General features: G+C 40.8%; 1 protein-coding gene across 2 annotated transcripts; it reads left to right on the plus strand.

The window, feature by feature from the left end:
* The first annotated feature begins 20,237 nt into the window (after window positions 1–20,237).
* Nep5 (Neprilysin 5) lies at window positions 20,238–120,830 on the plus strand. Of its 2 annotated transcripts, XM_067155969.2 has the most exons (20): window positions 20,238–20,346; window positions 23,049–23,127; window positions 44,939–45,042; window positions 64,203–64,253; window positions 68,885–69,046; window positions 73,286–73,369; window positions 75,689–75,932; window positions 80,466–80,700; window positions 90,775–90,873; window positions 91,764–91,914; window positions 93,072–93,189; window positions 95,615–95,711; window positions 96,747–96,923; window positions 101,725–101,828; window positions 105,880–105,938; window positions 109,706–109,754; window positions 111,054–111,121; window positions 111,288–111,418; window positions 114,644–114,808; window positions 115,412–120,830. In XM_067155969.2, the coding sequence occupies exons 1-20, from the start codon at window positions 20,316–20,318 to the stop codon at window positions 115,586–115,588; spliced, it is 2,385 nt and encodes a 794-aa protein (XP_067012070.1). In that variant the 5' UTR covers window positions 20,238–20,315; the 3' UTR covers window positions 115,589–120,830. The 2 variants fall into 2 exon arrangements, with proteins under 2 accessions (XP_067012070.1, XP_067012071.1); XM_067155970.2 differs by lacking the exons at window positions 20,238–20,346; window positions 23,049–23,127 and adding an exon at window positions 30,379–30,508.
* The last annotated feature ends 1,066 nt before the right edge of the window (window positions 120,831–121,896 follow it).

Below are 121,896 nucleotides of genomic sequence, written 5' to 3' on the forward strand. Positions count from 1 at the left end.
CAATGATTTTTTTTCCTTTCAGCTAGGAGGTAACAAACTTGGTAAGAAGCTATTGTCACGTTACGCGTTTGCTGAACTGACCTCATAAACGCACAGGTCTTTCACTTCGTGTTTTATTACTTCAGAATCGATAGTAAATTCACTATTACATTATTTTTGATTACTCAAAAACTATGGCTTTACATTACTTCTTTTAGGAACAACATTACGCACTATGCATACAGGTTTTCCTATGTTTAAGATAAAGCAATACTGGTCCTCCAATTAACTCTCAAAGCTATCATTGTTTTTCCAGTTCAAAGGCCACATACGATTCCTTCCACCTTACTCATTTGAACTCACCATCATTGATAACATGTCCATTAGTTCCTCAACTGAGGTTGGCATCAAAAAGGCATCCGGTCGTAAAAACATTCAACATAAATTCATCTCACCTTAGCCCCAACCCCGTACCTACAAACGGGAGTAAGGGGTAGACAAAATATATTATTGTTGATTTGAGTTTGAAGATATAAATTAGATTCGTTTTCCCTGATTGAAATACGACGTGATCATTGATAGAAGGTAAGGCAAATTATGCACTCACCTGAAAATGTGTAAAGCTGTGTCAACACGTTTACGAAAACGCAACAAAAAGAAATGTGGTACTACGGTAAAGATCTATCGAGATTATCACAGGCTAGAGTGTGGAGTAGCCGGCCCCGCGGTGTAGGGGTAGCGTGCCTGCCTCTTACACAGAGGCCCCCAATTCGATTCCCCGACAGGTCAGGGATTTTGACCTGCATCTGAGGGCTGGTTCGAAGTTCACTCAGCCTACGTGATTACAATTGAGGAGCTATCTGACGGCGAGATAACGGACCCGGTCTAAAAAGCCAAGAATAACGGCCGAGACGATCCGTCGTGCTGCACGACACCTCGTAATCTGTAGGCCTTCGGGCTGAGCAGCGGTCGCTTAGTAGGCCAAGGCCCTTCGGGGCTCTTGCGCCATGGGTGTTTTTTTGTTTTTGTTTTTTGGTGACTGGAGTGGACATCCTGCACCAGGCCCGTAAAATTTGATTGCAGTACGGTATAACAGCTAGAGGTAGCAGTGGGCCATGCTTGCCAAGCGGGCCGGAGCTAACGAATTAGGCGGTGTAATCGAGCAACTCTCTCCCTTCTGTGCATTCCGCAGCCTGGATTCAATAAGTGAAATGGTACGTTGCGCTGTCTAACTTTACACTAACGTAACAAGCAAACAACCATAAAGAAACAAGATTTTACAAGTGACTTCTCTATATGTCTTGATGTAGCTCAAATAAAAACAGATGAATTGAAGACAAGTAGTTCGCTGGGCTGAGTAGCTCAGCCGGTAGGGTACTGGCCTTCTGAGCCCAACTTCGCGGGTTCGTTCCTGGCTCTGGTACTTGAAGATGCTCAAATACGGCAAGCTCGAGTTGGTAGACTTACTGTAACGTAAAATAACTTCACGGCAAAATTTCGGCACGTCGGCTTCTCCGAAAGTCACATAACAAGTGTCTTCAGAAAGGTAAATGCATTCATCCTCTAAAAATTAAGCAATCCATTCTTCCACATAGTATGAAAATAACACTTTTTCAAACATTAAATTTTCAAATAAATTATTTCTATGATGTTGCGATGTTTGTAGAACAAACAATGAAACGTCAGAGGGCAATGGACACTTGCATACGATTTATATTTTCTTTAAACATTAAGACATATATTCCCCTTATTATGAAAAGCTATCCTGACTGAAAATTTAAAAACTAAGAAACCTGCATATTGTGATATTAATATTTTGACTTCTGAACGAAGCTATACCTGAATACCCATTCTTAAATTTTAACTTTCTCTCATATATACATAGACATAATCCCTGATTGACTTCTAGCCTTATGGTAGCCTGTAATGGCTCATCTGTATACAGCTGCTCCTTCCAGGTGCCTGGGGCAAGGCTAAGGAAAACTTTTAACTGTCAGTGTGCGTAATACTCTAGTGTCCAAAAGTTAAGCATAATCACTAAACGAGGCAATACCACCTGATAGAAATGTCATAAGGATTGCTGAACAAACGGAAGCTGACTCACACACTATATGTCACACAACTTGTCCAGAAAACAGTGTCAGAATGATTCTGATAGCTAAGGTAAACCTTTGACAACAACTAACAAAACTTGGCAATATCTTACAATGCTTCGCAGCGACGTGGCATGCTCTCTATCAGATGATCCAAGAGCTCTTGTGGCAGTCGATCTCATTCCTCCGAAAGGGCAATGCGAAAGTCTTGGAGAGTCTTTGGTGAGGGCTGATGGAATGCAATTCGCCTCACCAGTGCATCCCAGGCAGGTTCTATAGGATTCAGATCCGCAGACCTCGCTGGCCAGTCCATGCGATGAATGTCTTCTCCAGCCAGAAATTCATCCACCAGAGCAGCGCGGTGCGGTCGGGTATTATCGTCCATTAAGAGGAAGTCTGGACCAACCGCACCTCTGAAGAGTCGAAAATGTGGTCTCAGTACCTCATCCCTGTATCTCCGAGCGTTAACAGTGTTCCTCGGATCACCCATGAAGATATGCAGGTCCGTACGGCCATTAAACATGATGCCGCCCCACAACATGACGCCACCACTACCATACTGGTCCCGTTCCACGTTGCTCCTGTGGTTGTACCGGCTACCTGGTTCTCTCCAGATTAATGTGCGACGGGAATCGTTTTGCAAACTGAAGCGGGATTCATCTGTGAAGAGCACATGCCTCCATTCATTCATGGTCCAGTCTCGATGTTGGCGGGCCCGTCTCTGTGCTAAAGAAAATGCGACACATACCGCTGGACGTCGGACAAACAGCACTGCTGTTCTGAGCCACCAGTACACAGTTTGCCGGGAAATGGCAACCCCTGAGACGGCTGGAAGCTCCATCGACAATTGTCTTGCAGGTGCACTCCGATTTCGTCGGGCGGTTGAGACCAGATATCGGTCCTGCTGTGGGGAGGTTACCCTTGGTCGATCAGGTACTCGCCTACGACTAACATCTGCTGTGTCTGTAAATCGTCTCCAAAGCCTGGAAATGACACTTTGTGGCACATTCAAGGATACGGCGACTTCGGTTCGTGTCTGGCCTGCTTCCAGAAGGCCGAGTATTTTACCTTGCAAAACGGGGTCCAAATGGCGTCGTTGTGCCATTATGTGGTTACGTTGACCACGAAGCTACACTCCGCACACTATAACAGAGGAAATACTACTGAGGGAATATGGGGCGCAGGCACTGGCTGTGTTTACCTTGCGGTTACGCCGCTAGTCAAAGCAGGGAACACTCCTTTCCTATACAGAGCGAACACGTAAGATTGATAGGTGCATATGTCGTGCGATTTGCGGTCTGTTTCCTGTTGCCCTGATTACTCGTAACGCTATTTGCTTTACGTCGCACCGACACAGATATGTCTTACGGCGACGATGGGTAGGAAAGGCCTAGTAATTGGAAGGAAGCGGCCGTGGTCTTAATTAAGGGAGAGCCCCGGCATTTGCCTGGTGTGAAATGGGAAACCACGGAAAACCATCTTCAGGGCTGCCGACAGTGTGGCTCGAACCCACTATCTCCCGATTACTGGATACTGGCCGCACTTAAGCGACTGCAGCTATCGAGCTCGGTTTACTCATAACGTATGCTTAACTTTTGCACACTAGTGTCTTATCGAGATTTCCTCTTAAATACGTGAACAGCTTCTATGAATGTTAGATTGCGTGAGAGCAAGTACCAATTAGAGCTATTGTTAGGTAATGTTAAACGTTAACAAAATAACTATTATCATACTATTTTATTCCATTAATTCAGATAGTTTCTAAATACGGTATCCAGTCTTATTAACTTTCAAAGTGTGTGACTATATACTGTACAGGATCTCTTATATAAAGTAAGACCGAACGCACGGTATTTGTACTCTGCGCTACGGCAGATGCCTCAGCCGAACTTGTGTCGCATGCGGCCGGCCTGGTCTAAGCATGTATACAATCTTACATGAAATCTTACCTTATAAAAGTTGCTGGAAGTATCGTCCTTCCTGGGTTGTACAGGCAGTGTATCTGGTAACCACATTCTGGCTGACGTCAGTGAATTCTGCCTCCAAAATGTTTCTGAATTCATTCATAATATTTTCTTTCAGTTCCTCGGATGTGTAAGGATTTGTTCGATACACTTTTTCTTTCAGTTTAACCCACAAGTAAAAATCACACACTGTTAGATCTGGAGAACGAGAGGGAAATAGACCAGTACTGATCACTCTGTCTACAAACACTTCCGAGATTGTAAGAAGGGAATCTTCTGCTGTATGAGCAGGGGCTGAATCTTACTGAAATCACTCACGCGATTCTTCTTCCGTTAACTGATGGAAGAATGGCATCAAAATGTCATCGTGGTACCTCTCTGCATGTACTGTCGTCTCAAAAGTAATAGACCCAATTATTCGTCATGCACTAACAGCACACCAAACACCAATCTTCCTATCATAATGAGTGGCTTCATAAACACCATCAGGATTTTCTGGACACCAGAACTAGAGTTATGACTGTTATCATGACCATTAAGATGAAATCAGAACTTTTACATACGAAAATACGCTGTTGCAATGATAAATGTCTCACCATGTTAACAGCTGGGATTCAGACTGGCGACTGATGCTTGCCAGGTCGAATACACGCAGGCTGCTTGCAAGATCAAGAACTATGCGCGCGTCTCCCATACTGCAACTTTTGAATCGGAGAGTAAAACGCCGCTTTTACGGTCTTATTTTATAGGAGAGACCCTGTATTTGTGGTTAAGTGTAAGTGAGGGGTGTGAACCCTTAACTTCGCCACATACAAAGACATAAAATAATTAAAAATCAGTTAGTTTAGTGGGACGTAAAACCAGTAACATTATTATTATTATTAGTATTATTATTATTATTATTATTATTATTATTATTATTATTATTATTATTATTATTATTATTATTATTATTACCTTATTTTTGTGGTAGGTAGAGGTGAAAGAAGGTGCGGGTGTGAACGGGTCTCAAACTACGAAATTAAAGTTAATGTAAAATTTAACAAGGTTATATTCTCTTTCCAAAATTCGGAAATAACACGAAAGACAGGTACGGAGTGGGAAGGCAATAAAAATACAATTACAATATTTGCAGGATTTGGGCTTCGAGCCCCTGCCTCACACTTCTTGAGCAATTAGCCCAGTTTTACCCCAAACACAAGTTTCAACAGAGGGGCAGAAATCCCCATTCATGCCTAGGAGCACTTGCTCCAAATTACACAGTAAGGCCTCCTTGAGGCGCGCAGAAAACAAAATTTTCGAGAAAGAGCAACTTGCTCTCAAAATTCAGGCCTGTCAAAGGCCACACCTAATTCCACTTTCAAGCTGTCCTCTAAGGACATATACACAGGGGTAAAATACCCAACCTACTGAGGTCTATTAAATGAGAAGAAGGTTAATTACATGACCTCTAAAATAACAATTTGAGAGGAGGCGATCTGCACTCCTAATGCATTTGTTTTAAAACCTAATCTGGCTCTAGGCCACTAATGCAAGGGCTAATCCCATACTACAGAGGTGACTTTAGAAAAGAACAATTTACTTTACATTAAGGAAGAATCGGTTGTGAGAAATAAGTTCACCTCAAAACAAAATGAGTGGGAGCTCGAGAGGGTTAAGCACTCTCTATCCCAATATGTAGCCTTAAAAGATAATAGATGCTAAGAGTAGTTACATTTTAGGAAAAGGTTACATGGTAGAAACGCTTCGGACCCGCCCCGAGAGTTAAACTGCTGAGCTAGCAAGAAAAGAAGATATTAAAAGGCCATTACCTTGGTGTAGAACTGTTCCCCGAAGAAAGAGGCGCTTCCCGCCCCCTGCTATGTACTTTACACACTGAAAGATGGTACTGAAGTGGCGCAGAGACCCTAAAATCAGCAGTTTATATACTCTCGCGGAAAGTTCGAGGCGTTTCAGGAAGGAAAACACCCGTCCACAATCATTTTATTGGTCGATAAAGAAAACCCCTACACAATATGAAGAAGAAACACATTATTGGTGGAAAATTAATTAAAGAAATTCGGGATTGGCTAGATTCAAAACAAGGGGAAAGAAAGGGTTAATACTGCCAACTTAAACAATGACTGAAAGAAATTTAGCAAAGAACAAACTTTTGAAATTAAATTTTCTCAACAAAAACAGTTCTTTCACTTCGCACTAGGGTGCACCGTTGTAGTTCTTCAATAGTGTCCTCTAGAAGAGAAAGTTCAAACTTCTTACTACAAGCAAAACAAAATACATCGAAAACAACACAGTTCAGAAACTTCAAAATTTCCAAGTAGTGGCATCTTCAGGGTAACTTGAAAATTAACACATAAGACAAAGTTCAGACTTCTCCCAGTAGGGGAGTTTCAACTGGCGCAAAGTTTAAATAAGCAGCGTGGAGGTGTACCGCCCGGTACAATTATTATTATTATTATGTAAGTGTCTCAAAAACATGCTATCGTCCAGCTATGTGGCTCAAATTCATGGCTCCGGAAACCACTGACTGCTGAAAGCTAACTGTGCGCACGCAAGACCGAGTCTCCCTCATTTTTACCCCCCTGTGGGTGGGGGTGGTAGTATAACACCCACGGTATCCCCTGCCTGTCGTAAGAGGCGACTAAAAGGGTCCCCAGGGGCTCTGAACTTTGGAGCGTGGGTTGGCGACCACGGGGCCCTTAGCGGAGTCCTGGCATTGCTTCCACTTACTTGTGTCAGGCTCCTCACTTCCATCTATCCTATCCGACCTCCCTTGGTCAACTCTTGTTCTTTTCCGACCCCGACGCTATTAGGTTTGCGAGGGCTAGGGAGTCTTTCATTTTCACTCCCTTCGTGGCCCTTGTCTTCCTTTGGCCGATATCTTCATTTTTCGAAGTTTCGGATCCCTTCCTTTTTTCCCTCTGATTAGTGTTATATAGAGGATGGTTGCCTAGTTGTACTTCCTCTTAAAACAATAATCACCACCACCACCACCTCCCTCATTTTTACAAATTCGTACATCAGTGCGCCGTGTGAACTCACAAGACAGCATAGTGTACCGCGAACGAAAATAGTAGTGATCCACTGGTCTGACTATAGGCGGGCAAAGATCTCGCACGCGTGCTAGTCAGCTGCACATTTCCCCATCCTAGTCGATTTCCCCTCGTACATCGCTGTAGTTGAGTGGTATCTCCCAGCCATCCCGCTCTGTTAGTGTGTTCTCTCTCTATGTCTTCTTTCCCCAGAGTTTTCTATCTCTATCGTGTTTACACTTCTTCTACCAGTCTTTCGTCATTTAGTACTATATTAACCCCTAATATTAAAAGAAACGTTTTGACGGATGGTGCTGGAGGGAGGAGCATTGAACGTGTCACTGCACGGAATTGCCACATTCCTGCATTCCTTTCTTCTTTCCTTCGCTTCCGGTTCAATTGTTCGTTCAGACTGCTGCGTTCAGTTGTATGTAACTCAGATGTGAGAGGTTTGACAACTCGAAGCAACACGAGCCGGCCAGCAGGCTTATTTCCATGGCAACCGCAGTGGGTCCACACTCGTTTCCATGGCAACTATACCAGCTACTCCCTTTTCTCCACCCAGGCAGGCAGTAAAGGGACCTTCCTATAAGAACTGTGAGAACGCATCTTTCAATATTACAACTGGATTGTCAATAGGAACGGTACTAGTGGTGTTAATTCACTTGTACTATAAAAGGGTAGTTCAATGCACCCACATAAATCACATCGAGTTGCAAAAATGCTCTTTGTATGAATGCGTGCGGGGTATTTTAATATTATCTCGAACAACCGACTATAACACTGGATTGTAAACCTCGTCATCATACTTTATAATTACTCGGCAAAAAAACTTTATACAGCAGATAACTCCATAGGGAAAGAGAGCCTCCCGCACGCATACATCTTCCCTGCTTTTATCATCAGAGAACACGCGAATGACCGAGCCTAAAGAAAAGGCCATCGACTTCGCTACACTCAATCATACTTTCCAGTTACAAAATTGAATACAGTCTTTAATGTAATGACTGAGAACACACGGATGAGGTGATGGTGATTACTGTTTTCCAATTGCTATACTCTCTTTTTTAAAAGCAATGAGAGGGCTTCTTAGATCAGGTGGCAACGGTCTGCTCAGTTTACCTGCAAGGAAGTATAGGGTGACCGAAAACTTCTTTAACATTTGACGAGGCACACAAGATTGGCATAACATGGGGTTTTATTAACACCAAAATAAAGTACACAAAATGAACAACAGACGGCGCTAGATGGCAACAATTCAGGTGTTAATGGCCGCACATGCTTGACATGACATGGGGTTTTATTGACACCAACAACGAGTGCACAAACAGGCCAACAGATGGCGGTGGACAGCAACACGTCAGGTACAAATGGCCACACATGCTTGACATGGCATGGGGTTTCATTGACACCAACAACGAGTGCACAAACAGGGCAACAGATGGCGGTGGACGCCAATACGTCAGGTACAAATGGCCAGACATGCTTGACATAACATGGGGTTTTATTGACACCAACAACGAGTGCACAAACGGGCCAACAGATGGCGGTGGACAACAACACCTCAGGTACAAATGGCAGCACATGTTTGACATGATATGAGGTGTTATTGACACCAACAACGAGTGCTCAAACAGGCCAACAGATGGCGGTGGACAACAACACGTCAGGTACAAATGGCCACACATGCCTGACGTGACGTGGGGTTTTATTGACACCAACAACGAATGCACAAACAGGCTAACAGATGGCGGTGGACGCCAATACGTCAGGTACAAATGGCCAGACATGCTTGACATGACATGGGGTTTTCTTGACACCAACAACGAGTGCACAAACGGGCCAACAGATGGCGGTGGACAACAACACCTCAGGTACAAATGGCAGCACATGTTTGACATGATATGAGGTGTTATTAACACCAATAACGAGTGCTCAAACAGGCCAACAGATGGCGGTGGACAACAACACGTCAGGTACAAATGGCCACACATGCCTGACGTGACGTGGGGTTTTATTGACACCAACAACGAATGCACAAACAGGCTAACAGATGGCGGGGGACGCCAATACGTCAGGTACAAATGGCCAGACATGCTTGACATGACATGGGGTTTTATTGACACCAACAACGAGTGCACAAACGGGCCAACAGATGGCGGTGGACAACAACACCTCAGGTATAAATGGCAGCACATGTTTGACATGATATGAGGTGTTATTGACACGAACAACGAGTGCTCAAACAGGCCAACAGATGGCGGTGGACAACAACACGTCAGGTACAAATGGCCACACATGCTTGACATGGCATGGGGTTTTATTGACACCAACAACGAGTGCACAAACAGGGCAACAGATGGCGGTGGACAACAACACGTCGGGCATAAATGACCACACATGCTTGACGTGACATGGGGTTTTATTGACACCAACAACGAGTGCATAAACGGGCCAACAGATGGCGGTGGACAACAACACGTCAGGCATAAATGACCACACATGCTTGACGTGATATGGAGTTTTATTTACACCAACAACCAAGGTACGAAGTTTATGCAGGATGGCACTCCACCCCATACTGCTGCACATGTGAAAGATTTCTTGCGCACATCCTTTGGTGAGGATTGTGTGCTGAGCCGTCACTTCCGTCATGCTGCACCTCCCCGGTCCCCCGACCTCAATCCGTGTGATTACTTGTTTGTGGGGTTACCTGAATTCGCACGTTTATTTTTACCGCGATCGTCCGACCTCATTAAGGATATTGAAAGACAACATCCGACGGCAATTTCTCACTATACCTACGGATAGAATGTACAGTGCTGTTCACAACATTGTGCCTCGATTGCAGGTATTGTTGATGAGTGACAGCCGACATGCTGAGCATATGTTATAAAGAACGTCATCTTTGCCATACCTCGATTTATATACTAATTATTGTTTGTGTAACTTATGAAGCGCCATCTGTAGGTCACTTTGTGTGCTTTATTTTGATATCCATAAAACCCCATGTCATGCCAATCACGTGTGTCAGTCATTACCCCTCTACCTCTAATATTTCGTGAAGTATTGCCTCGTCAAATGTTAACGAACTTTTGAATCACCCTGTGTATTCGATTCACCTTCACGAAGCTAATATCTGGACTCCGTCGAAAAATAGATCCACTGTGTGAAAGAGGAAAATGGAGACGGGGATACAATAATGACTTGTTCTCCGTCTACAAAAATCTACCCACCGACGGAATAGTACAATCGCCAAGGCTGTGGTTGGCTCGGTAAGAGCTTGATGATGATGACGATGACGATGATGATGATGATAGTTGTTTAAAGGGCCTAACATCTAGGTCATCGGCCCCTAATGGTACGAAATGTAATGATAAATAAAAAGTTCAAAATCATCCACTGACCAGAATAAAAAAATGTGATGAAGAGTGAATGGGTGGCTATGAATTTAAAACAATCAGTGAATCCGACCCTGAAACTATCATAAACAATAGTATTACTGACCAAGGTGTTGCTTCTAAAGCACAATCCTGAATAGAGGATGCTTGTTGCCTGAAGGGGTCCAAAATACATGTCAACGGCCCCTCACAATGGAACCTATCGCTAGTAAAGTAGAAGCATGGTATTTGTCATGGTGCGGTACTAATCGAAAGTAGCGTAGACTTAGGGTGTTCTACACATTATGGTATTACTCACAATTATTGTACGTTGTACAGGTAACGCAGACCTACGGTGTTTCTCATATGATGGCGCCACTCACAGGCAACGCCCAGACCCGTGGTGTTTCTCACAATGATACTAATCACGGGTATTGGAAACTCACAGCGAACCACTCTCTGCTGCTACTAATCACAAGTAGTTTCATGGTTCTAATACAATCATCCCTTTGTCTCCCCTTTTGGTCGCCTCTTACGACAAACAGGGTATACCGTGGGTGTATTCTTCGTCTGTGTCCCACACCCACAGGGGTACGGTACTAACTACAGGGTACGTACTACTGAGATTCCAAAGAAGATAGTAATCTGAAACCTTGATGGACAAAGAAGACAAGGTCGACCCAGAACCAGATGGCCATACAACATGCATCATAATCATTATAAAAAATAAAGCCATTGTAAACAGTGCTGACGCACTGATACGCTTATTATTATTATTATTATTATTATTATTATTATTATTATTATTATTATTATTATTATTATTATTATTATTATTATTAGAAACAGTCTATATCAGCACACATTAAAATATTGTAATTCAAACCCGGTTTTCGGAATCCATCATCAGTGAGCAATCAAAAGTCAAATATTAAAATCCGCATAATTGTGTCTACACAACGGTTTTGCAATGTGATTTACATAAATAATAGCGATCTAAACTACTACTAAAATTTATGCAACTCGCCTACATAACTGTAGAGTGCTAGATGATAATAGCGATCTGAACTATCAGAACTCCTAAAATTTATGCAACTCGCCTTCATAACTGTCGAGCGCTAGATGATACTAGCAATCTGAACTATCAGAACCCCTACAATTTATGCAACTCACCTACAGAACTGTCGAACAGGTAGATGATACTAGCGATCTGAACTATCAGAACTCCTAAAATTTATGCAACTCGTTTACATAACTGTCGAGCGCTAGATGATACTTTCGCCTTGTTCAAATACGTTTGCATTCTATCCTAAAAATGATTTCCTTAATAATAACAATACTAATAATAATAATAATATCATTTAGACTTTCACGGCAGGTGTAACTATTCATGATGTATATTTTGGGTTATGCCGCGTAATGAACTATGTAAACATTCTCAACGCATGTCAAAAGGAACCTTGCCTCTCTTCATCAGGAGAAAACGAACAATAAAACAAGACACACCAAAGGTTGCTAAGAAAACGCAACAAAGAACTTAAAATGGTGCTCTAAGATGTAATAGGGACGCTATTTTAGCCCCATGCTAGGACAATGAATGGCAACATTAAAGCATCAATTTCTAACGCTCCTGATATTAGGTAGCCATGATTCACTGAGGTTGTAGCCTGTATCACGGTTGAAATTATCTGGGTGTTTACGTATTTCAACCGCCTCCCTGATGATTGTGGGGTGATATGGTTTTATACGGGCAAGAACATCCACTATGTAGAACATGATATCATGATCAGGTGATAAGGCATGACTAGTAACAGCTGATTTATCAGGTTGGTTGAGTCTGATACACCTGGTATGTTCTTTCATACAAGTACTCATCGTTCCCGAAATCTGCCCAATATAAACCTTGCCACAAGTACAGGGAGCTCTGTAGATACCTGGTTGTAATTTAGGCAAACTGTCCTTAGTTGGTCGCAGGAGTTGCCTAATCTTAACTGAAGTTCCAAATAGAGTTTGTACATGGTAGCTATGTAAGATTTCAGCAATACATCCATCGCGTTATGTATGTAAAGTAGGTAAGCAGTATCTATTTTGTTAACAGAGGTCCGATTTCATGCGTCGGTTTCAGAACCGTAGAGGTCAAAGCTCTGCTGTAACCGTTGCTCTCAAAGGTAGCTCTCAAGATGTTAATTTCCTCTCGTAGAGCTGACACTTCACAAATCCTGCTGACCCTGGTAGTCAGAGTTGTAAGGATACCATGTTTCTGGGCAGGGTGATGGAGAGAATCTGCGTGGAGATATCTATTGGTGCGTGTGGCCTTACGATAAACGCTGTGTCCTAAAGATAGTATACATCCTCTTTCTTGGTGACGAGAACATCTAAAAATGGTATTTTTCCGTCATATTCCATTTCCATGGTGAAACTAACGGAAGGGTGCTGGGGATTAAGGTGATCTAGGAAATGACCAAGATTTTCTTCACATTCCGTCCAAACAACGAACGTATCATCCACATACCGCCACCAGATAAAATAAAACCCAAAATATGCATCATGAATAAAAATAATATTAGTTTTACGTCACATTAACTGCTTCTCTTGCGGATAGTAGCGTGATATGTTATGACAAGAACTGTATTAAGACAATAATTGCAAACATACAGCCGCCCAGGTAGCGAAATTAATCTAACGTGATTAAAATTTCCTGCTCTGCCGGGAATCGAGCACGGAGTCAGATAAATCTAAGAGCAGTTCACCGATCATTTTGCCAAGAAGCCTTCAATAGGAGAATGATATCCAAATTTTCATATCACGTGTACTTATGGTTTCTGTTTAAACCTGGAAGTATATTAACAAGACTCATAAATTAACTGACCTTGAAACACTATGACTGGAGCATTTTACTCCTTACCGCTATCCTCCACTTTTCAAACATGACAGGCCGAGCGAGTGGCTGCGTGATTTGGGTCGTGTATGTATTAGCTTGCATTCTGGAAATAGTGGGTTCGAACCCCGCTGTCGACAGCCCTGAAGATGGTTTTCCGTGGTTTTCCATTTTCAGACCAGGCAGATGCTGGAGCTGTACCTTAATTAAGGTCATGGTCATTTTCTTCCCACTCCTAGGCCTTTCCTATCCCAAGACATATCTGTGTCCGTTTGACGTAAGAAAAATTCTGAAAAAGGAATAAAACAACATGATGAAGAAGAATATCTCTCAGACATTCCTTCCTTACATTCCACCCTTCTCATTTTGAATTATGTTTGCGTGCCAGCAGTGTACAAGTACTGACTGTGTCAGCGTAAAGTTGTCAAAACTAGCATTGTAATATTTCTTCTGTTGATCACAGGTTAATCGCGACGTCTGCGGTGCATCTTTTCCCCAGACGGTCCACTGGAGACGTCATTATGTTGGTGTCTTCTAGTCACCATGCACGACCGCGAAATATCGAGTGAGTATAAGGTCTTTTATAATTATGCATTTTTATTTGTGTAAGTAAGTATGCTTGTGTTTTTCTAGTCGATTACGTATTTAAAATATTTTGATTCTCATTACTATACGTACAAATTTTCTTCATGTGCCCTTTTTCTTAAAGGATGAATCCTTAAATGCGTAATACTTATAGCTTTTAAATATGTTGGGTTTTCATTCCAAAATTAATATATTATTATCAGTAAAATGCTTGTCAAAATAAATATTCGTTATTTATTTGGACCAGTCAAAACGTTAAGAGTTTTGAAAATTTTACGTACTAGTATGAGCAAAGCTGTGCGATTATTGTGCCTACAGCCGCACTTCAACCTTAGAGATGTCCTTGCTCACGAATTCTCTGAGGTAAACGACAATTTAATTGTTTTAAATTAACCGTTTAAAGTTTAACCTTCACCCCAGCTGATTAGCAAGAAAAATCCTAAAATAAAATATTGTTCGTTTTAATACACTAGAGACACCTAGCGAGTAATCACGAAGGTAGAAGTAAATGAATACTTGTAAAGCCGTAAAGCATATATAACAAGTAAATTCTCCTTTGCACATTATGCAATGCTGTTAATTTAAGGGCTAACATGAAACTAACACAACATTCAGCAACATATGCCATGTTACATAACATTGCTCAATTGAAGGGTTTATTTTCAAAGTGACGCATCCTCAAGAAATAACATTTTTCAGAAAACACGATTTTTAATAAATGGATTACTTTCTCATTGATTTATTTCAACTTTCCTCAACTGCAGGTTGCCCTGAGGATAAAGTATATAAAAAGACAATATGAATATTAAAAGTAATTGTGAGTCGGTTAGCACTGTATTCTGTTGCATTAAAAAGTTTGGGAGGTATGGTTCTTCAGGATTTGGACGGAGTATTTCAACGCAATCACTGCAATTTTTTGTTAATGCCTTATTCAGGTTAAATGATTTCCAAAACTGGACGAAAAAAGACCGGAGTTGTATTGCCAACCATTAATCGTATGACTTCGATATCATCCAGCCGGTATTCTTGTTGATTAGAATGGGATGGTTGGTTCATATGTTGTTTTATTTTTCCTCATGTACCTCATTGGGTTGTGTTTCAGATGTCTCAAATATGATCGTCGGAACTATGATAAAGCCTTTTCGGTGGTCTTTGAAGGCTATCATGTCAATTCGACGGGTGCTGCTTGTATTACAGAGACCATGACCCTCCTCGAAGACTCTAAAGCCTGAGTTCTTTAATGCTTGAGCGATGGCAGATCGTATTTCATGGTGCCTAGTATTTCGTAAAGCTTCTCCATGCGAGTATTAACCGAGCATGTGAGCATGAGTTTCTACCTCGTTGTGGCATCGCCGACAACAGTTAGTGTCCAAAGTCCTGCCTGGAATAGCTCGTACAGCCGCTACATTGCCTGTCGTTTTCAAGGCATCGCGCCATTTGCTGCAAGATAATCCCTGAAGGCGACTAACTCACTGATTGGCTGGAGGATGTTGACGAAAAAGAATAACTCCGTTCCCTATCTGTGGGAGATCGCTTTACGTCGGCCCGACACAGATAGGTATTACGGCGACGATGGGATAAGAAAGGGATAGGAGAGGAAGGAAGCTACCGTGGTCTTAATTAGGGTACAGCCCCAGCATTTATCTGGTGTGAAAATGGGAAACCACGGAAAACCATCTCCAGGGCTGCCGAGAGTGGGTCACCCGGAGATTTTGACCTCAATTCCAAAGTGAAAGAACTATTGTGTGGGAGGTAGTTTGGAACACGGCAGGATATTAACAATGCAGTGATAAATTCACACATGGTGATGCGAATGGTATCCGACGTCTCCTGCATCGTTGCATCGTGTTGTGGACAATCTAGGGCTACTCTGAGGCCTTGCTGTAAATTTTACTGTAAACCAATTCGCTATTATTCATACATTCGACAGCACCTTCCTCTCCCAACTCCCATCTGTGTATTTCTCTTTGTCTCGCACCAATAAACATTCGCCATGACTTATGCCCCCATCCTCGTGTATTCACTGTTCTTGAAACTTTAGTGACATAGCCGAAGTCCTACGAGAAGACAACATGTAAGAAATCAGCTATCTATTTCCCCTACAAGGTCTTGAAATGAACCCTTGAATTACGCACATAAGCAACAGGAAAGTGATATAGTCGATACAGCTTGTACTGTAGAGCCACCACTGTCATGGTCAGTAATACAAGCGGTTCATCACTGAAACTCTCTGGTTTCGTAGGGTTCCGACTTCGCTTTAGGAGTAGGTTTCTGCACGAATCTCCTATGAGCCAGATGTTAAGTTTTACCGTGCCCAAAATATATTAAGTTAGATGAATATATGCCTAGCTTTCTCAATACGGCTCTTAATTTCATCCACAGAATCCCAATTAACAAGCTTATATCCAAATACTACCAAATCCAAAAAAAGAATGAAAATTGAGATGATGATAGAAGACATGCGTTGGTAGGAAGCTCCATTATATGAAAGAAAAAGAACCGTGCCAATTCTGTTCAACTGTATCCTGGAGAAAAATATAACGTGGAACAAAATTTAAAGAATAAAAATTTTCACCTATAATTTTGGGTAGAAAAACAAGGGTGTTGAAATTATTTACGTGGGATTTGCAGACAATTTTATTATACATTCAGAGAGCCTGACAGATGCAAAAACGCAAAGCAATCTCTTGGAAAAAATATCCAATAAATCAGGTGTGAGAATCTCTGTAGGAAAACCCAAATATATTAATAATATTATTATTTTCTCTACGTCCCCCTAACTACTTTCACGGCTTTCGGAGTCACTGAGTCCCGCAGGAGTTCCTTCATGTGCCAATAAATCTATCGACACGATGCTGACAAACTTGAGCGCCTTAAAATAAAACCGGACTGAGCCAGGATCGAACCTGCCAAGTTGAGGGTCAGCAGGCCAGTGCCTCAACCACCTGAGCCACTCAACCCGGTCCACATTTATTACAAACATAAAAAAATACTCCAAAAATTTTGACAACTCCTATTTTTCGAGTAGAAAAAGTTAAGAAATCTAAATACCTGCGAGAAGTAATTCAAGAAACTGGTTTATAAAAATATTCTGTAACAGAAAGGTTACACAAGATGGTAAGAGCGTTTGGCATCAATAATAATTTTTACAACAAGAAAGGCGTGTCTAAATATCATAAGATACTACAATACAGTAGTGAAACAAGAATGTCCTTACGCAAGTGAATGTCCAGTTTTGAAGTATAGTTTACATAATCTGGAAGTACTAGAAAGAAGAATCATGAGGAAACTGTTAGGACCAATAAAATCAACAAAACAATGGAAAATACGAAGTAATAAGTAGATATACCAGAACATGTAAAACATAACAGAAACAATAAGGAAAAGGATATTGCTATTTTTTCTGGACATATCTATCGAATGGATGATTACAGATTAACAAAACAGATATTCAAATACCTTTGAATTCCTCGCCACGGTTTTCTACATTGTGTACGGATTTCTACGTAAATTAATGTACACGTGGTGAGTGAGATTTCATTAAATAACATACCTCTTAGCGATATTGAAGAAACGCCTTTGGGAGGACCCCACACGTTCATTCCCGTGTAAGGTACGAGGTGTGGAGTTGTGATGAAAACGGCAGGCCACCTTGCCTACTGCCCGACCACAATCGATTTGGGGAGTTTTCGTTACAATGACAAGTCCCCTTTCCTACTTCCGGATACATTCCAGTTGAGGAGCTTTCATTAAAACGGCAGGCACCTTCCTTACTGCAAATTAAAACTGAGTTACGCTCTTATCATTATAATCCCCTCTTCCTAATGCCAGTCAGCTTACTGCCAGTCACACTCGAGTTGGTGAGTTTCGATTATAATACCAGGCCACATTGCCTAATGCCAGTTACATTTTAAATGGGTAAATTTGTTTATAATGGCGGGCACCCTTGCCTACTGCCAGACCCAATCCAGTAGCGGAGATTTGAACAAAATTGCATACTCCCTTGCAGTCTGCTAGTCAAACCGAGAAGGGAATTATTAAACTGGTAATGCCAGTAATGCCGGTTACACAGGAGTCAGACAAGGACCCCACTCCTACTGCAAGTCAAATTAGATGCGGGGAAACTTGATTACAACGGGAGGCGCCCTCCTGCTGAGTCATTATCAATTTGTAAAATAATAATAATTAAGACACACTCCTTCTAGATCGCTACAAATCGACTACAATGAATATACATTGATATACGAAAGTAAATGCATGTTTCCAATATAACAGACATTCATTTACAGATTAAATGCTGCTTAACGGTAAGTCATATCGACAAACGGTTTCCGGCGTCAGACGTACTTTTATCTATTTTGCTAGTTGCTTTACGTCGCGCCGACACAGATAGGTCTTATGGCGACGATGGGACAGGGAAGGGCAGGGAGTAGCAAGGAAGCGGCCGTGGCCTTAATTAAGGTACAGCATTTGCCTGGTGTGAAAATGGGAAACCACGGAAAACCATTTTCAGGGCTGCCGACAGTGGGGTTCGAACCTACTATCATCCGAATACTGGATACTAGCGGCACTTAAGCGACTGCAGCTATCGAGCTCGGTCGTCCTTTTATCGTTTTACATATGTGGTCCTTAAACATTTCCACGTATCTCCCAAAATTTATGGGTTTGATTGAGTCAGAAATTTTGAATGGGGTGAAATTTGGGTAGGTGTTTAACACTTTATATTATTTTTCGCGTACTTATCAAATTTGGCCCGCATATGGCCATTGGTCGCTTCAATGTGGGTGCCAAATTTGATGGCTCTGTCTTTCCTTTAAGTGTGTCAAACTATGAAATATACGTGTAAAAATCACAGCATTTACGTACAATCTAGAAATACAGTCAAATCTAACGTATAAGGGAGACAGAAAGGCAAAACGTCGTAGATTGTTCCATCCGTTTTGTGATACGACTCACCGATTAGCCACCAAATACCTCGAAAGGAAGGTCTGCACCGCCATTAAAATTGCCTCCATATTTCGAAATTGTTCGGGGGTAAAAAGTGAAAAATGTAAACATCTTAGAAATTTTCCGTCGGTTACAGGTAAAAGTTATAATTTCGCCAAATTTTAATTTTCTAGCTTGTCTGGCTGATTGTGCCGCCATCTTGATTTGGTGAGAAGGGGGGTAAAAATGAGGAATTTCCTGAAAGTTTTTAAGCCCACGAAACCTATCGGTTATTGTTTTGGATAAATATATACGATTGCGTTCTTATGCTGAACCCAACATTTGAAGCCCCCCAGCGTGCCCCCACCCTCAGAGAATTTTCGATTTTTCTAGGGATCATGAGGTCATCAGCCTCTCTGGTACCAAGTTGTAAGTTGTAAGTGCCTGGAAGTACCTCATTAATTAATGTCTGTTTCCTTTTTTTACCTTTATATATCACTCCAAACCGACTTGCTTTTATATACATCTATATCACTGAAATAATAATAATAATAATAATAATAATAACAGATCGTATTTTTACGAATAAAACACACACCGAGCTGGACAGCTGCAGTCACTTAAGTGCGGCCAGTATCCAGTAATTGGCAGGAAATGGGTTCGAGCCCCGCTGTCGGCAGCCCTGAAGATGGTTTTCCGTGGTTTCTCATTTTTACACCAGGTAAATTCTGGGGCTGTACCTTAATTAAGACCACGGCCGCTTCCTTCCACTTCCTAGGCCTTTCCTATCCTATCGTCGCCGTAAGATATATCTGGGCCGGTGCGACGTAAAGCAAGTAGTAAAAAAACACACACAAACAGAAAAGTCTATTTAACCATGAATGACCTCACTTAACTTATTGTTGCCTGTTTATTAGTCTGTGTCCTCTTCACACAGCAGGTAGTCTGGCTCGTTGGTACCTTTCGGAAATAACCTTCTCAATTATTCTTATCTTAGTCCTCATCGCATTGACTTAACTGAAACAGCTGACTTATAGCCAACCTCTCAACCCTTTCAGTTCTCACGTTAAGGGCTGAGCTTGCAAAACCTACTCCAAAGGTTAACCAACAGCATGTCCATCCATCCGAAATGCCCATCAACAAATTTGAATATGACATGCAGTATTTTACAGTCAGCGCTGGAACTACAGTAATACCAATGTCGCAATGAATTATCTCAAGGACAGGCGTTGACGCAACCTCAGCGAATGAATCTACCTGATTTAGTGTCACGAAAACTGTCTGAAAATAAATTACTTTGAAGAGACACTCATTTTAAGTATTCCTGTTCACACTGTAGTTGTTTGCTTGCAAGCAGCATGTTCAAGATAATACTCAGATACTCGCAGGTTTTGATGAGACACACACGTACTGTGTTTGAAGACATTTGTTTATCTCGGTTTTAATATATAAATAGGAGCGAACAATTTCGGTGTAAAATGAACTTTTACAGCCTAAAAGAAAAGAATGGTAAGGAATTAACATTCTCTGTATGTCAATTTAAACAGCCACGATTAACTTCTTACCCTTTGGGTATATCGCAGGGTAATTAATCCTCAGGGTACGTATGTAAGATATACTTGTTGAGTTAGTTTGGTATATCTTAACGGCATGGGATTCGGTATATTTCGTATGTAAAATAATTGTCTGAGAAACGATACAAGTGTGCAGTTTCCAGAAATTGATAAAAGAAAGCGTTTCTAACAGAAACTAAAGAAATGCAAAGATGATGACTGCTACATCTTTTGAAAGAACATCTTCAGATTAATATAAAATGTATATATGTTTTAATGTAAGCCTTGTCCGTAATTGTGAATTAATTCGTTATGAAATAATTAATACTGCTACCAGTCACAATTTGTATTAATTTGTATTCCGCAATGCGTTTCAGGACTTATACTGAAACGTGTTGTGGAACGAATCCTCAGATTACTTGACCATTAAAAGAATATTGTAATCACAGATTTGTTTATATGCAAAGTCCGGAATTTTAGGCAGTAATAGATTAGTATGCAAACATGTAGCAGCGGGTAACAAAAATAGTCTACCCTACACAACTGTTATGTTATGAGTCTTGCATACACTTTAGGGGTACGGGCCACCAGAACCCCTAGAATGTATGTTACTCTTGCTACATAATGGAAGAATGCTAACCTATTACTGCCAAAATATCCGAAATCTTGTCATGTGGACTATTTTTTAACTCGGACTCGTGCTCCATGAAGAATAATTAATCTACACCTTTCTACTTTGAAGAATTTTAATGCTCCTATTATTTATTCGTAATAGGTTGTTCTGCGTTTGGGCAGGTCCAATCATGACTGTGATCCAATCATATCATCATAAGAAAAATTAATTGATGTGGTTTCCCGTTGCCTTGCCATGTTTTGTCATTCACCACCCACTCTTAATAGAGGCAACAGTCGTTACGACTGATATCTGCTTCCAATTTGGATACAGATATCTTTCACTCAATTACCCCGAGCACTGGGCTGCCTGTTCCGCCATCAACACTGTACTGAAGCCCTTCTCCTCTGCCATATGAACCGATGAGGTCTTCACTCGTAACTCTGAGCTACAGATGCTACAGATGCTACACACCGAGTCAGTGTGCTCTGGGACTCAGATGGGCAGAGTCGCCACTCCCTTAGTAGTGCTAACCATTAATATTTACTGGATTCCTTAAAATGAACAAATTTAAAATTCATAAGAGCTCGAATTTCCCGTCTAGAAAACCAATAATAATGACCCAGAGGACTCGTCGTTCTGACCATATGACACCTCGTAATACTGCAGGCCTTAGGGCGGAGCAGCGGTCGCTTGGTAAACCATGGCCCTTCGGGGCTGTTGCGCCATGGTGTTTTATTTCAGGAGCTTCATTCTTTTAAACTTCTAATGACTATAGTGTTCTGTACTTCAAACAAAACCAAAACTTAAAACACACTATTGCTACACCGTTTTAATGTTTTACTGCTAAAATTTCCAGTCATAAGCGCTGTCATTCTACTCCGTTTTCTACGGCAGCTTTAAAACAAATATTTTATTAAAACTTTCAATTAATCCTTTTCTAGCTTAAAACATGCTTAGCTCTTTGCCTTGCATAATGTGCAAAGTTCTTATCAGGTTCCAGAGAAAGTCAAGAAGAAAGCAGGCAGTATATGGATGGCAGAAGGGAAACGACAATACCGAGAAAGGATGAAGAAGTTTGAGAGGTCAAAAAGATTAAAACATTTCCACATGGTCCTAGGATGCTCTAATCGAATGAATGAATCCCCGGTTTTCAGTTAAGTACTTTTGACTTACTTGAGCTTTTACATGAGAAGAAAGAAATTTTACATTTTAGGAAATTCACTCTTACATAGTTAAAGATTGGAACCTTCCTCTCGAGTCAGCTTGCGGAGCAAACTACAGAGTCAGAAACTGGTGGCCATTACATCTGATGTTCTGCCTGAAGAAGAATGAGGCCCCCGCCTCCTCCTTTAACACACACACTCAGTAACACGACGATCCATAAGAGTAGTTAGCTCGAAAAGGCGTCAGATTTTATGCCCGAGAGGAAGGTGAGGGATGGCTCTGGACTAAATCCGGACACATCCTCTCATTTTTATTGGACAGCCACAAGGTTACAAGAAGCCTATGATTGGCCCTGAAATAAATACACGAATTTTCCTATTGGTTGAATTTCGTAGTCGGTGGGAAGAGCTAGAAGTGTTGCAACCTTAGAAATATCAAAACAAGGGATAATAGATTCAGTTTAGAAAATCAATAAATACAAAATTTCTTTAAATTTTGAGATATTCCACTTTGCACCAGAGTGCATGACATCAGTTCTTTAGTAGAGACATCTTGGAGAAAAGTCCAAACTTCTTGAAATAGTTGTTGCAACCTGTGATACACCAAAACAAAAACAACAAAAAAGAAATACAGTCAGTTTAGGAAACCATAAAATAACACATTACACTATCACTTTAGTAGAGACATCTGATGATGATCGTTCTTCAAGGCACTTCATTGAAATGCACGGGCTTGAGGTGTACCTCCCGGTACAGAATGAATGAATGAATGAATGAATGATTCAATGAATGCATTATTAATAATAATAATAATAATAATAATAATAATAATAATAATAATAATAATAATAATAATAATAATAATAATTTATGTTTCAGGGTCGTCGTCTGCCACAGTGTCTATCCCAGGCTCCAACAGTCAGCAAGGGCTCGTGGCAGTATCATCACGAGCAGCATTGTAAGTACTAAAGTAGACTACAAAAACCAACATATAGTCTCTTGGGCATGTAGTTCCTTAACGTTAATACAACTGCCTTCAAAATAATCCCCTTGAACGACTTTGATATTCTTTGTAAAGCACCACTGACAGTCACCATTTGCAACCTCCCGTAATGCTGCATGAGTTGTTGCTTTTCCCTTATATTACACCCTTCCGGGCCTCGAATGGATGACCCACGCATAAGAATGCCTTCCCGCTTTTGATTAATTCATAGCGTCCCTTGGGGGGTGGAGTCATCTTTTGAGCGCGACTCTTAGCTTGGGTGACGCTGTTGTATTCACATGTGTTTGCAATCTGTTAAATCTGGACATCCGGTGACCTCATTTCTTCCCCTGAATAAATTATTACATATTTTTAGTCTGGGAAACGCAGAAAATTCAGCTCTATTCATTGGTGTGTCTCACATAATTTTCCTATGTCTGGATCAAAATATCATCCCATTTTTACACGCCAAAATCCGACGTTGGCACCCGTAACACGTGCATAAAAAACCGGAAGTTCCTTATGTTAGTTTGGAACTCTGGGAAGCTAAGCCACACCTCGGGGCGTATCTGACTACTCCAGCATCGCGTCCTCTTCTAGCTCTCTCTGCAAGTTGAGAGGGTATTTTCGCGGGGGCTTGGCTCCCGCTCTGTCTTCCCTTTGTTTTCCAGGCGCTCTTTCGCGGGTTCCATTGTGGCCGGACGCCGCTCGATCCCCATCGCCCATACTGCTACCAATGACGCGACCTTTAGGAGTGATTTTAATGAGGTATAAAGGCACCTATAATTCCAATGAGCTGTACAGGACACTGTACGGTTTCAATATGTTGTTGCAAAGTAATATCTTTTAAGGTGTTTTCTTCATTGGAAGGACTATAATTTGCAAAGGGTAAGTCGGGTATCTCAGTGAAAAGTTGCAGCAAAAACTCCGTTCTATATTGTAGTAACTTTCGTACACCATGATGACGACAGAGAAAAATACGTTCCCAATTTCTTTCCTTGCGCTGTCGAAAGAATACTAGAAAATTTGGGGGTATAGTCCTTAAGATCGCCTGTCAGTTATGCAGAACAATCTGCATCGGTGTAAATGAACCAACTGTAGGAACCCATGATAAGAAATCGTCAGCAGCGAGTAGGTGCTCCGTCCTGCCGAGATATCATGTGAAGCCTTATACTTTACGAAACCTAGAAATGCAGCCAATATTGAACACAACTTCACAAATGATAAATACAGCTTGACACAAATGAACATAAAATAAATTATAAAAGGGAAAAGTGGACGAAACAAGGAATATTATCCCGGACTCGAAACCTCCGACAGTAGTTCAGAATCTACGAAACGGCTAATTTGATACGGGAAACACAAAGTGTATTTTCATTATTTACACCAACCTTATGTGAGGAGACAGCACCAGAAGAAGGAGGAGAAGAAAAAATCTCCCGTTTCATTCTTAGATCGTCATACCAACTTAGAAAAGATACAGACTTTCACTGGAATTCAGCTTGTCAAAAATCTTTTGAATTAGTCAAAGAAAAATTAGTTTCAGCTCAGGTACTAGCAACCTTCCTAATGTGGAGAACCAACTCTACCGTATTACTGCCTTCCACTCTGAAACATATCCTGCCAAAGATCTGTCTTTTCCCGCTCATCCGCTATTAAGTAATACACGTACCTCACCAGTGTGGGCAACCATAGTTTTCATTTTAACCTCGACAACATTTATCCATGTTTATAACCCCCAGAAAGAGGTTGTCGCAGAATTTTCGACTCCGAAAAGCAGGGCCACTTACGCATGAAATTTGAATATCTAAAAGCTTTGGAACTACAAGTATATTACGTGAATGAATTCTAATGATCCATTCCGTTTCATTTGTACGACTAGCTCCATTTAGGCAGTAAGAGTTCAGACCATTCATTGCTCGAAAACGTGCATCCACGTTCATCGAAACTGTCGGCGGTATTTCAACAAATGTTTAATTAATCTACCAATTCATTTTTGTTTGATTTTTGTTATTTATTTTGAATACAATGAATCCATTACTGTTCATTATCCATGAACTGATGAGCTATGTGACGGTGGGATGGCGACTCCGGTCTCGAAAGCCCAGAATAACGGCCGAGAGGATGCGCCGTGCTGACCACAAGGCTCTCGTAATCTGCAGGCCTTCGGTCTGAGCAGCGGTCACTGGGAAGGCCAGGTCCTTTCAAGGGCGTTAAGTGCCGTGGGGTTCAGTTTGATTTGGTTGTTGGTAAACAAAGAGGAGAGATGAACAAACTCTTCTTTAATTTATTACTATTCTTAATGGAAAAAAGAGGCAATTTATAACTGTGTTGATTATTTTATCTTAAGGGGAGTGTAAAATGTCGTATTGGTAAAAAAAGTGTCGACTTTTAGTCTTTTATGGAAATGTATTATTTAGAGTCTCCTCTTTAATTTGATGTATGTTTCTTTGAGCGACTGCAAGTATTTATATATTTAAAAAAACATGTTACTGCAGAAGCCATTTTTGCAGATTTCGTGAACATTTCTTCAGTTAAGACAAGATATCTCGAGAATGCTCTAGAAGGCGGTAATTTATGTTGATTTATAGTAGACATTCTGCTGCATAAGTTGGCTACATTGGTTGCTATATCACTTGCTATTTGTTTATGTGGTAAAAAAACATGGTTTTGTAAGTGGCATTACACTTTCATCCACTAAGCAACCCTGACGTTGCACCGTCTGACTTTCACCTATTCGGACCATTGAAGGAATTCCTAAAAGGACAACGCGTCGGTTCAGACGAATCCAATGCACTTTGTGAAACGAAGTTCGATGAACGAGGGATATTCAATTCGGTGCCACGATCGGAGAAATGTTTCGAGTGTCTTCATACATATGTTGATGAAAAAAGGTAAATCCTGCATTTTTGTACATAACTAGGCCATCTTTGTTCTGTTGGAAAGGATCTGTAGTAAGCTACGGGTCTGCACTACTGCCATCACACTGTAGAGTGAGTTTAAATCGCCCATTGAGGGCCAAGTCAATGATGGCTGCAGTGCCAGACCTGTAGCTCAGATCCTTTCCAACAGAACAAAGATGGCCTAGGCCACCATAGCTCAATTGGTAGAGCAACCGATACGGAATCGAGAGGTTGTGGGTTCAGATTCCACTGGTGTCCAGCTGGCCATTTTTCTTCTGTACTTAACATCTCTTCAACACGTACTAAATGTACGTAACACGACCTAATAGGTTGAAAGTCTGTTTCGAATACCTCTTCTCAGTTCAGCAACTGTAGCTATAATTTACATGCAGATGATCTACTAATATATTATCACTATAAAGCTGTTGATATCGAGTTTGGAATTCATCAGATGAATTCTATTTTAAATCCGATTATCTCTTATTCTAATGAGAACTGTTTATTAATTCATCGTAAAAAGACACAAGCTATTATAATATGGCAAAAAGGCAGCTAAATATCCTGAACAAAAAGTTATTGCCTAGTTATATTTTTTGAAATTTTCACGAACTTTCTAGATCTTGGACCAGCTGATTTTCATGTCCTTTCATTTATTTAAGCATCTTCAAGTCCTTCAATTCCCTATTTTTGATAACACGTTTAATGTTAGCTAATAACTTCGAATTTAATTAGCTTGTTATTTTATGCATGTTAAGTATTCAGCCCGAAGGTTGGTTTGAAACATCAAAACCTCTGCCATCAGCTGTCATAGATGGCCTAGGAGTCACAGAAGAGGTATACTATACACGTATTAAAAGAAGAGTTTTGACAGATAAGGATAAAGAGAGGAGCCTTGCACGTGCTATTGCACGATGTTGCCACATTCCTGTATTCCTTTCTCCTTCCCTTCGCTTCCCGCCCACTTGTTCGTTCGTTCAGACCTCTGAGTTCCGTTGCACGTAATTTAGAAGTGAAAGGTTTGACAACTCCAAGCAACCCGAGTCGGCCAGTAGGATTATCTCCATAGCAACCTCAGTAGGTCCGCCCACGTTTCCATGGCAACCATACCCGTTACTCCCTTCTCCTCACCCAGTAAGGTAGTAAACGGATCTCCCTGCAAAACTGTCACAACGCATCTTTCAGTATTACGACTATGGAGAAGTGAAGACATTTTCCATTGCTTTCCTCACCAAACCAGAAGTTGCTATTATATATCAGCCTGCCGAGCTTAGTGATATGCAGGCACCAATAAAGATTGTGAGCGGTATTTTCACACCAGGACTGCCAGCATAAGGAATGCCATTAGTTCTTTAAAATTTGTTTTTCGTCGCAGCGACACAGATATATTTTATGGCGACGATGGAATAAGAAATGCCTAGGAGAGGGAAGGAAGCGGCCGTGGTCTGAATTAAGGTACAACCTGGTGTGAAAATGGGAAACCACGGAAAACTATCTTCAAGGCTGCCTACAGTGAGGTTTGAACTCACTATCTCCCGGATGCAATCGCACGCCCAACTCACTAGCATCGCTCATACCTCAGGATGATAATGAGAGAGAGGTCAGTGAAAGAAAATAAATTTGCAGTTGCCGATACCAAAAGACATAGCGCACTGTAAACAGTAGGTCTCGCCAGCAAAGCCTTTTCATTGTAAATTTAATTTTAAAGTTTTATAAGGAGTTTGATTAGAATGGTAGGTGTTCTAAACACGATTGAACTACCTTCAAGTATAAGTTACTAAATAATTAACTATTTATGGAGTTGATCAAAAGAGTTACGTACTGAACAAACCTTTAAATAAGACGAAACATACTGTACATGCTTAAATAAATAATTATTAAAAATAAACTGGAAGTCGTAGAAAGAAACATCATGAGAAAAATCGCAGGTACAATGAAAACAGCAGAACAATGGAAATTAAGTAATAAGGAAGTATACCAGAACACAGAAAATATAACATAAGCAATAAGAAGAAGAAGGAGATTGCTATTTCTTATACATGACTATAGAATGGATATTTTCTTTTATTATTTGCTTTACGTCGCACCGACACAGATAGGTCTTATGGCGACGATGGGATGGGAGAGGCCTAGGAGTGGGAAGGGAGTAGCCATGGCATTAATTAAGGTACAGCCCCAGCATTTGCCTGATGTGAAAATAGGAAACCACGGAAAACCATTTTCAGGGCTGCCAACAGTGGGGTTCGAACCCACTATCTCCCGGATGCAAGCTCACAGCCGCACACCCCTTACCGCACGGCCAACTCGCCCGGTATAGAATGGATAACAGACTGATAAAACAGATATTGAAGTACCTTTGGAAGAAAGAGTTAACGACGAACTTGATAAAAGTAGTCAAGAAAGATATACGAATAAATGGAATAATAGAAGGCGAAACTGTATAGAGAGGGAGAGACTAAAAAATAAAATTTTGAGAATGGAAGGATTCCAAGGAATAATGGAAAGGAAACCCGGTCCAAAGTGGTCTGAGGAGAGAACAATAAAGCATAGCGCAATGATGAAGGAATAAGGGAAGAAAATGGAAGAGGTAACAACAAAGAAGGATGAATTGAAATTGCCATGTGGACCACAGCAGGCCTCGTTGTGAAGACTAACAATAATAGACTGTAATTATATTCACTTTTATTTAAGGGGAGTATCGAACGCCTTTCCTGGTAATGTTAAATTAAACAGATCTGCATCCCAGTTTCTCTAAAACTATTCAACATAACAAAATTAAATTTTGGTAGGTTATAGATTCATACGTAATACATTTACTGATCTATTTTATTGGTTCTATCTATATTATAAAACAAGACATGGATTCTTAAAGTCAAGTCCTTAAATTTTTAAATGAACTTATCTTTAACAGTTTTACGTTCACACTATGTATGGTATCTCTAAAATTGTAGATCCATACAAAAAGAACAATGGTGTTAAGTGGAGGTACAATTTTCAGAGCTATAGCTTAATTCGTTTCTGACAAAATGGGAACTATTTGCAAAAAAAGAAGTTTAATTTCTCAGAAATCACACTTGAAAGTGTAATGCCACTTACAAAACGTGGATGCAATCATGCTTTTTCCCACATAAACAAATAGCAAGTGATATAGCAACCAATGTAGCCAACTTATGCAGCAGAATGTCTACTATAAATCAGCATAAATTACCACCTTCTAGAGCAAATCATTCTCGAGATATCTTGCCTTAACTGAACAAATGTCCACGAAATCTGCAGAAATGGCTTCTGCAGTAACATGTTTTTTTGAATTTATAAATACTTGCAGTCGTTCAAAATCAAAGAAATACATAAAATTAAAGAGGAGACTCTATATAATACATTTCCATAAAATACTAAAAGTCGACTTTTTTACCAATACCACATTTTACACTCCCCTTAAGATAAAATAATCAACACAGTTTAAAATTGCCTCCTTTTTCCATTAAGAATACTAATAAATTAAAGAAGAGTTTGTTCATCTCTCCTCTTCGCTTACCAACAACCAAATCAAACCGAACCCCACGGCACTTAACGCCCTTGAAAGGACCTGGCCTTCCCAGTGACCGCTGCTCAGCCCGAAGGCCTGCAGATTACGAGAGCCGTGTGGTCAGCACGACGCATCCTCTCGGCCGTTATTCTGGGCTTTCGAGACCGGCGTCGCCATCTCACCGTCACATCGCTCCTCAATTCTAATCACGTAGGCTGAGTGGACCTTGAACCAGCCCTCAGGTCGAGAAAAACTCTGTGACCTGGCTGGGAATCAAACCCGGAGCCTCCGGGCGAGAGGCAGGCACGCTATCCCTACACCACGGGGCCACTCCGTTTCGTTTACTCCTGAAAAATAAGTAAAAATACATTTTTCATCTAACATTTAAAGAAATAGTTAATCTAAAAAGGTTACGAATATCCTCCGTGTTTGTATCATATTTGGTGCTCAAAATACCAAGAAATCTGCTCACTAAGTAGTGATTATCATATTTGGTGCTCAAAATACCAAGAAATCTGCTCACTAAGTAGTGATTACTACTCATAAATCACCCTGAATGCAGCCTAGACTGCGAGATATAAAGTGTAATGAAAAGTAGCAAGCCACTCAACCCAGGTCTAAAACAATAACATCAACAACAACAGCAACAAGATAGCAAGATCATAAATTGGAACGGAACACGTGCTGATAAGGTAGATTATATTTAAAATTCTTATCAAGATGCTAGGGAAATAAATTAATTTTGTAGATAGACTTACGATGGTGGGAGAAGAATCTTTAAAATTTCAGTGTAGCGTCGTAGTTAAAGTCAAGTAGTTCGCAAGTGTTAAATCGTCTGTGTTCGCTCCTCGTGCTTGAGAATTAAGTTGGAGATTCCACGGAAATAAGTCGATTAGTTCATGCACCGAGTTCGATATGCTTCTTGCAAAAGGTGAGAACTTTTCGTACTTCATTATCAGATCTGGTCTTCAGTGTATCTTGGTACGGTAATAACTGAATACTCTACCTTTTTATTTGTGTACAGCAATTGTCTGACTACTATGTCCTTGATAATAGAGGTTCATTAACATAAAGTAAAAGTTAGTTGTATTTGTAGAAATACTCGGAGTCCTAATTTCAATACCTGTACAGTTAGGCATTAAAGTATTCCATGAAAATGAATTAATTAGGTTTACGTACTTACTTATTTACTTACTTAATTACGGTACTTACTTACCTACCGGTCCTCCATCCAGAATTGAAATACGTGGACTGAACGGGAAATGAAGCCAGGACCTCAATTTAAGAGACGAGCATTCTACCTATACACCATGGGGCTGACTCATTTAAGTAGAATCTGTTCTAAATATATTTTTAGATTTCTCTCTTTCCACAGTATCCTCTCCTCACATTTTAATTCTTTTTGAATCTTTCTTGACCTCATGCATTCAGCTTGTTGTTGAATATTTCTCACAAATGTACTTAAATATCTGTTTTGTCAATCTGTTTTTCATATTCTATACATATGTCAAAAAATAGCATCTCTTTTTTTTGTTTCTGTTATGTTTTCTTTGTTCTGGTATATTTCCTTATTATTTCTTAATTTGAATTGTTCTGGGCTTTTTCTTTTTCGTTGGAGTTAAGATTTTCTTCATGATTCTCATTTCTAGTACTTCAAGTTTATCTATAATTCAAAAGTAGACATTCACTTGCATAAAAATATTCTGGTTTCACCAATGTAATGTAATGATTTATTTTAAGTTATTTAGATAAGCATTCCTTGTTTTAAAAATTCTTAGTGATGCCAAGCGCTCTTTCCATCTTGGGTAAGGCTTTTTCTACAGAATATTTTTCTAAACCATTTTTTTGAATTATTTATCCCAGGTATTTAAACTGCTGAACCGCGGTGTAAGGGCAGTGTGCCTGACTCTTACCCGGAGGCCCTGGGTTTCATTCCCGGCCAGGACAGAGATTTTTACCTGGACCTGAGGGCTGGTTCGAGGTCCACTCAGCCTACGTGATTAGAATTGAGGAGCTATCTGACGGTGAGATGGCGGCCCCGGTCTAGAAAGCCAAGAATAACGGCCGAGAGGATTCACCGCATTGACCACACGACACCTCGTAATCTGCAGGCCTTCGGGCTGAGCAGCGGTCGCTTGGTAGGCCATGGTCCTTCGGGGCTGTTGCGCCGTGGGGTTTGGTTGATTTTAGGTATTTGAATTTCTTTATTTTCCCTATTCGACCAATATCTGCCGTCAAATTTTTTGGAGCCTTTTTATGTTCGTAAAAAATTCATTTTATCTGCAGAGATTTTCAACCATGTATCTTATTTTATTTCTCTCCTTTGCTATTAGATTTTCGGACGTAAATTGATAAATTTAAACTACAGTCAAAGGGAACACTGGCACTCCATAAACAGAACATCGATAAAAATAGTCTTCCCTCTAAAATCAGTGAAAGAGAGGTGCGAGAGATAATGAGAGATCGATATTTTCAGTTATGGTGTCAATTGCCTCGTAAAGGGAGAGGAGTGGTTTGTACGCCGATCACCCGAAAGCAAACTCCTAGATGTCTCGCTAGTCACCATTATCTTAATCCGAAGAAAAACAACTCGATTTGTTCTGGGCGATTTCCGACAAAAGAGTAGCGTTACAAAAATGTTGCAAAGTTTGCTTTGGGAAGACTTGGTAGAAAGGAGACGAGCTGCTCAACAAAGTGGTATATTCCGAGCTGTCAGTGGAGAGATGGCGTGGGAGGACATCAGTAGACGAATAAGTTTGGATGGTGTCTTTAAAAGTAGGAAAGATCACAATATGAAGATAAAGTTGGAATTCAAGAGGACAAATTGGGGCAAATATTCGTTTATAGGAAGGGGAGTTAGGGATTGGAATAACTTACCAAGGGAGATGTTCAATAAATTTCCAATTTCTTTGCAATCATTTAAGAAAAGGCCAGGAAAACAACAGATAGGGAATCTGCCACCTGGGAGACTGCCCTAAATGCAGATCAGGATTGATTGATTGATTGATTGATTGATTGATTGATTGATTGATTGATTGATTGATTGATTGATTGATTGATTGATTGATTGATTGATTGATTGATTGATTGATTGATTGATTGATTGATTGATTGATTGATTGATTGATTGATTGATTGATTGATTGATTGATTGATTGATTGATTGATTGATTGATTGATTGATTGATTGATTGATTGATTGATTGATTGATTGATTGATTGATTGATTGATTGATTGATTGATTGATTGATTGATTGATTGATTGATTGATTGATTGATTGAATACATAAATGCTACAAAAATGTCGTGCAACCTGACCACAGTAAGATCGGTTCTCAACGGAACTTTCAGCTCAACCCGTTGCCACCGAAACGGTTGCAACGAGACCGAAATACTTAGGCATGTGCTGGGGTTCTGCAGGAGTATCGAATTACTCCGAATAAATCGTCACCATCGAGTAAGGGCATCAATTGCTCAAGGCCTGAGGCAGTGGGGATGTGAGATGCACGAAGAAGTTCACTGCGTATCTACCGACGACTCAACGAGAAGAATGGACATCATAGCCATCAATAAGAAAGACGATAAAGCGATGGTGTTAGATGCTACCATTCGCTTCGAGAGGGACCTGAAACGAGCTCAGGATGTTAATATGCAGAAACAATAAATTTATACGCACAGCCGAATATAATATTCCTCGTGGTCAATGGTTTGTTTGGAACCAAAGAGAACACAGCCACTAAGCTTCAAAATTTAAACAAATGCTTTTTATTACATAGAGAAAATCTTATTACTTATTGCAGATCATATTATACAGTTGCATTTATACCTAAAATCGAGATCAGGAGCCTGGTCTTCGCCGATGACATCGCGATCCTAACCAACAATTCTAAAGATTCTACAGTACCTGTTCAATCCGTACACAAGACAACGGCGAAGACAGGATTGCAAACATGATACTTCGAGAATAATCACCCCTGGAAAGCCCATTTAACGACCATCTATGGAAAGATTGGAAGTTAATCGATTCCAGTATCTTGGCGAATGGGTCCACCCCAATGGTAGAGACGGAACCTCCGTCTTAGAAAGATGTGCAGCATACCAAATGTCGCAAAACCGTTACAAAACGTGCATTTCGTAAAACGCCAAAATTTGTCATTATAAAACTGTTGTCAGAACCCAGTTCTTATATGTTGCGGTGATCTTTCTGAGGAACAGGAAAGGCACCATGGACGACCTGGAAAATGTCCAAAGACTATCTTCCGGAAAATTCATGGGTCAAAGTGCTCCCGGAGGGAATCTATGGACTTGAAAGCGAACTCTGAACTGTACTAACGGTTGGAAACGGCTGAAGTTTACGGGAACCTTCTCAGATTGGACAACGGCAGGGTTACGAAGATTTTCTCACTCATCAACAGCTACAACACTGGAAGCATGTGAATCAATAAAGTAGGGAGAAAGCTTCCGCTGGAATTGCTTATACTGATGTCTCAGACCACCCCAAATTTTTAAAGTTAGTAAATTTATGGTCTCCTCGGCCAAAGGTTGCTAAATCACGTAAACGTCTTTCACGGGAAAGAAAGGAAAAGCTAATAGCAGGGCCTAGGAGGTATTGGTGACGAAAGAGAACTAGTCATAAGCGCTGCCTAGTGAGCTTAAAGTACTAATAAGAAGTTATGTATTCAGGGACTTTATTGTCATCCTCACTGGAGGACGGATGATTTATCTTTTTAATACATCTTACTACTACGAATTAAATACATTTCTAATTTCTACTGCATAAGTTTATTCGTAAAATGTCAATGCTTAGTCCTTTTAATTCTGACTTTGCTCCTCCCTACGTCATTAATCTCTAGTGTTGGCAACAATTTGATCCTTGATTCTGCAGGCCTTTACTCAATTATATCGTAGAATTTGGCATTGAGATTCAAGTCACTAAATACACAGCAATTCTCAGCGGCATGGCATACGTGGGATTCAGAGCTTCTCGCTCTTCACATCTTCAGAAAGTAGAGTGCACTTGAGACGGCCGGCTGTAGACATGAATCTTGTGGATGAAATCAGTGTATTCTGGTAAGTAAATGTTGGTATTATTGTTTGTGTAGGCGGCAAGATTTACACTTGTCGAGGCAGTAACTGTTGATGATAGCGTGGGTACTAATTGATGTGTGGTGTTTGTATATTAACTGACCAGGGTCTATGAGGCTGTCGCCGATATTTCTCGCAAGGTTAGAGGCTGGAACATATCCGTGGTATTCGTTACACAAGAACCTCGTTTAACCGGAGTAAGTAGGACCGGAACTTATCCGGATTATCGAAAACGAAGACGTTTTACTAACATCTAAGAATCAGTTCTGCCAGTGTGTTTACAGTCTGGGATTTTAAGTAGGCCATCAGTTTGTCCAGCTCCATTGTTGCATCTCCATGAGTCATTGATTCTTCTGATGGAGCGCCGGTTTTATTTTCGAATTCACCATCTCTCTCGTCATTACTTGCCGAGGAACAAGAAGCGATAATTTATTCATCTGTCATTATGCCTCAGTCTGAATTATAATAATTTTCAACCAGTCATTTACGTCGTTCACATCTACGTCCGAGCATCCGGGAATGCGTGCAAAAATGTGTCAATGAACTCAGTAGAGTCCACGGTTTCCCATTCTCAATTCCAGGCGAATAGACTGCGGCCGACTTACTTCCAATTTCTGTCCTTAACTATCCTTGGCGGAAAGACATACTGTACAAAAGAAATACTGTACAAGTAAAAATATTATTTTATTATTTTTCGATCCGGATAAACCGGAGATCCGGATTAATGAGGGTCGGATAAACAAGATTCTTGTGTACTTATATTAAGAGGCTAATGTGATCTTCAGTAAGCTCGTATCCCCAGGTTTACCTGTAAACTGATTACTCCTTAAACCTCCGTGTATCAATCATCGAGTATCCGACTAATGATGCTTAGTTCGCGAATTCATTCCCCGATGTGACTGGGAATTTTTGAACATACGTTATAGATGCTTATGCCTTTCAGCGCTGAGTCTGCGATCCTCTCCGGTTTAATCGAGCGTCTCGACAATCCTCTGTTTGATCTAGCTCTGCCGCCTCGTTTAGATTTTACACTCGTACCTGTTTTTTTGTTGTTGTTTTTTTCTCCTGACCTTTCCGTGACAGTCTGGGATCGTTTCTTAAAATTCCCTTTACGACGGTCTGACACAGATAGGTCTTATGGCGACGATGGAATAGGAAAGGGATAGGAGTGGCAAGGAAACAACTGTGGCCTTAATTAAGGTACAGCCCCGGCGTTGACCTGGGGTGAATGTGTATGTTCAGTCCTCAGCCCTAAGGCTGGTTGGATCCTCAACAGCTCCGCCATCAGCTGTCATAGATGGCCTAGGCTTCACTGAAGAGGCGTACTAGAGAAATGAGGAGTGAGGTAGTTTCCCGTTGCTTTCATCACCGAGCCAGAAGTTGCTATTACATATTTGAGTGATGAATACTAAAACTGGCTACAACAAACAAAATCGAAGCCTTTAAAATGTGGATTTGGCTAAGGATGTTTAAAATGCCATAAATAACTAAAGAAGAGATCCTGAATCTTATAAATGAAGATCGAGAACTGACAGTTACAGCTGAAAGGAGAAAATGCGATATATCTTGCGATGTACCAAATATTAATTTCTACAGTTGACTACACAAGGAAAAGTTGAAATTAAAATAGGTAAAAAGAAGTTGAAAAAAGAATATTGTAAAATAAAATAAAATAAAGTAAAGGACGAAGCTACTCACTGCAGACAGTTTGTTACACAAAGCAACCAGTCGTCGATACCCATTAATGGAAACGTATGACAAGAAGATTAAAATACCACGACCTATCAGAAATTCGAGCCCTAGGCCCCAAATCTCGAAGACCAAGGTCTCTTTTCTTTTGCTTTACATTGCACCGACAGTCCGGCTCGATGGCTAAGTGGTGAGCGCGCTGGCCTTTGGCGACAGAGGTCCCGGGTTTGATTCCCGGCAGTGTCGGGTATTTTAACCTTAATTGGTTAATTTCGCTGGCACTGGGGCTGGGTGTATATGTCGTCTTCATCATCATTTCATCCTCATCACGACGCGCAGGTCGCCTACGGGTGTCAAGTGAAAAGACCTGCACCTGGTGAGCCGAACTTGTCCTCGGACGCTTCCGGCAGTAAAAGCCATACGCCATTTCATTTCATTTCATCGCACCGACACAGATAGGTGTTATGGCGATAATGGGAGAGGAAAGGGCTAGGAGTGAGAAGAAAGCGGCCATGCCCTTAATTAAGGTACAGGTCCAGCATTTGCCTGTTATGAAAATGGGGAACCATGGAAAACCATCTTCAGGGCTGTCGACAGTGGGCTTCGAACCCACTATCTCCCGGATGCAAGCTCAGAGCTGCGCGCCCCTAACTATACGGCCAACTCGCCCGGTGATCTGGTATTATACTGTTCTTCATAAGTAAGATCTTTAGCTCTCTGTGGTTGAGGACGGTAGAATAACACACGTGCTATCCCCTGCCTGTCGTAAAGAGGCGACTAAAAGAGGCCGCAGGGGTTCTGAACTTTGTAGTGTGGTTTGGCGACCACAGGGCACTTAGCAGAGTTCTGGCATTGCTTCCACATACTTGTGCCAGGCTCCTGAATTTCATTTTCGCGCCCTTTGAGACCCTTGTCTTTATTTGGCCGATATCTTAATTTTTTGAAGTATCGGAGCCCTCCCAGTTTTTCTCTCTAATTAGTGTTGTATAGAGGATGGCTGCCTAATTGTACTTCCTCTCAAAACAATAATCACCATCGCCACCTCTCTCTGACGGTGCTGTAAGTGTTAGTTACACCTACATTAATCAACACTGCGAAGAGCGTTCATTGGCCTTGGTGTATATTGAACCACGGACACGTAGCAATTGTTCACGCCAACGTTATGGCGGTGTTGATATTACACAGGGACACTACACATGGGTGCGTGCAGTGTGCAGTAGAGATGGGGAGATTCTGAACGAGTCATTCATAATGGACGAATCATTGCACTGACCGACTGAATCACGATTCAGTGTACGAAATGAATTGACTCGTTAGTGAATCGAAAGCTGAATCGGGAGAAGGTAGCCGCAACTCGTTCCTTGGTTCCTCGTCCTTTGATCCGTTCTGATTCATATTTATTTATTTTAGTGTGAACATGACAGGTCATGAGTCCCAATTACAATGTTCACATCAGTTGTTAGCTAGAAGTTAAAAACACAAATTAAAAACGAAAACAATACATAGCTACAATAATCATAAAAATTAATTCCAGTGACACACAAGTCACATCCAGCTAACGATAACATGATGTCAAGCATAATTGGCAGTCAAACAAATTTTAGTGAAAAATGGAAGGGTATGTATAGGTACTTGAAGTCAGAAAGAGGTTCCAAGAAGGACATTTCAGGAATAATTAATGAACAAGGAGAGTGTATATGGGAGGATCTTCAAAAGACAGAAGTATTCAGTCAGCAATAGGTAAATATTGATGGTTACAAGTAAAATGTCCAGATAGAGGAGGTGACTAATGCTAAAGAAGTATTAAAATTTACATATGATAACAATGATATTCACAATAAGATACAAAAGTTGAAAACTAGAAAAGCGGCTGGAATTGATAAGATTTCTGGGGGATATACTAAAGACAATGGGTTGGGATATAGTACTATATCTGAAGTACTTATTTGATTATTATTTGGTTAAAGGAGCTATACCAAATGAATGGAGAGTTGATATAGTAGCCCCTGTCTATAAAGGAAGGGCTAATAGACATAAAGCTGAAAATTACAGGCCAATAATTTTTGACATGCGTTGCATGTAAGCTTTGGGAAGGCATTCTTTCTGATTACATTAGACATGTTTGTGAAATTAATAACTGGTTCGATAGGAGGCAATTCGGTTTTAGGAGAGGTTATTCCACTGAAGCTCAGCTTGTAGGATTCCAGCAATATATAGCAGATATTTTGGATTCTGTAGGTCAAATGGACTGTATCGCGATTGACCTGTCTAAAGCATTCGATGGGGTGGATCATGGGAGACTGCTGGAAGAAATGAGTGCAATCGGACTAGACAAAAGAGTGACTGAATGGGTTGCTATATTTCTAGAAAATATATCTCAGAGAATTAGAGTAGACGAAGCTTTATCTGATCCTGTAATAACTAAGAGGGGAATTCCTCAAGGCAGTACCATTATGTTTTCTTGTATATATAAATGATGTGAGTAAAGGAGTGTAATCCGAGGTAAGGCTTTTTGCGGATGATGTTATTCTCTATAGAGTAATAAATAAGGTACAAGATTGTGAGCAACTGCAAAAAGACTCGATAATGTTGTGAGATGGACAATAGGCAATGGAATGATGATGAACGGAGTTAAAAGTCAGGTTGTGAGTTTCACAAATAGGAAAAGTCCTCTCAGTTTTAATTACTGCGTTGATGGAGTGAAAGTTCCTTTTGGGGATCATTGTAAGTATCTGAGTGTTAATATAAGGAAAGATCTTCATTGGAGTAATCACATAAATGGGATTGTAAATAAAGGATACAGATCTCTGCACATGGTTATGAGGGTGTTTAGGGGTTGTAGAAAGGATGTAAGGGAGAGGGCTTATAAGTCTCTGATAAGACCCCAACTAGAGTATTGTTCCAATGTATGGGACCCTCACCAGGATTACATGACTCAAGATCTGGAAAAAATCCAAAGAAAAGCAGCTTGATTTGTTCTGCGTGATTTCCGACAAAAGAGTAGCGTTACAAAAATGTTGCAAAGTTTGGGCTGGGAAGAACTGGAAGAAATGAGACGAGCTGCTCGACTGAGTGGTATGTTCCGAGCTGTCAGCGGAGAAATGGCGTGGAATGACATTAGTAGATGAATAAGTTTGAGTGGCGTCTTTAAAAGTAGAAAAGATCACAATATGAAGATAAAGTTGGAATACGAGAGGACAAATTGGGACAAATATTCATTTATAGGAAGGGGAGTTAGCGATTGGAATAACTACCAAGGGAGATGTTCAATAATTTTCCAGTGCCATTGAAATCATTTAAGAAAAGGCTGGGAAAACAACAGATTGGGAATCTGCCACCTGGGTGACTGCCCTAAATGCAGATCAGTGTTGACTGATTGAGGGAAATTACTAGAAAATAAAATCATTAGAGATAATATAACTAATATTACATTACAGTACTAATTAATTCCAATTAAAATTAATTAATGTTTAAAACAATTATTTTAACAGGCTTTTCACTTCGCATGTAATAAATTTAATGACATGGTTTACAACAATTATACTAGTTTGTACTAGTTTTTCTTTTTAAAATTTCTTCATAATCTATTAAATTGTATCAGAAGTACAGTGTTACATGTCGAAGTGAATGTAGCTTCGGTCATAATAAAAATATCAACATAGAGATGAATAATTATTGCAGAGTGGCATTGCTCTGTTAATTGTGGTGTTCTTATAGATTTCAGTCTTATCCTTTAATAGAAAAATATATTTCTAGGACGACCTAGTTTATGTGGCACTTCAATATATTTGAGTTATCAATTACAAAATTATTTATTTTATACAGTAAAGTCAAATCTTTGCAACTTTGTCTGTAGCGTAAGCAATTCACACCACGTTTCTTCAGTATACTTGAATAATTTATGAAAGTTGGGTAATTTCCTGTGATTTTATAAGTCATGAATTTTAAAAACTTGTTTTGAACACTCTCGAAAGATTGATATTCCTTATGGTCCTTGGCTTCTAAATAATTGAGCCATACTCAACTCTGGACCCGCCAACTCCGGTATCCACCATTTTTGAATCAATGACAACTTGTGAAGAACGACTCTGTTATTCTTCATTTAACATAAACTAAAAGGCTGGTTCAGAAATAAAATACTCTTAACCTAACCTTACAGGAAAAATATATTTTTTAAACAAGAAATGATTACTTCGTTTCACGTTCCACTGTTCATGGAACCGTAATATACACTCAACTTTCAGCTCGTTCCGAAATGGTAGGTTAAGTTTATTTCAAGGTTCACCTTCGCGGAAGTGATCCTGTTCATTGACCAATTGATTTTAGAAATACAATACAATACAAATGGCAATATATATATATATATTTTTTTTGCTATTTGCTATTTGCTTTACGTCGCACCGACACTGATAGGTCTTATGGCGATGATGGGATAGGGAAAGCCTAGGAGTGGGAAGGAAGCGGCCGTGGCTTTAATTAATATACAACCTGCCTGGTGTGAAAATGGGAAACCACGGAAAACCATCTTCAGGGCTGCCGACGGTGGGGTTTGAACCCACTATCTCCCGGATGCAAGCTCATAGCTGCGTGACCCTAACCGCATGGCCAACTCGCCCGGTAATTGTAATCTTTAACCCTTAATGGGACAAAACTACTTTTTTCATTGAAATATAATGAAACCTTTTCTATCAGTGTCCATGTTCTGTATGTACAGAGAAATAAGTGTAAAATTCCATGAAATATTTTATTACAAAATTATTACAATTTTCTGCGGTAAAAAATAGACCACAATCCATTTAGGCGAACTGAAAATACATATGTGTTTTGTGGTTAATATTTTAACCACATTACATAAATTGGTTTTTACTGTGAAGAATATGTATTTTTCACTTCAGAAATGTCATTTATACTATTGAAGTGGCTTATGTCCGCCTCTGTAGTTTAGTGGTTAGTGTGATTAGCTGCCACCCCCGGACTCCCGTTTTCGATACCCGGCTCTGCATCGAAATTTTGAAAAGTGGTACGAGGCCTGGAACGGGGTCCACTCAGCCTCGGGAGGTCAACTGAGTAGAGGTGGGTTCGGTTCCCACCTCAGCCTTCCTGGAAGTGGTTTTCCGTGGTCTCCCACTTCTCCTCCAGGCAAATGCCGGGATGCTATCTAACTTAAGGCCACGGCCGCTTCCTTCCCTCATCCTTATCTATCCCTTCCAAACTTCCCATCCCCCTGCAAGGCCTCTCTCCGCCATAGCAGGTGAGGCCGCCTGGGTGAGGTACTGCTCATCCTCCCCATTTGTATCCCCCGACCCATAGACTGAAGCTCCAGGACACTGTCCTTGAGGCGGTAGAGGTGGGATCTCTCGCTGAGTCTGAGGGAAAAACAAACACTGGAGGATAAACTGATAAAGAAGAAGAAGTCACGGTAACTAGAGTTCGTGATGGTTATTACAGTATGTTAGCCGCAAAGCTGCGTACTCATTAGCCCCTTTTCATCAGGAAGATAATAAAGATGGTTATGGAAGTGAGAAAAAATGCGTGAACATATTATCAGTCGAAGAATCTCGCCATAAGACCTATCTGTGTCGGTGCGACGTAATGCAAATAGCAAAAAAAAACAAAAGAATTAATCAAAATAAGACGCATAAAATACTTCGTACTCGTGCATTATCTCCGCTTCACGGTAAAGCATAAAATCATTGACTCCACACACATACACACACACACACACACACGGGAGGTAAAGAGTTCCGAAAAATGAGTGTATCTACATACAAAAGAATGGTAAGGGTATGAACAGTGAGAAAATGGAAGACATTCTAGAACTCGTAAATATAACACTCCATTTTTGGGTAGTGTTTTAACGTCGCATTAACACATCGAAGGTTTTTGGTGACGCAATGATGGAAAAGATAGGGGTCGTGGCATTAACCAAGGTAAAGCACCAGGCTTGCCTAGTGTGAACATGGGAAATGGCAGAACCGTATCTTCAGGGCTGACAATGGTGGGATTCGAACACACCGTTTCTTAAATACAACCTCACAGCTGCGAAACTCGCTCGGTTAAATATGATAACAATCTATTTTACTATTATTATTATTATTATTATTATTATTATTATTATTATTATTATTATTATTATTATTATTATTATTAGTTCTTTCCTTCTTTCTTTCTTTCTTTCTTTCTTTCTTTCTTTCTTTCTTTCTTTCTTTCTGTCTTTCTTAATCTGTTAACCCTCCAGGGTCGGGTTTTTTTCCCTCGGACTCAGCAACGAATGTCACCTCTACCTCTATGTCCTGGAGCGTGAGACTTTCGGTCGGGGGGATGAAACTGGGACGGAGGAACAGTACCTCGCTCAGGTGACCTTATCTGCTATGCTGAACAGGAGCCGTGTGGAGGGATGGGAAGATTAGAAGTGATAGATAAGGAAGAGGGAAGGATGTGTCCGTGGCCTTAAGTTAGGGACTATCCTAGCTCTTGCCTGGAGAAGTGGGAAACCACGGGAAACCGTTCGAGGATGGCTGAGGTTGGAATCGAATCCACCTCTACTCATTTGACCTCCTGAGGCTGAGTGTACACCGTTCTAGCCCTTATAACACTATTCAAATTTTGTGGCAGAGCTGGGAATCGAACCCGGGCCTCCAGGGGTGGTAGATAATCACGCTAACCACTAAAACACAGATGCGGACATTATTATTATTATTATTATTATTATTATTATTATTATTATTATTATTATTATTATTATTATTATTATTATTATTATTATTATTATTATTATTATGTGCTGTTGATCACACCCGTCATTTACGCATACCCATGCTCGTACTTCAGGCATCATTTAAAAACAATATTTCTCTCTATATAAATAACATTCTAAATTACCACCCACAAGGTTTCACCTTATGCGGTATTTTACTGATATCCTAGCTCGACTCTGTTAAGGCTGGTGTGATTTTGTTATGTCTAATAATAATAATAATAATAATAATAATAATAATAATAATAATAATAATAATAATAATAATAATAATATAATTAACGTGTGAATGTTACAAGTTTATTTTTTAAGTATTAATGTTATTGGAAGAGTTATGTGTATAGGAAACAGAGTCCTGTAAATAAGTAAACAACGCAATGAGTGAATAAATAAATAGAGTGGATCAGACGTTTGAGGCGGTGGCCTTCTGACCCCAACTTGGCAGGCTCGATCCTAGCTCAGTCCGATGGTATTTGAAGGTGCTCAAATACGTCAGTCTCGTGTCGGTAGATTTACTGGCACATAAATGAACTCCTGTGTGACTATATTCTGGCATCCCGGCGACTTCTCTGTCCATTCAAGTATTTTAATTCTGGACTGTGGAGAATAACGCGGTTCACTTAATGAGAGATTTTCTCGATCTCTTTGTTTCCCCTGTGGGTAGAGGCGGTGGAACAACACCCACAGTGTTCCCTGCCTGTCATAAGAGGCAACTATAAGGGGCCCAAGAACTCTTAACTTTAGAGCGTGGACTGGTGACCACGGGCCCTTAGCTGAGTCCTGAAATTGCTTCCTCTTACTTGTGTTACGCTCTTCAGTTTTATCTACACTATCCGACCTCGCTTGGTCAACTCTTACTCCTTTCCAACCCCGACGGTATTAGGTGCTTTTTTTGGTTTAGGCAGTCTTTCATTTTTAGGCCCTCCGTGGCCCTTGTCTTTCTTTGGCCGATACCTTCATTTTTCGAGATGTCGGACCTCTTCAATGTTCTTCTGCGATTACTGTCAATAGAGGATGGTTGTCCAGTTGCACTTAAAGCAATAAACACCACCATCAAGCTCCTAGTTACAGGAAGAAAGCGCACAGTGAGAAGATGACCCTACTGACCTAGTGTACATAGAAGAACACTGGTTGCCATGGTTACAGTGGCCTTGGGATATTGGTGAATCTATGTGCTCAGCAAAAAAAAAAATCTCTGTTAAAACAGTAGATAAAAGAACTAAACAAAAATACCTCTAGGTATTCATTATTCACTTGAAACTTACAAAAACTATGACATTTTTTGCGAAATAATCAATATACAGACAGTGAAACAATTATTTTTATATAGAATAGATCTAAAACACGTTTTAAATCCTTAACTTTTCTCTGGCTTAATTGATTCCTATATCCTCCATGGCTTAGGCGGCACGAGCTAGCCTCTCACTGCTGGGTTCCGTGGTTCAAATCTCGGTCACTTTATATGCAATTTGTACTGGACAAAGGGAAGGCGAGACAGATTTTTCTCCAAGTACTCCGGTTTTCCCTGTCATCTTTCATTCTAGCAACACTCTCCAATATTATTTCATCTGCCAGTCATTAATCATTGCTCCAAAGGAGTGCGACGGGCTTCGGCAGCCGGCACAGTTCCTATTCCCGTCGGTAGATAGGGCTTCATTCATTCCATTCCTGACACGGTCGAATAACTAGGAGAATTTTGTTAATTGATTTCTACACATTGCAATTATGATAGCGACATATTATGTCAACGTTTAACAGACAACAATATCTTAAAGTCATTTAGTGATAAGAAGTTCAGCTCCTGTTTTAAATGTTCTATTTGTTTCCAGTTACAAGAGCACGGGAAGGCAACGCCGGCTGCTCATGTTGCTGCTCGCGCTGATTCTGCTGCTTGTCGTGCTGATTATTGCGCTCGCTATCGTCGGCTATTTATGTGAGTACCATCTTACTAGTAGGACATTACGGTAAGGAGATATCATCGAACACGGAGTACGACCTCATGCTTCCACGTTTACTTAGACGTCTGAAGTTTGCTCCCCTTTAAGTTAGGCAAATTGAATACAAATGAAGAGGGGAGGAGGAGAAATGAGAAAAGATTCCATAAGAAATCAAGACAAAGAAGATAAGTAAGAACCTCTTGGGAATGAAAAGAGAACTTTTGGTTCAATTTCTCCTTTATCTCTCTTTGCCTGCCTTGTATTGGCATTTTTGAACAAGACTTGTAACTGTGATAACTAGGGCTCTAAAGTTGAGGAAAAGTCCTTTCTTCTCGAATGCCCAAAGGCAAGACCCAACATAATACAATTATGTTCATTTTGACTCATTGTAAGCCAGCAAATGATGGGTTTTATTTGTCCTTTTCATGCCTTTTCGGTGTTTTTTGGGTTATAGATCCTTTTTTAGTCTCTTCTTTAGGACTTAAGGTGAAATTACCTTCTTTCGACTATATTTGTACTGCCCATTCTCAACTCGAATCATCATCAGTTCATCCATCACCTGTTAAATATCTTTTCTCTAGTAAGAGGGAAAATGACATGGAAATGAAAATGAAATGAAAAAATGAAACGAAAACACAAGCGGCATCAAATTACGTGCAACTTAAGTGAAATAATGAAAGGATTGATGCGAGTGTTTTGTGAAGAGAAAAAGATCCCTCTTGCTTTAAGTATGAACCCTTAGCATCCGTTGACATCGAAGTAAGTTTCTCGATGGTTTGCAACGTACTGTGTGAAAACTGACGATCATTTACACCTAAGAACCTGGAGATGACTATTGTGATATACTGCAAAGCCAAGTGATGTAAGGTTTATGAATTCCAATTACCGCAACCTTAGTGTTATTAAGCCAGATATTATTCCAGTTTTACTAATGTCCATTCTTTACTCCAGGATGTCCATTGAGGGTTCACTTCATTCTAGGTGGAAAGTATTTTATTCTTCAAGTACTTATTTGAACAAACACCGAATTCCTGTCTTAAATTATGTTAATCTAAAAATATATAATGTGTGAAAGAAGAAATATTTCACTCATACATTATTGCACTATATGTTGCATATGACCAGAATGTTACATTTTAAAACATTATATTCCTGCATTAAGTATCCACTTAAAGTTAAAACATACTGTGTAGCTAACTCGCTCAGTAAGCGATATAACAACACTTCAATGATTTGGCTAGTACGAAAAAACACAATATGCACATATTGCGTAGCTAACTAGCTCAGTAAACGATATAGCAACACGTCAATGATTTGCCTAGTGCGAAAATTTTAAAAAACATACTGTGTAGCTAACTCGCTCAGTATACGATATAGCAACACTTCATTGATTTGCCTAGTACGAAAATAAAAAACACACTATGCACATATCGCGTAGCTAACTCGCTCAGAGGGGGCACCGACCAGCTAACACAAGTTTATTACAACTCTGTAGCATGACAGAGATTTCACCTTGTTCGCCTTTATTAGGAAAAAGTGGCGAGGATTTTTGAAATACACGGGTGATTAAGCTAGTCAGAAACATTGCGGTTGCCAGCAAACATGCAAATATGTGCAGTGTTTGTCAACAACATTTGTACCATATTTAATAATCGATTGAATATTGGCCTTTTTTTCCTCTGTTGGGTTGAGTCCTCCCCCCCCCCCCCTTAGGCCACGGCCGCTACTTTCCCAGTCCTAGCCGTCCCCCGTTCTTGCGTCATCGAAAAACCTTCGATGGGTTAGTGCGACGTTTAAATTACTACTAAAATATTTATTTCTTTATTTTGATTTTTAGTGTGTTTCTTTGTTTGGCAAACTGACAACACTTGCGACGAAACACGTTTTAAGTACCAAGTATATTAGTGACAACACTTTTGAAGAAGTCGAGGACGTGCTGCACAAACTCAAGGGTAGAAAATTACTGATCCTCGACGAATTTCCAGCAGAGTTGGGGAAGAGATAACATGGTGACAGTGGAATAAATCTTTTGAAAATTTTGTCCTACAACATCAAGAACGGTGACCCAATACCAGACGTGTTTCGCGAAAATTACGTACAGCCATTTTACAAGAACAAAGGTGACTCGAGAATCTGTACAAACTATACAGGCATTAAACTCACGCCACATACTCTAAATATTTGGGAACTAGTGATCACCAACCGTGTGAAGAAGTTCGTACAGAAGAAGAATGTTATCGGGCAATTCAGATCGTGAGGATGCTAGTGGAAAAATAAAAGGACCTGCGCGTAGTTTCTATCAATCCTCAGAAGACATTCGACAGAATGCTGAGAGATCTGATTTGTTCATCATTACGAGCTCATGGCACACCATAATCATAATATGTAAATTTGATCCATGCTATGTGCAAGGATTCTAACACACGCGTGAGATGCACAGCATATATCAAACCTTTCACCATCAAACATGGAGTCCACCAGGGCCCTGTTTCATAAAACTAACTAATAATATTAGCTAATAATATTAGAACTCATAAAAATATGTATTAGTTAACCAAATAATGTTTCATAAAGATTTACACATGACTAATAAAGTATCTTCACTAATAATATTAGTTCATTAGTCAGCTGATACAAATGGAGGTTAGAATCGGTCTGTTGCATATGTTCTTGGTTTGAGTTTGTTCCTCGCAGTAGGCTAATGCTTGACTACAACCGACTATTAATCCACATGTTCAAAAGGCTCACTTGATATTATCGTTGTTATGAATTAGATACGTGTGAAAATGGATAAAAGAAGTGAAAATAATGTGAGAGAAGAAAGTTACATTGCAGAAAGTGATTGAGTTAAAGCGTCAACTATTCGCAGCCTTTTGCACACTATAACCCTACTTGTTTCTTTTACTTTTTTATTTCATGTACTCTTAAAAATCTCTGAGATGGACTAGCAAAATCTTTGTTTACTACGCCCTATTGGTGGGGGGCGGCAGGATAACAGCCACGGTATCCCCTGCCTGTCGTAAGAGGCGACTAAAAGAGGTCCCAGAGCTCTCAACTTGGGAGCGTGTGTTGGCGAACATGAGGCACTGAGATGAGTCCTGCCATTGCTTTAACTTACTTCTGCCAGGCTCATTTTCATCTACCCTTCTAATCTCCCTTGTTCAAGTCTCGTTCTTTTCCGACCCTGACAGTATTAGGTTGCGAGGCCGAGAGAGTCTTTCATTTTTACGCCTATCAAGGCCCTTCTCATTCTTTAGCCGATACCTTCATTTTTCAAAATGTCAGAACCTTTCCATTTTTCTATCTGATTAGTGTTATTATAGATGATGGTTGCCTAGTTGTAGCCTACTTCCCCTTAAAACAATAATCATCACCAGCATCATCTTGGTTTATTTGTGATATAAACCAAGATTTTAAAGGATACCTGGAGTGTCCGAGCAGAACTGCACTAGAGAAACACAATGATACTGTGTATCACTACCAACCGGTGGAGTGCAATGCGAAGTTGCTATTTTAAGGTTATGCTTCATTCCTTGCAGTGGAACGTTCATAATCCTATCAAGCAAATACTCAATAGTTCTGTAATCTAACCTAAATCTCCCATTGTATTCATATGTTTGTTATATTCCAGTACAGGCTGTTTTTGACGTAACATTTATTGAACGTTGAATACCTACACTCGTTCCTTATCACTATTTGAATCAGAGTCCACCATTTCAGTGATCTTCATGATTTTATGCCAAAATATCAAAATACCGCTCACTTTGGTTTCACTAATAATATGAATTATGAGTCAAAATACACTCATGGAAATAATCCTAATAATATGAGTAACTTTTATTAGTCATGTTGTCTATGAAACAATTTACTAATATTATTAGGAACATCTATTAATAATTTCGACTTATAAACTAATAACTAATATTATTAGCTAATAATTTTATGAAACATAATACTAATATTATTAGTTAATATTATTGGTTTCTTACTAATAATATTAGTGAAAATGTTTTATGAAACAGGGCCCTCGGCGTGTTCTTAGCCCACTCGTTTTCATCAGTCATGAATTTCCTGACATCGGAAATCACAAATATCCTTCTTGAGACGTTGCTGTTTGCTGATGATGTGGGATTGATCAGTGACAAATTGGTGTTGCTTGCGTATTTGGAAAACGGCGAAAAGTTCTAGAAAACAATGGATTCAAAGTGAGCTGTTCAAAGGCCAAACATCATCTCTGCACTTCCACAGATCTCGTGACTTTCATCACAAGATATTTTGCTGGATTTTCAACCACTGTCAAAAACTGAAATAATTTGGCTCCGTGGCGGAAACATTCGGTGGATGTGATGAGGGTGTAAATCTCTGGATCAGTGTAGACTGGCTGAAAAGAAAACAAACTTCACCTTATTCTGCGATAAGAGAATGCCATTGAAGAAAAGCCCTTCATAACGGTAGTGAGACCTGCACTGAATTGTGCTTAGAAATGGTGGACATCCTCTGAACACCATGAACATAGCCTAGATGCCACGGAGGTAAGAATTGTTAGAATGTCAGCAGGAGTTTCTACAATTACAATTTTCATTTTTTTACGTTGCACCGACACAGATAGGTCTTATGGAGACGATGGGATAGGAAAGGCATAGGAGTGGGAAGGAAGCGGCCGTTGCCTTAATTGAGGTACAGCCTGGTGTGAAAATGAGAAACCACGGAAAACCATCTTCAGGGCTGCCAAGAGTGCGGTTCGAGCCCACTACCTCCCGGATGCAAGCTCACAGCTGCGCGCCCCTAATCGCACGGCCAACTCGCCCGGTGAAGAATTTCTAAGACGGATGACATTCGAAATGATTGCATCAGAATCACAAGGATTGGATTGTTGAGATCGTTCAGCACGAGCGGAATGGTTCGAGAAGGTGAAATAACAGGATGAGCTTCAGCCACCCGGAGAACGAAGAGGAAGAATAATAGCTTGTCCCAACAAATGAGGCAATAGAAAATATGTTTCGATCCCATTGGCGTCGAAATACAAGCAGTTGTCAACAACGAAATCCAGCTACGTTCCTGGAGAATCTGCAGCAGTAGCTACACAACCAGGACGTTATCAATGATGTGCATAGATGGCAAAGAGAGGAAGAATTAGAAGAAGAGCAATAATGATGGAATCCACCTGGCTGAGATAGTACGGGGTACGCCCGTTCCACCTGCAGGACGTGGATTCAATACACCACCAGGAACCTAAAAAATTAGAAAAGAGGTTTCGCCTATCTGGATTAGTTTATTTTACTCTGGACCATTCACTTCCCACTAGAAATGAGTAGCAGATAAATTTCTGTGCGCAAAAGCAGTCAGATGTATACCTCATCAATCTACTCCACTTTTGGTGTGTTGTGGTAAATTTTTTTATGATGAAATATAACTAGGCAAACATCCAGTCTCATCTCTGTGTAGCAGCAGAATTATAGTTCTTTAAACACGTTAAACAAAATTGTAAACAATAAATTTGATTCCATAGGACTGCTGAATGTTTTCTCCTTTCATGTTCAACAACTAGGAGCTCACAAGAACGCATTATTTCACGTTCAATGATCCAGAACTTCTCATCACTTGAATTCGCCATTATTAAAATCACACATTTGCTGCAGGAAAATATTTAATTTCAGAATCGCACACTGTCATTATTAAACATTTAAGGCATGTGTTTCTAATTTTTAAATTCAGATGTTATACTTCTTTTGAATAATCGGTGTTCCTTCAGGTACTGTATTATTGTAGTAATGTATTACTTTAGTTATATCATTGTTTTAATTCCTGTATTTTCGTAGTATGGAAAAATTCTTGTTTTACTATAGATCGATATTTTCTCCGTATGTCTATTTTCTTGTTCGTTTTATTCTTCATCCTTGTCTTTATTTTCATTGTTTTTACTTTGTACTTATTTTTTCATGTGTGTCTGACTTCATGGAAAAATGGTTAGTGTGCTGTCCTTTGACCACCGGGGTCCCGGGTTCGATTTCCGGTAGGGTCGAGAATTTTAACCATAATTGGTTAGTTTCGCTGACACGGGGGCTGGATGTACGTATCGTCTTCATCATCATTTCATCCTAATAACGACGCGCAGGTGGCCTATTGGCGTCAAATCAAAAGACCTACATCTCGCGAGCCGAACTTGCCCTCGGACACTCCCGGCACTAAAAGCCATACGCCATTTCATTTTTATACATATTTATTATAGGTATTGGTGTGTTAATAAGGTACTGTATTGATCCTGCTGCCAGTGTAGTTTCCAAGGCAAAAATAAATATTAATACTAATCAGAAGAAAAATTTAAGTGGTCTGTCTATATGAAGAATGAAGTATTAGCAAAATAAATTTGAAGAGTCACGAAAGACGTAAAAATGAAAGAACTATGGACCCTTGCAAAAATTAATACCATCATGGTCGTAAGGCAGCGAAATTTGGCAAAGGGAGGAGAGACAGGGAGGATGACAGTGAGGGGACTAGCACAATTAAGTAGAAGGAATGAGTGGCTCACATAACATCCCCATGGTCGCCAACTCACCCCATCACTTTGAGAGGGACTCAGGAGACTCTATCTCACCCAGCCTTCTATTTCTCCAAAGGGTTCCACGTCCTGTACGGACTTAGTACGAATAATGGTTGTACTTAATGATTTCAACACTTCTACCAGATTATCAACAAAAAAAAACAGGGGATACGGAACGATTGCATCTAGATTGCGCTAAGCTACTGTTCGTACCGTGTTTTCCCAGACCTAGACTGCTCATAATTAAGTTTCTTTTATGACGTATTATAAAAGAGTAACTGGATTGTTTGCATGTTAATGGTTTGCGTGCCGCGCCACGTACAAAGTAACTAACCAACCAAGGAACTAACTTTAATTCGCTACAATTAACTTCCTTTACATTGCGTTCTACGCACGTACATACTGACAGAAAGTCAGAAAGTTCACGACATCTCACTGTGCGTAAAGAAAAATTGATGTTAATTTTAAATAAAGCACAAGGAGCATAATTTATTTTTAATGTACTGAAACACTGTCTTCTCAGAGAAATGAAACCACATTACATTTGGCTAATCTGTAAAGTGTAATAATGGATTAATAATGAATTTCTCCTCCTGGAAGGTCACAAGGAGCGACATGTAGATCCTATATTGGAATATACACTTGCGTGCATAAAATGAAGGTTGCGTCCTCACACTCTTGGATATGGTGGAGCTCTCTTCAGACACATCCCCCAGATGAAAGTGAGATTCGTGCAAAATTCTTAACTACAAAGCAATCTTCCTGTCAATCTCAAATCTCTGATAATATCAGAGAAATAGAACCCACCTAGTATGATAGCTATTATTATTAAACGTTGAACTATGGAAGAAAACACAGCAAAACCTAAGTTACATAATGTGTCCAAAAACTACATTTTATAAAATGTATAATTTCCTATGCAGAACATACTTTCTCCTCTTCAAACTCCGGTGTAGTCACCCGCAAAATCCATTACGTTTTGCCAAATGTCGGAAAGCCGTCCGGGACTGTTGGCAAGGCGTTGTCCGTTGATGACAGTAACGGAGCGCCCTTCTGCGCGGAGTACAGATGCAACGTCAGGAAATCGACAGCCTCGGAGGGGTTCTTTCTTTCTTCTTCTTCTTCTTCTTCTTCTTCTTCTTTTTATACCGCTTTTTCCCACACCTGTGGGGTCTCGGGTACGAACTGTGTCGCACAGGTGGATTTGGCCCTGTTTTGCGGCCGGATGCCCTTCCTGACGCCAACCCTGTATGGAGGGATGTAATCGGTATTGCGTGTTTCTGTGGTGGTTGGTAGTGTAGTATGTTGTGTGAATATGATGAGGAGAGTGTTGGGACGGACACATATACCCAGTCCCCGAGCCAGAAGAATTAATCACAAGCGATTAAAATCCCCGACCCGGCCGGGAATCGAACCCGGGACCCTCAGAACCGAAGGCCAGTATGCTGACCATTCAGCCAACGAGTCGGACCTCGGAGGGGTTCTTTCAAATTCGGTAAAAGGTAGAAGTCACAAAGTGTCATGCCTGGTGAGTACGGAACGTGTCGCGAAACCTCATTCCGACTCGCACGAAACGCCTTGACTCATCGTGCAACGGTCCTATACGGTAATGCCTTCTCGCCACAGGCAACCTCGATTTTAATCCACGAACGCTGATCAGCTTTTGAAAACATGCTTTAGAGCAATGAAATCGACACTCTTCACTTCAACGCCACACAGAAACAACCCTCCCAACTGGATGCCCCTCAGATGTACACTACACATCGACAACAGCGCCACCAGACCATTCGCATATCCTATTTGCGCATGCCCGATCTCTTGAGAGTATCTGGACTACATTATCGCTTTTTTATTTACAGCCCTCGTATTTGTAAATACTCATAAATGACACCTGATACGTGAGTCTGGCATACATTTTTATCTCGTATTTATCTCGTAGTTTTTGATGTAATTCAAAACCTATTGAAGATATCTGCATGCAATTTTGCCTAGTTGTGTTCATTATTTGGATTGGCAACATGCTCTAGGACAGTTCTATATTAGCATTTAAAAATAATTATTTGTGTATGCAAAATCTTAAAACTTCGATATCATAGATCGATGATGGCGAACTTCTTAACATGGGATTTTGAACGCCATGTATACTGATATTGTCCACAAAAAAGAACCTACAACTTTGAGTTTAGATAAAACGTGGCCCAAAAGTCAATTCACCGAGCTCGATAGCTGCAGTCGCTTAAGTGAGCTAGGTATTCAGTATTCGGGTGATAGTGGGTTCGAATCCCACTGTCGTTGGCCCTGAAGATGGTTTTCCGCGGTTTCCTATTTTCAAACCCGGAAAATGTTGGGGTTGTACCATAATTAAGGCCACGGCCTCTTCCTTTCCACTCCTATGCCTTTCCTATCCCATCGTCGCCATAAGACCTATCTGTGTCAGTGCGACGAAAAGCGACTTGTAAAAAAAGTCCGTTAACATTTGAAGAGGCAATACTTCACCGAATATTGGAGGTAGAGACGTAATAACTGGCACACATTATTGACATGACATGGGGTTTTAATGACACCAAAATAAAATACACAGAATAACCAATAGATGGCGCTGGACAGCAACTCGCCAGTGATGCCGCATGAGACCTGTCTGAGGTATAAAATGAGCTGTCTGAGAGATGCACCTGCAATCGCGGCATTTTGATGTTTTCAGAAAAGCCACTATTAGTGAAGATTTATTTACTATATTTTGATGCCAATAAAACCCCATGTCATGCCAATGATGAGTGTCATATATCTCCACCTCCAATATTCCGTGAAGTATTGCCTCGTCAAATGTTATCAGACTTTTGGGTCACCCTGTGCATTAGTATTATTACACTACATAAAATTATAGTGATTTTTTTTAAAAATTACTGTATTTTATTATTTACATATTTTACGCCCACACTGAAGTACATTAAACAAAGCATATACGTCTTCAAAGACTTAACTGAGAATTTAGCTTTCATCCTCCTCCTCCTCTCCCAAAACCTCTTCATTCTTTCCGACCTGGCGGCCCTTTCTTCATTAGATATGACATATTGTTTTTGCTGCAAAGTGTTTAGTTTAAGTATTATATGCTTTTTATTCTCAGAATCCTTTTCTGTTCTCTAATTTGCATTTTGTTGCGTTGTAATATTCAACTCTTCTAAATGATCTTGGACTTCTTTGAACTAATTATTTTTTGTTTTACTTATTCAAAAATAGTTTTTCAATAGCCTGGTTTTATCTAATCTTGATATATGAAAAGAGAAAGGCAATTCTCATTGTTCTCATCGTGTCTGTTATTGACCCACTTTCTCGGTATACCATTGAATTAGGCAACAATTTACATTGTTCATCTGTCTGGAGCCTTTTATTAATGATTGTTATGATAATCCTTCTGTCAACCTTCTGCAGCCTATCCGTTGTTGATTTGCTATTCAATTTAAATAGTGTTTCACTAGCGGAAGTCGCTTCAGGCTTAACAACAGAATAGTAATGTTGAAAACTGCCATTCATCGAAAGAGATTTCGCCTTTTACTTTATTTTATTTTATTTTCCAATGCCCCTAATTACAAAATTGCCACTACAGCAACTGTACTTCATTTCCAGTAAACAACTTGCCACTGCTTAAGAGAGTATAAAAGTTACTATCTCATAAATCATTTTAGGATGGAAAATGAAGAAGTCTTTCATATAAAATAGAAAAGGGGATTTTATAAGAAAGAAGAGAATATCATTCTTTGGCCATCTGATGAGAACACCTCAAGACAGGTTAATACACATAATTTTGGAAAATCTTTGAAAAAAACCTGTATGGGTAAAAGAAATTATAGAAGACAGGAAATAATTAAACATAACACTGGAGGATTTAAAGAATAAATCAAACAAAGGAAACAAATTGAAGAATAGTAAAATTATATTCCTACCAAAATGTGATAATAGAGAAACAACTAAAAGGCTATTTTGATCTGATAGAATGAAGAAATACTGGAAGAACGGAAAAGAAAAAAAGCATAAAACATCATAGAATACCGGACAGAAACTGGACATACGGCCATAAAAGCACAATAAAAATAATAAAATAGAAAAGGAACTAAGAAGCAAGTTAACAAAGAGAACACCACACACGATACTATTGACTGTAAAAATGGTTTCTCAAAATGAATATTGAACTCGGATAGCAGCTGCCACTATGCTTTTTAACAGATGTTTTTCTACACCTAATGCAGTCCAAAAGCGGGATAACAATTTCGGATATATTTTGCAGTCCATATTTTTCTTTATAATGCGGGACTGTGGGTTCGTGAGTGCCCTTCTTCCCCAGATCCGCTTCTTCCAAAACCAAAAACCAAACTCCATGGCGCAACAGCCCCGACGGACCATGGCCTACCAAGCAACCGCTGCTCAGCCCGAAGGCTGTCGTGTGGTCAGCACGACGGATCATCTCGGCCGTTATTCTTGGCTTTCTAGATCGGGACCGCTATCTCACCGTCAGATAGCTCCTCAATTGTAATTGGAATCTTTCCCACCGTCCCCCATGACTCATGGGACCATGTGACAACAAACCAACCCTTTCGGGTCACGAACACATGGGACCATGCTCCACGGAAGTCGATAGTCAAGGGATCTTTTCGGTCTGTGCCGATTTCTCCCCATTGGGATTGTATACTTAATCCACTCACATGAAGGGTTATCGACCATTCGACTCAGCTAGATCAGAGCTACTCTCCCATTCCTGAGGTCTGAACACGGACTCCTCAGGGCCGAAGAACGTTCGCGGCAAATAAAGGCTATAAAACATAAACTACCTTAAAGGCCTACAATGAACGGAAGAGGATTTTGGATGCTTGTTTTTCGGCAAAGAATAAGCACAAATAAGTTTTCCAAATTTACTAAGGCGCTCGTTGAAATATACACATACACTACGACATCCTTGGAAAATTAATATAAATTGACAAGTTGAATACAAATATTTAGCAACGGTAAAATCCGTGCTACCATCCATCAGTTAAACTTCATCCACATTCCATAAGAATATTTATGTGGATGACCACAGTTCCTAAGGATATTTCAAATGAAAGAAGACTTCCATCCGAACTAACGAAACAAGCTGATGGATACCTGATTTGACATACCCAGAAAACTATACATCCCCGAGGGATGTCCAATCTCGTTGACATACAACGTCCATATCATTTTGTTTTGTCTGTCTATCTCTCGTTGGATATCAAAAACTGTTGAGTGTTACACAAACAAAATATAACACAGATTACCTATTTACAGTTACAATTCGAACCATTTTCCTCTAAATATCAGTATTCCCTGGGACCGAATCCCATGTCATGAAGTTAAACATTTACTTACACTAATTCAACTACCCCGGAGTGGTCATTTTATCTTATATCTACCGCCACCAAATATCTATACATGAATAAAAAAAATATACTGGAGAAATAATCATATGTTTACGTAAACCATGGAAAAGGAAATAATATTGCGCGTCTCCACCAATTGGAAGACAAATGAAATAAAAATCACACGAACACAGGCTCGACAACGAACCCGTCACTTCCAACAACTACCAGTGAAAAATTCACGAAGTCTAAATTCGCGCAGAACAGTACATAACACAAAACAAGATCACACTCTGAAAAAGAAACACATATTATACACCAACACAAAGTATAAATGGCTGTATTTCATCTCGCAGCACCCGCTACTTGAGCGAGCTATCGGTCCCTTCTGTGCTCTATTGAGGTTCGAACCTGAGACTCTGGTCGTCTCCATCAGGGACACTGAAATAAAAACCCTAATTAACCTGATCATGTCAAGAACAGTCATAAATTCCTACATTGCCTTTAGATTATGGCTGGTGGATCGTGTGTGGTAATTACGTAAATATTCTGTCTTTATTCTCACAGAAGACTGCACCGTCTTAAAAGAACATTTCTCGGCCAAACGACTCCCCTCAGCTGCCCTCTCACAAGGACCTTCCCATTCTGGGGCCATAAATCTTCCCTTCGCACAGCGGCGAGAGACCATTTAACGCACTCAATATCGGCAGCCACCGAGTCATCAAAATCATATAATCGAGCTAATGCAGGGTACACCTGCTCGAACCAGCTCATACTATCATTATGTCCTTGAATCATTTCTCAAATTAAGCCGCTATCTTATACCAAAAATCCCGTCAACTCTCCAGGAGTCTGGGGTTCAACCATACATTTCTTCCGTCGTACGTTTTTTACCACAGTTACGTCAGCCTTTAACCCAAAGAACAATGTCCCCTAATCTCTCCCCCTTGAGGCGAGATTGTGTACCTGTCATATACTACCCTACTACTCGAGATATATCGGTATATAAAAATCACCGATCACATTACTTTAAGAAAATACATATAATAATAATAATAATAATAATAATAATAATAATAATAATAATAATAATAATAATAATAATAATAATAATAATCCACTAACCTGTTGCTTGAAATGTATCGGTATAAAACACTGATCAAGTTACATTAAGAAAATAATAATAATGATAATAATAATAATAATAATAATAATAATAATAATAATAATAATAATAATAATAATAATAATAATAATAATAATAATAATAATATTCAGACATGATCAAACTCAACTAGAAAATCTCTACTTTATTAGCCTAGCTAATGTGTAGGGTGGGCCAGGTTTGAACCTCCGCACGTATTTTCTCGAACGTCTTCAGTTACAGCCAAACTTATACACTAGCATGCAAAAACTAACTACTGTCTCTACTTTTATGACTTGAGTGCTGTCACTATCCCACATTAACTTCTGTATAGGCACATGTAAATGATACTGACACCTACTAATCCCTGCTCATATTATGTAGTCACGCAGATGAAAATATGGCATTAACCTGTTCAATTTTCTATTTATTTTCCCCCTTAAATCCTTCTCAGCACTCATAACAAAAAAATATAGTATAGCGTGCGCATGCATCCGCTAAAAGGGGTCCCAAACTCTATACATCCTTCCTGGTTCACTTCCTTCCCATATCTACTTACAAAAAACAAATTAAACAAGGGTCATCCGACCACTCCAGGTAATTAACCTATCAATTACCTCATCATTAACCCTATCTTTACAGTACCTTTATTTACAAGGGGAAATACTAACATTGGAAGAAATTAGCTCAATACTCAACAGTTTATGATGTTTTCTGGCCCCCGTCCGAAGTTTTCAGGGGCCTGCCATCGGTGCTCACTCCATGTCGCTGCCTCGTGCAGTCCTTGGTTCTAGGCGTGTGATGACCTTGCTGGAGTAATCCATCTTCCTGGTGAACAAATCACTGCAATTATATTTACACAATCTTGCACACTTGTTGATCACTCGACACCATCCAACTTCCCCTCTATCGTTCTAGAGCGATGCTAGTTACGTGATGCTAATTGTTATGGATATCTCAGCTAGTCTATTTCGTTAAATCAGGCAAGCTGTGATTCGTGGTTTCCTCCTTCCCAAGTCTATCGCCTCCTACGTCCGTGACTTATATCAACCGTCCTTTTCTTACTTTCTTATCTCGATTAAATCAGATCCTGTACTTATCATTCCCCTTTACTTGGTGTTATAATCTGTTCCGGAAATCCTGCTCTCAATGTTACATGGATTTAACTGATAGTATTTCTTCACACGATCTGATTTTCTTTGAAACAAAGTTTACCAAATCCCAAAGTTAGACTCCTCGAAGCTGAGCTCCCTTTACTGCTACAGACATTAGCCTTTTACAGTCACTACCTAAGACATAATGACAAATATTCAGAGTTTACTTCGCGATCGGATGTCGCACAAATACCTCTGTCATATAGTTACATTTTCTACTATCACTGCACACTGGAAAACACTTTTAAAACTTCACTCCCGTTTCTTTGTGTCAGTTATTCAAACAAAGAAGAGGTGGACCTCGCTCGCGGACCGCACGTAGTTCCACCTTCTGAAGCTCGTTCTCGACTACTCCCACCCCCGAGAAACTGCAACAACTTATAGCCAAACCGGGAATAGGGGCGGCTAGCGTGTCCTCCCCCCACTCTGATTCTGGCCTTTCCTGGATAAACCAGCCTGTCGAAATTAGCAATACGCTAGACTGTGTGACTCGGCTATGCACAAGTACGCTATGATATGCGGAGTTGAATATGTTCGGCGGATCTGCAGTAATTAATTAATCAGCTTGGAGGGGAAATAGGAATCCCCAAAGGCATCTGGTTTCAGCCATCGCGTCCGTACGCTATGGGTCTTATATAACTTGTTTACCAACGCCTTTCGCTTGGAGAGTATTTTCTATCAGAACTCTTGACTTTATAATTCCACCAAAATTCAGCACACTCCTCTAACAGGTGCAGTTTTGTTAATCAAGTCTTATTTACGCCAAAAATGCATTAAATTTAGCCCGATCGCTCTGGCATCGCTGTACGCTGGCAGATGTTTTCCAATATGGAGTCGCTAAATAGTGTTCTTCTCCTGCTTCTTCTATGACGTGTGCCTAGCTCGGGGATTCCTTAAGCCACCCAGTGGGCGGGTGAGGCGCCTCTCTGGCGGGCTTCGTATTGCACAACCTGACGATACCCCCAGCATCCACACAAAGAAAGCTTGCTGCCAGCTTCCTTACCAAGCATATCACTTGAAATAAATACTAATTGTGCCGGTACGGTCACATAATGGACCTCGAACCAGCCCTCAGATGCAGGTAAAATGCCTGAACTGGCCGGAAATCGAACCCGGGACCTTCGGGTAAGAAGTAGGCACACTACCTCTACTCACCTGGGCCTGCCGACTTCTTCCGGTTGACCTGAATGGAATTCAAATCGCACAATTGATCCGTTCTCTTTTGCTGTTTACGTGCTATGATATCCATTCGCCTGGTACTTCCAAAAATTAGTCAACCCAGTGCGAATGAAAATGTGAATCGTGAAGTCTGTACAGATGGCGCTCAACCGCATGCGGACTGCGTCTACGTGAGCATAAGGCTGTAGCGATCAGTGAGGCATTGATGTTTCAAGCGAACAGTGTACTGTGTAGAGATGGGAAGAATGCAAGAATGAGGAATGTGGCCTGCAAGCACGAACTTCCTGTTCTGCCCAGACAGATCGGCTCTTATCTGCTCTTATCTCCTACACGAAAACATTGACTCACACTTTGCAGTTTGCTGGATTACAACTGACAAGAGGGAAGAGCTGCCAGTAGAAGATAATATAAAGTCGCCTGGGCGGTAGCGGAGTTGGTATGGTAACCACTGAGTCACTGGCTCCGCTGGAGAAAACCCCTTCGCCCCGTGCCTCACCGGGGGTGTGCATTCTTTTGATCTCCCAACAATACGTCAACATGGGTAGATGTAATGATGTGACGAAGTGTTAGAAACGGGCAATCCTGTTTCACCTTGCTCATGGCCATACGCTGCGTGTGAAGTTGCTGGATTTGTTGGTATTTCTCAGCGGACTGTTCAACGTGTCTATAAGCAGTGGTGCACCACACGTGGCCACGAAACAAGAATTTTGGTCGGAAAAAGATCATGACTGATAGGGACCGGAGACACACTTCATGGTTTTTGAATCAAAATTGCTTCCAGGCGCGACAGGAATTGCTGTAGTCAGTTAATGCAGGTCCATCCCAACCTGTTAGCGAGAGAACATTGCGACGAGAACTGCATGCAATGAACATTTGGAGTCGGTCTCCTCGCAAGAGGCCATTTCTCACACAGGCACATAAAGGTGCGCGTATTCAATGGGCTAGAAATCATCGAACGTGGACAGCAGCTGACTGGCGGAACGTAATGTGGTCTGACGAATCACGTTTTTGCCTGTACTCCAATGATGCACGTTGTCGAGTGCACCGCAAGCCAAATGAAGCATTTCATCCTGGATATATACAAGTTGAGGTTCACGCCGGAGGTGGATCTGTGATGTTCTCGGGGTGTTTTTCGTATCATGGATTCTGCCAGCTCACTGAGATAACCACTAACATGAGCTAGCATGTTTATTTAAATATTCTGGGTGATAACAGTGGGGCTGAAAAAATATGTGACTGGTTTTATGAACACTCCCCCACCCTCTCGATTGGCCTGCAAAATCACCTGACTTGAACCCCGTTGAAAATCGGTGGGACATGCAACAGGGGGTTAAACGCCGACATCACTATCCCAGCAATTTACGCGATCAAATCCTCAGCGAGTGGATTAACCTGCATGCAATGTACCTGTACAACCTTGTGGACTCACTTCCTAACCGAATCCATGCGGTTATCAAACCCAGAGGCAGAGTAACACGTATTAAATGATTCTTGTAATCATTTCTCCAAGAATGACCAAGTTTTTGCCCGGTGAGCTTACATAGCTGCGTTCTTTGAGGCAAATAAATAAGTGTTCCGTGCATCTCGGTGTAGATATGTTTTAACCATTTACATATTTCCTAAATCCAGTTCATGCTAACTTCATAGTGCACAGTTAATTAGGCGACAAACTGTTATTCATGTAGACTATTCCTTAAAATATCTCCGAACGGACAAGCGCCCACGACATGGGCAAGTATGTATCGTGTTCTGTTTCAAATTATTATTCATAGTATTCAATGATAAAAATTACTGAGATGGGAAAATATCCATGAAATCATTGGCAAAATAGCCCCTCATTTTTCACCCATGAAGGTAGTGAAAACACTATGTATGGTATTCCAAGTGACGTCATTCAAAGTAAAGTCTAATTATGTTGACGATATCCGCAGTAGATCTTGAGGGCGGTCATCAGTAAGTCTGTTTCGTTGAGCATATTTTATTACTTTCATGAATCACCCGGTATATTGAGTAAAGAAAATTGCCATCGTTGACGAGCTTTTATAGGAAATATATAATTGTATTCGTTCCAGAGTTCTTCTGTCTGAGCACAAAACAACATTACTTGCAAGTATCAGAGTTATAACAACATCCATGAAATATTGAAGTATCATTATGGACATCAACTGTCATCTATCTATACATAATTACACTCGTACAACATTTACTTCAAAGTGAGTTTTACTTTGTCGCAATAAGGCATGTTTGTTCCTAGAGAACAAATGAGAATTTTATGACATTTACCGTGAGTTTATTGGGCTCTCCAAATATCGAACGACAATAATACGAATATAACACTTTAAGACAACTAGAAGATACAAGGATTACAGTAAGATCGTCAATCCTCATTTTCTTCAATTTTCAGTGATCTCATAATGATCAAAGATCCCTTGTGACATATATTTTACCTTATTACCTTAAAATTGGTTGGTAACATTGGGGGAGTAAATTTATAACAATATTTAGGGGAAATTACATTATATCAAATATGGAATGCCAGCAGAGTGGCCGATCTATTTCTAGAAAAATAAATAAATATTTAGCTAAATCGTTTCAATAAATTGAATAATAACAATAATAATAATAATAATAATAATAATAATAATATCGAACGTAGAAAACCAGTACATGGAAAATATACATCAACATTCTAAAACAAAACCGCGCTAGAGGTGAAAACGCTATAATTTCACATGTGTCCTCCTTCAGATACATTTTAGAAATCATATTACCATCGGAACTAGGCAGTAGGACCAACTTAGAAAGAGCCACCAACCTCCATAAAGAGTATAGACTAACTTGGAAGTACTACAACAAAAGAGCCATATCGCGTAATGCAAAATTATGACCCACAAGACAGTTATTTTGCCGGGAGCTCAGAAACCATATCCCTTAGAGGTCACTCTAAATTTATAGAAATTGAAAAGCAAGAAAGGAAAATTCTACGGGAAACATTTGGTCCCACGAGAGAAAATGAAATATGGATTAAGAGGAGAACAACGAACGGTATAAGACCCCTCACACATACTCATGAACTTTCTGTGTTGATGATGATGATGATTTTTTAAAATTTCGTGTGGCTATTTCTAGCCGAGTGCAGCCCTTGTAAGGCAGACTCTCCGATGAGGGTGGGCGGCCTCTACCATGTATAGGTATCTGCGTGTTATTGTGGTGGAAGATAGTGTTATGTGTGGTGTGTGAGTTGCAGGGATGTTGGGGACGGCACAAACACCCAGCCCCCGGGCCATTGGAATTAACCAATGTAGGTTAAAATCCCCGACCCGGCCAGGAATCTAACCCGGGACCCTCTGAACCGAAGGCCAGTACGCTGACCATTCAGCCAACGAGTCGGACATGATGTTGATGATGATGATAATAATAATAGTAATAATAATAATAATAATAATAATAATAATAATAATAATAATAATAACGAATGGCCTTCGGAGAGGTCTGGTGAAAGTGTGTCAAGGTGGCTTTTGTGTCTGTAAGTGTGGGGCTCTGCGTAGGATGAATTCTAATGTTGAAGGTGGCGCACACACTTTGCCCCCGAGCCGGAGGAATTATCCAATGAAGGTTAAAATTCCCAATCCGACCGTAATCGAGCCCAGGACCCTTTGGGCCAAAGCTCAGCATGCTGACCAATACAGACAGACTATACTATAGGTAATAGTGATAAAGAGTGTCCACATAGGGTGTACTCCCCTTAGACCTTTTTTCTTGTTTTCAGACGCAAGATCACCCCCTGTAACATGCACATCAGAAGACTGCGTCAGATCAGGTATGTATAAGCAAATTATTAAGACACATATTATACAGCCACAATTGAATATAAAATATGATGCTATCCAGTCAAGGCAGTTAGAGGTACTTCAGCCGAGTGGACATGAGCTCCTATTCCCGCCAAGAAGTCGAGAATTTAGAACTGAGGCTCCACTTCTGGAAGTTAACGAGAGAAATGAACACCAGATCCAACCTTGGAGAGACTAGCGGGCAGCTAAAGGGCTGAGCACTGTGATACTTAGCTCAGGGGTTACAAATAACAGAAGCCTTCACATTTTTCCACTCCGGAACCCTGCAAAGAAATTGACTCTGTTTTATTCTCTTTTAGTGTATACACTCTCACTATAGTCACACATGTTATCGACTTATATATAAGTGGTTAAGTTAATGGAATAAGTTACACACATAGCTAATTACATACCTCGTTTTATATCAACCATAATGCAAACAATTTTACTCTTTCCATTAATATCTCAAACTGCATTTTCTGTTTATCCACAACGGTGAGAAGGTAAGCTTCCACGGAAATACCTGTCTCATAAATATTCTCCTTTCATATACGGAGGTCAAGTCATAAGTCATGGCAACTATTTTTTCTCGCGAACAGGAGACAACACAGATAATCTAAGATATGCATTTGGAAACGTATGGTATGTACTTGCGTATGATGCCACTAGATGGTGTATGTAAACAACAGTGTGGGTCTAAGCATGCCCTCACGTTCATTGTGTGAGTGAGAGCGTCACAAAATGGAAGTCAGCAAGCAGGAGCAACGATCGTATATTAAAATAGCAGTTATGCACGCCAATGCCATGCAGAGCTGCGGGAAGCATTAGGTGTGTGACTATAATCTAATTCCCGAAGTCAAGAAGCCATTACGTGGACAACGGTTTGCTAACAAATAGGACATCGTAACAGCATTTCGAAGAGAGGTGTCACACGTTAGCGATACACATGCAGCGAATGGTATTCAGCGCCTGCCCCACCGCTGGCAACGTACATTAGAAACCTTGGGTGATTATTTCGAAGGTGTGTAACCAGTGGTGACCTGTCCTTTCTACGTAGTCTTGTATATTTGCTGTGTATACCATAATAAAACATTGTTTACCAATGGCATGCGTTCTGTCACTTTCCTACGAGAATCCCCTGAAGTCAGAATTTGTCTTCAGGCACTATGCATAAGTACTTCCCTATATTTTTTTGAAAGTCACGGGAAGGGGTGTTCCATTAGAAAATGTGCCGTGTATGACCTCTTAGCGTTGCGGCTAGCTACGGCGTAGCGAGCAGTCTGTCACAGACACCAGTGTCGTGAAGATGGCAACACGCCGCAAGCTAACTGAGATTACATGCGAATTCGGTTTTTTTTTTGTTTTGTTTTTTGTTGCTATTTTGCTTTACGTCGCACCGACACAGATATGTCTTATGGCGACGATGGCATAGGAAAGGCCTAGAAATTGGAAGGAAGCGGCCGTGGCCTTAATTAAGGTACAGCCCCGGCATTTGCCTGGTGTGAAAATGGGAAACCACGGAAAACCATCTTCAGGTCTGCCGACAGTGGGGCTCGAACCCACTATCTCCCGATTACTGGATACTGGCCGCATTTAAGCGACTGCAGCTATCGAGCTCGGTATTTCGGGTTTCCGAGGTCAACAATGTCGAGGATGGATCTTCAATATCGCACGGGAAGACCACAGCTGTTCAACGAATGGGCATCACGTCACCTACGCAGAACCATACTGGGCACTCGACGGGCTACTCTGACTCAGATCACCGCCCTGTTGAATGTTGGGAGTCAGGAACCCTTTTCTATCAGGGCCGTTTTTTTTTTTCTTTTTGCTAGGGGCTTTCCGTCGCGCCGACACAGATAGGTCTTATGGCGACGATGGGATAGGAAAGGCCTAGGAGTTGGAAGGAAGCGGCCGTGGCCTTAATTAAGGCTTGGTGTGAAAATGGGAAACCACGGAAAACCATTTTCAGGGCTGCCGATAGTGGGATTCGAACCAACTATCTCCCGGATGCAAGCTCACAGCCGCGCGCCTCTACGCGCACGGCCAACTCGCCCGGTTATCAGGACCGTGATGAGAAAACTGACCTAATAGGCTTCACCAGCCGACGACCAACTCGTGTCCCTTTGCTGACACCTCGACACAGAGCTCAACGAAGTGCATGGGTCCGCAAACATCGCAGTGTAAGTGATATAATTGTGAGACACGTGGAATTGCTAGCATCAAAATTCAGACCATATTTTCCACCTAAGGTTGAGAAAATCTCGTGGCTCACAAATCCTTTCTTTGAAACTAAATATGAACTGTCCCCCCTTGAGGAAGATCAACTAGCCAAGCATCTTGGCAGAGTTAAAGTGAAAAATAATTGAAGTGCGATATGGGTGGAGAATCAGATGGAGTGGCATGTTTAGCTCCAGGAAGTTCCATGAATGTATCACAACTCTACGTCTCTGATCGAGTTTCGAGACCTTGATATCCCCTACAATTTCTAGAAAGGAAATACTGCGTTTTGTGCCTTTCATAACAATATACCTGTGCGAGTACACAAATGAAGACGAACTAAAGAGAGAAAGCTAACGTAGAGGCTGAACTTCAGTTCGAGTGACTACGCTTGCAAACGCTTGGTCAATCAATCAATACTGATCTGCATTTAGGGCAGTCGCCCAGGTGGCAGATTCCCTATCTGTTGTTTTCCTAGCCTTTTCCTAAATGATTTCAAAGAAATTGGAAATTTATTGAACGTCTCCCTTGGTAAGTTATTCCAATCCCTAACTCCCCTTCCTATAAATGAATATTTGCCACAGTTTGTCCTCTTGAATTCCAACTTTATCTTCATATTGTGATCTTTCCTATTTTTATAAACACCACTCAAACTTATTCGTCTACTAATGTCATTCCACGCCATCTCTCCACTGACAGCTCCGGACATCCCACTTACTCGAGCAGCTCTTCTTCTTTCTCTCAATTCTTCCCAACCCAAACTTTGCAACATTTTTGTAACGCTACTCTTTTGTCGGAAATCACCCAGAACAAATCGAGCTGCTTTTCTTTGGATTTTTTCCAATTCTTGAATTAGGTAATCCCGGTGAGGGTCCCATACACTGGAACCATACTCTAGTTGAGGTCTTGCTAGATACTTATATGCCCTCTCCTTTACATCCTTACTACAACCCCTAAACACCCTCATAACCATGTGCAGAGCTCTGTACCCTTTATTTACAATCCCATTTATGTGATTACCCCAATGAAGGTCTTTCCTTATATTAACACCTAGATACTTACAATGATCCCCAAAAGGAACTTTCACCCCATCAACGCAGTAATTAAAACTGAGAGGACTTTTTCTATTTGTGAAAATCACAACCTGACTTTTAACCCCGTTTATCAACATACCATTGCCTGCTGTCCATCTCACAACATTATCAAGGTCACGTTGCAGTTGCTCACAATCTTGTAAATTATTTATTACTCTATACAGAATAACATCATCCGCAAAAAGCCTTACCTCCGATTCCACTCCTTTACTCATATCATGTATATATATATATATAAGAAAGCATAAAGGTCCAATAATACTGCCTTGAGGAATTCCCCTCTTAATTATTACAGGGTCAGATAAAACTTCACCTACTCTAATTTTCTAAGATCTATTTTCTAGAAATATAGCAACCCATTCAGTCACTCTTTTGTCTAGTCCAATTGCACTCATCCAAGAACCGCAACAAGTGAATTTTTCAATTTTTTCAGAACAATACTACTGTAATTATTATCCAAGTGTCACATTGTTGCATAATTTCTGTGCATTTATAAACTATCTGTATGTACATGAAGTTAAGTTAAATTATGTTTCTAACAAAGTCCTAAATTATACCAATAAAATAAAACAAGTACAAAATTCTCTTTTATTGTTTACCGAATGCAGTATTATGTTCTGTGGCTAAGGAGTTCTCGGACATGCATGCGATATGTTCTGGGGCCTCAGAGACAAACAGTCTTGGAAACTCTGCTTTATAGAGGATTGACAGTATACTTCTTCAACAGTTTCCCATCCTAACAATCTCAAGAATGAGGCTAAAACACTTCTCACTTTGTGATGTCATGCGTTCACAAGCAACTCATTTTTCTGGCATGATCCCAGCACATGTCCAGGAGTTTCAATCTCACTACAGTCTGGAAAACGGCAGCGGGTTGTGCTCGAACCTCCACCCGGTATTGCGAGAACCGCTTTAATGTTGCATGGCATCTTCAAAGCATTGGTCCATTCGGAGCATGAAATACCCTTTCTATTGTTCACCCTTGAATTATTTTGAGGGACGTCTGAGTACATAATGACTCCCTTTCCTCTCAAGGTATGCCTTGTCCAGGTCTTAGAGACAACATTTGGAAGTTCCTTCCGAACACATCTATCAGTCCAATTAATGGCTTTGGTTGGCAAGTTGTTTAGGACATGCGGACGTTTACTTATGAACTCATCCTCTAGTCCACCGAAGTGAGCTGCTTGATCACTCTGTATTTCTCAATCACTTACCACACGTCTGAACTTACAGAAATTATAATCCATGCTCTAGAACTAGATTAACACTCATTAAATAATTTACACTCAATAATTATGAATGTTTTGCAGCTGCCAACCTGATACTCTCTATGGACAGCAGCGTAGATCCTTGTACGGATTTCTATCGTTTCTCGTGTGGACGGTGGGGAGAACACCACCCTATGCCAGACTCAGCAATCAACCACGATTGGTTCGCCGACCGAGGAGAAATGATGATACGGCGTATAAGAAGTAAGTGCCACCGCAATATTGTACCATTTTACTACCATAACGGAGAATATAAAACTTTAACCAGTAATATATAGGAAACCTGTACATTACATATTTTATTTTCTCAGGCAACATTCCACAGTACAAATATGCGATGGCATGAAAAGCACAAATTCATTTTCCTGTAAGATCTTATAACTTTATACAATGTTCAGTGTCCAAACTGGCAGTTGGAAGGAGATGAACTTTGCACTGATGTGGGTGTTCCTAAAGGCTACGGCCCACGAGTTCCATTAATCAAAGGAGAAATCATCACCCAACGACTCTGTACCTCTGTACTCTCCGTGGACAAATTTGTAAACAGTATGTGAAGCAACGAGGAATTCCTTAGAATTTTGTGCAAATTATTAGCATTTCACGAGAATGTTTAGTACTTTGTATGTTCCACAGTGTTCTTATACCGAATGTACCAGGAGAAATGGTCAATATTCAGGGATATGACAGTAACGATCATTTGAAGCAAAAACTTAAGATGGACATATGCCCTGTTCCGTACGGCTCCCGAGATAGAACACATTTAATGTATTATCGGCACACTTTATCTGGATGCATTTGTGTACGGGGGGTGAGGAGTAAGGAGGGAGCCGTCCCGGTTCCGGTAGTGCTGCCAACTGAATGAAAATGAAATCTGAATTGAATCGAGAATATGACCGATCGATATGAAGTTCCTAAACAGTTATTATCTTAAGCCAACAACTGTGTCGCATACACATTGTATAACATTTCTCGATGCGAATCATGGTCCTAGCATTAATTCTATAAAACAACAACAGTACTAGTACGTAAAGTGTACGCCAGATGTCGCACAAATTTGCTTAAGCGATTCATAGTTTGTGTTTCAAAGGTTGCCAGTACGGATCTCGAAGATTGCCGAGGTCGACCGATTCAGCACTAGGGTGTAAATGCATCCAGATAAAGTGTGCCGATAATACAGCACGTATGTGTCTTACCCATCCAACCTCCTTGACGTTTCATTCCAGCCCAACTTACCTCGTTGCTTTCAACCGCTTTGCTCGGGATGTCTTTCTGCTATTAAACTAGCCCGTTGTCCATGGTGTGTTGTGAGTGAGAAGCATCGGTTAACTTTAATCAGAAAGGCGTTGGTGGGTGGACATTGTTCCCATCGCTGTCTCCATTCTGCTATTACACATAACTTTTCATAGGTGTGTAGATCAGTCCAGAGTGGATTCCTGGATTTTTACCTCATCACAGGTGGATCTCGTAAGGCATTGAGCAAAAGTGAGTTCCTGTGTGCAAACGACTTCTTGAGCTACTGTACCTTCGCTGCTTTTCTCCTCAGATCTGGAGGAGCAATGTTTGCTAAAACAGGCAGCCACTGAGTAGGAGTGGACCTCACTGTATCAGTAACAACTCTCATGGTTTCATTGAGCTGTACATCAATCTTGCTCGAATGTACGCTGTTTTCCCACACAGGAGCGCAGTACTCACCAGCCGAGTATACTAGAGAAAGTGAAGCAGTGCGAAGAGTGTTTGCATCTGCACCCCAGTTGCTGCCCGCTAGTTTATGCAGTAGATTTACTCTTGTACTCAGCTTCTTTGACAGATTCGAGCAATGCTGTTTGAACGACAAGGATCGAACCAGTGAGACACCCAGATATTTTGGAAAGAAGTTGTGTGAGACTTCTGTTCCGTTAAAAAACACATGTAGCTTCCGATTAGCTTCCACGTTATGCAAGTGGAATGCTGCTACTTCCGTTTTACCATGATTTTGTTGGAGTCTCCATTTGTGAAAATAGTCACACATGGTAGCTAGGTCCTCTGCAAGTACTGTGTAGAGATGAGAAGAATGCAAGAATGAGGAATGTGGCCTGCAAACACGAACTTCCCGTTCTGCCCAGACAGATCGGCTCTTATCTGTTCTTATCTGCTACACGAAAACATTGACTCACACTTTGCAGTTCGCTGGATTACAACTGACAAGAGCAAAGAGCTGCCAGTAGAACATAATATAAAGTCGCCTGGGTAGTAGCGGAGTTGTTATGGTAACCATTGCATCACTGGCTCTGCCGGTGAAAACCCCTTCACCCCGTGCCTCACCGGGCATGTGCATTCTTCTGATCTCCCTACAGTACATCCTCACAGTGTGCCAAATCCGTACTCTGAGTAATTAAAGCTAGATCGTCTGCAAACTGTATCTTCTTTGAAGTTGTTCTTGCCAGGTCATGAATGTAAAGATTGAAATGTAAATGTAATGTAAATGCCATACGATAATAATAATAATAATAATAATAACAATAATAATAATAATAATAATAATAATCATAATAATAATAATAATAATAGCTTACACACGTGCACAATGACTTGGTAGAAATAGGTATCAAGGAGGAGGATATAAAAGAAAGGACATCATTTGGGAAGAAGGTTGCAGGATTGAGGGATGCGTCTGAAGAGCAACATGCGAAGCCACGGAACATCTCGGTGGAAGAACGAGCAAGAAGAAGTCAAAGACTCAAGAATCTTTGGCGAGAGTGTAAAGAGAAGGGTATCAGTCTGCGTGACAGAAGGAAGATTGTGTAAACGTGGCCCACAGATGGCCGTGTCGATTAATAATAATAATAATAATAATAATAATAATAATATAATTTCGTGTGGCTATTTCTAGCCGAGTGCAGCCCTTGTAAGGCAGACCCTCCGATGAGGGTGGGCGGCATCTGCCATGTGTAGGTAACTGCGTGTTATTGTGGTGGAGGATAGTGTTGTGTGTGGTGTGTGAGTTGCAGGGATGTTGGGGACAGCACAAACACCCAGCCCCCGGGCCATTGGAATTAACCAATTAAGGTTAAAATCCCCGACACCCGACCGGGAATCGAACCCGGGACCCTCTGGACCGAAGGCCAGTACGCTGACCATTCAGCCAACGAATCGGACATAATAATAATAATAATAATAATAATAATAATAATAATAATAATAATAATCGGTTAACTGTGATTGTTCACGCGCTAGTTTAAATGCCGATAGGGTTTACGGCTTCTGCGATGGTAGTGTTCCTGTTATTGTCGAGAAATACCGTCGGCGCTTTCCTGCTCGTAGAGTGTTTACCATAGTTTTCAGCACATTGCGTGAAACAGGTAACATATTCTTCCAAGTTCCCAGTTTTCTTCTCTACCTGTGCAGGAATAGCAACACATTTTTGAAATGGTGAAGCGTAGTCCTACTACCAGCACACGGTGACTTTCTTTACGTTTCATTGTGCCACGAACACGTGTATGGCGAACATTACATGCGAAAAATATGTCATCATCATCATCATCATCTGTTTACCCTCCAGGGTCGGCTTTTCCCTCGGACACAGCGAGGGATCCCACCTCTACCGCCTCAAGGGCAGTGTCCTGGAGCTTCAGACTCTTGGTCGGGGATACAACTGAGGAGAATGACCAGTACCTCGCCCAGTTTCTATGCTGAACAGGGGCCTTGTGGAGGGATGGGAAGATTGGAAGGGATAGGCAAGGAAGAGGGAAGGAAGTGGCCGTGGCCTTATGTTAGCTACCATCCCGGCATTCGCCTGGAGGAGAAGTGGGAAACCACGGAAAACCACTTCCAGGATGGCTGAGGTGGGAATCGAACCCACCTCTACTCAGTTGACCTCCCGAGGCTGAGTGGACCCCGTTCCAGCCCTCATACCACTTTTCAAATTTCGTGGCAGAGCCGGGAATCGAACCCGGACCTCCGGGGGTGGCAGCTAATCACGCTAACCACTACACCACAGAGGCGGACGCGAAAAATATGTACCCCTTTCAAAACTTCAAAGAGGCTGGGTGGGTAAGATACAGACGTGCGCTCCGCTAGTCCAAAAACAAGTGTTAATTAATTACGAACAACATATAGGAGAACAAGCGTACAAAGTCTTAAGATAATTTAGTTGAAACTGGTTTCTTTCGAGCATTTTTAATTCTACTAAAATGTTACTTTTGCCTAAATTCAAAACATGGGTGAGCGTGCCCAGTTTAATGACGCGCAGTACTGCTACAAAATAATGTCCGCACATGCAAACACCATGTGGGTCAAAGTTTGAAGTTTCTAATAATACCAATATCTCAATTTTGGACTTTCGGCCATTTTTGATCCAAAGCAACACTACGGCCCCTTCTAAGAAATCTGTTTTAATTAGAAAATAGATATGCAGTTAGTATAAGCATTGTGTATCTAAAATTGTCATTATCAATTCTGTTGCAGGTTACCTCAGGCAGAACAACTCAGATGACGACCCCGTAGCTGTCACTCAGGCTAGAACAATGTTTCGAGCCTGTATGGACATAGGTAAGTGTATTACAAAGATCTAAAGCAAGCATTCGTCGAGGGCTACGACATTTCGTACCAGATATATCGCCCCGCGACAAATTGTTTCACTTTACAAAATCACCCAGCAATAAATCTTCGCGCATTACGAATTCGAACCATGACTAGTGAAACTCGTACCAGACGGATAATTCCCACAGAACACATGTTTTTCTCGGTAAAATGTAAACCTACATCCCCCATTTAGTGAACACAATTTTAGTGATGGACCGACCTTAACTAACTACCTGTCAAGGGAACTGTCCCAAGTTAATCCATAAAGGATATAGTTACTGGAAACACAGACAGAATAACGATGAATAGTGGTGACATTGCGATATTATTTATTTATTTATTTATTTATTTATTTATTTATTTATTTATTTATTTATTTATTTATTTATTTATTTATTTATTTATTTACAAAGTGGCCAAGTTAGGGCTATTGGGCCTCTCTTACACTTAACCACAAGGGCAAATGATAAAGTGTAATCGTCAATGATCGAAAATCACATGAAATAGTGAAGGAAAGAGCGCGCGGAAGCAGAGGACGAGAATATAGAGCACTTCGATTCCGATCAAGCGTTCATTTTTCTCCCTTAAGATATAATTGTACATACGACAACTGTTCTATGGGATGATATTATTCGAGTGAAAGTGATACCGAGGCCTGTGCTTCCATTTCTACTGCTTAGATATCGCTCAACTGCCGAATATGGAAAGAACCCATCGAGACAAATATCATGATAAAAGAATCATGGAGATATTTGTCTTCGTTCTAGGGATATGTACTCAAGAAAATGATCATAGTACATCCGACGATGACATGACGTCACCCACACTGTCATCTTTGTCCAGTGCGGCCACGGCGAAGTGGCGATAAAGAGCGGACATTGTTTCATTCAATTGACACAGTGTTTTGCCTATAAATTTGTTATATTCGAAACATGCGTTTCATTTTACGAGACTCGGCACGTAATGTTGCCACGCCTGAAGCTTCCAGCCGTGTCGTATGCTCAGCCCACGGGATTTTTTGTGGTGATCCGTGTTTGAGAGTATTTTTTCTTTCTACAGAATTTCTTACGCTCTGAGTCGAAGTGACATAGATATTCTCTGATATGTCGTTTGTGATTCTGTAAGTGTGGAGCTTACACGATATCAAGAGTACAACAGGACATCATGACCGTCCTTACGTGCTGTGAAAACTGTTACTCAGTGGTGTTGCAATACTCCTTCCGGGCTTGGTATGGAAAGCAACTAACTCAGCCATTGTCCAGCCTAGAGTGGTGAATTAAAACGCTGCCGTGGTTTCAATACAGACACATCGTAAGGAGATGTTTCTTTGAAGAGGGAGGAAGCACAATACGTGTGCATCATTAAGAGAAGTTCAAACATTTCCATAATTATTAAGAAGGTGTACACGGACGTTTAACATAATTTACACCTAATCATAATATTCATCCATTTCTAAAAAACTAAAATTAGAAAAATAAGAAAATATAATAATAATTTTTTTGCTATTTTTTTTACGTCGCACCGACACGGATATGTCTTATGGCGACGATGGGATAGGAAAGGCCTAGGAATTGGAAGGAAGCGGCCGTGGCCTTAATTAGGGTACATTCCCAGCATTTGCCTGGTGTGAAAATGGGAAACCACGGAAAACCATCTTCAGGGCTGCCAACAGTGGGGCTCGAACCCACTATCTCCCGATTACTGGATACTGGCCGCACTTAAGCGACTACAGCTATCGAGCTCGGTATAATAAAATTTGAGTTGTGATTTCATAGAATATGATCATTTTCTTTCAAGAAAGAAATAATCTGTTTTCATTAAATGTTATCTTTATTCACGTATAATTTATTAAATGTTTCCTTGTTCAAGTATTGTTAATCCTACAGTGGTTTCGACAGTCATAAATACTTCACAGTTGTAGGTTAACTAAGTCGAATTTGAAAAAGAAATGGCGTCTACTGTAACACATTCACAAGAAAAACACATTATGGTCTACCAATAATATTTAATAAAATGTATTGTGTTCAGTATCACTGTTCCATGTAAATTATTACTGTTTTTAGCTCGTTTTAGTTGTAATTGCTCCATTATTTTTATATTACTCTTATTTGTATATTGTACCATGTTTAAATTAAGCATCTTCATGGTAACGCATGAAAATACTACCAGAACTCTATGTTATTAATTTGATATTTGAATTAACAGCGTATGTCTCCACTAAAAACTCTTTAAAGATACTAAATTACGACACCGTTTACACTTGACATTTATGTATTCTGTCTTCAGATCGTCTGGAGACTTTGGAACTACGACCAATGATGGATGTGCTCGACTACATTGGAACACCGTTACCAAATCCGATCCCATTCACTTCAGTACCTAGTTTCAAACCAGTGGAGACTATGGTGAAGGCTAAGCTGGTCATGGATAAAGACTTGCTGATCGGTTTTGGTGTCTATCCCGACGCGAAGAATCGGAGTATCAATAAACTTACTATAGGAAAACCAGACACTGATTCGCCACTACCAAGGTACGTATTTCAGCGTAATATTGTGAGTTTGAAAAAATAAAACGCTTCGTGTTAGAGAAGGAGAGAAAATTGCAGAAGTGACTGTGGTTTAAATTACTAAGGTTCTCAGATGTTTTAGGTGCATCTCTGGAATACTTTGATAACTTTTAATGTTGCAGACTGGGAATGGCACTGCATTATAATTCCTAAAATGATCATAATATCTTAACTATAAGTTAGAGTTTTTCAGAAGTATCATTGCTGCCAACATAATACTTTTCTTATTAGAATGGTCAGTATTTCCCCTACTACAAATTTATAGTATAATTAACTGAGGGATCGCGGATGCTTAGGCAGTAGTAGGTTAGAATGCCGTCTAACCCTCTCTTCAGTCATGTAGTGAGAATAGCAGAACTCCTAGGGGTTCTAATAGGCCGGACCCTACTGTTTATGCAAATCTCATAGCAGAACTGCTTTCTGTACTAGCGCATGCTCGTTACTCGTTTCAGTAAGACTGTATTCTAACCTGTCTGTCTGTTAGGTCATCAGCCGAGAGGCTGGTTGGATTCTCAAATAGCATCACCAAAGGCTATTCAGTTATAGGGAAACCACAAAAACCAATGGCAGTACCAAAATGAGGCGTACTAGGCAAGACGAGGAGTGAGGTAGTTTGCCATTTCTTTCCTCACTGGGCTAGACAGTGGTATAGTAGCACAACTAACCCTATGAGCAACACCTTTCATGACACTCAGACACACTGGTTGTGCTCTGAATGTCATTACTCAGCACCACACATAACCCAGCAGCTTCCCTATTGTCACAGCCATGGATGAGACTGGGACTTCAGCGGAAGCTACACTTTGCTCTGTCCTGTGCCAAGAGATGGATGCAAAAGTACTGTATCCATCAAGAAATGACAGCAGGCAGATTCTAACCTATCAGTACCTAAATATACGGGCTCTATAATTAAATTCAAGAGGCTGTTACCACGTACAGGGCAACCGACAGTATGGTTCGATCCCGCTATTTCCAGAATTCAAGCTCACAGCTGCGTGCCCCTAACCGTACGGCCAATTCGCTCAGTCTCTGGCATATTTCTGTGGTAGAAGATAGCGTTGTGCATGGTATACGAGATGCACAGATGATGGGAGACAGCGCAAAACATCCAGTCTCTAAATCAAGGAAATTAACCATTTAATTATTCAAATCCCCAACCCGGCAGGAATCGAACCCGCTGCCCTCTGAACAATCACCTTTCAGCCAATTACGATTGAATTGTTAGTGTTGCCAACTGTTGACCTTTTTTTTCGCTAGTGGCTTTACGTCACACCGACACAGACAGATATTATGGCGACGATGGGATAGGAAAGGGCTAGGAGTGAGAAGGAAGCGGCCGTGGCTTTAATTAAGGCACAGCCCCAGCATTTGCCTGGTGTGAAAATGGGAAACCACCGAAAACCATCTTCAGGGCTGCGGATAGTGAGATTCGAACCCACTATCTCCCGGATGCAAGCTCACAGCTGCGCGCCCCTAACCGCACGGCCAACTCACCCGTTTGTTGACAATTTATCATATCCAAATTTAAATACATAATTCCCAGCACAAAATCAAATTTTACTAAGATGGACATATATAGTGTGAAGAAATAAATTGGGACAAGCACTTCACCCCAGAATTAACACGGAGCACAGAAACTTCCTTATATAAGTAGCAACGATTTTACCATTTCTACCTGGTTTACGAGTTATATGCATCAGTGTGTTTGTATGTGGCAACGCTATAAAGCTAAGTGCTGTGCTCAGACGGAAGAACGCTGACCTTCACAGCTCAAGTTGGCGGGTCTGATTCTTGCTCAGTCCGGTAGTATTTGAAAGTGTTCGAATACGTCATCGTCTAGTACATATACTGTAACTTACACGAATTCTCGCGCGAGGAAATTCCGATGCTTTGCTGCCCCCTGAAAACTATAAAAGCAGTTAAAGTCAGTAAGTAAGTAATTCGTCTTTATTCGTGGCGAAGTTACACTACCGCTCATTAATTTCAATACACCCAATAATTGACAACTACTTCTCTATAGATAAGGTTAATACCGTGGGTACGGTTGAGGAAACAAAGGAATAGTACAACAGTTGTACACAGGTCATGATTTTTGTTTGTGGTCATCAAGATACAACAGTATCCAACAAAAAAAAGTTGTGTACATAAACGTTATGTACCTGTCGTATATGTTTGTTTACCTATTTGCCGACGGACGTCGCATTTGGTGCACCTGTGTTGTTCCCTGTAGTGATGTGATATCTGCAGCGAACGGCAAGCATCGCCACGATACATAACATGTGGTTCCTGCATGTCAGTTCCTTCGTGACAGTTGAAGTGTGCACATCGCTAGTGGAGTGGAGATATCCTTAGAAAAAAGTGCTGCAATTGTAGCACTTAGCCAAGCAGGTGTATCTGTTGGCCAAATTGCGAAACAGTGTAGTGTGTCTTTAGGGGAAGTGCAATACACCGTTCACCGCCAGAAGACAACAGGCAGCAATAAGGACATTCCACGACCAGGACGGCCTCGCAAAACAACTAAAAGCGATGATAAATATATCAGAATTACCAGTAAGAGAAATAGATTCAAAACAGAGCCACAAATTCGTGCAGAATTGGTGGAAATGAACACGACAACAATATATGTTGCAACAGTAAAAAGGAGACTGATAGAAGCCGGCTTGAAATGATGTGTCACAGCAAGAAAACCTCTTCTAAGGCCCATGAATAAACAGAAGAGACGTGAATGGGCTATAAATCATCGTTATTGGACATCGGAATAGTGGACAAAGGTGTTTGTTATTCACCAACGAATCGAGGTTCGAGATTTTTGGAACCAAAAGGAGAATATTTGTTCACCGATTTGTAGGGGAAAGGGTAGCCCAGGAGTATGTTCTACCTACAGTTTAACACGGTGGAGGTTCTATTATGGTTTGTGGATGTTTTGGCGGAGATAGAGTTGGCGACATTATGAAAATAGAAGGATGTATGGATCAGAAGCAGTACCACCGCATACTCCAGTATAACGCAATACCAAGTGGATTGCGCTTAATAGGGAAAGGGTTCACTTTACAACAGGATAATGACCCAAAACATCGATCGGCATACTGTACGAACTACATTACATCAAAGGAAAAACAGAAAGTACTGAAATATAAGGTATGACCGTCCCAAAGCCTCAATTGTAATCCCATTGAAATTGTCTGGGATGAAGTGGACAGACGTATCAGGGAAGTTAATATATCCAGCAAGGAACATCTCTGGAATATTGTTAAGGATGTGTGGAATCATACAGATTCGCGATACCTACAAAAACTGATTGATCGCATGCCTCGAGTGTGTGAGGCAGTCATTAAATCCAAAGGAGGATACTTTGATGAAAGTAAAATGTAATGTTTGTGATTGTATTATATATGTGTAAGTTAATATAATTATCTTTTGTGAAAAAGAACGTTTAATTTGTGTTGTAAATCTTAAATACCAGGGTGTATTGAAATTAATGAGCGGTAGTGTAGGTCTCAAGGCCCTCTCTTACACTTATCCACAACAATTAAAATACTTAACAGAAATGCATGTTTTTAAATACAACAAATCTGCTTTTTTTTAATAACATAGTACTAACAGCAACTAGAAATAGAAATAAAATTAATATGTATAGAATGTTCAACATGACAATATAAATGAACATGATAATAATGATAAAACTAACAATAGTAATAGTAAAAGAATGCTAGTTGTTTTACGTCGCACCGACACAGATAGGTCTTACGGCGACGATGGGACAGGAAAGGGCTAGGAGTGGGAAGGAAGCGGCCGTGGCCGTAATTAAGGTACAGCCCCAGCATTTCCCTGGTGTGAAAATGGGAAACCACGGAAAACCATTTTCAGGGCTGCCGACAGTGGGGTTCGAACCTACTATCTCCCGAATACTGGATACTGACCGCACTTAAGCGACTGCAGCTATCGAGCTCGGTAGTAAAAGAATGATACACAGTAAAATCGTATAGCTAGCAGATACATTTCTAATTTTTATGCCGGGCTGAGTGGCTCAGACGGTTAAGGCGCTGGCCTTCTAACCCCAACTTGGCAGGTTCGATCCTGGCTCAGTCCGGTGGTATCTGAAGGTGCTCAAATACGACAGCCTCGTGTCGGTAGTTTTACTGGCACGTAAAAGAACTCCTGAGGGACTAAATTCCGGCACCTCGGCGTCTCCAAAGACCGTAAAAGTAGTTAGTGGGACGTAAAGCAAATAACATCATTATTATTTATTTCTAATTTTTATGAAAACATGCTCATTCACGCACTCATTCATACGTAACTCGTCGTACAAGTGAGCTAGAAGTATTCAGCAGGTGACTTCGGCAATCCATCTTAAATAACATTATTCCATTTTCATTCACCCTGTTGAGATAAATACTCCTTGAAATTACAGAAGTAAAAACAGCTGGGTGGGATTCATTTAAAACAAGATTCCTTCTCACATTTATCAAAAATTTTAAAGGATATTTTCCGTTTCAGCTACCACGAACTGGACAAAAGGATCGAGCGACACAGACGGAAGTTGTACTTATCTCATGGAGGAGCTACAGGAAGTGGAGATTCTCCATTAGTGACTGCATATGTACGATACGTGGCCCGCGTTATGAGTTACGTCTACACGACTGACAACTCTCGACCTTCCGTCAGAGATCTGGACACGTTACTGTTGGCACAAGCGCGCAAGGTGCACGATATGGAGTCTCAGATCTATAAGGTTAGTAACTTCTTAAGCTTTATTACTGTAACAAGAACATAGTGACACTTTGCTTAGATGGTGCGAACTATACTCCTGGTTATTCAGTCTTATGCAGAGTGAATAACTAGCGCGTACTGTGCCAAGTGACTGGCTTCACCTAGCCTACCGAACGGTTTCGATACCTTTATGGTACGTAAAAGACTCCCAAGGGACAAATTCGGGACTTAAATGTTTCAAAAAGTATATAACATAATGAAGTTTGGTTAATATTTATATGTATCCAGTGGAGTGGCCTTGTGTACTAGGCTCTGCATTCGGAAGACGACAGGGTTCAAATAAATCATAAATGATCTGAATTTTCGTCTGTCGCCCAGATGGCAGATTACCTATCAATTATTCACACCATTTACACATCAGGCAAAAGCTGAGGCTTAATCTCAATGACCACGGCCGCTTCTTTCCCAAACCTAGCCCTTTTCTATCCTTCCGTCGTCAAAAACCTTCGACGTATTAAAGTGACAATAAAACAACCATTAGCAAACAATTACGTTATTTTTATTAGTAGTATTATGCTGCATTTGTTGTATAGTATTCAAGATATCTAACACGAATTTTAATATAATAAATACTACCACTGGTAAGACTTTGTTCTGCATCCGTTCTATCCTCTTTACTGACCAGCATTCTTACTCGCCTCAATAGCTAAGGAAATAATCGGTCTCCGCCTCGAGTCCAGACCAATGTTGACTTCCTAGATAAGTTCAAACAAATTTCCTAGTTTTCGATAAATTAATTATTGTTAATGTCATTTCAATGACAGTACTAATTGTACAGCAGCTTGCAATGTGAAATATCTGTACATAAGAATAACTTTCGAAAAGGCAGAGAAAATTTCGTAGAGGGTGGTCTAGACTAAAGGAACCACATTTCCCTTTTCGAAAATCAAATGATAATAAATATCTCTCGGTCAAGGCCATCCATCAAGGGCTGCATATTTCAGATGACCACCAGCCATAAGACATAGCCAGCACTGTTGCTATACCTCTAATATCTAAAGATGGACTCTGACAGTTCTTAGAGGGAAGTGCGTTTACTGCCTGCCGGGGCGGGATAAAGGGAGTGGGGGGTATAGCTGCCATGGAAACGAGGGTTGGGCGACTGCGGTTGCCATGGAGATAAATCTTTTAGCCAGCTCGTCTTGCTTGGAGTTGCCAAACCTCTCACTTCTGAGTTAGATCTTGTCGCAAGCAGTTAACGGTATTTTAAATACTAATTACGTACAACTATTGCATTTTAATATACATTTTGAGTACGATGAATACTCCTCGATGAAGGGGAAGGCACAGGACTCGTCCACCTCGTGAAAAAAAAAAAAAATACCGCCGGCTGCGGTGTGACAACTCATCACCAAGGAAGAGAAATACACTGACTGACAGAGCAAATGCAACACCAAGAAGGAGTGGTCAGAACTTTATGCCAATTGCAAGGTAGACTGACGTCACTGAGGTATGCTCATGATGTGAAATGCGCCGCTGTGCTGCGCACGTAGCGAACGATAAATGGGACACGGCGTTGGCGAATGGCCCACTTCGTACCGTGATTTCTCAGCCGACAGTCATTGTAGAACGTGTTGTCGTGTGCCACAGGACACGTGTATAGCTAAGAATGCCAGGCCGCCGTCAACGGAGGCATTTCCAGCAGACAGACGACTTTACGAGGGGTATGGTGATCGGGCTGAGAAGGGCAGGTTGGTCGCTTCGTCAAATCGCAGCCGATACCCATAGGGATGTGTCCACGGTGCAGCGCCTGTGGCGAAGATGGTTGGCGCAGGGACATGTGGCACGTGCGAGGGGTCCAGGCGCAGCCCGAGTGACGTCAGCACGCGAGGATCGGCGCATCCGCCGCCAAGCGGTGGCAGCCCCGCACGCCACGTCAACCGCCATTCTTCAGCATGTGCAAGACACCCTGGCTGTTCCAATATCGACCAGAACAATTTCCCGTCGATTGGTTGAAGGAGGCCTGCATTCCCGGCGTCCGCTCAGAAGACTACCATTGACTCCACAGCATAGACGTGCACGCCTGGCATGGTGCCGGGCTAGAGCGACTTGGATGAGGGAATGGCGGAACGACAACGTCGTGTTCTCCGATGAGTCACGCTTCTGTTCTGTCAGTGATAGTCACCGCAGACGAGTGTGGCGTCGGCGTGGAGAAAGGTCAAATCCGGCAGTAACTGTGGAGCGCCCTACCGCTAGACAACGCGGCATCATGGTTTGGGGCGCTATTGCGTATGATTCCACGTCACCTCTAGTGCGTATTCAAGGCACGTTAAATGCCCACCGCTACGTGCAGCATGTGCTGCGGCCGGTGGCACTCCCGTACCTTCAGGGGCTGCCCAATGCTCTGTTTCAGCAGGATAATGCCCGCCCACACACTGCTCGCATCTCCCAACAGGCTCTACGAGGTGTACAGATGCTTCCGTGGCCAGCGTACTCTCCGGATCTCTCACCAATCGAACACATGTGGGATCTCATTGGACGCCGTTTGCAAACTCTGCCCCAGCCTCGTACGGACGACCAACTGTGGCAAATGGTTGACAGAGAATGGAGAACCATCCCTCAGGACACCATCCGCACTCTTATTGACTCTGTACCTCGACGTGTTTCTGCGTGCATCGCCGCTCGTGGTGGTCCTACATCCTACTGAGTCGATGCCGTGCGCATTGTGTAACCTGCATATCGGTTTGAAATAAACATCATATTTCGTCCGTGCCGTCTCTGTTTTTTCCCCAACTTTCATCCCTTTCGAACCACTCCTTCTTGGTGTTGCATTTGCTCTGTCAGTCAGTGTAAAACTATTGACAGTAGGAAGCTGCTGCTGTTGGAGAGAGATGACGTAGAAGCTCTAACGAGTACGTGCCTGCAGAGGATTCGAAGGCGGGGTCTAATATCTATTTGTGTGGCTAGACGAGACATGGGTCAATGCTGGCCATACCGACGACTCTCTCAAGGGAACGACACGAGGCTGGCGTATTTGAGCACCTTCAAATACCACCAGACTGAGCCAGGATAGAAGACCAGCACTCTGAGCTTATCAGCCCGACCCCTGTTAAAGATAACGGAATATGAGACCAAGCCATTCACAGTCTGGCCAGGTAGACTACAACAGAACACAGCGGTCTGAATGAAAGAGGAAACAAGTGAACCGGAAGTGATGGGTAAGAGAAAGGAAGTGGGCATTAGAATCCTTTGCCCCTTATAAAAGCCCAGGTGTGGATGGAATCTTCCCGGCGCTTCTTCAGGAGGCGGGAGAGGTCCTTATACCATACCTGGTTAGAATTTTTAGAGCCTGTCTCACTATGGGATACGTGTACTCCTTGTGGCGTCAGGCGAAGGTGGTATTTATACCTAAACCCGGAAGGTCTTCATATACTAGACCTAAGGATTATAGACCCATTAGTCTAACGTCTTTTCTACTTAAGACTTTGGAAAGACTGGTGGATAGACATATCAGGGAGAAAGTATTAAGAGACTTTCCCCTGCATTCCCACCAACATGCATATCAACCAGGGAAGTCGGTTGAGACGGCATTGCACCAGCTGGTTTCTAGGCTGGAGAGTGCCTTGGATCAACAACAACTTGCCATGGTTGTATTCCTAGATATAGAAGGGGCCTTCAACTATACATCTTTGGGCTCCATAGAACGTAGTCTAGAGAGAAGAGGAGTGAGCAGCATGCTCATAAAATGGATTATGGCCTCACTGCAGGGCCGTCAAGTTCTGTTTACCCTCAACGCTGTAATGTTGAGAGCTAATATAGACAGGGGGTGTCCACAGGGAGGAGTATTATCACCAACATTATGGTGTCTGGTAGTGGATGAACTACTTACCAGGTTAAATGTTGGAGGAATATACGCCCAAGGCTATGCAGATGACATAAGCCTGATGGCGGTAGGAAATTTCCCCAGTACAGTTTCTGAACTCGTACAGGGCTCTCTACGTAGGGTGGAAAGATGGTGCCACGAGAGAGACTTGTCGGTTAATCCCAATAAGACGGAGCTTGTGGTATTTACCAAGAGGAGGAAGCTAGACGGACTGTCAGAGCATTTCCTATTTGGGAAAAAATTAGTTAAGACAACCTCGGTTAAGTACCTAGGGGTAATCCTTGAGGCAAGACTGAGTTGGAAGAAACATATAGATCATAAGGTGGATAAGGCTCGCAAGATTATGTGGGCCAGTCGCAGGGCCGTCGGGAAGACTTGGGGCCTAAGACCTAAGGTGGTCCAGTGGCTCTATATCTCCATTGTACGGCCCACGATCACCTATGCATCTATAGTCTGGTGGCCAGGCTCAGAGAGTAAAACTGTGAGCACCAAGTTAAACAGTGTCCAAAGACTTGCGTGTCTAGGAATAACAGGGGCACTGGATACTACACCATTACGTGCAATGGAGGCCATCCTAGGTTTTCCCCCCTTACATTTATATGTTAAGGTAATAGCGGGAATGAGTGCCTATCGCCTTTGGTCACTCGGAGGATGGTCCTTCAAAAACCCGAGTAGAGGTCATGCCTCTATTCTTACAAGGCTTCACCAGACTTGCCCTATAACAATGATGATCGGGGATCTGATGAAGCCTAGCTTTAATTTGAATTATAAATGTACAGTGGTGATACCCACAAGGGAGGAGTGGGCCGCGAACGCTGGGGCCCGTCTTAAGTCTGGGGGCTGTACATGGTACACAGATGGCTCGCGGACGGAGACGGGCACAGGTGCCGGGGTCTGGGGGCCTAAGACAAGGCTCTCCCTTCCTATGGGTAAATATGCTACTGTTTTCCAGGCTGAAGTATACGCAATACTAGCCTGTGCTGTAAATATATGGTATATGCCTGGACACAGAAGACACATCACTATTTGTAGTGATAGCCAGGCAGCGCTAAAAGCACTATGTGCGGTTAAAACAACATCAAAACTGGTATGGGAATGCCAAAGGATGTTAGATCAGCTGTGTGAGCTTAGCTCAGTTACCCTATTATGGGTTCCTGGGCATACAGGTATCAGTGGAAATGAAGAAGCTGACAAACTAGCGAAACAGGGCTCAATGGGTTCCTTCACAGGACCAGAGCCCTTCCTGGGAGTGTCACTCCGAAGTGTGAGACTGGCAATATCCCAATGGATAAACCAGTCTGACCTAGATATTTGGAAGAGGTTAACCATAGCAAGAGAGGCACGTGAACTTATCAAAGGGCCTAGTCAAAGCTGTAAAAAGGTCCTAATGAATTTGAATAGGACCAGAATGAGAATGGTAGTTGGACTGTTAACAGGCCACAATACCTTACAGAGACACCTACACATCATGAAAATCACCCAAGATCCGATGTGTAGAAGATGCGGTAAGGAGGAGGAGACCTCCGCGCATGTGTTATGTCAGTGCGAGGCTTTTGCAAGCACTAGACATCGATACCTGGGCTCACATTTTGTGAGCCTGGAGGACATCAGGAATGCCAAAATCCGGACACTGGTATCCTTTATAGGAGCACTAGGACTGGACTAGGCAAACCCGTTCAAGGGGCACAAAGGGTCTTCATAGACCTAAGTGTGGAGCTCTGCGAAAACAGGGCTCACCCATTTCTTATCTATCTATCTATCTACCACGCGATTTGGCCACTGTCGGCAGCCCTCAAGATGATTTTCCGTGGTTTCCCATTTTCAAAACAAGCATATACTGGGGCTGTACCTTAACTAAAGAACCGGCCTGCTCCTTTCCATTCATATTCCATTGTCGCCATAAGACCTATCTGTGTCTGTGCAAATTGTAAAAAAATGTAAACATAATATATCCATACCGTACATGACAGCCCGCACAGTTGCTACGTTACACTTCCATCACACACTTTGTGACGCTAACTTCCGTAACGCAAATTCTCAAATGGCCCCCAGCCATATGATATAGTTATGTCAAAACCTACTTGCAGTACTTTCAACCGATTATAATCGGTCGACTTCAGTAACCAACTCCGGAACAAGAACACTCAATATAAATTGTATTCGTTTTCTAGATTTTTATAATGTAGTCGTACAATGTATGCGATTTTAATAATAATAATTTTAATGTTATTACGTCGCAGTAACTATTCGGGACTCTTTTCAGAGAGGCTAAGCTGCCGGAATTTTGTCTCGCAGGAGTTCTTTCACGTGGCAGAAAATCCACCTACACGAGGGTCACATATTTGAGCACCGGACTGAGCCAGGATCGAACCTGCCAAGTTGTGGTTAGAAGGCCAGCACCTTAACCGTCTGAGCCACTCAGTGCGGCATATGTGATTTAATTATGTTTATACTTCTTCTTCTTAATCTGTTTACTCACTAGAGTCGGTTTTTCCCTCGGACTCAGCGAGGGATCCCACCTCTACCGCCTCAAGGGCAGTGTCCTGGAGCTTCAGATTCTGGGGGATACAACTGGGGAGGATGACCAGTACCTCGCCCAGGCAGCCTCACCTGCTATGCTGAACAGGGGCCTTGCGGGGGGATGGGAAGATAGGAAGGGATAGACAAGGAAGAGGGAAGGAAGCGGCCGTGGCTTTGTTAGGTACCATCGCGGCATTTGCCTAGAAGAGAAGTGGGAAACCACGGAAAACCACTTCCAGGATAGCTGAGGTGGGAATCGAACCCACCTATACTCAGTTGACCTCCCCGTTCCAACCCTCGTACCACTTTTCAAATTTCGTGGCAGAGCCGGGAATCGAACCCGGGCCTCCGGGAGTGGCAGCTAATCACGCTAACCACTACAACACAGAGGCGGAATAATTCTGTTTATTCACGGATAACAATTGTGTTCTTTTTTGCAATATCGTGAATGTTATTTTGTTCCAGAGTGTTTATGTTGTGTTGGCCAGAGCTGGTGACGAAAATTTTCATGCCCTTGTTGATAATCTGCATATCATGTTCCGTGCATCATCACCATCATCATCACAAATCGATTTACTCATTTCTAAGTGGCGTGACCCCAATGGTTTTGTCTGTGTTTGTCACATCTCTGCTGTAGTTTCCCCATCCAGGATGATCTTTGGTTTTCCTCAAGGCACAGGGGAAAGATAACCCGATATTAACCTTCACTTTTCCCACCCATCTGGTTGTAGTACATCCCCGTGGTCTACTGCCCTCAATTCTCCCTTGCATGTCAATTTCTCTAGACTTTCTCCAGGTCAAAGAACTGCACGAGAAGAAAAGCGTTTTAAAATCTTCAGCTCCTGAAAAACGGACGCATTCGTTCTTCTTGCGGTCAGAATGCAAACTAACTCAAGCCAGTAACAAGTAGTATAGTCTACTTGGACAACGGCTGTACTATGAGGTTTGCATAAACTTTAGGGGTACGGCCCATCGGCACTCCATGAATTTACGTTACTCTTGCTACAGTATGGAAGAGCGGGCTAGTCAACGCCTCCTAATAACCGAATTAGTTTGCACTCCAATGTAATACTGCCTAAAACTCCGGGGTCTACTTATAACTTTAGTGGCTGCTGTGTAAAATACTTCATTTCATACTATGGTGAATTAATTTACTTTTAATTAAACATTTAATGATAAATAATTGTGATACGTCTTCTCGCAAATTCTCTCTCTCTCTCTCTCTGTGTGTGTGTGTTTTTTGTTTGTTTGTTTGGTATGAAATTTCTGAAATGTGTGTATAGGGTATTTCTTATACACCCAGACCGTCCAACGGCGTTTCTAGTCTCCGAAACCTAAGCAGCTCTACAGGAGCCACGCGCATTATTCTTGACCTTGCAAGGAGCGTGCACTTGTTCGACCTAGCATCAATAGTCAGTCTGAATCTCTGATGTTAACATGGTGAAACAGTTATCATTGCAACACCGTATTTTCGTACGTAAAAGTTATTTTAAGGACGAGTCGGCTCCACGGGGACGTGATTCATTTGTTCAGCAATTTCCGGGTGAAGTGACAGACACCTTCATGAGCACAGATTCACGTAATTGTAAATAAATCTGAAACTACTGGCTCGGTGCTCAATTAAAAAAATTGCGAGCACACGAACAGTTTTAACAGAGGAAAACCTAGATGACAGTGGTGCGAATCTTGAAAGGTCGCCGAATAAATCACTCTCAAAATTAGCACAAAGAGTAGGAGTTTCGGTTTCTTCTCCACGCAAAGCCAAAAAACTGTTACACATAAAACCGTACATTTTTACACGGGCCCATTGTTTAAAACCTGCTGATCCAGCCACAAAGGTGAGATATTGTGAGTGGTACCTTGCATCAGTGAAGGATCGTTCATTCGACCCTCAACATTTGTTCCTTTCGGATGAGGCCTAGTTTCATTTTCTTGGTCGTGTGAACAGTCACAACTCTCGCTATTGGTATGCAGATAATCTTATTGGTGTCTATGAAGAATAGCACTTCCAGCATCCTTTATACGGCAAGATTTCATACAAGATTGTATACACGCTTAAAGTAGGGCGGCCTCGCGCGACGTAAGTTGGGCATACGCAGCTGCTGTAGCGCACAAAACAAGCACCGCGCATACGGTCTGCGTTTATAAGGAAGACCCCGTACATGGAGTTATGTGGTAATAAAACATCAAAATTAATATTATTTGAAGCAGTGAACAGTCTACTAAGCTATCAGAGTCGTAAACGTGGTCCTCCGTCCTAGATTAATGAAGGTAACATGCACTTTACGATATACTGTTATGTATTTGATATTTATCTGTCGGAAATGGATTAACCTATACATTAGTTAACATGGTAATGGCGGCAGATTGCTTGAGCTGGGAACCCAGCTATGCCATTTTTGTAGGTGGGCACGAAACCACAGTGCAGCAACAAGATGGAGAAATAATTCAACAAGGGTGTTCGCTGATTTATAATCTAACTTTCTTTGTTTACATTTACTGTATATGATACTGGGTTCAACCAATCAAAGACTATTTTTAACGAAACAGTAAGTAAAGTAGTCGTGGACGGTAAAGTGTCATTTTCCGTACTCTTTTGATTTACAGAATTAAGCAAATTACGCCATAGAATGAAATAAATCAATCATTTAAGAAAAGGCCAGGAAAACAACAGATAGGCAGTCTGCCACCTGGGCGACTGCCCTAAATGCAGATCAGGATTGATTGATTGATTGATTGATTGATTGATTGATTGATTGATTGATTGATTGATTGATTGATTGATTGATTGATTGATTGATTGATTGATTGATTGATTGATTGATTGATTGATTGATTGATTGATTGATTGATTGATTGATTGATTGATTGATTGATTGATTGATTGATTGATTGATTGATTGATTGATTGATTGATTGATTGATTGATTGATTGATTGATTGATTGATTGATTGATTGATTGATTGATTGATTGATTGATTGATTGATTGATTGATTGATTGATTGATTGATTGATTGATTGATTGATTGATTGATTGATTGATTGATTGATTGATTGATTGATTGATAATATATAAGGTGACACCATTTACAGTTCGAATACCATATAACTCATCTGGCAAGAGACTTCAATGAACTGTGTTGAAACGAACAAATTTTATGATCGATTTATAAATCAACTATAAAGTAAAAATAATTTAAATCCTTCGTTTTAGTACGAGCATAAATCATATTTGTACTTCTAGCATTAATCGGTCCTGTTCCTTGGCTGAATGAACTGCTTACTGGCCTTCGGTTCAGAGGGCCCCGGCTTTGATTTCCGGCCACGCCGAAGATTTTAACGGCATATACTTAATTCTTCTGGCACGAGAACTATGTGTTTATGATTGTCTTAATACATAACTTCATCTGCATACAGCACATCACACTTCCAATACTACCAACTGAGTAGTGATTACTCCCTTTCTTGGCATCAGGAAAGGCTTCATTCACATTAATGCCGACTCCAGATGATTGGAAAAAGTTCAAGAAAACAATACTTGTATGAATCGGAAGTTGGAAGTTTGTGTATCTGTAACCTAGCTCCTTTCCCATAAGACTGAACATGTCTTGCTGTTTTAAGAGTTTATTTCTTGTTAATGCTGTTTTACTATTTTTAATTAATGCCATGACTACTTTTCCTGTGAGCTCAGCTGATGCATCCGCCAGAACCAGACGAGTTGGAACCGCACTACATGACGCTATCGGAACTGCAGGACGAAACGGATAAAGTTTCAAATGGACCAATGAAGGTAAGAATGAATTTTATAATAAGTACAATATGACAGAGTCCGGAGTTTAGGCACTAATAAGATTTTATAAAAATGTTGTTTGTTCGGGGTATCGACCTATAGAGATTTTTTGCCGCTACTTGCACCATATGATATGAACCTGTGTGTAATTAGAATTGCCCCCTACACCGCGGGGCTGCCCACTAATAGGTTAGAATGCAAACTTATTGAAGGGGGTTGCAGGTATAGTCTACCCTACACAACGGGCATGTTATGGGTCTTGCATAAACTTTAGGGTTACGGCCCAAAAGAATCCCTAGAATTTATGTTACTCTAGCTACATAACGGAAGAGCGGACTGGGCGACATTTCGTAATGGCCCTAAACATTTCATTCTAAACAATTACTACCTAAAAATCAGTCAACACGATTTTTGTGAATGGTTCTTTTTGTCCTAAAATGAGTAAAAATCAATGATAAAATAGTCCTGATTTGATTTTGCGGTCCGGCATTTATTTTTTACGACTTTATGCTTTCCCTGACTTTTTTTACCCAAATTTTGCTCTAGATGACTAATTAAAGTTATCTCCAGCAGACGAAGCCCGAGGGATTTCCACTGTACTAGAAAAGCTATGGTAGAACAATCGCAGGACAAATTTTCCCCGAGAGCTTTCCAGTAACGCTAGTTTGCCGTTTCCTTTCTTGCTTGTGACAGTGAATGCTAATAATTATTTATAAAAATAAATTATGAACTGTATGATTGGCCTCACATCCTTCATGGAATAATTGCCACTACACTGAAAAACTATCACCGAAATTAGCTGCTGGTATAATCTCAGATTAATATTAACCACAGGGAGTTTGTGTAAATCACTCACTGTCTTGAAATAATGTACAGTGTAATTGTTGCAGCTGGACTGGCGGCAGTACTTAACGGAGTTCTTCAAGGATGTTCAGAATGTAACTCTGGATCTGGACGGCAAAGATGGAATTGTGGTGCTTCATAAAAGATACATCCTAGGTGTTGCCAGTTTCCTGAGCAACGCCACAAGAGTTCATTTATGTGAGTGAAGATTTGATAAGTTTTGAAATAGTACGATGTGTCAACCATTCACAATTATTTGTATATTTCACCACATCATATTGTTACGTGGTTATGCAACTGCCAGCCTTCCTGAAGCCCCCTCATGTATTTCCTGACAGAAGTGAGTGGGTTAGGCTGGACGACACCGGACTGCCTGCTGAGATGTGAAGACCTTACCTTCTATTGAACACTCGTATTTTGGATGCACTCCGAAGATTCTAGAACTTCATCACCAGTATAAAAGCAGGCTCGCTGCTATCAGGAGTGGTTGGTGTTGAGTTGAGTTCTTGCCTTTTCGGTGTAGTACTGTATTGGACGTTGTAAGTGAGGAGTATGATTTACAAAGTTTACCCTGGATTCTAACAGGAGTCGTTGGTGTTGAGTTGTCTTGTCTATTGTGTGGAGTGTTGAGTAGTCAATTATTTCACTTACGATAAAAATGAGGATCATGTTTTACAAAGTTTACACTGGATTATTTTAAGTTACGTTGTCTCTGTTAAATTATATTGAGAAGCACAGGGTAACATGATGAAACAAATGTTTCTGTCGTACTAAAAATGTATGAGTGAATACTGTTGTGTAGACTCATTGAACTACTAATTGGGGAGTTTTTAAATATCAAATTTAGCTTTTCAAATAAATAAGATATTTCTTCTATATCGACGTATGTTCAGTGGATTATAGAAAGAGATTAACTCAACATAAGTTATGTGAATCATCAATTTTATAGTCACTTGTTTTATCCGGGAAATTCCAATCTATGCATTTTTCCTGAGTTGAAAGCTATTTAAACCATGCTTCTTGAGCATATTTGAATAATTTATTACTGTTGGGAATCACTAGGTATTTTCTAGGTCATGAACTTTAGAAACATTGAATTTCTCGATAAGAGCGTTATCCTTTATGGCCATTAAGTTCAAATTAACTGAGCCATAATCAAGTCTGGGCTTTAAAAATGAACTAAATAAAGTTAGGAATGACTTGGGGTGAAATGAGGATGAAATATTCATAAATATAATGTTAAATATCGTGAATGAACAGAATGGTTTGGTCCTTTCAGTCACCTCAGTATATGTACCTCCCACTATTCGAGGTACCCCAGTGAGCTATCCAACATAAACGCTGTTTGCCTACAGACAACTACTTCTGGTGGCAGGTGGTGGAATCGCTGTCCCCCCACGTCAACCGGCACATGAGGGATCTGAAGCAGCAATATCTGGAGGAAGTGACTGATGGAAACATGCCAATATCTAGGTACGTCCTACATTCAACGGTACTTTTACAGTTATTTTTGGTCTTCGTCCGCAGTTGGACCCAGCCAAGGGCGTGCCATTGAATAACCTGTTTACAAACATAGCCATCTGCATCATAATGCGATGATTTTTTGTATAAATTCAGAGATAGATATAACGATCGAATGACGCATAACCTTTCTTAGAGGTCTGAACGTTTGTTAGTAGAGCTCGAATTTTTAGCCAGTAATAGGTCAGAATGCAAACTTATTGAAGCGAGTAACAGGAATACTCTAGCCTGCGCAATACTTATGCTATGACATTTGCATAAACATTAGGGGTACGGTCTATCAGAACCTCTACAACTTACTCTATGTTACTCTCACTACGTTTTGCAAGATTTGGATGAACGATACTTCCTACTAACCAAGTTATTTTCATTTTAATCTGTTACTGCCTAAAAAGTTTCGGAGTCTAATTACTAGTTATTTTAAAAGAGGAAAACGCATTTGGCTGGCTTTGTAACCAAGACGTGAAGATGAACATTTTATAACGCTAGACTCTTAACCTGAGGGTTACTGGGAGTTTTTCCAAGAAAGATAACATACAGGCTATTGAGCAGTGTTGTTGTATTTTATTATAGAGTAAATTTACCTATCAATGTGCAAAAACTTAACATTATTTTATACTTGAAGCATAAAAGTTTAAACCTAGGTAGAAACATCCTGTGGTCTACCTAGAGACTTTTGTCTTATAAAAAAAGATTTTTTACAGTTTTCTTTGCGTTGTACGACACAGATAGGTGTCTTATGGACACAATGAGATAGGAAAGGACTTTGAGTGCGAAAGGAGCAACCATGGCTTTAATTAAGGTACAGCCGCTGTATTTGCTTGATGTGAAAATGGGAAACCACGGAAAAACACCTTCAGGTCTGTCAACAGTGGGGTTCAAACCCTACTATCTCCTGAATGCAATCTGATAGCTACATGACCCAAACCACGCAGCAACTTGCTCGATTCCAAAAGTTCAGATTTTCAAAACGTTACACAAGTAATAGCTAGAGCCCCGATGTTTAGGGAGTAATAGTTTAGAATGCAAGTTAATTTGACTACCAGGCAGTACCTTTTAGCCCGCTCTTCCGTACAGTAGTGAGAGTAACATATCTTCCAGGGGGTACTATTATGACAGACACCTACTCTTTATGCATATCTCATAACAGAACTCGTGAGTAGACGAGATTTTCTTCTGAAGACGCGAAGCAAAGTTATCTGCGAAATGTAATGAATTTCACCTTCTCTTAGCGACACGGTAAAAGCCCAAAAGCTATATTATCGTGTCTCTAATTAAGGGCTGTGAAAGCATATATCTAAATATAAAGTATACTCTAGCCTGCACAACGGTTATGTTACGAGATTTGCAGGAACATTAGGAGTATAGTTCTCTCAATTCCCTCGCTAACGGCCGGCGCCTCAAACGTTAAGCAGTATAACCCCCGACAGTAACAGATTTACGACTGTCTACAGTCGCCTCTGTTGTGACCAAAAGCAGGTGGCTCTTGACCAGTAACACGCTTGCTTTGTCAGTGACAGTCCACGCGGAGTACTTCTAAAGCGCGCCGGGCCTGATGCCTGCTCAATCGTCAGGTTTCCAGTGTTGCACAGCTGCACGCAGTTCTGTCTAGTCTTGCTGCTGGCTCTCAGAGGCTAAGTAGTGAAAATGGGGAGTTGACAACGCTGCGTCTCGAGTTGGGGAAACCTGCTACTCCGCGGACAAGGAATGTAAACACAGCCAGCCAGCTAGGCTTCAAAAGCGTACCGGTCGATAAAGAAGAAACTGCAAAAGTTATACGGTCTATCAAACACCTAGAATTTATGTTACTCTTGCTACATTATAGAATAACGGGCTGGTTGACACCTCCTAATAGCCAAATTAGTTTGCATTCTAATCTATTACTGCCTAAAACATTCTTGGACTATTCATAAGTCAGTCTACAGTTTGCCATTACTACAACTCAGGTCTTCGTGTTACTACTGATATGTAGTGTTATTACACTGCCAGTTGCTATTTATTGAAGGATTCAGTATTTTTGCATGCCCCTTGTAGTATAAGTAAGAAAAAACTAATGTAGCTTCCACTGAAGTCTCAGTCTCATCTATGACAGTGACTGTATAGAAGTTGCTGAGACGTGAAAGGTGCTGAGTAATTATATGCACAGCACTACTAATGCGTCTAACACAACGCCACACCCCAAAGAACGTCCGGCGAGGAACCCCCCCCCCCCCCCCCACTTTAAATTCAGTGGAATCTTTAACCTTTCAGTTGAACTAATTCAAATATTGACTGTTCCCAACGACGAACTAAACTTCCTGTCATCATTTTCCGAAATTATTTGTGGGTATTTATAGTAGTAAAAACATCATTATAAAATTAGTAATGTGTTCTCCAGATCTCTCTTCTGTGCTGCCGGAGTAAATCAGCTGATGGGAATGGCCGTAAGTTACTTCATAGCCGATCCAGAGTTCCTCAAGAGCACCAAGAAAAAGGTATAGTCTATTTTATATATGGTATACTGTATATACTTCAATTTGACCGGGCGACTGGCTGTGAGCTTGCATCCGGGAGATAGTGAGTTCGAACCCCACTGTCGGCAGCCCTGAATAATTTTTCCGTGGTTTCCCATTTTCACATCAGGCAAATGCTGTGACTGTACCTTAATCAAGGCCACGACCGCTTCCTTTCTACTCCTAGCCCTTTCATGTCCCAACGTCGCCATAAGACCTATCTGTGTCGGTGAGACGTAAAGCAAGTTCTCTATATCATAATTCGCTTTACGTCTCACCGACGCAGATAGATCTTATGGCGACGATGGGATAGAAAAGTGCTAGGAATCGGAAGGAAGCGGGCGTGGGCTTAATCACGGTAGAGTCCCTGCATTTACCTGGTGTGGAAATAGGATACCACGGAAATCCATGTTCAGGGCTGCCGACAGAGGGGTGTTCGAATCCACAATCTCCCGAATGCAAGCTCACAGCCGTGCGCCTCTAACTGCACAGCCAACTAGCTCGGTCTACTAATTGAGCTTGTGTGAAACATAAATAGACCCTTTTAAACTAGTTCTGTAAACCGTGACGTTAATGCAAATATTATCTCTCTCTCTCTGAAATATCGAATTAAGAACCAATATGCTTTTCACTCTTCATGGAAAAAATAATTTTTGATACCAGTATTATTAAAGAGCCTCCGTGGCTCAGGTGGCAGGGCACCCGCCTCTCACAGCTGGGTTCCGTGGTTCAAATCCCGGTCACTCCATGGGAGATTTGTGCTGGACAATACGGAGGCGGGACAGTTTTTCTCTGGGTACTCCGTGTACTCCTGCTTTCCCTGTCATCTTTCATTCCAACAACACTCCCCAAAAGCCTTTTATTTCACCTGTCAGTCATTAATCATTGCCCCTGCAGACTTCGGCAGCCGGCACATTTCCTATCCTCGCCTCTAAATGGGGGCTTCATTCATTCCATTCCTGAACCGGTTGAAACTGGAAACAGGTTGTGAAGTTTCATGTTCAATTCATATTTCAGGTTGAAGAAATGCTGATGGACGTGCAGATCGCTTTCCACCACTTGGTGGATCAACTAGACTGGATGGATGAAGCTACCAAGGAAGCTACAGGCGAGAAAGTGGCTGCAACTCGCAGTTTCATTGGTTTTCCTGAGTGGCTGCTCAAACCAGGAGCACTGGATGCCTACTATGCCGGAGTAGGTATATATGTAATCCACACACGGGTTAGAACAATTGCACGGAGTGACAGTTGCACGTAGCCCCTCACTCTAACAGTACTGGGTTAGTTGGAAGTAGGATGGTGACATTTGCACGGGGCCCTTCACTCCATTTAGCAGCACTAGGTGAGTAAGAAGAAGGATGGTGAAATTTGCACGGAGGCTTTCACTCCATATATCAGTACTTGATGAGTCAGAAGTAGAATGCTGACATTTGCACGGAGGCTTTCACTCTATATAACAGTACTTGATGAGTCAGAAGTAGGATGGTGACATTTACACGGAGCCCTTCACACTATATAACAATACTTGGCGAGTCAGAAGTAGGATGGTGACATTTGCACGGAGCCCTTCACACTATATAACAATACTTGATGAGTCAGAAGTAGGATGCTGACATTTGCACGGAGGCTTTCACTCTATATAACAGTACTTGATGAGTCAGAAGTAGGATGCTGACATTTGCACGGAGCATTTGATACTATATAACAATACTTGGCGAGTCAGAAGTAGGATGCTGACATTTTCACGGAGCCCTTCACTCTATATAACAATACTTGGCGAGTCAAAAGTAGGAGGGTGATATTTTCACGGAGCCCTTCACACTATATAACAATACTTGGCGAGTCAGAAGTAGGATGGTGACATTTACACGGAGCCCTTCACACTATATAACAGTACTTGATGAGTCAGAAGTAGAATGCTGACATTTACACGGAGCCCTTCACTCTATATAACAATACTTGGCGAATCAAAAGTAGGAGGGTGATATTTTCACGGAGCCCTTCACTCTATATAACAATACTTGATGAGTCAGAAGTAGAAGGGTGACATTTGCACGGAGACTTTCACACTATATAACAGTACTTGATGAGTCAGAAGTAGGATGGTGACATTTGCACGGAGACTTTCACTCTATATAACAGTACTTGAAGAGTCAGAAGTAGGATGCTGACATTTTCACGGAGCCCTTGATACTATATAACAATACTTGGCGAGTCAGAAGTAGGATGCTGACATTTTCACGGAGCCCTTGATACTATATAACAATACTTGGTGAGTCAGAAGTAGGATGCTGACATTTTCACGGAGCCCTTGATACTATATAACAATACTTGGTGAGTCATAAGTAGGATGCTGACATTTTCACGGAGCCCTTGACACTATATAACAATACTTGGCGAGTCAGAAGTAGGATGCTGACATTTTCACGGAGCCCTTGATACTATATAACAATACTTGGCGAGTCAGAAGTAGGATGCTGACATTTGCACGGAGGCTTTCACTCTATATAACAATACTTGGTGAGTCATAAGTAGGATGCTGACATTTTCACGGAGCCCTTGACACTATATAACAATACTTGGCGAGTCAGAAGTAGGATGCTGACATTTGCACGGAGGCTTTCACTCTATATAACAGTACTTGAAGAGTCAGAAGTAGGATGCTGACATTTTCACGGAGCCCTTGATACTATATGACAATACTTGGCGAGTCAGAAGTAGGATGCTGACATTTTCACGGAGCCCTTGACACTATATAACAATACTTGGCGAGTCAGAAGTAGGATGCTGACATTTGCACGGAGGCTTCCACTCTATATAACAGCGCTTCATGAGTCAGAGATAGGATGCTGACATTTGCACGAAGGGAGACTTGCACGGAGTCCTTCACTCTAACACTAATTGGCGATTCAGAAGTAGGATGGTAACATTTTCAAGGAGCCCTTCACTCTATGTAACACTACTTGGAGAGTCAGAAGTAGAAGGGTGACATTTGCACGGAGACTTTCACTCTATATAACAGCACTTGATGAGTCAGAAGTAGGATGGTGACATTTGCACGGAGAGACACTTGCACGATTTTCAGATAGTCCGTTATTAATGGACACATACAGCATTTCTCATAGTCTCGATTGAAGAGCTGGTCTACCTCCTCGGTGTGAATTGTTAAAATCATACTCCCTGTTTTCGTCGCATAATTTTTTTTGCTACACTCTTCTCACTTCATTCGCCGTTTCATTCGGATTGTAAACATTACTTTTTCTTGTTATTCTTCCTTTACAGCCGGACTGAGTCGCTCAGACGGTTAAGGTGCCAATTTTCTGAGCCCAAGTTGGCAGGTTCGATCCTGGCTCAGTCCGGTGGTATTTGAAGGTGCTCAAATTCGTCAGCCCTGTGACCGTAGATTTACCTGCCCTTAAAAGAACTCCTGCGAGTCAAAATTTCGGCACTCAATAATCTATTTATTAGGTGGACTAGTAAACTAATGTTCTTAATTAAATTGTTTAAATACGGACGAATGTAATGAAATTTGTTAATTGTAACCTCAAGACTGTTTTAAAGCAACAAAGAAATATTTCAAATTTGTCTTTGCTATATATAAGTGAAGTTTTGCACTCAACGCACATGAACAATTGATCAGTACTTACAACATTAGCTGGCCTTGAGAAAATAAGCATCATTTATAATAGTAGTTTCGGTTAGCTTTAACATACTAAGATATTTGTAATGATCTGAATTCGACAAATTTGACCATTTTTCGGTCCCTTGGTTGGTCCGTATTGACTAGGTTCATATAGTATACTATGGGTAATGGTACGTACCAGTACATATTTCGGGAGCCCCATCTCCCTTCATCAGCGATTTCATCATAAATCAATATTCGCCGTACCTTAAGAACTAACATTATTCAGCTATACATAAGACATAATCAAAATATAACACTATTTTAACACATAAACACATAATGACCATTTCCTGATAATGTTTGTTATATAGGAACACAAGCTGTCCACTTCATGGCCGTATCGATGAGTATAATCAACAAATTAATCTAAAAAGCCACCTAATCGATACTTTATTTATTTTGCCTTTGGCAAACTTAAAAATACATTAACAAACACAGTACATGTTTCGACCACTTAGTGGTCATCTTCAGCTGTATATAAAAAATCTTAGATGATAACATTTAAAAGCAAGCACATTGGATCTTAAAACTATATCCCATGGGAATCTAAAAACTATTGTTCTAGATGCTTTAAATGAAATGGAAGATGGGGGGGGGGTAGGTTGTGGGTAAGGAGATTTATGTGAATGATACTTAAATTACAGTATCGTTTACAATTGTGTTTTAAAACTTAAATGATGAAAAACATATTTAAAATATTTAAAAGCGTCTATGGTAAAATTCTTTTTGATAACATTAGGTGGCGTGAATAAAAAGTTTGTGTTTGTAATAATCTTCAGGCATTTGTGAGAAAATAATAACTTAATTAAAATTCGCGTCTGTGGTGTTAAGCACTTTGTTTTTAATAAATATACTTTAAAATATTCTAAAGTGTCTATGGTAAGGCACTTATTCATAAAACATTTGTGCTTGAATGAAAGTTTATGTCATATGCACGAGTCTTCAGGTATTTGTTGTTTATATTTAATAACTTCCATGAGTGATATTCTTGTGGTTAAAAGGCCGTGTTGACTGTTTAACTTCCGAGAATTGCTCTCCTTACCCACAAACCCCCCCCCCCATCTTCCATTTCATTTAAAGCATCTAGAACAATAGTTTTTAGATTCCCATGGGATATAGTTTTAAGCTCCAATGTGCTTGCTTTTAAATGTTATCATCTAAGATTTTTTATATACAGCTGAAGATGACCACTAAGTGGTCGAAACATGTACTGTGTTTGTTAATGTATTTTTAAGTTTGCCAAAGGCAAAAGAAATAAAGTATCGATTAGGTGGCCTTTTAGATTAATTTGTTGATATAGGAACACTTTAAAACACGTATTAAGTCGTCAAATGGTTTCCTTCGAAAAATCGGCCAAAGATAAAATGTTTCACTGTTTGTTCTGTTGTAGCCCATTTGATAAAGTCAATTACATATTTAGATCTTAAGGAGTCAAACAATTAAATGGTAAACCAGTTAAAGGTAGAAAGGCTTCTTGCTGGGGCTGTACCTTAATTAAGGCCACGGCCGCTTCCTTCCCAGTCCTAGCCCTCCCTGTCCCATCCTCGCCATAAGACCTACTGTGTCGGTGCGACGTAAAGCAAATAGCAAAAAAAGAAAGGCTTCTAATAATAACAAGGCGAAGATTTTAACTATGGTTGATTTTTTAATAGGCCTATGCTCAAGTGAGCTACAACAGAATAAGCAGTAGCAAGAAACATTTTATCTTTGGTCGATTTTAATAAGAAAACTATGTGACATTTTAATATGTCTTAACGTGTTATACAACATAAGAATAACCAGTAGAACATTTTATACGTGTTTTAAAGTGTTTCTTTATATTTTAAAGTGTTCCATTACAACAAACCTTACAAAAAATGGTCATTATTAGTATATGTGTTAAAAATAATGTTATATTTTGACGACGTCATATGTATGGCTGAACAATGTTAGATCTTAAGATATAGGGAATATTGATTTATGATATACAAAACGCTGAGGAAGGGAGTTTGGGGCTACCGAAACATGTACGAGTGAAATAATTGTACAAAATTAGAAACTGATAATATATTGACATCGGCGAACTAATCCATCACCCGTAGTGTATTATATGATCTGAACTGCACAACATTATGGAAGATCCTTCCATATTTTTCAGAATTTGAATGCAGAAAGTTTCTGTGAAGGATCCCTTCTGTAAGTATAAAATAACCCTCTGCGTTCAGCATAAACATTTCTTGACTTTAAAGTAGAGTTATACTTCTGTGTCCTATAACGTTCTAAATAAGTCTATATGACGATATTATTCTAGACTAACTCTTTCTTCTTGCAGCTGGAAGTATATGAACTCACATACCTCAGTAACATGCTCGCCATCAAACATCTTATTGTGCTCACCATGCTGAATAGTCTAAGGGAAATCAACGGACCCCCTGGGTAAGTTTCTGTTTTTCTTAGTAATTCGTAATAAAGGTTAAAACTGTAGGAACGGGAGCCTTTTGTATGTAGAAGCATGTCTGTTCCTTAGTCCTGTTTCTTGATACGGGGTAGGGGATGAACTGAGATGAATGTTATAGCCGGATGTCCTTGCTAACACCAGCCTCAGCCGAGGAACTAATGGAGATGAAATGAATGATCGTGAATGAAAATGGGTAAGGAGAGGGAAACAATCGGCTATCATTTATGAATAGGAACGGTCGCAGCATTTGTCTGGAAGTGAAAATGGGAAACCACAGAAAAAAATTATCAGGACAGCTGACGGTGGGAGTTTGAACCGACGCGTCTCCCGAATGAAGAGTCAGGTTCCATAGCCGTTGCACGCTAATACGCGTGGCCACACCCCTCGGTAGTATCGTCTATCTAGATAGACCTCTAAAACCAACAGGAGATAATTTGATATGTTACACAGATTTTGTCTCATAAGAGAGGCCTTTATATTGCTGTTTTCTTAAATTTTGAAAAATTGACGGGGCACATTTGGAATATGGAAGAAAGTATTTGGGATTAAATAGTTATAGTTTCGGAATAATATTTAGAAGTCGCTGCCAACAGCTAAACAATCACAATATACCAAGATGCTAAACTTAGGTAAAAATAAAAGAAGTAACGTCATCCTGGTACAGGCCATGAAGGCCCTTGGAGGGGTGGAAGGTAAAGGCTTCCGCTATCCGTAACGTCGGCACTTCAAGAGGTAGAGCGGTTAGCTTTACGCCCGGCCACCTTTGCCCCTAGTAATTAACCGGGTTCTCATTTTTGGTGTAGGCTGAGTGTACCTCAGGGCCATGTGCACCTCCAGAAGTGGAAATCTCATTTCTCAAATTTTTCGACTTCCTAACCAGGAATCGAAACCACGCTAAACTTAGGTACAAATTCTTATATCACTGTACGGCTCAATGCCTAATGGTTAGCGTTCTGGCCTTTGGTCACACGGGTCCGGGGTTTTATTCCAGACAGGGTCAGGAATTTTAACCATCAGTGGTTAATTTCGCTGGCGTGAGGGCTAGGTGTATGTGTTGTCTTCATCATAATTCTATCCTCATCACGACGTGCAGGTCGCCCACGGGTGTCACATCAAAAGACCTGCACCTGGCGAGCCGAACATGTCCTCAGACACTCCCGGCACTAGAAACCACACGCCATTTCATTTGTTATATCAGTTCAAACTTTAGACTTGTTTCAGCCGAACTGCCGGTAGCTTTTGGCCTTCTGTTTTCCAAATAGCGCGTACAGTTCCAGTTCAGGTCGATAACATTTCAGAATATTTAGTGAATATCGTTAGCATACAACACATTAAAGAAATCGTAAGGGACAGTTTCTGATATTCTGGCGTCTGTTACGACCGTTAATTCTTACAAGGGATTTTAAATACAGTAAATAACATTACTAATTATAAACAAAGGTTTCTGAGTGGGTTAGGCTGGACGACACCGGACTACATGCTGAGATGTGAAGACCTTACCTTCTATTGAACACTCGTATTTTGGATGTACTCCGAGGATGCTAGAACTTCATCACCAGTATAAAAGCAGGCTCGCTGCTATCAGGAGTGGTTGGTGTTGAGTTGAGTTGTTGCCTTTTCGGTGTAGTACTGTATTGAGTAGTCAGCTATTTCATGTACGATGTAAGTGAGGAGTATGATTTACGAAGTTTACCCTGGATTCTAACAGGAGTCGTTGGTGTTGAGTTGTCTTGTCTATTGTGTGGAGTGTTCAGTAGTCAATTATTTCACTTACGATATAAATGAGGAGCATGTTTTATTTTAAGTTACGTTGTCTCTGTTAAATTATATTGAGAAGCACAGGGTAACATGATGAAACAAATGGTTCTGTCGTACTAAAAACGTATGAGTGAATACTGTTGTGTAGACTCATTGAACTACTATTTGGCGAGTTTTTAAATATCAAATTTAGCCTTTGAAATAAAAAATATATTTGTTCTATATCGGCGTATGTTCAGTGGATTATAAAAAGAGATTAACTCAACATAAGTTGTGTGAATCATCAATTTTATAGTCACTTGTTTTATCCGGGAAATTCCAATCTATGCATTTTTCCTGAGTTGAAAGCTATTTAAACCATGCTTCTTGCGCATATTTGAATAATTTGTTACTGTTGGGAATCACTAGGTATTTTCTAGGTCATGAACTTTAGAAACATTGAATTTCCCGATAAGAGCGTTATCCTTTATGGCCATTAAGTTCAAATTAACTGAGCCATAATCAAGTCTGGGCTTTAATTATCATTAATAAATAAAAATACTTTCCGGATTAAAGCCTCGAGTATATGTTTAACAACTCTTTTGTGATTCGTTCAAGGTGATTCTAATATGAATTAAACCACAAACTTTAGATACATTTTATGATGATTTCATCACTCGCCAACAAATTTGTTGTCTTCTTCTGGTATCATCAGTCGTGTCTATGTCCGACTCGTTGGCTGAATGGTCAGCGTACTGGCCTTCGGTTCAGAAGGTCCCGGGTTCAATTCCCGGCCGGGTCGGGGATTTTAACCTTCATTGGTTAATTCCAGTGGCCTGGGGGCTGGGTGTTTGTGCTGTCCCCAACATCCCCTGCAACTCACACACCACACATAACACTATCCTACACCACAATAACACGCAGTTACTTACACACGGCAGATGCTGCCCACCCTCATCGGAAGGTCTGCCTTACAAGGGCTGCACTCGACTAGAAATAGCCACACGAAATTATTTAGTCGTGTCTATGGGCTCTGAGGTAGCTGTAGAGTCCTATCCTAGAATCACAAACTCTTCTACCTAGTAAGACATATTTTCAAGGCTATGAGATAGCTGGTGAGGACAATTTCTTCTGTAGACGCATCATTCTTCCCAAGGATTTCGTCTGTCAGTTTCTAGTCTCGGTCTTTGCTGTTCAGAAAGTTGGGGGAACTTCAAGAACATGTCAACGCCATGCCAAGTGGTTAGATGCTATGCCCTCCCGATTAGTGAAAATGATTTACAACATTTTTATACCGGAATTTACAACAAATTTGTAAAACTTCTTCCGACTTCCCTTCGCTCATTTTTAAATTGGGAATACATTATTGTCTTCGGAAGATGAAATTCTTACTTACGCACAACATGACCTGCCCATCGAAGATGCTGCTCGATGACAGTAGCCACAATAAAATTTGTTTACTCTTACACACCAAACTTAGTACGCCTGATTTTGCCGTCTAATTCTAAAGATTTTCTTCAGACAGCATTGATGATATTTTTTCAGGAACTGCATACGTCTTCTGTATCTGATACAAGCTTCACATCCATGAAGAAGGACTTTTGTTACAATACCTTCGTATCCGTAAAGCTTAATATCATTACGGATGTTATAATAAAGACCTTTGACGAAGACGAACGAAATCTGCACTAGCATTTCACTATCGATATTTGGTGTTGATGAGAAGTGACTGCCATGGTATGAAATATGATCGATGTTAAGCAAGACCTGTCCATGGACCGTGATTGTTGGAGCAGTAGAGTCGGACTTGGATGCAAGTTGATGCAGGACCTGTTTCATTTCTTTGATAAGGCTGGGATCAATACTATCACATATAGAGCCTTGATATTTAGGCAGTAATAGCTTAGAATGCTAATATACTGAAGTAGACCGTCAAAGGTTCTGCTATGTGGTTTGCATGATCATCAGGGGTACGGCCTATTAAAACCCCTAGATAGTATATTATTCTCGCTACATTACGAAGAGCCGGCTATACGTTATTTCCTACTTGCCAAATTATTTTGCATTCTAACTGATTACTGCCTAAACACCATATGCTTCCGTAAACGCTTATAAGATGGTCTGGAAGCCTCCTTCTGAGCTGGCCAGAAAAGCATTAACATCTTCACATTGCAGTTCAATATCGCAACTATATTTGATAGAACTTCCATAAAGAGGTACTCATAAATGAAAACACCTGAGTCACATTATGTTCTACTTTGTAGCGACTCAATTTTCTACTTTCTCTTACAGCTGGGCAACTGATCCAACGGACGTTAATGCTTTCCACACATTCCAAGCTAACGCCGTGAGTAAGTAGAGTAATTTTATTAGAACAATTAAATTTTAGACGTTTATCATACCTTCAGTAGATCACTGTTGTGTTGGTCAGCGTATTCACTTGAATAAGAAAAAGCTGCTTATAAAACCCTTTCTTGCCAAACTGAGCTTCAAATCATAATTCATTTTAATTAAGGAATTTTCTCTCATAGAGTGGATTTCCTGCATCTAACCCTCTGCTTTACCTCTCCGATAACATTACGTCCACCATACCTCCCTCACTCAGTTCATGATGGTCCATATACTTCCCGTTCCATCTATTTACCGTTCTCCCACTGTGGGTGGGGGCGGTAGAATAACACCCACGGTATCCCCGCCTGTTGTAACAAGCGACTAAAAGGGACCGCAGGGACTCTGAACTTGGGAGCGTGGGTTGGCGACCATGAGGCCTTTAGCTGAGTCGTGGCATTGCTCCCACTTACTTGTGTCAGGCTCCTCACTTTCATCTATCCTGTTCGACCTCCCTTGGTCAACACTTGTTATTTTCCGACCCCGACGGTATTAGAGCACTCGAGGCCTAGGGATTCTTTCATTTTCACTCCCTTCTTGGCCCTTGTCTTTCTTTGGCCGATACCTTCATTTTTCGAGTTGTCGGATCCCTTCCATTTTTGTGTCTGATTAGTGTTATATATAGGTTGGTTCCCTAGTCGTACTTCCTCTTAAAACAATAACCACACCACCTATTCACTGTTCCTTAGATGGTCACTGTCTTCCGTCAACCCCCGCTATCTGAAACCACGACATTAATATGTGATCCGACACCTCTTCCCATGTGACCACACTATATCAACTTGTTATTCTTCTTATTCCCGACTTACTGGAGTCGGCATTAAGATGTATTTAGGGTAGTTTTGCGGACGGATGCTCTTCCTGACACCAACACTATGGGAAAAGATGTTGTTCAGTATTCACCCCTGCGTGTTTCTCTGGTTGTTAGGAATGTGTGTTTTCTGTGTGGATGAAGAGAAGTGTATTAAGACGAACAAAAATACCCAGTCCCCGAGCCAGGAGAATGAACCATACACAGTTGAAATCCTCAGCCTTCCCTGCAATCGAACCCGGGGCACTCTGAACCGAAGACCAATACCATATTACATCAACTATTACTTCTCTCTCTCATTCTCCTCAACCCGATGGTTGGTGGGTAGCATGACTGTCCTCGTCCAACGACCTTCTATCCTGAGCCAGCTGCTTGATTAGTTGATATGGATGTCGCCCTTTAATGCCATCGAGGAACCCTGCTCTTGGTCGTCCTCTTCTAGTCTTTCCTTCCAGTTTCCCTTCAAGTAGTGTGGTGAATCATGATGAATGCCGGAGTAAATGACCTGTCCAACTACATCTTATTTTCGAGATCATTTTCTCTAGACTGATGGTTTCTTCATCTCTCTTGAGAACTACTTTATTCGTTAGCCTGTGAGTCCAGGGAATTCGTAACATTCGACGCCAGCTCCACATTTCAAATGCATTTAATCTTTCCTTATCAGCCTTTAATAGAGTCCAGGTTTCAGAGCCATAGGTCGCAATGCTCGAAATGAAGCTCTTAATGAAATGCTTTCTTACTGGCCTTGGAGATCAACAGGCTTCTTTTTTATTGAAAGCTTCTTTAGCCTGGGCTATTCGAGAACGGACGTCCTTTTCACACCTCCCATCAGATGTAATGATGCTTCCCAAATAACTGAACTGATTTACTTGAGTCAATTTTTCTCCTCCTAACCAAACATTAACATTTCATTATCTTGGTTTTTGTTTTGTTAACCTTCATGTTACATTTTAGTTTTAGTAGATCATTCAATTTCTTTAGTGAGGTCTCTATCTCTCTCTCAGTTTCAGGTATGAGGGCAATATCATCCGCGAAACGTATTGTTTGGTATAGTTGGCCATTTATTTTTATTCCATGGGTGGAGGTGGCTGAAAACTCTTTCATTTCTTCTTCTAAATACACATTGAATAATAGAGGTGACAGACCACATCCTTGCCTTACTCGTTTTCTTATTTTTGCGTTGATTTGCTCCTTTCCTATAAGCGCCGTCTGGTTCTTGTACAGCTGATAGATGATTTTCCGATCTCTGTAGTCCACTTTCAGACTTCTAAGGGCTTTAAACATAATATTCCAGTTAACATTATCAAATGCTTTCTCTATATCAATGAAAGCAATTAGGATGTTCTTATTGATTCTTAGGGTTTGTTCAATAATTGTTCTAAGGCTCAGAATTGCTTCTCTTGTTCCTCTGTTTCTTCTAAACCCGAATTGATCTTCTGAGAGATTTTCTTCTATTCTATTACTTGTAGAAATATTAATTTCCACTTTCATAACTTACAGCTGTGTTCATGGTCTTCTTTCTTGATTTACAAGTTGATCATCTTATGAAATCTATTCCAGTTCCTAACGGTTTATTTAATTTCTGGGTACATTTTGTAAACTATTTATCTCCATAAGTCACTGTGTAGAAAAGTTTTCTAAATATTTATTTTTGTTGTGAGCAGAACATTTTTATTGACGGTACCGAATTCTACTTGCCGTTTTAACTTTTGCCATAATTTATTCGTATCTAACTTCTGGCTATGCTTAACCATCGTATCCTAGATTTAATGAAAGTGCTTTATTTACTTCATATGGAGTCAACAATCTAACGTCAAATATTTTTATTTAAATTTATTTTAATGTTTCATTTTTGGTACTAGTCCATGCGTTTTCTTAGCATATATGAAGCTGTACCCATATAGTGAGCAATCACCACTGATCTCCTGCAAGAAGTAAACAGGGAAGAGAATGACCTTAATATGTAGACCCCTTGTAGAATATTTACTCCACAAGTATGTATTTGGTCCATAGTGACAGGCATTTCGACTGCATGTTGAGGAGTATTGATAGATATTCAGCTCACTTGAAGGACTCCGTTTGAAATAGTAAGCTCTGTTGACCGACGATAATCTGCTTTAGACTATTCCTGATTCGTATATCATATATGATAGATGGATTGTCTGATCAGTAATTTTTGTGGAACACTACGGCGTTCAGCGGAAAGCACCAATACTGATTTTGACTTTCGACGGTGTGTCATCAATATACGTGGCCAGCATATGGTCGTCGCAATATTCCTTTTAAATTTCTGTATTCATTCTCCGGACGACTCCAATAACAAAAAAATGAAATTTGTTTCGTGTTTTATTCTGAAACTGGAGTAGGATCCTTGGTCTTCTTCCTTCACGATGGGGCATAGAAGTTTTGTTCCATTTTCATCAATATTTCTCCTCATCAGAAACATTCCTTGCAAACTTTGAAAGCATTATAATGATCTTATTTCCTCTATACTTAAATCTTCTATTTGAGTGAGTCCTGACCCAGATTTTTCAAGTCCTTCCGTGAGTGGCTCCTGATCCAGAATTTCGTCCAGTTCTTCCATGAGTGACTCCTGATCCAGAATTTTGTCCAGTTCTTCCATGAGTGACTCCTGATCCAGAATTTTGTCCAGTTCTTCCATGATTGACTCCTGATCCAGACTTTTGTCCACCTGTTCCATGAGTGACTCCTGATCCAGAATTTCGTCCAGTTCTTCCATGAGTGACTCCTGATTCAGAATTTTGTCCAGTTCTTCCACGAGTGACCCCTGATACATAATTTTGTCCATTTCTTCTATTTAGTAGATGTGCTTTCAGTTCTTTCTCCTATAATTTCTAATGTACTCTAATGTAGATTTTAACTATTAACATGTCTTTGTTTTCATTTTTTATTTCGCAGCTATCCCTCTCGGAATTCTGCAGTACCCTTTTTATCGTCTAGGATTAGAGTAAGTACATCACAATCATTCAAAATGTATGAAATATGATATGCCCATTTTACGATCTGTGCTGATTTCCATGAAGTGGTGGGCGATGTCGCGTGTTATAAATCGAAAATAATAGAAAAATATTTAAATATAAAGCAGGCAATAGACATACACATCACGAAAAATACCAACCACAATGTCATCAACGATAGCACACATACACACACACACACCTGAAAGATTCACCACCATTCACTCTACTAAATTAAATCACATATTAGCAAAGCACAATTCAAACGCTTTTAAATTTTACTATCTATTAATTCACTATTCCAACACAATTTTAAATACGATAATAGAATTACATAAAAAGGCCGATGATGTCACCGAAATATGACGTAATGAAACGTTACTGGTAAACAATATATTGCAGTCAACAAAATAGAAGTACTGTAAGTTACACCATTAAGAAATGTTCAAACACTTCGTCAGCTATTAGAAATGTGTACACAGAATTTTAACAAACTTGTTTTGCACTTACCCGAACCGTTCACCAATTCATTAAAAGAATCATTTAAAATTACAAAATAATAATAAATTTGAAAAGTGTACTTTGACATAAATTGAAGATGTTTTCGCATCAACGAAGCATGCCAATCTGTTCTTAATTATGTGATGTATATTTTAGGTTTAATGTATTATTAAATGATTTCCATTTCAAGTATGTTCTAAATGTATTCATTCTGAATTAGGTTCGACAAATACAGTTAGAGAATATTTCATTCACTCATCATATTGGTATATTTTGCCGTAGAAAGTCCCAACGTAATGTCTTACAGACATGTTAAAAGCATCTAAGTGTCTAGCCCAGCACTCGTCAATCAGCCTGTAGTTCTGCTTTGCGCACCGCGTCGACGGCTCAGCAGTGATGGGTACAGTTCACTGACTACTGCGCACAGCAGCGGGTTCGCTGACAGAGTATCACACGAAAAATGATCCCTAATACTAGGTTTGGGGCATAAGACATCTTAATAATTTTTTTCATGGATGCGGCGTCTACCAGACAAATAGCTAGGCCGCTCATCCGTAATGCAGCGAGAGTAACATAAATTCTAGGAGATCTGATAGGCTGTACCCCTAGTGTTTATATACGAGTATATTTACTCCCTTTAGTAAGTTTGCATTCTAACCAATCACTATCTAAACGTCCGCACTCTATGTATGATGAGCAATTATAGGTTCTAATATTATGTCACCATTAATTTAATACGCTGCTTATCATCAGATTACGTACCACGTTACAAATGTCTTCTGTTACAGAGCGCTGAACTATGGCGCTATCGGATCCATTCTTGGCCACGAACTGACCCACGGATTTGATGATCAAGGCAAGTTGGATGCACTGCCAGACATACGGTGAAATTTGAGTCTTACTATTACGTTTCCTTACTTGTATGCCTGTATGAATACTGCACTTCTTTAGACACTCGCCCCTTTCTCTTAACTATTGTAATATCATGTACATTATACTGATCAAACTTTCATTAATTTCAGGTCGTCAGTTCGATAAAAACGGTAACCTGCGCCAGTGGTGGAGTAACGAAACAGTTGAGGCGTACATCAACATGACGAAATGTTTCGTGAAGCAGTACAGTGGCTACAGACTGGAATCCATTGGAGCAACGGTACGGCCTTTTCATCTGTATAACTTAATCCAATAATGTCCCGTTATCTCTTAGGATAGTCACTAATATTATCACTTGTTCGCTTTATCAGTAATATTATACGCCTATACGTATGGTTGATTGAAAGTTACTCTTTAAAGTAATAAGCAAAATATGTCTTGAATGAAGAGAGAAGACTACTTTTGACAATATACAGAAGTCAGAATGCTGAACTGAATATTAATGGCAGCAAGAAAGAAGCAAAAATCAGAAGGGGAGTTATTATTATTTAGCGTATGACATTAAAAATGTCACACTATCACAAATTAAATATACTGTACACTATGTAGGTTACAATTTCACCATCAAGCTCTGCAAATAGTCTATACAAGAAGGATTTGGGTCAAGAAAGTCTTATGGGCTACCCGGATAAGCACTCAGGGGGCAGTGTTCCACTATATGACGAACTGTTTGCTTAGGGGCACCGCAGCTACATTCCGGGGAGGGAAGTTTGCCCCATTTATAGAGGAAGTCAGCGCACTTTCCATGGCCTGTCCTGATACGATTGAAGGTTGTTCAGGTTTTGGGAGGTAGGTCAAATCCTTTTGGAATACTTGTTATACAGGGGAAGTTTTGATACTCAGCTGGAGCCATATAAGTCCATTCCTGAAACCAATCCTGCTGCAGGCTGAATTTGTCAACCAGGATTTTGGCAGTCCTTATTGGTGGATTTCTGGACCGAAGTCTGTTGTTCAAGGCGTAGGGGAGTGAGACAGGGGTATTCTCTATTGCCTTACGTATCGAGAAGGCTATAGCCACAATGAAAGAAACGACGACTGGAATTAAAATTAATATTCAAATACTTACTATATATTCATCGCATAAGATTTATAATAATAATGTTATTGTTTTTACGGCTGCCTGCTGTCATTTCTTGATGGACACAGTACTTTTGTACCTATTTCCTGGCACAGGACAGAGTAAAGTGTAGCTTCCACCGAAGTCCCACTCAACATTCATGGCTGTGACAATATGGAAGCTGCTGGGGTATGGATAATGCTGAGTACTGACATTCATTTTCTAGAAAAAGAGTTGAAAGCGAATACTTCAATATTTCAATCTCTCTCCTGTAGTGCTAAATACTCTGTGTTTGATTTTTCACGGGGAAACCGTTTACATACAGGGTGTTCCCAAACATGTGGGAAGTAATGGTTGTTGAGGGTGCGTGTGGGTGGGGGGGGGGGGCTAGCACACCTCAAAACAATGCAGTAAGTCGTCATGAAAATACACCCTACAGTCGATCTACGAGCTACATCTGCTTTAGTTATTAGCTCTAACGTGGGGATAGTTTGTATTTAGGCTTAAGTTTGGAGCCAGGTATGCCGTTACGGACATTGTAGTACTTAACGTGAGGAACAAGATTGCCATGGGATACGTGCAATGTCCTAAGTGCCCAACAATCAATGAGGTGGGGAGCACCTAGGCGCATAGTGGCCATCTTGAGCACGTCCTGTATTTGAATGCAGTATCACTGCTGGTACCTCAACTAGACGACGGCTACTTGACGTGGGATACACCACGTAATGCAATTACCAATGCTTCCCGTACAAAGATGGAAAATCTGTAACTCGTAAAAGTACTCGCAAACAAATATTAGTATTCTATATCGATGGACTTAAGACCCTTTCCCGTTACGCATAGTATGTTTAAATCACAGTATATCCTGTGTCATCAAGATTTGATTCCTATTTTATAAAATCATCTAGCTCTCCACAAAATAGTCTATATTCAAACCAAAACATCAAGATCTGTGGACTTAATATTTTCTAGTGGATTCTTAAAATTTGATAAGTCCATAGGGATCCTGTTCTCCCTTCAAGTTTGCCCTGTATTCCTCATCGGTATAAACATTTCATTTTCCTTCAACCCTTTCCCCTCCCGTATTTATGTGATATTTTCTTCCACTTCCAAGCAAAGCATCTCTACAGTTTGACGTTATGTTCCTACCCGAGATTAAATTATGTTTTATACTTCAGAAGGTATAAGGCCCCATTCACAATGCAAACGTAACCGTAAACTTAACGACGTAACGTAACCGTAAAATTAACGTAAAATTTGTGGTATTCACAATGGAGGAACATAACATTAACGTGAAGAGTACACAGCAGCCAATCAAAACACTGCCATGTTATTTAGTACGGAAGTCAGGTTTTGGGCTATCTCGCAGTTTTATATTTCAATACTTCGATGGAATCAAACAACGTGGTAGCGGAATTCATATTACTTCAAACATCTATTGCTTTGCTCCTGGGAGCTGTGTAGGCCTACGGTACCTGAAAAAGGCGATGTAAACAACGGTGCAGAAAATGGGTTCATCCCTTGAATCAAAGGTTATCTCAGGGCGATTTCGGTAATCTACTGTAAGAAATGACCCTCATCAGTTCGTTTTGGACATGCGGATGAAACCTGAACTGTTTGCCTTTCTTACGATTTGCTTCCCCTTTTGTAATAAAAAGAAATGTAAGGTCTCGTTTACCGACATCTGTGACCCTATCTACCACACCCCGATGAGATGTTTGGATCTATTTGTTTGGATGTTATCGTTTTCGTAAAATAGTAGTCCGTCATAATATTAAGAAATATACAGGGACACTGTTTTATTTATGACAGGGATTCTCTTTCGTCCGTTTGCCAGCGCTGCGAGCTTGTCTCCCGCCATTTATTGTCAGATTTCATTACTACAGGATATTAATTTCCACCAATTATTTTTCGGTACAGCGTATTTGTAATTCTTTTTCCTTCTATCATACATAGCCTATACACAAAGATTATTTTGAAAGAGAATTACAAGTGTTTCGTCGAAAGAAGTCATTATATCGCGCACAACACACAGTGTTTACCTCTGCTCTGATTGGCTGGTTCTTAAAGTTAACGTAAAATTAACCGCAAGAGCTTGGAGTTTGCAATCCCTTAATTTTACGGACTCGCAGTTAAGTTTACGTCGGCGCATTGTGAATGGATCCATTAGATAAGATGGCCGCTAACTTCTAAGTTAACGTTAATTTTAAGTTTACGTTACGTTACGTTTGCATTGTGAATGGGGCCTAACTTTGGGTGTTCCCCGCCGCTACACTAGTTGAACGCAAAGCACGGCCTTGAGGCCACCAATCTCAGCTGCAGTTGACACGTGACTAGCAGCGGGAGCCCTTGGAACTACTGTACAGTAAACGCCTCGTACACTTACAGGTTGACGGCAAGCTGACGCTGGGAGAGAACATCGCAGACAATGGAGGTGTACGGGAAGCTTTCAGGGCCTACCTTCATTACCGAGATCGGAATGGACAAGAACCTAAACTCCCCGGACTAGAAAAATACACTGATGAGCAACTTTTCTTTCTGTCGTTCGCAAACGTAAGTGTAATATTATATATTTGTTGTGGTCGTCTGAAACCTAAACCTTCGTTAGTTCCATGGGATTGATTGATTGATTGATTGATTGATTGATTGATTGATTGATTGATTGATTGATTGATTGATTGATTGATTGATTGATTGATTGATTGATTGATTGATTGATTGATTGATTGATTGATTGATTGATTGATTGATTGATTGATTGATTGATTGATTGATTGATTGATTGATTGATTGATTGATTGATTGATTGATTGATTGATTGATTGATTGATTGATTGATTGATTGATTGATTGATTGATTGATTGATTGATTGATTGATTGATTGATTTATTTATTTATTTATTTATTTATTTATTTATTTATTTATGTATTTATTTATTCAAAAGAAGATATGCATGTATGGACATTTCACATTGTTAATCTCTTTCTTATAGTCACTTTCACAATTTGATCCACCTTGTTCATTGCGTTATGTGTTTTCCATCAAGATCTTTTCCCGGTTACCTCTCTGTCAGAATCAGTACAGCATAACCATCCATTCTCCGTCAAGCCAAATAGCTTTTATATTCTATTATCTTCTTTCCCTTGTGTTCCAGTTATGGTGCGAGACCAGTACCCGCCAGTCTTTGAGATTCGACCTCACTGATGGACACAGTCCAAACCACGTCCGAGTATGGGGGTCTCTCGCCAACTCACCAGAGTTCGCCCGCGTCTGGCGCTGTGATGAAGGAACTTTCATGAACCCCGACGAAGATAAATGCATCATATGGTAGCCTTTAAGACCGTCCATGGACACTACCTCCTCGAGGGACGAAACAATTGTGACTTCGAACACCAATTTTAAGTTTATAAACGTATGTTCAACAGTGATGCACAACTGAGCTAAAAGTTCCTTAGTAGAACCAAGGAAGCTTATATGGTCGGTGACAACAGAAGTAAAATAGTCCGATGAGAAAGTCCGCGATTCACTTCAACTCATATTTCTTCTCTGCTACTGAAGAAAAGATCGTCAGTAACAGAGAGAGACTCGGTCGAAGTTTCCTCTGTGCTCTCACAGTAACACCTGTGTCAACGGCTAGAAATGCTGAGGAATTTCCCAACTGGTCTGTTAGTTTCTTACTCGATTCTGCCGCAGAACCTGGCTAGGTATCATTTTGGAACGAGCATACAATTTAGATGCAAAACATGTTACATCTGCAGCCGTCATTGGGTCAAATATATGTTTACGTATGCATAACACATCGCTGATCTCTATACAGTATTTAAAACACTAGGGGAATTTATGTTACCGCGAATTTGACATCGTAAAGCATTCTGACGAAAGCTCTTGGCCTGTAGATTTGTAGTGTGTCTTCAAAAGCATAAACATTTCTTGTCGTACATTTTTAAATTATTAAAGAAAAATGTAGCATTCTGATTGGCCAAAGCGCTCGCCAGTATTCCAAGGCCACCTGCTGGTCCGCTGCTGGCCATGTGCCTGACGGGAATTCTCAAGGGAACACACGCATGTGCGCACGCATGCGCGCTCTGATAAGGCGTCTCCTCGCAGTAGTCTACATAAGTGAGCGGTCATCGTGGACTCGTGGTTTGTCGAAAATATTTCACGCGCAGTTTTTGGGTTCGTGTAGCTGATTGGTGACATTTCCAAATAGCAGCTGGAATTGTGTACATCATTTGTATAGCGCGACGTGTAAATACATTCAGTTCACATATTTTTATAATTTCAAAAGATCAACTACTTCCCGGACAGTCTAGGCTGCTAAAAGGGCCAAGTTCCAGACGAAACAAAATACAAAGATCTGAAAATAAAACTCTAAATTATACGCACAATAATAACTCTAAAGCTACAAACTATTTCGTAAAAACCGATCCAGTGGCTACGTGGTTTGAGTCACGTAGCTGTCAGCTTGCATTCGAGAGAGAGTGGGTTCGAGCCCCACTGCCGGCAGCTCTGAAGGTGTTTTCCCGTGGTCCTATTTCCACAGCAGGAAAATGCTAGGAGCTGTAACTTAATTCAAGACACGTCCGCTTCCTTCCCGCAGTTAGCCACTTTCTATCCCATCGCCGCCATAGACCTGTGTCGGAGCGGCATAAAACAAATTGTAGAACAAAAACAAATTCCTAAAATATAATTCATCGTCGCAATAAAGACATCTAAAAAATTCACTTCACACATAATTAACAGGTAATGTAAAGCCTAAAAGTAAACGAAAAATTACCCGGGCACCAGATGGAGTAATTTTATATTAAGACATGTTATCTGACCTACTTGTAACGAATGTTTTTTTTTTTGCTAGTGGCTTTACATCGCACCGGCACAGATAGGTTTTATGGCAACGATAGGATAGAAAAGGCCTAGGAATTGGAAGGAAGCGTCCGTGGCCTTAATTAAGGTACAGCCCCGGCATTTGCCTGGTGTGAAAATGGGAAACGCAGAAATCTTCAGGGCTGCCGACAGTGGTATTCGAACCCACTATCTCCCGGATGAAAGCTCACAGCCGCGCGCACCCCTAACCGCACAGCCAACTCGTCCGGTGTGTAACGAATGCTACGGAGCAGCACGGTTCATCTAGTAATTATAAATTTATAATTCCAAATATTGATCAGAGCGACCTATGAGATAGCGATAATCAATCACTTCGACTTATTGTCACTCCTAGTCTGTAGATGTATAGAGAGTGTACGGGATACGCTGTCCAGTAAAATTGGTGGTAGTGATTATTGTTTTAAGAGGAACTTCAAATAGGCAGACATCCTATCCTAACTCTAATCAGAAGGAAAATCTCCGCACTCGTGCATTTTCTCCACTATATGGGAAAGGATAGAATCATGGATATGTTTTTGAGCTTAGAAGACGAAATAGCGAGCAAGGATTCTTTGGTTGTCCCCGTCTTAGTAGCCTATTACGACTTGCAGGGGGTACAGACAATGCGTCCCATGACTCCACCCACAGGGGACATAAAGAGTTCCGATAAATCAAAAGAAGAATTAGTAATAACCGAACCCCATGGCACAATAAGCCCCCAAGGGCTTTATCCTACCAAGCGACCGCTGCTCATCCCGAAGGCCTGCAGATTACGAGGTGTCGTGTGGTCAGCACGACGAATCCTCTCGGCCATAATTCTTGCCTTCCTAGACCGCGGCCGCTATCTCACCGTCAGATAGCTCCTCAACTGTAATCATGTAAGCTGAGTGGACCTCGAATCAGCCCTCAGAACCAGGTAAAAATCCCTGACCATGCCGGGAATCGAACCAGGGCCACCCAGCTCGCTACCCCCACATTGTGGGTATGGCAAGAAAAATGAGTGTATCCATGAAAGAGTGTTAAGGCTCATAAATTGTCAGAAAATTAAAGACATTCTAGAGCCCATAAATATAATACTAGTGTAATTATTCTCATTATGATTATTATTATTATTATTATTATTATTATTATTATGAGCCAGTCCTGTGATGTAGAGGTAGCGTCTCTGTCTGTTATTCTAAAGCGCTCGCTTCGTTGTTGTTGTTTTTTTTGTTTTTGTTTTTTGCTAGTTGCTTTACGTCGCACCGACACAGATAGGTCTTATGGCGACGATGGGACAGGGAAGGGCTAGGAGTGGGAAGGAAGCGGCCGTGGCCTTAATTAAGGTACAGCCCCAGCATTTGCCTGGTGTGAAAATGGGAAACCACGGAAAACCATTTTCAGGGCTGCCGACAGTGGGGTTCGAACCCACTATCTCCCGAATACTGGATACTGGCCGCACTTAAGCGACTGCACCTATCGAGCTCGGTGCTTCGTTTTTTAGCTAGTTCAAGGATTATAATTCTGAACTGAAGAGTAGAACGAGGTTCACTTGCTAAATTTCCTCAAGCTCTTAGTTACAGGAAGAAAGTGCACAGTGAGAAGATGACGCTACTGACCGAGTATACATAGACGAACAATTGTTGCCATGGTTACAGTGGCGTCGGGAAATTGATGACACTAAGTCCAGATAGACCCCCAGACCAAAAATATATCCATATTAAAACAGAAGAGGTCCAATGAAGAAATCCGAAAAGAGAAAGAATCAGGCCACGAAAAACATACAAATAAATGATTCCCTGGACCTCATAAACCTATTTTCAGACTCAGGTAACGGCCCCATTACATTTCGCTGCCAGTTTACGACAGACGAAAGGTACTGTGGGTGTATTTTACCACGCTTATCCACAAGGGGAGTGAATTATGACAGGTAGTCATAAAAGGGATCGGATAATTAAAGTATAGATAGGAACGAGCCCTCTAAATGGCAACTTTCATCTAGATTTATCGCTTAAGATGAGATCTGTGGCCATAGCAACCTTGGAAATGCCTTGAAAGTAACAACCAAGACATATTATACTCACTGTTACGTCATGAAATTCATTTTTCAGATGTCTAGGGGTCATGAAATGTCAAGACCTGTCAAAATGAATATCAAATTATTGCACGAATACAATACTTCCTCCACTCGTCGCCACAAGAATTATGTAACTCATACCGTCGTCCGAAAGAAAACAAAAAAAGAACTGAACCGACTCCAAGCAGAAAGACCGCACAGACCTGACAAATTTCTGGTTGCAAAACTATTAATTTTAGCTTCTGTGGAGTAGTGGTTAATATGTTTACCTGCCACACCCGGAGGCTCGGGTTCGATTCCCGGCTCTGCCAAGAATTTCGAAAAGTGGTTCGAGGACTGGAACGGGGTCTACTCAACCTCAGGAGGTCAACTGAGTAGAGGGGTTCGATTCCCACCTCAGCAATCCTCGGAGTGGTTTTCGGTGGCTTTCGACTTCCTCTCCAGGCAAATGCCAGAATGATGCCTAACTTAATGGCACGGCCGCTTCCTTTCCTCTTCCTTGTCTATCCCTTCCAATCTTCCCATCCCCCACAAGGCCCCTGTTCAGCATAGCAGGTGAGGCCTCCTGGGCAAGGTACTGGTCCTCCTTTCCCAGCTGTATCCCCGACCAAATGTCTCAGGCTCCAGGACACTGACCCCTAGTTGAGTTCGGGAGAGAAACTAAACCTGGACTGAAAACTGACTAAATAAATAAAAAATAAAAAACTACGTAAGATACCTCCCCCTCCCCCAGTACAGTGGATGAAAATTGCGAGTTATAGGGTAGGTTTCCATACGAATATAATTGTTCTGAACCCGTTAGCACGACCTTCGATTACTGAGTAGCATTTTTCGCACACCATGTATATACAGTAGATCCCTGCGGTGTAGAAGTAGCGTGCCTGTCTCTTAGAAAAGCAAAGAAGGGAAGCAAAGTCATCTCCGTACAGGCCATGAAGGCCCTTGGAGTGGTGGAAGGTAAAGGCTTCCACTATCCGTAACCTCGGCACTGGATGGGGGAAAGTGGTTAGCTCTACGCCTGGCCGCCTTTGCCCTCAGGAATTAACCTGGTACTCATTTTTGTGTTAGGCTGAGTGTACCTGAAGGCTATGTGCACCTCCGTGAGTGGAAATCTCGTTTCTTACATTTTTCGACTTCCTGACGAGGAATCGAACCCACGTCCTTCCGGGTGAACCGAGTCAGCCGCTGTACCTGCCTCTTACCCTCAGTTATACATCCTAAGTCCGACCAAACTGCGAATAGACTCATTGCTCTAAGTTGTGCATCATTGTTTGAAATATCTTCAGAACACCAATAGAATGAGTGGCTTTGCCTTGTTATTATAGAACGTGCCTATCCAATATCGTAACAGTGCCTCAATTTCTGGAAGTGCCTCAATAAGGATCAAAGTGTCCCAATAAATAAATAAATACTGTGCCTAAAAGTGAGAATTTACTCAAAGCAATAAAACTACAACTGTGTGTCTCAATTTGTATAGAAAGTGATCCTTAGAAATATACAATAAGTCAAGCAAAGTGCATCGTTCCTTTTAGAATCGAAGTTTATACATTAAGTGTGAGGAAAATGTGACGCGTTGTCATCGTGTGGTGAACTCAATTGTGTTGATATATGCCACGAAGAACCGCCAATAAATGATCGGATATCACTTTAAAAATACAGCTTTTTGTGTGTTTGTGTAATATATGAACCCATCCCTTTTCAGCTAATTTATAACTGTTAGGTTTTTCAGTCTGCTGAAACTAATTTTGAATAATCAATGTATAAATTACCTGAAAAAGAAAATATATGTAACAGCATTTCACTATTATTATTCTATTTTAATTCAGTTGTTTCCTTTTTATGTATAATACTGTTACCATATATTTGTCTTTCATGTAGTTTATAAATTACTGGGCGAGTTGGCCGTGCGGTTAAGGGCGCGCAGCTGTGAGCTTCCATCCGAGTTACGTCTCAAAACTCACGAGTCTCAAAACTCACGGGCTATAATTAGTAACAAATAGTATCAAAACTCACGAATACAAACTGGTAGCTAAAGTAAACATTCTAATGAGTCTCAAAATTCACGAATCCGGACAGCAGGTGCTTGAGATAACTGCAGGAGGGATGAGGTGCGCGGTGACTCACGCTTCCCTTCAACCCATGTTTTTCTACCGACTTAGGGCAGTCACCCAAGTAGCAGATTGCCTATCAGTGGGTTATCTAGTTTTTTCTTAAATCATTTAAGAGCCCCTGGGGCCCCATTTTAGTCGCTTATTTCGACAGGCAGGGGATACTGTGAATGTTATTCTGCCACCCCAACCCAGAGGGGAAAAATAATGGTTAGTGAATGAAAGAGGCCGAGGTGTATTATTATCATTATTTAAAAAATATTTGGTTGTTGTCTTAAAGTTAATATAATGCATTTTTCCTTTTCACATAATTTATAATAATGACGTGTGGGCTCCGGAGAAGTCTGGTACAGGTTTTTAAAGTTGACGCCGTATAGGCGACCTGCATATCTGTGAGGATGGGGCCCTGCCTAAGATGGAGTCTAATGCTGAAGACGGCACGAACGCCCAGTCCCCAAACCATAGGAATTAACTAATCAAAGTTAAAATCTCCCATCCGACCGGAAACCGAACCCGGGACCCCCTGGACCTGTTGGACCAAAGGCCAGCATCCTAACCATATTAAAGTAGGTACAGGATATTGCCCGCTGCTAGTTAAAAGAAGCTGTCAGT

The sequence above is a fragment of the Anabrus simplex genome, chromosome 11 (assembly GCF_040414725.1).
Source record: "Anabrus simplex isolate iqAnaSimp1 chromosome 11, ASM4041472v1, whole genome shotgun sequence".
NCBI lineage: Eukaryota > Metazoa > Arthropoda > Insecta > Orthoptera > Tettigoniidae > Anabrus > Anabrus simplex.

Excerpts from the sequence above, each read along its gene's own strand:
- Nep5 (XM_067155969.2), top strand. The coding sequence starts at position 20,316 with ATGAACTTTTACAGCCTAAAAGAAAAGAATG. Across the intron at positions 69,047-73,285 it reads GATGATACGGCGTATAAGAA|GTTACCTCAGGCAGAACAAC; the intron begins GTAAGTGCCACC and ends ATTCTGTTGCAG. Across the intron at positions 91,915-93,071 it reads CGCCACAAGAGTTCATTTAT|ACAACTACTTCTGGTGGCAG; the intron begins GTGAGTGAAGAT and ends GTTTGCCTACAG.